Source organism: Mustela erminea, chromosome 19, assembly GCF_009829155.1.
Source record: "Mustela erminea isolate mMusErm1 chromosome 19, mMusErm1.Pri, whole genome shotgun sequence".
In the NCBI taxonomy this organism is placed as follows: Eukaryota; Metazoa; Chordata; class Mammalia; order Carnivora; family Mustelidae; genus Mustela; species Mustela erminea.
Genome location: NC_045632.1, coordinates 18,330,184 through 18,441,197, shown reverse-complemented (window position 1 = coordinate 18,441,197; position 111,014 = coordinate 18,330,184). Strand labels below are relative to the sequence as shown.

The 111,014-nt window shown below is 46.6% G+C and overlaps 5 protein-coding genes and 1 long non-coding RNA gene across 16 annotated transcripts; all 6 read left to right on the top strand.

Moving 5' to 3' along the window:
- The first annotated feature begins 41,686 nt into the window (after positions 1 to 41,686).
- Positions 41,687 to 43,325, top strand: LOC116579015. The gene is made up of 3 exons (XR_004281106.1): positions 41,687 to 41,728; positions 42,758 to 42,868; positions 43,066 to 43,325. It is a non-coding gene; the product is annotated as an uncharacterized LOC116579015 (long non-coding RNA).
- A 10,133-nt stretch (positions 43,326 to 53,458) lies between these two features.
- On the top strand, positions 53,459 to 63,441 carry HAUS5 (HAUS augmin like complex subunit 5). The gene is made up of 19 exons (XM_032323650.1): positions 53,459 to 53,628; positions 54,384 to 54,446; positions 54,538 to 54,570; positions 54,698 to 54,722; positions 55,327 to 55,432; positions 55,510 to 55,669; positions 56,749 to 56,818; positions 56,908 to 56,990; positions 57,501 to 57,558; positions 57,701 to 57,825; positions 58,029 to 58,092; positions 58,204 to 58,334; positions 58,546 to 58,708; positions 58,924 to 59,004; positions 59,106 to 59,251; positions 59,512 to 59,623; positions 59,701 to 59,833; positions 61,980 to 62,112; positions 62,295 to 63,441. The coding sequence occupies exons 1-19, from the start codon at positions 53,531 to 53,533 to the stop codon at positions 62,410 to 62,412; spliced, it is 1,902 nt and encodes a 633-aa protein (XP_032179541.1). The 5' UTR covers positions 53,459 to 53,530; the 3' UTR covers positions 62,413 to 63,441.
- A 6,462-nt stretch (positions 63,442 to 69,903) lies between these two features.
- On the top strand, positions 69,904 to 77,706 carry RBM42 (RNA binding motif protein 42). 4 transcript variants are annotated; one of them, XM_032323696.1, is made up of 10 exons: positions 69,904 to 70,031; positions 70,259 to 70,403; positions 71,689 to 71,773; positions 71,878 to 71,952; positions 73,732 to 73,797; positions 73,898 to 74,052; positions 74,409 to 74,741; positions 75,069 to 75,186; positions 77,171 to 77,365; positions 77,456 to 77,706. In XM_032323696.1, the coding sequence occupies exons 1-10, from the start codon at positions 69,904 to 69,906 to the stop codon at positions 77,566 to 77,568; spliced, it is 1,413 nt and encodes a 470-aa protein (XP_032179587.1). In that variant the 3' UTR covers positions 77,569 to 77,706. The 4 variants fall into 4 exon arrangements, with proteins under 4 accessions (XP_032179587.1, XP_032179586.1, XP_032179588.1 ...); XM_032323695.1 differs by having other exon boundaries at positions 73,877 to 74,052; XM_032323697.1 differs by lacking the exon at positions 73,732 to 73,797 and having other exon boundaries at positions 73,877 to 74,052.
- A 3,558-nt stretch (positions 77,707 to 81,264) lies between these two features.
- ETV2 (ETS variant transcription factor 2) lies at positions 81,265 to 84,363 on the top strand. 2 transcript variants are annotated; one of them, XM_032323713.1, is made up of 7 exons: positions 81,265 to 81,704; positions 81,950 to 82,039; positions 82,137 to 82,247; positions 82,495 to 82,554; positions 82,801 to 83,280; positions 83,789 to 83,901; positions 84,145 to 84,363. In XM_032323713.1, the coding sequence occupies exons 2-7, from the start codon at positions 81,970 to 81,972 to the stop codon at positions 84,343 to 84,345; spliced, it is 1,035 nt and encodes a 344-aa protein (XP_032179604.1). In that variant the 5' UTR covers positions 81,265 to 81,704; positions 81,950 to 81,969; the 3' UTR covers positions 84,346 to 84,363. The 2 variants fall into 2 exon arrangements, with proteins under 2 accessions (XP_032179604.1, XP_032179603.1); XM_032323712.1 differs by having other exon boundaries at positions 82,134 to 82,247.
- A 1,970-nt stretch (positions 84,364 to 86,333) lies between these two features.
- Positions 86,334 to 93,615, top strand: LOC116579007 (cytochrome c oxidase subunit 6B1). Its single transcript, XM_032323783.1, has 4 exons — positions 86,334 to 86,460; positions 88,222 to 88,337; positions 89,498 to 89,598; positions 93,424 to 93,615. Exons 2-4 carry the CDS (start codon positions 88,232 to 88,234, stop codon positions 93,475 to 93,477), a joined length of 261 nt encoding a protein of 86 aa, XP_032179674.1. The 5' UTR covers positions 86,334 to 86,460; positions 88,222 to 88,231; the 3' UTR covers positions 93,478 to 93,615.
- A 7,304-nt stretch (positions 93,616 to 100,919) lies between these two features.
- Positions 100,920 to 110,332, top strand: UPK1A (uroplakin 1A). Of its 7 annotated transcripts, none has more exons than XM_032323745.1 (8): positions 100,920 to 101,799; positions 102,089 to 102,172; positions 103,301 to 103,501; positions 106,094 to 106,168; positions 106,311 to 106,418; positions 108,047 to 108,226; positions 109,540 to 109,623; positions 109,706 to 110,331. In XM_032323745.1, exons 2-8 carry the CDS (start codon positions 102,092 to 102,094, stop codon positions 109,748 to 109,750), a joined length of 774 nt encoding a protein of 257 aa, XP_032179636.1. In that variant the 5' UTR covers positions 100,920 to 101,799; positions 102,089 to 102,091; the 3' UTR covers positions 109,751 to 110,331. The 7 variants fall into 7 exon arrangements, with proteins under 7 accessions (XP_032179636.1, XP_032179635.1, XP_032179634.1 ...); XM_032323744.1 differs by having other exon boundaries at positions 102,085 to 102,172; XM_032323743.1 differs by having other exon boundaries at positions 100,920 to 102,172; positions 106,344 to 106,418; positions 109,706 to 110,332.
- The last annotated feature ends 682 nt before the right edge of the window (positions 110,333 to 111,014 follow it).

Sequence of the window (111,014 nt, the reverse complement as noted above, 5' to 3'; positions counted from 1 at the left end):
AAACCATTTACATTTTCTTAACAGCAGATCAACTGATCTAAGAAAACATTGTCCTTTTGAACAGAGACAATTTCAGTGTTGTACCAATGTACCTTTAAAACCCATTCATTTCGATCTTAGTCCATTCTGGACCATAGCTAAAATTCCTTTTCTGAAGATTTCCCTTCACAAACCTTCTACAACTTTCCTTTGCATTCAGGTTTTGTCCCAAGCCATTTCCTTCCAAACAACCATCTCATTTAGGACAAAATTACCTTTTATCTTTAATAAAATGCATTTCCCTTCTTTAAATCTTTCTTACATATCATCTACTTTCCTGCAGAGTTTCTCTTATTTCCATCAGTCTTAGTTACACTAAGCAGAACTTTGTATTCTTAGAAACACCTTTAGTTATTAACCGATTGTGAACTGTTACAACAGAATTCTTCAGGTGGCAATTTATGAATCAGTTAAGTGGAAAACAAATTTACCAACAGATTTAAATACTCTTAGTTTCTTTGCAGTAAGAAGTCAAAAGCACAAACCTACATTCAGTAATTAACGACTTAGCATTTTATCCTGTTTGGTTAAGACCTAGATGTCCACAATTTAATTCCATTTGTCATCCAAGCAAAACTTTAAAACTTTCAGGTTACCAAAGACTTTGAAAGTTCCTTCAGCAATTACCCATTAGAACTTTGAGACAGACAATTAACCATCAGTTTAGTCATTTCTTTACTAACAAATTTTAACAAATAACACAAGCTTATCTGACCTTCAGTAAACTTTGATAGAATAAAAGTTTCACATTTACTGCTGTAACTTCAAAGACACGTCTTATCTTAATTAAACCAACAAACTTAACTTAGTTCCAACTCTGATTTATGTTCCACCTGGACCCACTCCACTTTGAATGTTTACCTGAGACATGCGTGGGAAGATCTGGAGTGGGGAGGTGTTAGGTCCAGGGGGTGTTCTTCTTGCTCCTTGACAGTGAAGAGAGGAGCCGTGGTGCATGATCTAGAGGCTAGTCATGCAGGCTGCACGCACGTTGGTGCACAGAAACAGAAGGGGAAAACAGAGGAAACAAAGTGCTTCCAGGAGGCAGAGAAAGGATTCCCGGTTTTAGAGCTCATAAGGCCCAACAGAGGAGCAGACGCCATGCTTTCCCACCAGCAAGGGGGGAGGGGTTAGGCAGTCCAAGTCGGCCAGAGAACACAGGGAAACTTCCCCGAAACAAAGAGAGTTTCGGCAGCTGCTTGGGAATATTCCTTATGGTCTCTGTCTCGAGTTAGACTAACCCCAGTTGGCTCCAGTTATAGCCATTAACACGGGAAGTGAGTGAGGGAGAAGCCCCCACATCTATTAGGAGAAACAGAGAGAAATAAAGCCAGAGTCCCCTTTGCTAGGGATGGCCCAGCAACCTGGGTTTACTAGAAGAAGGCTTATTTACGTAATTATCATCGAATATGTCAGGAGAAAGTTTACTAGCTGACTTATTTGGGCAAACACATTCCGCAAAAGCCCCTTAGTCTGGAGTCCTGGTGCAGAGCAATAAAGACCTAGGTATCCTAGGTCCATTTGCCCTGTTTCCTGCAGAGGAGACCTAACTGATAGATCACACTGAGGCCATGCAGTGTTACAGGAGCTCAGTCCTTTCCTAAGTTTTGCAATCCAAATTATTTCCAGTGGGTTAAAAGGCACCCCAAGGTAGACTCCTTGGGAACTGAAGAAGCCTACTGAGGCCATGCTTCCAGAAAAGTAATGAAGGTCCATTACCAAATCCCCCGACTCCTGGGTGGCGTCCCACACAGGGTATGTCAGAGGTTTCTGTGTGTCAAAAGCGACCAGAGGCGTCCCTCAAGATATCGCTATTGATCACCATCCTGCCTTCCCTGGGAAGACATTCCTGCCATAAAAGGCCCTGGAGGGGTGCCGGCGTCCCTCCACTTCCCCATCGCATCCTAGGCTACAGATGGGTGCCTGGTGAATGGACCAAAACGCTGTGCCATGCCATGCTCATTGTCTGTCCTGAAGACTGCATACTGTTTTGCCATTTTAACCCATAGAAATACTAGAAAAGTTTGGCAAGGGGAAATTACCCAATTTCATATCTTTAGGCAGTTTGTAGAAGACACTGACAAGAAACAGTAAAGTCTGAAATCCATCATGGTCTAAGCGACATTCCAACACATGTGGTCCTTACAGCCAACTTCCCTAGGAAACGGTCCCCGGTTGCGTTTTAATTCAATCGGGTACTGGTTTCGGCCGGCTCCCAGTGGAGGTCTCGCGGCCAGAAGTGGCTAGACCAGGGATGTGGAGGGGATCACATTAGATCAATCAGGAGGAAACCTCACACGGGAGTCTTAAGATTGGCAGCCGTCCTGGTGACTTAGGTGGCTGTCCCGTGCCCAAAAGAGACAACTTTCTATAAGAACAGGAATAAAGAGAGGCCATCAAGTTTCTGGGTCTTATTGCCATTCCGGCCAGGGTACTAACTTACAGCCAAAAGGCAGACGTTCTCCTCCCCGTAGAGTAGCCACGGGCTAGAGGATTACAGCCTGAGCAATTGACATGCAAGTGTTCCAATAAGACCATACTCCTTGAAAAAAACCCTGGAATGAGAGTAAAGGAAAAGGAGAGAAAGTACTCACCAATTTTGCACCGAAGCTCAGAGTCCAAATGTAAAGACTCATAAATCTCCTGGCTGGCTCGCCAAAAATGATGAAGTTCCAGAACCTAAGTCAGGTTCGGTGGGGTGAGGTTCGGAGCTGACGACTAAAGAAAGAATTCTTAAGACATCTTTGGTGCAAAATGGTGGTTTATTAAAGCACGGGGACAGGACCCGTGGGCAGACGGAGATGCTGCTGCCCCGGGTTGTGAGGAGTGGCTGGTTATATACACAGGAGTTGGGTAGGTGAGGACAAAGGGTTGTTCAGAAGGGCTATTGGGGTAAAGAAGACTGTCAGGATATTGAAGGCCTGGTTACTATCAAGCCAAGGCCACTTTCCCTCTAATGAGGCACTAACATAAAGACAATTGGGAGTCTCCTGGTGGAATGTTACATTCCTGCTATCAAACGTCCTTGTTAGTGAGATTTAGGTTTTAAAAGAAATTTAACTTTATTTACTTTTCCTTCTACCTCCGTCTCCTTCGGTTTTTTATGGAGGGGAGGGTGACGTTAGGGCTTGAGGAACTGAGTTATGTATCTTTGGAAATTGGGCTATTGATAAGGCAACTTCTTTGTTGTAAATCTCAAGGACATTTGTAAACCAAGAGAGACTCCTGCCTTGCAGGACTGTGATCTCTGCAAGATAACCATTTGCTCTTCTTTTAGGGCAGTCAGGGGTGCCTGTGAAATGTCACACATATTACCAAGGGGAGTGTGTGGAGAGGGGGTGCAAGGCGCCAGCCCCTGCTCCGTTCTCAGCCAGCCTCCTGCTCCCTCATCATCAGGACCCCAACTATAATGGAGCAAATGATCCTAATGGAGCCCACTAGGATGCCTGAGATGCTGAAGCCCATGGCCAGTCTGGAACTGATCTGAGCTTTCCTCTGATTCCCATGAAAGTGGGCTTGCCTGGTCTGTGGGGATGAAGGCAAGCTGGTGGGAGTGTTTCCAAGGGAAGAGGGGGATAAAGCAAGGACATCCCAGGGGAAGGTGGGGAGTTCAAGACCAGGAATGGTGGTGTGAGGGAGGTAAGGGCAGTGCTCAGTCCCCCAGCGGGAAAAGGAAGAGGAGCAGTGAGGGGGACCCTGGGGAGGAACAAGGGCAGCTAGATGGTGAAGGAGGGAGTAAATTCTCCAGGAGGAACACGAAGAGGTCCCTAGGGAGGAAGAGAGAGGAGTGGGGAGGGAGGGAGGAGGCATATTTGGGAACAACGGGAATTGTTGGTAGCCAAACAGTACCCACCTTGAGGGAGAGAAGAGGGCCGGGATTGCCAGCAGAATGAAGAAGAAGAAGAAGGAAAGGATGGAGAAAAATAAATAATCCTTTTCGGGGGGACTCAAGGATATCAGCACGACTGGCTGCATTGGTGTGACCTTGAACTCCAGGTTCCTGGGCTCAGTCATAGCCATGGACCTTGGCCTGAGGAGGAGATGCTGGGTGGGCAGAATCTGCAGACGGGAAATGGGTCCCAGACAGGGAACATCTAAATTTCCAAGAAATGAAGATCAGCTAAACCATCCCCTCTGCCTAGAAAGACACTGAAAACAGACACTGCCCCAAGCCAGAACCCACTACACCTCCGTGTTCCTGTATAATAGCTTTACTGGCCTATGAAAAATTCAACCCTCCTCTACCCTCTCATAATTCCTCTCTGTACCCTCATTACACCCTCCATGTCTTCCTCCAACTGGTTCACTTTTGTCTTCTAAACTCTCCCCACCTCACTCCAGGCACATACACTTAAACTCATCACTCTTTTCTGATTATCCCATCTCAAAACTAGGTAACAGCCCTAGGATTTCCCTGGGCTTCTCAGTTCCCGAGAATGTCCAGGTGATTTCTGTCATGGGGCGTGGGCTTCTCTACTGACCCCACTCACTAAGATGAGGGGCTCAGGTTAGATGTGTCTCAAGCGCTCAGACCCAGCTTCTGATTGGCTCAGTGTGTGTAAGGGGGGGTTATGTAGCCACTGCTTTCTCTTCTCACCTTCTTAATCAATTCAGTGAACAGGGGGATTGGGTTAAACCTTTTTTGTTGTTGACCCCAGTCTGAACTCCTGACTGGTTCAACATATAGTGTGTGGGTCCCACTTCTAGACTGGATCTAAGTGCAATGGGCAAATTTACTGGTAGTCCCACAAGGACCCTACTGTATGCATGGCCCACGCGGGGCTTGGAGGACCACGTGGTGACTACAGCCGACAAGATCACAGCTCTCCTGGAATCCACAGCCCATGAGATAGAAAGAGGGAAAACACCCAAATAGATAAACGAAACAATTTAAGGGAGAACCAAGGGCTCCAAGGAATAACTAAAATGAGAAGGAAGAGGGCATGTGTGCTATGCATGAAAGACAAGATAACTGTCACAAATACTCATGTTGTGAGCTACATATCAGCTACATCGTGAAAATGAAAGAAACAACAAGAAATTTTTATAAGCCCACTAGAAATACAAGGAGAAATGTCTAAAACCACAACCTTAGTGTGAGATCTAAATATGCCTCTTAGAAAATTTGAAAATGAAGTAGAAAAAGAATGCAAAAATACATACAGGATTTGAAGAATTTAACTAGTAAGTATAATTATAGAGTTATTTAGAAAGCTATGCCCTAAAGTAGTTACCGCACCTTCTTTAGTTATATCAAAGAATATTTTTTTGATATAGAGATAAATAAAGAAATATTTACAAATTCATCAAGAACCTGGCTGCAAATAGAAATTTCAAAATGTGGAGTTCCTGAAACAAAAACAAAAACAAAAAAAATCAGAAGTAAACAAAAAGGAGACTTAGAAATATTCCTATTCACAAACTAAGAGACATTCTCATAAATTACAGTCATAACCCTCAGAGATACTGCAGGTTGGGTTCCAGGCCACTACAATAAAGTCAGTAACACAATAAAGCAAGTCAAATGAATTGTTTGGTTTCTGAGAGCATATGAAAGTTATGATTACGCTATACTGTCACCTATTTAGTGTGCAACAGCACGATATCTGAAAAAAATGAGGCACACACCTTAACTTTGATACTTTATTGCTTAAATTTTAAAAATACTTTATTGCTAAAAGATGCTACCATCATTTGAGCTTTCAGTAAGTCATAACCCTTTTGCTGGTGGAGAATCTTGTCTCCATGTACATGGCTGCTGACTAATCAGGGTGGTGGCTGCTGAAGGTTGACATAACTGGCAATCTCTGAAAGTAAGACAAACTGAAGTGTGCTGTACTTCATGGATGATTTCTCTGCAGCATGTGATGCTGACTGACAGCATTTTAACCAGAGTAGAACTTCCATCAGAATTGGAGTCAGTTCTCGGGATGCCTGGGTGGCTCAGGTGGTTAAGCTGCTGCCTTTAAAATCTTTAAAAAAAAAAAAAAAAAGAATTACAAGACGGAAACCAACAACACAATTTAAAAATGGGAGAAAAGATTTGAACAGATCCTTCACTAAAGAGACTATAAGAACATCAAATACGCACAGGAAAAATTTTCAAAATCATTAGGTATTAGGGAAATGAATATTAAAACTTTGATTAGAATAGTTCAAGTCAAAAAGGGTAACAATATCAAGTGCTTGTGAAGACGTGGAGACCTGGAACCCTCATTCACTGCTGGCGGGAGTGAAAAATGGTATAGTGTTCTGCAAAAACAGATTGGAAGCTTCTTATAAAGTTAAACACACATTTATCCTATGACCCAGCAACCCCACTGCTGGGTATTTACCCTAGATAAATGAAAACATGTTCACATAAAGTTTTATGAGAATATTTACAAATACCCTATTCACAATCTCCAAAAATGGAAACAATTCAAAGGTACCTCAATGAGGGGGTGGATAAATAAATTGTACAGACTGATACATTGGAATATTACTCAGAAATTACATGGAACAGACTGATGATATACTCAACAACTTGGATACATCTCAGAGGCATTAGGCTGAAGGAGAGTAGCCACTTTCAAAAGGTTATATACTAAGAGTGATGTCCATGAGTAAGGAATTTCAAAATCCCATCCCCCCATGGAAGCAGTGAATAAACCAACAAAAACTGTCAAAATCAACTTTATCAGAATCAAGGGTTTATAGCAAGCAGGCAAATGCTTAATTAGGTGAAAATGAAACCCCCAGTGTCAGTAAGGGAGCTTTGTGGTGTTTTAACTTATTCTGGAACCATCTCCCATTCCCCACATCACTTGTAGCCTTGAAGACAACAGCCCACATTCCCAGTACAAGTTCTTAGTACCTATCCTAGGTACTAGATATAAAATTCATTCTCAAAGAATCATGGTTGTTGCTTTGACCTGTCTGGTGGCCCCCTTAAAGACCAGCTCAAAAGACTTGCCTTTATTTCCTCTAACTGAGAACAATCTTAGGGATGAGGCAGCTGCTAGAGGTGGGGGAGGTGTCCAAGCAAGTTGGACAACTAGGCTAGTGGGAAAACAGTTGGGGCAAACCACAGACAAACCAAAGAGCTTTAGAGGAAAAGCTGGGGAATGAGATGCTTGGGAAACAAGGGGGTAGAAAAGCTCCCACATATTTCTGGGAATATACCAGTCTACATGTTTGTCCACTGGGTGCAGAGCCTGCTTAAGATTCTCTCTCCCTCTGCCCTCTTCCCCACATTGTGCAAGCATCCACACATGCTCTCACTCTCTTGAAAAAAATTAATAGACACATCCCTGAGGAGATTCAGACATTAGATTTATCAGCTAGAGATTTTTAAATCAACTATTTAAAATAGACTCAAAGAACTATAGGAAACCATAAGAATGTGAAATACATAATATCAATACAGAGAAATCATAAAAAGGAACCAAATAGAAGTTTGAGAGCTAAAAAAGACATTATCTGAAATAAAAAATTCAGTAGAAAGATGCAAAAGCAGAATTGAGCAAACAGAAGAAATAACCAGTGAACTTGAAATAGATCACTTGAGATTCCCTCTGCTCAGCTTCCCCCACTCTCTCTGCCTGCCTCTCTGCCTATTTGTGATCACTGTCAAATAAATACATAAAATCTTAAACAAACAACAAAACCCATACAAAGATATCAGGAGAAAAGAAGAACAGACCAATATCCCTTATGAATACAAAGGCAAAAATCCTCAGCAAAATACTAGCCAACCAAATCCAGCAGCATGGCAAAAGGATTATACCCCATGAGCAAGTGGGATTCAGCCCAGGAATGCAAGGTGGTTTAACATACAAAACTCAACCAAGGTAATACACCACATTAATAGAAAGAAGGGGAGAAAACAGGATTATCTCAACTGGGACAGAAAAAGTGCTTGACAAAATTGAATATCCCTTCATGATTAAAAAAGAAAAAAACAATCAGAATGTTAGAAATAGAGGGAAACTAGCTCAGCGTGACAAAGGGCATCTAGGGAAATCCCACAGTTAATATCATATTTAATGATAAAAGACTTGATGCCCTCCCCACTAAGATCAGGAACAAGACAAGGACATCTGCTCCTACCACTACTATTCAACACTGAATAGTTCTAGCTGGGGCAATTTGGCAAGGAAAAGAAATAAAAATCACCCAAATTGGAAAGGAGGAATCTTTAACAATTTCTGTTCACAGATGACATGATCCTATGCTTAGAAAAATTCTGAAGAATCCACACACACACACACACAAAAAAACCTGTAATAGTTATTAAATTATTTCAGCGAAGTTGCACAATAACTAAGATCAACATGTAAATATCAATTATATTTTAGTACACTAGCAATGAACAATCTGAAAATGAGATTAAGAAAACCATCCCATTTACAAAACCATCAAAAAGAATACTTAGAAATAAATTTAATCAAAGGAGGTACAAGACTTGCACCCTAAAAACTATAAAACATCTCTTAACTGAAGAAGGCCTAAAATAACTCAGATCTCTTGCGTTCATTGATTCCAAGGCTTAGTATTTTTCAGATGCTAATACTCTCCCAATTATTCTACCCCGTTCAGTGCAATCTCTACCAAAATTTCAACTTCCTTTTTTTTTTACCTTTTTAAAAGATTTTATTTATTGAGAAAGAGCATGAGCAGGGGAGAGGGACAGAGGGAGAAAGAGGTTCCCCACCGAGCAGAGAGCTGGATGTGGGACTCTGTCCCAGGACCCCAGGATCATGACCTGAGCCGAAGGCAGACACTTAACCCACTGAGCCACTCAGGGGCCCCTCAACTGCCTTCTTCGCAGAAATGGACAAACTAAATCTAAAAATCATACAGAAATGCGGGGGACCACAAATAACAAAAACAATCTTGAAAAAGAAAGTTAGAGGACTCTTATTTCCTGCTTTCAAAGCTTTGATTACAGCTACAGTAATTCCAAAGAGTACTGCACTGGCCTAAGGATAGACATATTGATCACTGCAGGAGAACTGAGATTGAAATAAACCCATGCATCTATGGTCAGTTTTGGTGTACCAAGGGTACCAAGTTCAGGGATCCAGGGACAAATCACCACCAGGGTTCTGGGGCATGACCTACAGGACCTAAAGGGCAGCAGACTGAGGATGACCATGGCCAGGGAAAGGGTCTCAGCACAATGGCAAGAAGAATGGACAGCAGAGACACCAGTGAATGGAGACCAGGCTGAACCAACTCTGCAGGTCAGAGGAGCCCTGAAAGGAGGGGCAGCCTGGCCCCCACACCACCCCACTGCCCCAGTATGTTTCCTTACTGTCCTCTATCTAGAGTTTCCTGATTTCCCTCCCTTCTTGATTTATCCTTCCTGTCCCCATCAACTCTCCCTGACACCCAAAGGCTCTCTCCCTATCCTCCATAACACTGTTTCTGTCCCAGTGAATGTTCTCTGTTCTCATTTAAATCTTCCTATAATCTTTTCATATCTCCTTATGACTTTGCCTTTTGCCATTATGATGACACTGTTTTCCTGGTAACACCCCATACACACGCTTTATCCCTCTACAAAAGCTCCCCCATTTACCCTGCAATGTGTCCCCTATAAGCTCTCCCAGTCCTCCTATAACCCTCTCCCATTCCCCCAATCACCCCTTCTCTGTCCTTCATTAATTTGACCCTGGTCCCCTACCAGTCTCCTTTCTTTATCCTCTAACCAGCTCTCTTTCTTCCTCACCCCCTCTCTGTCCACACACGGTCCTACCCTGGTCTTTAACTTCCCCACTCTTTTCCGATAACACTCCACTTAACCTCACTAAGGTACTAGGGCCGAGCCTCCAGTCCCTCAGGCCTGGAAGTTGCCACGTTGGGGAGTGACGTCATGGGGCGTGGTCTCTATGCTCACTTCCTTTGCCCTTATTTCCTCGATGCAATTGGCTGTTAAAATAGAAAGGGTGGAGTCCAAAGTGTTCAGACTTCTGCTTCTTTCCCTTGAAAGTGAGGCTGACACCTAGGAAAACCTCTTCCGCTGAAAGAATTGGGTGGGGCTTTAGTTATTTGCATTTATCCTCCAGCCTGAACTCCTGATTGGTTCAACGTGTAAAATATGTGGGTCTCCCTCACCACCAGGTATATTCGTGATTGAACTTCTGATTGGTTCCATGCATACAGAGGACAGGATTTATTAATTCATTAAACATATTTTAATTAGGAGCCTACTGTGTGTCAGGTCCCGAGCTCAGTCACCAGCGAAGAGTGGTGACCAAAGCAAACAAGGCAAGGCCATGGTTCTTCTGGGGTTAACAATTCATGGGGGAGATGGAAGATAAACTGCCTGATAACTCAGAGAACTTCAGAATAGACCAGTGGCTATGATGGTAATAGAAGGAAGGAGGGAGGCCTGACAGAAGAGGGAGGGACCATTTGAGCTCAGATGTGCAGGATGAGCTAGCCAAGAGCAGATCTGGGGAAATGAGAGTTCCTGGCAGGAGGGCAGCAGGTGCAAAGGTCCTGAGGTGGGAGGGAGGTTTGTGGGTTCCAGAAGCAGGAAAAAAAGCCTGTGGTTGGAGTAGGGGAATCATGAGGGGAGGATGTGAGGGAGAGTAGAAAGTAGACTAGGCAGGGTTTGGACATCTGATTGGGGGTTTGGATTTGATCCTAAGAGCCACAGGAACGTCCTAGAGGCTGTAAATCTGGGAGAGATGAGATATGATTTAGATTGTGAAGAAGCTCTGGCTGCCTTGAACAGAATGAAAAGTGGGAGGCAGTAGGTTCCTCATTTGCCAGGAGCCTCAAACCCTCACAAAGCAGAAGCTGCATCAAGGGGTGAGCAGAGCAGGTGCCAGGAAGGTGCCCTCACTTCCAACCTTCACAAGAGCATTCTCTGAGATAAGGCATGACTGGCTATGGTCTGTCCAATTTCCAGCTAATCTGGGTCCCTTTCCTGCCCTGCTCAACCGACTTTGGTGTAGATCCAGGAAAAGCAAAGTCCTCTCAACTCTTATCCTGGGGTCTTAAGAGTCACCAGGACACACTTCTTCCCCTACCCTATACAAATCTGTATCACCAGTTCTCTGCAGACCTCACAAACCTCAGCTCTACCCTCTCTTCTCTGACTCACTTTACCCCAAACCAAAGCCCCCTGAAACAGTGTCTTGCCTTGCCATTGGAGCCAGATGCAAAAGGAAGAATATGCACCCTATTATGTACATGTTTTTAACCAGTTAGTTTTTTTCAGAAAATGAAAGTAGCTAAAAATATATTTAAAGAAAAGTAGTTATATTAAAACATACAGTTGGGGTGCCTGGGTGGTTCAGTGGGTTAAAGCCTCTGCCTTCGGCTCAAGTCATGATCCCAGGGTCTTGGGATCGAGCCTCACATCGGGCTGTCTGCTCAGCAGGGAACCTGCTTCCCTTCCTCTCTCTCTGTCTGCCTCTCTGCCTACTTGTGATCTCTGCTGTCAAATAAATAAATAAGATCTTTTTTTTAAAAAAACAGTTATTTTTAAGTTTACATATTTTACTTATACTCTTATAACTAATTTGTTACAATCTTACTTTCCTAGCTTTAATGAAAGCAAACTCATCAATAATATTTTCAAAATATCTTTATCTTGTTTTTAACTGAGAGAATTGCCATATTGACAATTTCCTTTGAATAAATAAATAATTTTAAAATGACTTCAGCTTACTAAAACATCTTTTTATTTTTTTTTAAAGATTTTATTTATTTATTTGACAGAGAGAGATCACAAGTAGATGGAGAGGCAGGTGGAGAGAGAGAGAGAGGGAAGCAGGCTCCCTGCTGAGCAGAGAGCCCGATGCGGGACTCGATCCCAGGACCCTGAGATCATGACCTGAGCCGAAGGCAGCGGCTTAACCCACTGAGCCACCTAGGCGCCCCCATCTTTTTATTTTTTTAAAGATTTTGCTTATTTATTTGAGAGACAGAGCAGGTGAGAGAGCACAAGCAGGGGGTGCAGCAGAAGGAGAAGCAGGCTTCTCACTGAGCAGGAAGCCCAACGCGGTGCTCGATCCCAGGACCCCAAGATCATGACCTGAGCCAAAGGCAGACTCATAACAGACTGAGCCACCCAGGCATCCCCTGAAACTACTTTTATAAGACATCAGTGTATTGTTAAAAAAAAAAAAAGAACTCTCAAGTTCACTTTCAAATTTGGATAAGATTGTACTAAGCAAAATTTGTGCATGGGGTTTAGAAGATCCAAACCTGACACTGATAAGACAAGTTATTTATATACCATACTACTGGGACGCCTGGGTGGCTCAGTTGGTTAAGCATCTGCCTTCAGCTCGGGTCATGATCCCAGCGTCCTGGGATCGAGCACCGCGTTGGGCTTCCTGCTCAGTGAGAAGCCTGCTTCTCCCTCTGCCTCTGCCTGCCATTCTGTCCGCCTGTGCTTGCTCTCTCTCCCTCTCTCTCTGACAAATAAATAAATAAAATCTTTAATAAAAAATATATACCATACTGCTTACAACTATTTCAGATTAAATGTCACACTACTTGAAGCACCAGAATATTTAAGATCCAACTTACCAGAAGATTAATTTTTCTGTGGGTAAAAATTTTAAATCTTAAGACACAGTTGGTTCAGCAACTGCCTTCCACTCAGGTCATGATCCCAGGGTCCTAGGATCAAGCCCTGGATTGGGCTTGCCCCTAGAGGGGAGTCTGCTTGTCCCTCTGCCCCTCCTCCTGCTCATGCACACCCTCTCTCTCTAATAAAAAATTTTTAAAGAAAAATTAAGACAATTTAATTTTTCATATCTCCATTTCAATGTAAAACTAGGATGTCTATAATCTACTTAATTTGTATTGATTAATTACATTATAGGTTTTTTTTATTTGACAGAGATCACAAGTAGGCAGAGAGGCAGGCAGAGAGAGAGGGGGGAAGCAGGCTCTCTGCTGAGCAGAGAGCCCGATGCGGGCTCAATCCCAGGACCTTGGGTTCATGACCTGAGCTGAAGGCAGAGGCTTTAACCCACTGAGCCACCCAGGTGCTCCGATTAATTACATTATAAAAGTGATGAGCACTTTTTTTTTTAAGATTTTATTTATTTATTTGACAGAGAGAAATTACAAGTACACTGAGAGGCAGGCAGAGAGAGAGAGAAGGAAGCAGGCTCCCCACTGAGCAGAGAGCCCGATGCAGGACTCGATCCTAGGACCCTGCGATCATGACCTGAGCCAAAGGCAGTGGCTTAACCCACTGAGCCACCCAGGCGCCCAGTGAGCACTTTGATAATCTCTAGTGATTAATACATTTTCAATTTTTTTACTTTGCTTTTTTTGTTTATATTCAAATTTGGCACATCTGTTCAAAGTAACTTTCATTTATTGTAAGCAAAGGATTTGACCTTCTATTAAGTGTAGAGCTTTATATACAGACATCTTTTTCAAAGTATGGAACTTTATTCACTTTTCTACCTGTTCAATAGATTTTCCTGTACAGATAGATAGCATAAATACTAGTAATCTATTTGCACCAAAATGTTCCTGATTTCAGCATGATGTATTTTGTCATCTGATCTCCTATCTTTTAACGAATTTAATTTTTGTGCAGTGCCTTGATTTCTTTTGATCTTGAAAGTCACTGAGTATCCATATGTGTTTTTACACTGAGCCACCCAGGCGCACCTGAAGCAGGATTTTTGCATATTAAATTAAGAGTATGAGCCGGGCAAGATACAAACTTAGCAGAATCACGTTTTGGGGAGATACTGCTTTGTACATCTTGTACATATTTGCTCTGTTATCATACCTTACTTTATACTTAACTGTCATGTCTCCTAAGCCTCCTCTGGTCGGTAAGAGTTTCTCACTTGTTTTTAATGACCTCGGTGTTAAAGTCAGGTATTTAAGGATAACACCCCGCTGAGCAGGGAGCCCAGTTCAGGGCTTGATCCCAGGACCCTGAGATGATTACCCTAGCCAAAGGCTGACATCATCATGTCATATAATTACGATGTTGTTTTTGGTGAGAACATTTAAGATCCACTCTTTCAGCAACTTTCAAGTATATGATAGATAATGTAACATAATATAAATATAACATATAATCACTATGTTGTACATTATATCTCCAGAACTTATTTACCTTCTAACTGGAAATTGCACCCTGTGAAGGCTCAGCTCTTCACTAGCCCTGCTGACAGACGAGGGAGGAGGGGTGTAAATCCAGACAACTAGAGACAGCCTCCACATCCAGAGCCCACTGGTATTATTCAGACAAGTCAGTCTTTAGCCTGCTTGCCCTGCTTTGGCATGCCTTTCCTGCCAAAACCACTAGAAAGGCATTTTGCTCAGGTCATCCCCTCACCTCCTCTGTGTCCTGGCTAACCTTGGCACTTCTGTTGCTCTGCACAGTGTGGTGTGCCCCTTCCTCTTAGGAACTATGAGTAAGGATCTATCTTTTCGATGGCAGTCATCTCCTGATCTGTTGGCCTTGCCATGCCTGAATAATAATAAAGCCTACATTTTATTTATTTTTTAAAAGATTTTATTTATTTGGGGCGCCTGTGTGGCTCAGTGGTTTAAGGCCTCTGCCTTCAGCTCAGGTCGTGATCCCAGGGTCCTGGGATCGAGCCCCACATCGGGCTCTCTGCTCAGCAGGGAGCCTGCCCCCCCCCCACCCAGCCCCACCTGCCTCTCTGCCTATTTGTGATCTCTGTCTGTCAAATAAATTTATAAAATCTTTTAAAAATCTTTTTTTTTAAAGATTTTATTTATTTGACAGAGAGAGAGAATGAGAGAGCACAAGCAGGGGGAGGGGCAGAGCAGAGGGAGAAGCAGGTTCACTGCTGAGCAGAGAGCCCAACATGGGGCTTGATCCCAGGACCCAAGGATCAAGACCTGAGTTGAAGGCAGATGCTTAACCAGTTGAGCTACCCAGGTGCCCCTAAAGCCTACATTTTAAAAGAAGCTCTACCATTTCATTTCTACCAGCAGTGAATAAGAGTTCTAATTTTTCCACATCTTTACCTACACTTGTTATTTTTCTTAAAAGAAAAAAAAAAGCATTATTATAGCCATCCTAGTGACTGTGAAGTGATATGCCATTGTGGCTCTGATCTGCAGTTCTCCAATGACTGATGATGTTGCACATCTTTCCATGTGCTTATTGGCCATTTGTATATCTTCTTTGGAGAAATGTCTATTGAAATCCTTTGCTTATTCAAAAACAGGTTTTATGTCTAATTGTTGAATATCTTTTTTAAGTAAGGTCTCTGCCCAGTGTGGGACTTGAATTCAGAACCCTGAGATTAAGAATCACACACTCCACTGACTGAGCCAGCCGGGCACCCCAAATATCTTTTTGTTTGTAAGGTATAGATATTCTACATTTTTTTTTAGGTATAAGCATTGGCTTTTCGTATACATAGCACAAGTATATTTTTCTATGCTGTGACTTTCCTTTTTTACTCTCTTAATGGTATTTTGGGACGAATAGAAGTTATTCATTTTAATGTAGTCCAATTTGCAAACATTTTCCTCATGTTTAGTTTTGTGTCCTATTTAGGATACCTGTGCTTTGTCTAAAACCATGAAATTGTCTTCTGTGCTATCTTCTAGAAGTTCAACTGTTTTATATTCCACATTCAGATCTGTGAGCATTCTGGAATTTATTTCTGTATACAGTGTGAGATTGGCTCTAGATTAAATTATTTCCAGGGGTGCCTGGGTGGCTCAGTCAGTTAAGTGACTCTTTTTTTTTTTAATATTTTATTTATTTATTTGAGAGAGAGACAGTGAGAGAGAGCATGAGCGAGGAGAAGGTCAGAGAGAGAAGCAGACTCCCCATGGAGCTGGGAGCCCGATGCGGGACTCGATCCCGGGAATCCAGGATCATGACCTGAGCCGAAGGCAGTCGTCCAACCAACTGAGCCACCCAAGTATCCCAGTTAAGTGACTCTTGATCTGACTCTTGATCTAATACGCAGTAGTGCTAAGTCCAATGCCAATCTGATTCTTTTTCATTATAGATGACAGGTTTTTTCCTCTCTGAAAACAGCATTGTCCTTTGTGTTAAGAGACTATAATGGGGCAGGGGGTAGGGGGCGCCTGGGTGGCTCAGTCATTAAGCGTCTGCCTTCAGCTCAGGTCATGATCTCATGGTCCTAGGATCAAGTCTGGCATCAGGCTCCCTGCTCAGCAAAGAGCCTGCTTCTCCCTCTGCTTCTGCCCCTCCTCCTGCTTGTGTTCTCTCTCTCTCAAATAAACAAAATTTTTTAAAAATTAAAAAAATAAATTATTTCTATATGGATATGCAATTCAACCTGCACCATTTATTGAAAATTATATCCTCTACCTACTAAACTACAGTGCCACCTCTACCATAAATCAAATGACCACATGTATGTGGGTCTGTTTCTAGACTCTGTTGCATTAACCAACATGTCTATACTCAACACCAAGACCACAATGTCTTAGTTACTATAAAATTCTAGTAAGACTGGTTATTTGTTACTGTAAGTCTCCCAACTTTGTGTTTCCTCCTCAAGATTGCCTTGCCTCGGGGCGCCTGGGTGGCTCAGTGGGTTAAGCCGCTGCCTTCGGCTCAGGTCATGATCTCAGGGTCCTGGGATCAAGTCCCACATCGGGCTCTCTGCTCAGAGGGGAGCCTGCTTCTCTCTCTCTCTCTCTCTGCCAGCCTCTCTGCCTACCTGTGATCTCTCTCTGTCAAATAAATAAATAAAATCTTAAAAAAAAAAAAAGATTGCCTTGCCTCTTCTTAGGACTCTGGATTTCCATATATATTTTAGAATTAGTATAACAATGTCCACCAAAAAAAAATGGTTATATACATCAGTTGGGAGAGTTGATATCTTTATTGTACAGTTTCTAATCCATGAACATGGTCTAATCCTTCCTTATATTTGGGTCTTCTCTAATATTTTTCACTGATGTTATATAGTTTTATGTGCAGAGGTCCTAAGGGGGAAGAAATCATAAGAACCTCCAATTTGTGTGCCAAGTCAGGCAGAAGTTTTGGGCAAAACTACTACTACTTGCAATTGGTGTGCAAAGAGCAGCAGTCTTCAGGGACTGAGCCTTTAACCTGTGAGATCTGATACTATGTCCAGGTAGACAGTGTCCAAATTAAATCACAGGACATCTAGTTAGCACCGCCGAACTGCTTGCTGTCAGAAAGATCCCTACACATTTGGTGAACATAAGCGTCAGAAGTGGAGTATTCTGTATGAGTAGTAAAGGAGGCAAACAGAAAGAAATACTGGGATTTTCCTTACACAGATGTTAATTTGGTTTTTTCACTCTCATTTTCTCATGCGTATAGTTTTGCAAGAGCTACATGCTGTGTGATACACAGCAACAGACTGAATGCAGAAGCAGGTGTGAGAATCCAGTTATCTTCAATTCCGCGAGACATTAAAGAAATTTGCAAAAATGTAAAACAATGCCACTCTGCTCTCAAATGTTTTGGAACATAGAGTTATTTTCATGACAACACTGTTACTTGTATTAGCATGCAAAGGTTTTTTACTGTTATTTTAAAATTAATAAACAGTTAATTTTTCCAGCTTTAACCCCGAAATAGAAAATGCCAGTAGATACAACTCACATAAGCGAAAGCTTCTGGAGGGTCCTCAAAAAACTTAAGAGTGAAAGAGGTCTTGAAACCAAAGAGTTTGAGAACTGATGTTTCAGGGTCGTCATCAGCACTTGGTGGCATCCCGCTTCCAGGCTCCCTTGCCTGCCAGCAGTGCCACACACTGGAGGTCGGAGGAACTGCAGGGAATCACCTGCTCGTGGCCTTAATACCTACTGACTGGGACGTACCTTATCTTCAGAGATCTGGGCATCAGCCACCCAGCTCCCCCTTCTCTAAGTCCTGTAACACCACCTCTTCGTTTTGTCCTCCCAGCTCTAGGAGTAGGAGGAATGGAGTCACCTTAGTCTTTTTCTTTTGCTCTTACAGGATTCTAATCCCTGTGTGGCCAACCTCTGTTTCAAATCCCCTCTTTTGCAAATACCTATGGTGTCTGTTGGCTTGACTGAATTCTTTATTTTTTTTATTTTTTTATTTTTTTATTTTTTTATTAACATATAATGTATTATTAGCCCCAGGAGTACAGGTCTGTGAATTGTCAGGTTTACACACTTCACAGCACTCACCATAGCACATACCCTCCCCAATGTCCATAACCCAACCACCCTCTCCCTACCCCCCTCCCTCTGGCAACCCTTAGTTTGTTTTGTGAGATTAAGCATCTCTTATGGTTTGTCTCCCTCCCCATCCCAGTTGTTTCATTTATTCTTTTCCTACCCCCCAAACCCCCCCCAAAAGTAAAAGAATGAAATAGAAAAAGAACAAGAAACAATAGATACACAGTAAAGAGGTAATATTCATCAAATCTGTCCACTGTCTTTAGTCATCATAACTTTCTCAGGTTAATCCCAGCTGCTGTCTACACTCTGAAGCCTGGGCACTGTCATCACTGCTCAAGATCTAACCTCCAGAATATACAACCCATCCCCACTCTTGTATCTATTTCTGCCCAGAAATGAGCACTAGAAGTGGAAGATGTCCTAGTTCTTATCTTGATGGAGATCCTGAATAGTACTCTCAATTCATTCTACAAAGCCACTCATTCTTTCCACCATCATCCCCTAATAGATCAAGAAAGCCAACTGGGAAGCAAACTGTTACACAGCAAGGACATATTCAGGTCAAATGCTTTTCCCAAGTTTACCTGCTATTACATGCACATAAATGCACCTTCTATTTTCAGTCTCTTGTTAGCTAACCTTCCAGCCAAGGGGCACACCAGCTAAAGATCACAGTAGTCAAGAGATTCAGCTCGGGACGCCTGGGTGGCTCAGTTGGTTAAGCAGCTGCCTTCGGCTCAGGTCATGATCCCAGCGTCCTGGGATCGAGTCCCGCATCGGGCTCCTTGCTCCGCAGGGAGCCTGCTTCTCCCTCTGACTCTGCCTTCCACTCTGTCTGCCTGTGCTCGCTCTCGCTCGCTCTCTCTCTGACAAATAAATAAATAAAATCTTTAAAAAAAAAAAAAAAAAGAGATTCAGCTCATGAGGGATTCCTGAGCTCAGAAATACCATATCAAGTTACCATATCAAAGCCACCTCAGACAAAAGATTCACTAGTCAAGAACACCTCATCCCCAATCCAAGGTTCCCACCATCCTTGGGACCTGCCAGAAACCAATCTGCATTCTTCATCCCACCCAACCTTGAGTTCTGTCTCCCCTCACCTCTTATTTTTTTGCCTTGGAATATCCAGCTTGCCCCTTTTAAAATGCTCTGAGCTAATTACTTATTCTGTCAAGCAGATCACCATGCACTAGTTACCAATAAAAGGAGAGGGCTCAAAATACGTGGAGGGTAGCAAAGATCATCACAATGTCAGAAATACAAGTCCAAACACTTCTGCCCACGGAATCTTGGTCTCAGAGTTGCCAAGGAAGACACAATACAGTCCAGCACTGGAGGAGACACTTCTGCTCACGTGAAGAAGAGACAGCACAGGACCAGCTCCAACAGTGGGTGTCTGGGCAGCACGTGCAATTGGCCTTTATGAAATCCTCTTGGGCCACAGCAGAAGAACCCTGATCCCTCCTTCATGGAGTCTGAAATACTAAAAGCTGGGGTCAGGCCTGAGGACACAGGCACTTAAGCAGAACAAAGAAATACACGATGAGCCTGAAATAGGGAGAGATATTCCCACATGAGGTGACGAACCCTGCAGGCTGTGTGGGCTTTTTAGCTCTTGGTCAGACAATGTTCCACGCCCAAGGCCTATTCTTCTGTGGTAGGCATAGGTTGAAAGACTCTGCACATGAAGACATTCCCTGAAGTCTTCCCTGGCCCCTGGAGTGTGTGTCCCTTGGGCTGTTCTTCGTGCTTCTAAGTCCACGCCTGGGCTTCAATATGGTTGTGTCTTTGACCAATCACCCTGGAATCTGTATTTGTGGACTTCACTGTGTCATCTCCTACCCACTTACAAGTCTCTACAGATTGGCTTCTCACACCCTCCACTCCCTTGAAACAGCCAGCGAAGGGAAATATCAGCTAAAACCCAGTGGCATTAGCATCCATTGATAGTTCTTCCCTGAATCAGTAATGACTAAGGTGTTTAAAATGGCTGCCAGTTTTCTTTTTCTTTTTTTTTTTAAGATTTATTTATCCATTTGACAGAGATCACAAGTAGGCAGAAAAGCAGGCAGAGAGAGAGGGAAGCAGGCTCCCTGCTAAGCAGAGAGCCTGATGTGGGGCTTAATCCCAGGACCCTGGGATCATGACCTGAGCTGAAAGCAAAGGCTTTAACCCACTGAGCCACCCAGGCACCCCCAGCTGTTAGTTTTCTAGTGATGGATAACAAATGCCCTCAAATTTATTTATTAACTCACAATTCTCTAAGTCAGAATGTCTGTGTTCTCTAGAACATTCAGAATCTCACAAGGCTAAAATCCAGGTAGTGTTGGCCAGTCTCAGGAGCTAGGATCCTCTTCCAAACAAATATGGTTATGACAGAATTCAGATCCTTGCTCTTACAGATATAAAATAGGTCCTGTTTCCTTGCTGGGTATCAGTTGGGAGCCACTTCAGCTAGCGGCTGCCTGCATTCCTTGCCATGTGGCCTCCTCCATCTTCAAGCTAGGAATGGAGAATCTCCCTTGACTGCACTCCTTCACAGGCCTTGAGTCATTTTTGCCCGTAAGACGCAGTCCCACTGAAGAACTCACTGGATTATGGTTGTCCCATGGAGGATATTTTCACTGTCTTAAAGTTAACTGATGGGAACTTAACTCCAAGAACCAAACCCCTCCACAGCAGCACATAGATTAGTACTTGAATGAATAACAGGGAACATGTGTGTGTGCACCAGGGAGCAGGACTCTTGGGGCCATCTTAGAATTCTGCCTACCACCATGTTGAATTCCCATTTCCATCATTCCATCCACACTTATTAGATGGCATTCTACTTTAAAAAAAAAAAAAAAAACTTTCTGTTTTTCACCTCCTTTCTCTTTCAGTCAATATGAACTAAAGAATTCTTTTCTAATTCAATATTTTGTAATCTATTATTGACATTATTCCTTTTCCTCCCCTTCTGATTGTGAAATCTCCTAGTTTTCTTACGGGCCTTGTCTACTTCCTCTCTCCCACCATTCTATGAGAGGCAACTGGGGTACTGCCCTCCTGTGAGGCCCACAGATAGGGTTCCCCAGCAAGGAGGAGCCAGGATCAGTTCTTACGATGGCTCCCAACCAATCCCTATCAGGGCGGGTGGAGTCAATGTCCTGATAGAGGATAGAACCGGCTCTAAGCAAGTCCTGGAGAATGAGAGAATAGTGAGACCACGCCCCGTTATGCAGACAGCCAATCAGAACTTGAGGTGCTGGTTTCTCCATTGTGAAGAAGTGGCCTTTAAACACTGGAGTCTTGGGATGCTGGAGTCTTGGGTTAGAACGAGGGGAGGTAGAGTGGGTTTGGCTCTCTGTTTTCAAGACACTCGGGATCTGTCTTTGTCTGGGTGGAAAGATCATGCCCCCAAAACAAGCCCCAGCTGATGCAGGGGCCGCACCAGCTGCAGGGGCCCCACCAGCTGCAGGGGCCCCACCAGCTGCAGGGGCCCAACCGGCTACGGAGGCCCCTGAGAAGCCGCCAAAGGAACCACAGACTCCTGAAGAAATGGCATTTTATGCCCCGAATTACCTATGTTTGACCATCCTGGCTGTACTTCTTTTCCCTCCCCTGGGATTAATAGCTGTATTCTTCACTTACAAGGTAAAACAATACCTGTGCCATGGCCCATCCTGCCCTCTTGCAAGCCCCTTGCACCTGCTTCCATCCTGGGACCCGGGTAGGGGTTTCCCCTCAGTGCCCATTGGTCTCCAGCCCTTCCCCAAGGGTGTCACAAGGCTGGACTCAGGAACCCACATCTAAAGCTCCTATCCCTACAGACCTGGCAGGCCAACAAGAACAGCCAGTGGGAAGACGCTTACATCAACTCAGGCCGAACTGGTTGGTTGGATGTATTCGCCATACTCATCGGTTTAGGCATCATTTATATCTATGCCCTATTTATGTGAAGGTCAGGCCAGTAGTCCATAGGTCCACCCCAAATAAGACCCACCCACCAAGACACCAGCCAAATCAGCCGCCATGCAAGAAATCAACAGCTGAGACATCTTCTAGCCAAGAAACTTATCAGCCAAGGAACTCAACATCTGAGCAACCCACTAGCCTAGGGACATCATACTACTTCCTCATCTTGGCCTCCAGAGCCATCTTCATCCACCTTGGGGATCCTCACTTTCATGCTCTGGATGTGCTTTACTCTTTGATGCTGGGCTTCTCTTTCAGAAAAATATTTATTTAAACCAATAAAAATGAAGGGGATGTTTCAGCTTCTCATATGGGTGCATGTGTGTGTTTCTGAGTTAGTGCTTGTGTTATGCTGGGGCTCTGTGTTTCTTATCTCTGCTTTTTCTAGGAAAACAGAAATCTCCTCCAGCTTTGGGAATCCCAAAGTCAAAATGTTAGGGGGAAATGGAAATACTTCAAGAAATAAACAATAGATTTAGTGGGAGAGCTGATGAAGACCACCTCTCTCCCAGTCAAAAGTAAATGGTCCCCTATTCATGGAATAGGGGAAGTAGAGAAAGAGAGATTAGATGCAAGTGTATCCCTAAGGAGGTCCCTAAGGTCTGTGTCTAAGGAAGGGGTGAGGTGTCAAAGATCCCAGATACCACTTGTATTACTTCTTTACAAATAAGTCCTACAGAGGTTTCAAGATCACAAAGAAAACATGCTGCATGGTGTGGTCTAGGAAGAAATGGCCCTAGACAGCCAAGTAGGATAGCCCATACCCCAGCTTGGTGAAAAGGAGGTGGAGTCTACAGGAATTCCAAGTGCCAGGGTGGGAGTGACTATCTGAGAGGAGCCAGGGATAACACGGGAGCCATCCAGAATTAAGGAAAACAGAAATCTGGACTGACATCATGGACAAAAAACACCCAGGGGTTCTTACTGGTACCTTAACTTCATGAACAAACCCAAATTCAGACCCAGAAACCCTAGACTTAGCAGAATTAAGTTTCTATAGTCAAGAAGAATAGGGATTATCAATAAAAAGGAGGTTGAGGAGCTGTGGAAAAGACTGCTAACTCTACCAAAGCTCAACTTTTCTCCCTGGGAGCATTACTCAGCCACATGTCCTAGGTTCCCCTGTGTGGCCATGAGATGGTCTTTGGCTCTGTGGAATGTAATCAGAAGTGATATGTGCCACAACCCACTCTGGTCTTTAAATACCCCCACGGGCACTCTCTCCCACACTCTTCCACCCCTAGCCGACTGGCCAAGTGACACGCATGGTGATTTGAAGGCCACATGTCACAAGAAGACCTCCCATCAGCCTTGGTCTCTGAACCACTCTAGGAACAGTCACTCTTTTTCCCCAACTGCCTCCCATGGTTGAGCAGGAAGTATGTATTGTGACATGTGTCTGGTCTATCTATTCCATAATTCAATCTGCCCTAACCAATGAAGATGCTGGAAAATGGAGTTACATTTCTTGTACATCTGGGGTTTTTACTTGAAATTCATGCCCAACAGACCCATCTTGTTGGGCAGTTTAGAGGAAATAATGAGTGAAGGAAACAACAAAGAAAGGTCTTAGTCCAGAGTTAACCTTAATCTTAGCTGACATGATGCTGTGTCTCTCTCCTCCATGATCCTGGGTATCTTCATAGATTACATGTGCTTATGGGACAATGCTCATTGTTATGAATGTACTTGGAGAGGGGATTATGCTGGGTTGTCTGCTGTGTTAGTGGGTCTTGAGGGTCAGTCATCCCTGTCCCTCCTCAGATCAGCCCAGAAAGCTGGGCCTGTCACATTCAGCTACAAAGCCCGGTGGAGTCAGAATGGCCCATTTCAGCATGAACAGCCAGGTCCAAAAAAGTCACATGGTGCTAGGAAACTTGGAAAGCCAGTCAATCTTCTTTGTTTTAGCTCTCTGACTCGCCCAAAGCTGTATTCCACTCTCAGGCATTACATAGTTTTTACCATCATGTAATTATAAAACCAAACAATGTTTATAGTCTTGTATCTTAAAACATCATCAGTTGAATTACCATAATGAAACATGCATATTTAACAATCTTACCCACTATTCTCTCTCCCTACTACTAAACATCACAATTTTTAACTCAATTTGTAGGCTCTCCATTTCATTATGCCTATCTAAGTATGCTCCTTTACTAGGCCATGATGTTGATTACATACTCTGGCTGGACTAATATTTTAACTCAGTTTGGCTTCAGTGGTTAATACCATGATGACTTCTGCAAAGGCTTTATCAAATCACACCTCAGCCCCAGTGTTTGAAAGAATCATTCTTTGCCTTCTTGGCAGCACATGATATCCTCAATCCTATGAATTTCTGTCACTTTGATGAGTGAGAAGTGATAGCTCCTTATTGCTTTAATTGGCATTTCTCTGATGAGTAGTGAATTTGAGCATTGCTATGGACTGAATTGTGTCCCTCCAAAACTGGTTATAGTTCAGAATCTGTTTCTTGGTTTGTTTCTCTCTCTCTCTCTCTCTCTATTTTCCCTTTGCTCATTTGTTTTGTTTTGTAAATTCCACATATGAGTGAAAATGTATGGTAATTTTCTTTCCCTGACTGACTTGTTTCACTTAACACAATACTCTCTAGCTCCATCCATGTTGTTGCAAATGGCAAGATTTCATTCTATTTATGGCTGAATAATATTCCAGTATGTGTGTGTTGTATATATATATGACATCTTCTTTAAAATTTCTTTATCCACTCATCTATCGATAAGCACGGGTTGCTTCCACAATGTGGTGATTGTAAATAATGCTGCAAAAAAACATAAATGTGCATGGAGCCCTTTGAATTAGTTTTTGACTTTGGGGGTAGGTATCCAGTGGTGTGTGCTAGATCGTAAGGTAGTTCTACAAAATTGATATATTGAGGGGTGCCTGGGTGGCTCAGTGGGTTAAAGCCTCTGTCTTTGGCTTATGTCATGATCCTAGGGTCTTGGGATCGAGCCCCGCATGGGGCTCTCTGCTCGGCGGGGAGCCTGCTTCCTCCTCTCTCTCTCTCTCTGCCTGCCTCTCTGCCTACTTATGATCTCTGTCTGTCAAATAAATAAACAAAATATTTTTTAAAAATTGATATACTGAAACCCTAACTCCCAGTATAACTGTGTTTGGATATGGCAGACAATATTGTATTAAAAATATAAAAAGTGCACCAAAACCAAATATTTTAAAAATCCAATTAGAAAATGGACAACAACATGCCCATCCTTCTACCAAAGAAGATATACAGATGGCAAGTAAATACATAAAAAGATGCTAAGTATCATTAGCCATCAAGGTAATGCAAATTAAAAGCACACTGCGATATCACTACAAATCTGCCAGAGTGGATCAGATTTACAAAAAGTAGTGATAACATCAAATACCAGCAAAGGTACAGAGAAACCTGATCCCTCATACATAGCTGGTGACGGTGTGAGATGGCACACCTAGTCTGGAAAGCAATTTAACAGTTACTTATAAAACTGAATATGCAGGGTGCCTGGGTGGCGTAGTCAGTTAAGCATCCAACCCTTGGTTTTGGCTCAGGTCGTGATCTCAGGGTCATGAGATCAAGCTCTGTGACCAGCTCTGCACTCAGTGCAGAGTCTGCCTGGGACTCTCTCTGCCCCCTCTCCCGACTCTCTCTCTCTCTCAAATAATCTTAAAAAAAAAAAATATGAAACCCAGCAATTGCGCTATTGGGTATTTCTATCTGAGAAATGAAATGCACATTCACATAAAAACTTGTACATGAATGTTTATAAAAGGTTTCTTTGTAACAGGCAAAAACTAAAAACAATCCAATGTTCATCAACAGGTGAATTTATAAACAAATTTGGTATTTTCTTTCTTTTTTAAGATTTTATTTTATTTATTTGACAGACAGAGATCACAAGTAGGCAGGGAGGCAGGCAGAGACGGGGGGGGGGGGGGGTGGGCAGGGAAGCAGGCTCCCCGCTGAGCAGAGAGCCCTTGAGATCATGATCTGAGCTGAAGGCAGAGGCTTAAGCCACTGAGCCATCCAGGTGCCCCAGCAGATACATACTCTTTTCAAATGCACATGGAACTTCATCAGGATAGAACATATCTGTGCTCATTAAACAAACTTCTAACAAATTCCCAAGAATTAAAATTATAAAAAGCATATGAAAGCACACAAAACAACCCATACATACAAAGTCATATTATCTGACTATGGTATGAGAATTCTAATATGCCCCCCCCACCAATATTCCTGCCCCAGGGTATAAGCCTATATAATCCCCAACCATCAATATGATGCTATATCTCTTCCGTGATGAAATTAGGTTATATGGCACAGCTGACTCTAAGAAAAGGACATCTCAGTGGACCTAACCCTAAATACATGAGGTCTTTATCTGGGTCTAGAGGTCAGAGACAGTGGAAGTCAGAGACTCAAAGTGTGAGACAGACTTTGATGGAGGGAGATTCGCCCTTGCTGGCTTTGAGATGAACAGGACCACATGCAGGTATGCATGTGACTTTAGGAACTGAGAATAGATCTTGGTTGATAGCAAGGAAAAGACAATGGCCTCAGTCCCAAACCCTCAAAGAACTGATCTGCCACAACCCCAAGAGCTTAGAAGAGCATCCAGAGCTCCATATGAGAACACATTTCAGCAGACACATTCATTTCAGCCTTGTGAAAACCTGAGCAGAGAACTTGGCCATACAGGTTCTGGATTTCTCACCTATAGAACAGTGCAATAATGAATGGCTGTTTTTTTAAGTTACTGAGTGTATGGTGATTTGTTAAATAGAAATAGAAAACTATCATGTTGACCATCATAAAAGTAAAGTAGGGACCAACAGGAGAAAGGTAATAGGAAAACATCCCAACACTTGGGGGAAAAACATAAAAGCAAGTAATTCATCTGTCAATGGCAATTAGAAAATGCTTTTAACTGATCAAAATTGAAGTAAATAACATACCAAAATATGTGGGGTACAGCTAAAGCAGTGCTTAAAAGGAAATGTACAACCTCAAATACTTGTATGAGAAAATAAGAAATGTCTTGGGTTGCCTGGGTGGCTCAGTGGGATAAGCCTCTGCCTTCAGCTTGGGTCATGATCTGGGATTGAGCCCCGCATTGGGCTCTCTGCATGGCAGGGAGCCTGCTTCCTCCTCTCTCTCTCTCTCTCTCTCTCTCTCTCTCTCTCTCTGCCTGACTCTCTGCCTACCTGTGATCTCTCTCTGTCAAATAAATAAATAAAATCTTTTTCAAAAAAAAAAAAAGAAAAGAAAAGAAGAAATGTCTCAAATTAATGATCTTAGCTTCCAACTTAAGATACTAAAAAAAGAGAGCAAAATAATTCCCTCCCCGCCAAAACAAACAGAAGAAAGAAGAGAGAATCACTTATTTGTGGAGCATAACAAATAGCATGGAGGACATGGGGAGTTAAGAGGAGAAGGGAGTTGGGGGAAATTGGAAGGGGAGGTAAACCATGAGAGACTATGGACTCTAAAAAACAATCTGAGGGGTTTGAATTGGCAGGTGGTTGGGAGGTTGGGGTACCAGGAGGTGGTTATTATAGAGGGCATGGATTGCATGGAACACTGGGCGTGATGAAACAATAATGAATACTGTTATGCCGAAAATAAATAAAAAATAAATTTAAAATCTATATATTAATAAAAAGGAGTGAAAAAAAAAAATAAAAAAATAAAAAGGAGTGAAGAAAAAAAAATCAATGAAATTGACAAGGGAAAACAATGAAACCATGGAGAAAATTAATGAAACCAAAAGCTGGTTTTTGAAAATAACAGATAAAATTGATAAACCTCTCATAAGACTGACAAAATAAGACAGAAGATAAAATGACCAATAACAGAAAACAAGGAGGAAATACATCTAGAGGCTCTTGAAGACACTAAAGAGAAAATAAGGGACTATTACAAAGTATATGAATAGAATATAAACCATCACCACCAGGGGTTTCTCCCAGGAATGCCATGCTGGCTCAATATTAGAAAATCAACCAATGCAATCAAACCATATTAACCATCTCCAGAAGGAAAACCCATCATCAGATGGTGCAGAAAAGGCACTTGGGAGTGTTCAGCATCAATTCACAATAAAAACTCAGCACACCAGGACTAACAGGGAACTTCTTCATCCTGATAAAGGGCATCTACAAAAAACCTATAGCGAACATCCTATGTCATGATAAAGGGGAAGGTTTTCTCTCTAAAACTGGCAACAAGGCAAGCATGGCCTCTCCCACATCACTCCTATTTCCACATCAGACTGGAAGTCCTAGTCTGTACAACAAGTCAGAAAAAGAAAGAAAGGTCATAGGGATTTGAAGGAAGAAATAAAACTACCCTTTTTGTAGATGACATGATTTTCTATGTAGAAAACCCCAAGGAATCTACAAAAAATCCAGGAAACAAAAACAAAACCCCTCCGGGAATGGATAAAATGAGTTTAAGCAGGATCACAGATTGTAATATCAACACACAAAAATCCAATGTGTTTCCTTATGCTAACAGTGAACAATCTGATCAAATTTATTTAAATAAGTAAAGGGGATTAAGAGTACACCTATCTTGATGAGCACTGAGTAATACATAGAATTGCTGAATCATTATGTTGTGCTCGTGAAACTAACATAACACTGTATGTTAATTATGCTTCTGTACAAAATAATAAATAAATAGAATAACAGCTATCAAAAATGATCATCATAGTATCATATGCAATAGTTCTCACAAAGCAAGTAGTTGAGTATAAATCTAAACCTATTATGTGTATCAGCTCTGTGGTTGAACTACAGCTGCTTATGAAGGAAGGAAAAGGCTTAAATGGAGAGGCTTCCCCTGCTGGTGAAATGGAAACTCCATGTCTCTCCCAAACTGATCTGAATCACTAATGCAATTCCTATTAAAAAACCAACAAGATTTCTAGATCTACACAAATATAGTCAAGCAATTCTGAAAAAGATCAACAAAGTTGGAGTACTCATGTTACCCGATTTTCAGAATCACTGTAAAACTACATTAATAACATAGTGTGGTATCTGCAAATGGATAGACACCAGATCAACAAAACAGAATAAGGAGTGTAGAAAGAAACTCACATTAATATGATCAGTTTACTATAAAATAAATCAAAATGTAATTTATAGAAGAAAGAACAGGGTTTCTTTCAATGGTGTTAGATTAATTAGACCACCATCTGCAAAACATAATTAATCCCCACTAAAACTACACATCTTATACAAATATTAACTCAATATGGATCATCAATCTAAATGTAAAATGTAAGTCTGTCAAACATTAAGAGAATATCTTCCTGACCCTGGATTAAGCAGACTTCTAAGACATTACACCAAAAGTACATTCATAAAAGTAAAAAAGAAAAAAAAAAAGACTCAATTCAAAGTAAAAACCTTTGTTCTCCAAATGACACTGTTCAAAAATGAAAAGATAAGCCACAGAGCCAGAGAAAATATTGTATATCACACATCTGACAAAGACTTGTATCCGAAATATGTAAGTGACCCCCTATTTTACCGTAATGACAACAAACCAATTTTTTTAAATGAGAAAAAGATTTGAACTGACACTTCACCAAAGAGGATATACCAGTAGAAAATATGCACATGAAACGATGTTAATTCTCACAGTTTCCCCCTACTGCTAAAGAACCTGACTCCAAGCTGTTAAATGACCACTCTCAAGGTGCTGGAAGCAACCCAAGACTCCTAGGCCTACATCCTTCTTGCCGCCAAGTGGTACTTCCCTCCCCGCCCCTCCCCCACAAGACTCAGGTTTGACATCACCAATCACCTGAGAGAGTAGGAAGAGTTTGAACTCCTTCAGACCAATCAGCAGCCATGTGAGTATTGGATTCCCCACTCTATCACATGCAACCTCAATCAGCCAATAATAATAGAAAGATAGAATAGGAGGCGGAACCTGCATGGTCTCTATGGTAATTCCTGCCTGTTGGGTGAGGGAGAGGCTCCCCATAGCCTTGGTAGTGACTGATCCAGATTCCCTAATGAGGTGTCTGAAGGGGCAGGGAATTTATGAGGTGATAGGGTGGGAGGAAGAAAGCGTGAGTAATGGCAGAATGAGGGGGAAAGGAGGGTCTCAAGAGGAGACAGGGTGTTATAAGAACTATTTAGAGGGAACACGGCTTTAGGAGAACCAGGAGGCTGCTATGAGTGGAGGAAAGAAGGGTTCAGAGGATCAAGACGCTAGTTTCAGAGGTTGGGAGAAGGTGGCAGAGGGAGAAAGGACAGGCCTTTATAAGGGGACAGAGAAGAGGCCACAAAGGGACATGGAGAGGACTTAGAATTTAGAGTTGGTCAAGGAAGGTCTTAGAGGAGCCAACAGAGAGGCCATGGGTGGGGGGAAGGGGAAGGGAGAGTTGATGGGTAAACAGTAAGGCTCATAACAGACAATGGTCCATCGGGACAGAGTGAGAGAGACAGCAAATGAGATCAAGAGAGAGGTACTGTAGGCACACACAGTTTTATAGGGTGAGAGCTTTATGATGGAACAAGGTTCTATAGATGGAAAGCAGTGTTCAAGTGTTGAGTAGGGTCTTCTTTGTAGGTGTTTTATAGGGGCAAAAGGCTGCTTTTGGGAACCATGACGGTGTTACAGGAACAAAGTGTGATAGTGGCTCATGATAGTGGCTCAGTTGTGGCTCCAGGGAGGGCAGTGAGAGTCGTCAGAGTTAGCAAGGGATTTTGTGGGGGCGGTGTTAGGGGCCAAGTGAGACATGCTGTAGAGACCTGCAAGGCAGTTCTAGAAGACAGGGAGGAGGTTATAGGAGACAGGGAAAAGGCTACTGGGCACAGGCAGGCATTATAGAGCATAGGAGTGGAGGGGGCTGGGAGATCCAGGGTAGAAGGAGGTATTAAAGGCAATAATGACAGGTTACAGGGGACATGATAGGAATTAGAGGGGATCAGTATGAGTTTTAAAGGGAGTCAATGAAGATTTATAGAAGCCAAGGAGAGATGTGTTAGCATGAAACAGGAGGTAGTCAGAGGGGACAAGAGAGTCCAGAAGTCATTCTGAGAGATAACCTATCCCCTGTCCCCAGGCATTTGAAATTATGTCTGATGAGCCCCCAAAGGACTACCTTGTGCTGGCGATCCTGGCCTACTTGCTGTGTTGTCCCATAGGCAGTGCAGCCATGTACTACTCTTCCCAGGTGGGAATCTGTGTCAAACCATTCCTGCCCTCTCCTCCCTCTCCACCCTGGCCCTGAACCTGAACCAGTTATGTCCGTGATCTAATCTCCTGTTGGTTCAGGCCCCCATCCTGGTTCCTTACACCCTTCCTTACAAAAGGGCTTAAATAACCCTTTCAGCCCAACTATTCCCATTTCTCTTCTCCCCTCAAACCAGACAAGGCGCCATAACTATAGGGATGAGCCAGAATTGGCAGCTGAGACCTCTGAGACAACCTTCGTACTCTCAGTCATAGCAATTTCTTTGGGATGCATCGGTATACTCAACACCTGGATTGTGATCATGATGACTGTATTTGCTCGGTAACCTCCTTTTCAGCTCATGAACAAACCACCAAATATATAACAGTGTCAGTCACCTTCACTCTAAGTATACATTTGGGCCAAATGGGACAACCTCGCCAATGTCTGGACTGCCCAGTATGGATAGCCCAAGCCAGCAACTTGAGGTGGTTAATGGGGGAAAGAAGTGGTCACTCAAGACAACCTATCGGACCTGGGCCCAAGACCAACACTGGGATCCTGTCAAGGCATGAGGGTCATGGGATACAGGGTGGGGCACTGGTTCCCCAGGATAGCATCCCTCTGCCCACATTCATATATTCATGCCCTAACGCTATTTATGCTGTCAAAGGCCTTGGCTGTGCTGCCCGATTCTAGGGACCTAACAGTGACAACTTCACATCCTTCCACACCCTCTCAGAATTTATAAACCAGGGTAAAAGACACACATATCACCAGACAGTGACAGTCCAGAGTAGTCCAATCTTCAAGAGGAGAAAACAAAGTAATGGGAATGTAAGAAGGGAGACCTGCTCTGAAGTACTTGTGGTCTACCAGAAAACCAGGGAGTTAAGCCGCTATCAGTGAACAAGTTAGAATTCAGGTAAGGCTATGAGTGTTTTTTTTAATACCCTCTCCAACCACCACCCATAATGTTTGTGATTTATTCATAAGTCAACAAATACTTTCTGAGTACCTAAGATGTAACAGGCACTGTACCAGGAGCCAGGAACTGGGATCTCAGCACACCAAGATAAGACCCCTTTCTGGTTGACCTTAGTATTATAACCAACTCTTAATGATCTGCAACAAAGTAACTATAGAGATTGCTAGTAGTTACTTTGAAACTAACAGCAATTTGGCATTGCCAAGACATCCAAGTATATGATCAATAAACTTGTCTTGTCCAATGGAGTATGGACCAAAAATCTATCCATGACAGACTGGAGATATCTACAACCACAAATAGTTGGAGATGCTCTAGGCTAGTGGATGATGAGTTCTAGAAGGTATATTGTTGAGGGTCAGGCTAGCAGCTATAACAAACTCTACCAATTCTATAGCTCACACAACAGAACTTTGTTTCATGTTCACAGATCCTCCCAGTGTGGGCATCTCTGGTAGCCCACATACTAAGTCAACCATCCAGGCTCCTTCCACTTGGTGATTCCACCATCTTCTAATAACTCAGAGTGTTTTGATTGAGGCAGAAGGTGAGAGACTAGAGAACCTCCACTACTTTCTTAAAATCCTCCACCCAAAACTGAACCCTTTGTACTCCTGGTGGGGATGTAAATTTTGACAGCCACTATAGGAAACAGCATGAAGATGCCTCAAAAAATTAAAACTAGAAGTACCATATGATCCAGCAATCCCACTTCTGGATACATATCCAAAGGAAATAAAATCAATGAGATATCTGCAACCTGTGATGACTGCACCATTATTCACAATAGCCAAGATTGGAAACAACCCAACTGTCCAGCAATGGATGAATGAATAAAGAAGATAATGAGGACAGCCTGGGAAAAGAGTACAAACTTTTGGTTATAAGATGAATAATATGGTAGGACATAATATATAACATGGTGATTACAGTTAACAATATTGGGCTGTATACTTAAAATATGCTGGAGTCTATAAAGTGTTCTCACGAAAAGGTAACTATGAAGTGATGGGTGTGTTCATGAACTTGACTGTGGTAATAATTTCAAAATGTATATATATACCAAATTACCATGTTGTACACTTTAAATATATTAGAGTTTTGTCAATTATATCTCAGTAAGACAGTAAAAAAAATCCTTTTCTAAAAAATAGAGTTTTGGCCTTATAGCAACATATATCACTTTTGTGCTCAGTCAATTGGACAGAACTAGTACCATGGCTTCCAGTGGATCTAGGGGCCTCTGGTATGAAGACCCCAGACAGAGCCATTGACATTTTGCAGACCCTGAGAGGGAGCCCAGTTGCAAAATTCTGTAGAGAGTGACAGAGAGCCCACATAGATGTTGACAATGCAGTGACAGTCTCAGGGTGAAGATGACCTACACTCTTCTGTCACCTCACTTATCTTTAAGACCCACTGGCATTCTGGCTTGGCTCCTCTCTCTCCAAATTTTCCCAGCCCACCCCACCTACTGAGGCCCAGCCTCAGGACCAACACCCTCATCCCTGGGGAGACTCTGTGATGCACCCCTCGAGCCACCCTCTGTTTCAAGCCCATTCTGTCCCCCATTGCCACCACTACACACACCGCTTTCATCAATTTGCTCTTGACAGTTTTCCGCAGTGGTCATGGACAGGGACCAGCTAACACAAAGATCTCCAGGGCCTCCCACTCACCTCCCTGTCCTTGGGGAGGCCCTCAGACCTTCTATTAGCGTGAAACAAGAGTCCGGGACAAAGGGCCTCTCCCAAGGGAAGGGACACCCCTCCTAAGGTGACCTCAGCACCCTTTTCATCCCCAGCCCAGGATCCTTAGCCCAAGGAAGGAGAACTGTCTGTATTAGCCGGCTTGAGGGCTGGTAAGAGAATGAAGTGCAAAGGGAGGGCTGTATGCTGTTCTGCCTGGTCAGTGCCCCAGCTCTAGGCCGGGTTCCAGGGGCCTCCCAGGATGGGACCTGCTGGAGCAGCCAGGCCTTTCCTGGACACAGATGGGGTCAGGCATATGGACGCTGGAGCCAGCCTGCCTGAGTTCAAGCCAGAATCAGGACCTGGTGCTGAAGCTAATTAACTTTCCTGTGCTTCGGGTTTCTCACCTGTAGGACGGAACCCGCAGGGAGTGCTGTGAGGATGAACAGAGCCCATGCTTTCCCTACAATTCAGAGCAAACCCCCGAGACTTCAGAACTGCACGGCCTTTTGACTGGTTTTGATTGTTAACCCCACAACTTCTGATGCTGATGTGAATGGACACCCGGGTGGCTCAGTCAGTTAAGTGTCTGCCTTTGGCTCAGGTCATGATCCCAGGGTTCTGCAATAGAGTCCTCTGTCAGCCTCCTTGTTCAGTGGGGAGGCTGCTTCTCCTTCTGCCTGCTGCTCCCCCTGCTGTGCACTCGCTCTCTCTCTTTCTCTCTCTGACAAGTGTTAAAAAAAAAAAAAAATGATGCCGATGTGAAAAACAAGTATTTTAAACGGAGTTGGGAGGCCCTAAAAAGAAGGCTATCACTGGCTGCCACTTGCCATAAGAAGCAAATATTCATTCCCCAACAGGAAGAAGCTTGCCTTAATATCCCAGCAGTCAGGGAAGAATGCAGAGAAGACTTGCTCCTACCACTCCCAGAAGCCCAGCCAATGAGAACTCAGGGAAACAGCCCTTCCCAGCTTCCCCCTTTCTCTTATAAAAGTAAACCCCTGTCCCCCCCACCCCCACCAGTTCTCAGGACTGGCCTAAGATTCACCATAGTTTGCTTGTCCCGAATTGCAATTCCCCTGCTATTAATGAAAAAACTCATTTTCTGGTAAAAATAGGTGGCTTTTTTTTTTAGGAGCAACACTGATGACCCAGGCTCATTCACCAGAAAAACAGTGAGGTGAACTGTTAATTAGGTTGAGGCTCAGCAGCAAGTAACAGAGCAGGGGGCCAGGCGGGAAACCACAGGTACACTTTCACAAGGTAGAGGCATTTCCCTCTCACATAAAAGTCTTGAGTTTGGTGATTAGGACTGGCCTGAAGGCCTCTCAGAATGTCAAGGTAAGGCTCCTTCCATCCATCTGTTCCTGTTCTCTAATCTGGGGCACTCATCCACAAAGCCCAAAATGGCTGCTCAAGCCATCACATGTGCATCCAAGGCAGTGAGACAGAGGAAGGGAAAGTGGACCTGTCCTTTAGGACACTTCCAGGAAGTTACACACAAACACACACACACACAAGGCTGCTGTGAACACTCATAGACAAGTTCTTGTATGCATATATGCTTTCATCCCGTTTAGATAAATAACTAGGAGTGGGATGCCTGAATCATATGGTAGATGTATGTTTAACATTTATGAAACTGCCAAAGAGTTTTTCCAAAGTGGTTGTACCATTTTACATTCATATCAGCCAGGTATGAGAGTTCCAATCGCTCCAAATATTTGCCAACACTTGTATGATTACTTTTTAAAATTTTAGCCATAATTAGAATGTAGTGGTATCTCGCTATGATTTTAATATGCATTTCCCTAAGGCTAATGATAGTACCTTTCCAAGGACTTATCTACCGTTTATATACGTATTTGGTAAAGTTTTTGTTCAAGTCTTTTGCCAATTTTTATTGGTTTGGCTTATTATTGAATTTTGAGAGTCCCCAATCTATTTTGGAATCAAGTCCTTTATCATATTTTCCAGTGTGTAGCTTGTCTTTTAATTCTCTTAACAGTGTCTTTTTAAAAATATCTATTTATTTATTTATTTGAGAGAGAGCGTGCAAATGGGAGGGGCAAAAGGAGAAGGAGAGAGAATTTAAAGCGGACTCTGTGCTGAGTGCAGAGCCCAACATCGGGCTCAAACTCATGACCCTGAGATCACAACCCCTGAGCCGAAACCAAGAGTTAGACATTAATGACTGTACCACCCAGGCGCCCCTTAACAGTATCTTTTGAAGAGCAGAAGTTTTAACTTTGATGAGGCCAATTTTGCCCTTAACAGATCATGCTTTTGTTGTTGAATCTCAGAAATCTTTGATTAACTCAAGTTTTCTCTTATGTTCTCTCTAGAAGTTTTATGGTTGTGGTTTTACATTTAGATCTAGGATTCATGCTGAGGTCATTTTTATTGGCATAAGGTATGCATTTAAGTGTGTTCTTCTGCATATGAATAGTTAATTAATCCCAGGACATCTGTTGAAAACACTAGCCTTCTTCACTCTATTGTTTTTGCACATTTTAAAAACCTCAAATGCTTACATATGTTAAGATCTATCTTTGAACTAAGAATAGACTACCCTTTTCCATGATCTATTTGTCTTTATTGATCAATACCACACTGTCTTAATTTCTGACTTATAACAGGTCTTGAAGTGAAACAGTGTGAGTTCTTCCCTCTCTTCCTTTTCAAAGTTGTTTTGACTATTCTAGTTCTTTTTAATTTCCATCTGAATTTAGGGATAAGCCTATAAATTTATTTTAAAAGAAAAAGCCTGCATTGGGACTACACTGACTCTATAAATCAATTTGTGAATTGACATCTTAACAATATTTTGTGTCTTCCAATTCGTGAACATGGCACATCTCTCCATTTACTCAAGACATCTTTAAAATCTCTTTGCAGGGGTGCCTGGGTGGCTCAGTTTTTGGGCGTCTGCCTTGGGCTCAGGTCGTGATCCCAGGGTCCTGGGTCCCTGCTCAGTGGGGAGCCTGCCTCTCCCTCTCCCACTCCCCCTGCTTGTGTTTCCTCTCTCACTATGTCTCTCTCTGTAAAATTAATAAATAAAATCTTTTTAAAAAATCTCTTTGCAATGTTTTGTAGTTTTCAATGTACAAATCTTACATGCCTTTTGTCAGATTTATCCTGAAATATTTAATATTTTTGACCCTATTATAAATGGCATTTTAAAAATTGTGGTGAGGGGCGCCTGGGTGGCTCAGTGGGTTAAGCCGCTGCCTTCGGCTCAGGTCATGATCTCAGGGTCCTGGGATCGAGTCCCGCATCGGGCTCTCTGCTCAGCGGGGAGCCTGCTTCCTTCTCTCTCTCTCTCTGCCTGCCTCTCAGTGTACTTGTGATTTCTCTCTGTCAAATAAATAAATAAAATCTTTAAAAAATAAATAAATAAATAAATAAATAAATAAAATAAAAATTGTGGTGAAATACACATAATACAAAACTTACCATTCTAAAATCTTTGAAGTTCAGTATTATAAAGTACCTTTCATATTTTCAACCAATCTCCAGAAGCCTTTTCATCTTGTAAAACTAAACTCCATACTCATTAAACACAACTCCCGAGGAACCTGGTTGGCTCAGTCAGTTAAGCATCTGCCTTCTGTCAGGTCCTGATCCCAGGGTCCTGGGATTGAGCCCCAGGAATGGCTCTCTGCTCAGCCGGAAACCTGCTTCTCCCTCTCCCTCTGCCTGCTGCCCTGCCTGCTCATTCTCTCCCTCTCTAATAAATAAATAAAATCTCAAAAATAAAATAAACACAACTCTCCATTCCCTTCCTCCCCCCAGCCCCTGACAACCACCATTCTACTTTCTGTCTCTGTGAATTTGACTACTCTAGGTTCCTTATATAAGTGGGATCATATAGTGTCTTTTGGTGACATTTATTTTTCTTAGCCTAATGTACACAAGGTCCATTCATGTCATAGCATGTATCAGAATTTCCTTCCTTTTTAAGGATATCTATCATTTTTTTGTCTCTTTCAAATTTTTACTTAAATTCTAGGTAGTTAACATATAGTGTAATATTGGTTTCAAGAGTAGAATTTAGTTGGGGCACCTGGGTGGCTCAGTCAGTGGGTTAAAGCCTCTCCCTTTGGCTTGGGTCATGATCCCAGGGTCCTAGGATCGAGCCCCACATCAGGCTCTCTGCTCGGCGGGGAGCCTGCCTCTCCCTCTCTCTCTGCCTGCTGCTCTGCCTACTTGTGATCTCTGTCAAATAAATAAAAAAAATATTTTTTAAAAAAGAGTAGAATTTAGTGATTCACCTTACAATGCTGATGGGAATGGAAACTGGTGCAGCCACTCTGGGAAACAGTATGAAGGGTCCTCAGAAAGTTAAAAATAAAGTACCCTCAGACTCAGCAATTGAACTACTAGGTATTTACCCAAAGGGTACAAAAATACAGATACAAAGGGATACATGCACCCCAATGTTTATAACAGCATTATCAACAGAAGCCATATTATGGAAAGAGACCAAGTGTCCATCAACTGATGAATGGATAAAGAGGATGTGGGAGATTATATATATATATATATATATATATATATATATATATATATACATATATATAAAATTCAGCCATCAAAAAGAATAAAATCTTGCCATTTGCAACGACATGAATGGAGCTAGAGTGTATTACGCTAAGTGAAATAAGTCTGTCAGAGAAAGACAAATACCATATGGTTTCACTCATATGTGGAAATTAAGAAACAAAATAGATGAACATATGGGAAGGGGGGGAAAAGAAAGAGGGAAGCAAATCAAAGAAACTCAATCACATTTTATTTATCCATCCATCAATGGGCACTTGGGTTAGTATCACCTTTTGACTATTGTGAATAATTCTGCAGTAAAAATAGGGAGGTACAAATACCTCTTACAGACCCTGTTTTCAATTCTTTTGGATATATACCTAAAAGTGGAATTGCTGCATCATATGTAATTCTATTTTTTATTTTTCAGGAACCACCATAGATTTTTCCATAGCAGCTATACCAGTTTGTTTTCCCACCAATGATGCACTGATGTTCCAATTTCTCTGCACAACCTTCTTCACACTTGCCATTTTCTGGTTTTTTTTTTTTTTAATAATAGCTATCTTGATGGGTATGAGGTGACATCTCATTGTGATTTTGTTTGTCATTTCCCTAATGATTAGTGATGCTGATCAAATGCTTATTGGTCATTTGCATATCTTCTTTGAAGAAATGTCTAATCAAGTCCTTTGCCCATTTTTAAGTCAGGTTATTTTTGTTTTTGTTAAGTAGCAAGAGTTTTTAATATATTCTAAATTTTTAAAAAGATTTATTTATTTATTGGGGCGTCTGGGTGACCCAGTGGGTTGAGCCACTGCCTTGGGCTCAGGTCATGATCTCAGGGTCCTGGGATCGAGTCCCGCGTCGGGCTCCCTGCTCGGCGGGGAGCCTGCTTCCTCCTCTCTCTCTCTCTCTGCCTCTCTGCCTACTTGTGATCTCTCTGTCAAATAAATAAATTTTAAAAAAAAATCTTTAAAAAAAAAAGATTTATTTATTTATTTACTTATTTGTGAGAGAGAGAGAGCGAGAGCGAGCACAGGCAAGCAGAGAGGCAGGCAGAGGCAGAGGGAGAAGCAGGCTTCCTGCTGAGCAAGGAGCCTGATGTGGGACTCCATCCCAGGACGCCGGGATCATGACCTGAGCCGAAGGCAGTAGCTTAACAGACTAAGCCACCCAGGCCGTCCCTATGTATTCCAATATTAACCTTTTATCAGATATATGATTAGCAAATGCTTTCTTGATCCACTTTGAGTTAATTTTGATAGATGCGATTAGTTAAGGATTGAACTTCATTCTCTTACAATGTGGATATCCAGCTTTCCTGGCACCATTTGTTGAAAAAGACCCTTGTGCTTACTTTTAGGGTAATTTTCTCTTCTTTTTTCCAGATGCTTAAAGAGAAAGCAGACATCCTTAATTTTAGATGGTTTGCTATAAATTGAATGTTTGTGTCTCAACAAAATTCACTTAAGCTTCATCCCTAACATAATGGTACTTAGAAGTAGAGCCTTGAGAGGTGATTAGATCATGACGGCAGAACCCTCATGTAGGGATTAGTGCCAATATAAAAGAGACCTGAGGGAAATCCCTTGCCACATCCACCATGAGATTACACTAAGAAGACTCTTGTCTAGGAGGAAGGTGAGGTTCTTACCAGATGCTGAATATGCCAGTTCTTTGATCTTGGACTTCCCAGTCTCCAGAACTGTAGGAAATACATTTCTGTTGTTTATAAGCTACCCAGTCTGTGGCATTTTGTTATAGCAACCTGAGTGAACTGACACTGTTCTTTTCTAAAATAGCCATTTATTGCTATAAATTTCCCTTTAATGACTGCTTTGACAAACTCACATACATTTTTACATTTTGTGTCTTCACTTATATTCAGCTCAAAATGCTTTGTTTTTAAAGATTTTATTTATTTATTTATTTGACAGACAGAGATCACAAGTAGGCAGAGAGGCTGGCAGAGAGAGCAGGGGAAGCAGGCTCCCCACTGAGCAGAGCCCGATGTGAGGCTGGATCCCAGGACCCTGGGATCACGACCTGGGCCAAAGGCAGAAGCTTTAACCCACGGAGCCACCCAGGCGACCCTCAAAATGCTTTTTAATTTTTCTTTTGATTTCTTTTTTGAGCCATAGGAAATTTTTTTATTAAAAATTTTATTTATTGGGGTGCCTGGGTGGCTCCGTGGATTAAAGCCTCTGCCTTCAGCTCAGGTCATGATCTCAGGGTCTTGGGATCAAGCCCCGAACCAGGCTCTCTGCTCATCGGGGAGCCTGCTTCCCCCTCTCTCTCTGCCTGCGTCTTTGTCTACTTGTGATTTCTGTGTCTAATTAATTAATTAAAAATAAATACATTGAAATAAATAAAATTATACCTATCAAAAATGATCATCCATAGGGGCGCCTGGGTGGCTCAGTGGGTTAAAGCCTCTGCCTTCGGCTCAGGTCATGATCCCAGGGTCCTAGGAAGGAGCCTCGCATTGGGCTGTCTGCTCAGCGGGAAGCCTGCTTCCCAACCCCCCAACCCCCCACCCCGCTTCTCTGCCTGCCTCTCTGCCTACTTGTGATCTCTGTCTGTCAAATAAATAAAATCTTAAAAAAAAAGAAAACCCTACCCCTTATACAATAATGAACTCAATATGGATCACATATTTAAATATAAAATGTAAGTCTATCACATATTTAGAAGAAAACATAGAAGATCTTCCTTACACTGGATTAAGCAGAGAAACTCTTAGACATAACAACAAAAGCACATCCATAAAAGAAAAAATTGAGTTTAATACTAATTAAAAACTTTCCTCTGCACATGACACTGTTAGAAAATTAAAAAGATAACAACAGACCCAGAGAAAACACTTGCGAATCTCATATCTGAGAAAGGACTTGTATCCAAAACATATAAACGGCCTTCAAAACTAAACTAATAAAAACAACTCCCGGAATTGACCAATCACCTAAGAGAGTAGGAAGAGTCTGAACTCCTTCAGACCAATCAGCAGCCATGTGAGTATTGGATTCCCCACCCTATCACATGCAAGCTCAATCAGCCAATAATAATAGAAAGACAGGATAGGAGGCGGAGCCTGCATGGTCTCCGCGGTAACCCCTGGCAGGTTGGAATGAGGAAGAAGCTCCTTGTACCCAGACCCAGATGCCTTAATGGGGGTGTTTGAAGGGGCAGGGAACTTATGGGGGGATAGGGTGGGAGGAAGAAAGCGTGAGTAATGGCAGAATGAGGGGGAAAGAAGGGTCTCAAGAGGAGACAGGGTGTTATAAGAACTATTTAGAGGGAACACGGCTTTAGGAGAACCGGGAGGCTGCTATGAGTGGAGGAAAGAAGGGTTCAGAGGATCAGGACGCTAGTTTCAGAGGTTGGGAGAAGGTGGCAGAGGGAGAAAGGGCAGGCCTTTATAAGGGGACAGAGAAGAGGCCACAAAGGGACATGGAGAGGACTTAGAATTTAGAGTTGGTCAAGGAAGGTCTTAGAGGAGCCAACAGAGAGGCCATGGGTGGGGGGGAAGGGGAAGGGAGAGTTGATGGGTAAACAGTAAGGCTCATAACAGACAATGGTCCATCGGGACAGAGTGAGAGAGACAGCAAATGAGATCAAGAGAGCGGTATTGTAGGCACACACAGTTTTATAGGGTGAGAGCTTTATGATGGAACAAGGTTCTATAGATGGAAAGCAGTGTTCAAGTGTTGAGTAGGGTCTTCTTTGTAGGTGTTTTATAGGGGCAAAAGGCTGCTTTTGGGGACCATGACGGTGTTACAGGAACAAAGTGTGATAGTGGCTCAGTTGTGGCTCCAGGGAGGGTAGTGAGAGTCATCAGAGTCAGCAAGGGATTTTGTGGGGGCGGTGTTAGGGGCCAAGTGAGACATGCTGTAGAGACCAGCAAGGCAGTTCTAGAAGACAGGGAGGAGGTTATAGGAGACAGGGAAAGGGCTACTGGGAACAGGCAGGCATTATAGAGCATAGGAGTGGAGGGGGCTGGGAGATCCAGGGTAGAAGGAGGTATTAAATAAAGGCAATAATGACAGGTTACAGGGGACATGATAGGAATTAGAGGGAGTCAGTATGAGTTTTAAAGGAGGTCAACAAAGAATTTATAGGAGCCAGGTTATCATGAAAAAGAGTTAGAGGGGACAGCACAGTCCAAAATCCATACTGAGCCATGACCCACTCCCCGCCCACAGGCATTTGAAATTTTTCGGGACAAGCCCCCCAAAGACCACATGTGCCTATCGATTTGCGCCTTCCTCCTGTGTTTTCCCATAGGCATTGTAGCCTTGATCTTCTCTGTCCAGGTGGGAAACCGTATCATGCCAATCCTCTCCTCCTGTACTCCCTTTTCATCCTGGCCTTGACCTTGACTCAAATTCTTTCTTTTGTCCCTCCTGTGGGTTCAAGTCCCCACCCTGGGTCCTTTCAGTCCCATAGCTCACCCATTACAATAACCCATTAAAGGCCAACTATTCCTGCCCCGCCTCTTCCCCCTAACCAGACAAGGCACAGCAACATGTGGAATAACAGAGCCTTGGCAGCCGAGACCTCCCACCAAACCTACTACATTGCAGTCTTGGGGATTGTTTTAGGAAGCCTCATCACCCTCACCATCTTGATACTCCTCATGATGGACTTATTTCCTCGTTAACTTCCTTTTCAGCAAACTACCAAATATATACAACAGTGATACTTACCTTGGCTCTAAATATCCATTTGGGCCAAATGGGAAAACCTTTAAATGTCTGGACGGCTAAGTGTTGGCCTGAGCCAGCATCTTGAGGTAGTTGATGGAGTAAGAAAGGGGCAGCTGGGCAGTCCACTGGACCAAAGTTCAGGATCAACCCTAGGATCCTGCCAGGAGATAGGGGCTGTGGAGGCATGGTAGGGCACTGTTTCCTCAGGGAATCTTCTTCCCGTTCACATCATACATTCATGCCATAAGTCTGTTCATACCAAGGGCCTTGGCTGTGCTATGACACTGGGGATATATCAGTGACCACTTCAGATCCACCACACCCTCTCTGGACTTATAAACCAGGTGAAGACAGACATATCACCAAGCAGTGACAGTCTAGTGTGGTCTAATCTCCAGTAGGGGAAACTTAGAGAGGAGGGTTGTAAGAGACCAGATCTAATCTTGGGTACTTATGGTCTACCAGAAAGCCAGGGAGTGAAGCAGTTGTCAGTAAACTGATAGGAATTCAGGTCAAGTTACAATTGAAGAGAACATCTATTACAGGTATGGTTGCCTCTTCTCCCCCTCACCACCAAAGTTTGTAATTTATTCATTATTCAACACAGAATTTCTGAGCATGTAGGATCTACCAGGCACAATACTAGGAGCTGGAAACTCAACAGAGCAAGATAAGTACAACTCCTTTCTGAAGGAGCTTACATTCTACTGGGAAGAATACCATAAGCAAATAGACCTCTAAATAAACAAGATAATCATAGGGAGTGGTAAATAGTAAGGAGAGACATAACACAGGGTAATAAGCTAAAGCAGTACCACTACTGGTCCACTGATGTTAATGGTCTGCAACAAGAAAAGTGCAGAGATTGCCAATAAGCATTACAAAACTCACAGAAATTTGACATGGCCAGGACATCCAAGAATAAAACCAATATTCTTGATTCTTGAATATAATTATTGAATATAATCAATATCAACAAGACTTCTCTTGTTGGACAGAGATTGGACAGATTGGAGAGATTAAAAAATGAGTCCTACTGCACAACCACAAATAGTCTGAGGTACAGTGAGCTAGTGGGCAATGAGGTCTAGAGTCATAATAGCGGCTATAACAAATAAACCCCACCATTTCAGTACTCACAAAATTGTTTATTTCACATTCACAGAACCTCCCAAAGTGGGCATTTCTTGTTGCCCATATATTAAGTTAGGAATCCAGCCTCCTTCCACTTGGTGATTCCACCATCTCCTAAAATGCTTGGAGTCTTCTGAAGGACTCCAAATGAGAGACTGAAGAACCCCCACTTGCTTCCTAAAATCCTCAGCCCAAAACTGAATCCTTATACACTCTTGGATGGGAATGTAAATTGGTACAGCCACTATGAAATATGAGATGGGGGTTCCTCAAAAAATTAAAAGTAGAACTACCACATGATCTAGCAATCCTGCTTCTAGGAATATATCCAAAGGGGGGGGATCACATCTCAGAGACATCCATATTCTCATAATTACAGCATCATTATTCACAATATCCAAGATATGGAAATAACCCAAGTGTGTACCAATGAATGAAATGATAGAGGATTGTGTGTGTGTGTGTGTGTGTACACAGTATATTTCTTTATATATAAAGAAATATTATTAAACCATGAGAAACATGCAATCCTGCCATTTGCAACAACACAGATAGACCTTGAGGCCATAATGCAAGTGAGAGAAGTCCGCTAGAGAAAGACAAACACTGTGTGGTATCACTTATATATGAAATCTAAAAAAGCCAAACTCACAGAAACAGAAAGTGGAATGATGGTTGCCAGGGGCTGGGGGAAATGGGGACAGGCTTTTAAAAGGATTCAAACACTCAGTTATATAAGATGAGTAAGATCTTAGGATCTAATGTATAACATGATGACTATGGTGAATAATACTGTACCGTACTTAAAATTTTCTAAAAGTGGGGCGCCTGGGTGGCTCAGGGAGTTAAGCCTCTGCCTTTGGCTCAGGTCATGATCTCAGGGTCCTAGGATTGAGCCCTGCATTGGGCTCTCTGCTCAGCAGGAAGTCTGCTTCCCTCTCTGTCTCTGCCTGCCTCTCTGCCTACCTGTGATCTCTCTCTCTCTCTCTGTGTCAAATAAATAAATAAATAATCTTTAAAAAATTTTTTTCTAAGAGAGTATACATTACATGCTCTCACCAAAAAAGTGGGGGAAAGGCAACTATGTGAGGTAATGGATGTATTAGTTAACTTGGCTGTGGTAATAATTTCACAATATATACATATAAGAAATAATCATGTTGTACACTTTCAATAGCTTACATTTTTCATCAATTATACCTCAGTAATCCAAGAGGATTTTTTTTAATAGAGTTTTGGCCCTAAGTGATATACATCTCTTATTCAGAGTCCATTGGACAGAATTAGTCTCGTGACCTCAACTGGTTGCAAGGGCTTCTGGAAAATGTAGTCTCAGACTGGCTGACACTAGCTGGCTTTGCCACAGAAACCCTTTCTAAGGGGCCCCTGGGTGACTCAGTCAGTTGAGTGTCTACCTTCAGCTCAGGTCATGATGCCAGCATCCTGGGATTGAGTCCTGCATTGGGCTTCCTGCTCAGCAGGGAGCCTGCCTCTCCCTCTCCCTCTGCTCCTCCTTATCCTGCTCCTGCTGAAGTGCTCTCGCTCTCTCAAATAAATTAATCAGAAAGGCAGAGAAAGAGGGGCGCCTGGGTGGCTCAGTCGTTAAGCGTCTGCCTTTGGCTCAGGTCATGATCTCAGGGTCCTGGGATCAAGCCCCGCATCAGGCTCTCTGCTCAGTGGGGAGTCTGCTTCTCCCTCTCCCACTCTCCCGCTGTGTTCCCTCTCTCGCTGTCTCTCTCTCTCTCTGTCAAATAAATAAATAAAATCTTTTAAAAAAAAATAAAGGCAGAGAGAGAGAGGGGAAGGAAGGAAAAAAAGCAAGCCTTTCTAAGATGTTCTTTGAGCTGAAACATGGAGGCCCAAGTGTCAGAGCTCCAAGAACTATGAGAACAGGGTGCCCAGAGTGGGAATGGCAATCACAAAGAACAAAAAGGAAGCCAATGTGGCAGTCAGTAATGTCACACTCTCCCACACTCCAAAGCAGGTGGGGTTCTCTCCTCCCTGTGAGAACTCTTGTAGGTGCTTTCCAGCTCTCCTGAAAAGAAAATACAACACTTCTTTTTTTTTTTAAGATTTATTTATTTATTTATTTGACAGAGAGATCACAAGTAGGCAGAGAGGCAGGCAGAGAGGGGGTGGGGATCAGGCTCCCCGCTGAGCAGAGACCCCGATGTGGGGCTCAATCCCAAGACCCTGAGATCATGACTGGAGCTGAAGGCAGAGGCTTAACCCACTGAGCCACCCAAGCACCCCAAAATCCAACATGTCTTTACCTTCATCTGACAAAGATCTACTCACAGGAATCTTTTGTAGACATCTTTTGCAGTCTATCTTTAGGACCTCCAACCCCCTCCATGCCTGGCTTTGCACTGGGTGACACAACCGTGACCAATACAGATCCTGTCCCTGTCCTTGGGACATCCTCAGTCCAATGGAGAAGACAGGCTCACCACCAGATGGAACTGTGAGCTGTCCTTTCATTTATTCTTTCATTCAGCAAAGTTTTATTGTGTGTCTCCTGCAGTGCCATTCTGGTGCCATGTGAAAGATGATAAACTTAAGTAAGAAACATATTAAGAGTACTGTGGAAGGGGCGCCTTAGTAGCTCAGCGGGTTAAACCTCTTCCTTCAGCTCAGGTCATGATTTCACGGTCCTGGGATCGAGTCCTGTGTCAGGCTGTCTGCTCGGTGGGGCGCCTGCTTCTCACTCTCTCTCTGCCTGCCTCTCTGCCTACCTGTGATCTCTCTCTCTCTTTCAAATAAATAAATAAGATCTTTAAAAAAAAAAAAGAGTACTGTAGAAAAAAGTAAAGCATGGCAAGGGTGATCAGAAGTATTAGAGGGGCGCCTGGGTGGCTCAGTGGTTTAGCTCTGCCTTCGGCTCAGGTCATGATCCCAGGGTTCTGGGATCGAGCCCCACATCGGGCTCTCTGCTCAGCAGGGAGCCTGCTTCCTCCTCTCTCTGCCTGCCTCTCTGCCTACTTGTGATCTCTATCTGTCAAATAAATTAATAAAATCTTAAAAAAAAAAAGAGGTATTAGAGATGGGCGAAGAGCTATAATTTCAATAGGGAGGCAGGTAATGCCCCAATTAGGATCTGACTTTTGAGCAAAGGCTTGCAGGACTTAAGAGAGGAAACCAAACATATATCTGTGGTGAGAGTCTCGGGCAGATGGAACTGCTAGTGCAAAGGTCTGGAGGGAGAAGCCCATCTGATATTTCTGAGCGATAGTAAGGAGGCTAGTATAGCTGAAGCGAAATAAGGTAGGAAATGGTTAGAGATGAAGTCAGGGAAGTAACAGAGGCAAGATCAAAGGGAGCATACTTTACTTCAAGTGCCATGAACAGACATTGAACAGATAAGTGACATGTGCCGGCTCAGGTGTTAACAGACTCTTTAGGACCCTGGAGGAGAGTCGACATCTGGTGAAGAGATGACAGCAGGGAGACTGCTGTGATTTTCCTAATGGGAGGTGATGGTATATTAGGGCAAAGTGGTGAAGAAGGGAAATGCCTTGATGAATTTGACAGGTAAACAGGAATTGCTGATACATGACGTAGGTGTAAGAGAGAGAGGGAATTTTGGCCTCAGGACGTGGAATCACAGAGTTGCCCTTGTGTGATCTGGGGAAGTGGGAGAGAAACTAGTCTGGGGAGGTACGGTATAGTGGTCATTCTAAGATTTGGGAGCCATGTTCTGGCTACAGGCTGGCTCAGAGTGGGCATGTGACCCCATCTGAGAAAATGAGACTTGGATAAATGGTTTCTGGAGCTTTTGGTAAAGAAAGAAAGCCCCCTCTCTTCTACGTTACCCTCTAAAACCACATCTTTCTCCCCTTCAAATGGTGGAGGGTAAGTCGTTTTACCACCAGGCAAAAGAGCCTGGAACTGCTAGGATGAAAGAGAAGCCAAAATAGAACCAAGTGCTAGGAAGGGGAGCCAGACACTGGGTCCCCAGTGATACCACCATCATCACCATCATGACAGTCACTGAGTGTCAACTTGTGTGCAGGCACTCTTTAAGGAGTTTATCCATATCGTCTCATTTAGACCCCACAACAATACTGAAAACAGGTATTATTATTGTGCCTAATTCGTAAATGAGGAAACCGAGGCTGCAGAAAATGAGAAACTTGCTCTAGATCATTTAGCCTGAGTGACGGAATGAGGATTCAAACCCATTGAGTCAGACTGCAGAGTCTTTGCTCAAAATAATTGCCTTCCAGTGTTTGAGCTTCTGGATCATACGTCACCTGAATCAGGATAAACCAGAACACTTTCTTTTTTTTTTTTTAAGATTTTATTTATTTATTTGACAGAGAGAGATCACAAGTAGGCAGAGAGGCAGGCAGAGAGAGAGGGGGAAGCAGGCTCCCTGCTAAGCAGAGAGCCCAATGTGGGGGCCGATCCCAGGACGCCGGGATCATGACCTGAGCCGAAGGCAGAGGCCCAGCCCACTGAGCCACCCAGGTGCCCCCAACCAGAACACTTTCTAAATCACATGTGCCAAGATATTTTTTTGTTTGGGAGGAAAAACACTACTTTGGGTTTAGGGCATTTTTAAAATATTTTATTTATTTGACAGAGAAAGAGAGCGAGGTCACAAGGAGGCGAGGGGGGGGGAGCAGGCTCCCCGTGGAGCAGAGAGCCCGATGCAGTGCTCAATCCCAGGACCCTGGGATCATGACCTGAGCCGAAGGCAGCGGCTTAACCCACTGAGCCACCCAGGCGCCCCTAATTTCTTAATTTAGATAAAGGTTTCAAATCTACAGATTGTGCAGAAATAAGTCTAAGAGACCCCCATGTGCCACCTACATTTCCCAGATGAAAACAGTTAACTATACTTGCACCAGATCTCTTCTTTTTAGAAATAAAATGTTGTAGAAGCAAATTAAACCCTTCCCCCTTCTGTTCCTTCTTCCTGCTCTCCATTCCTGAAACCACCAAACTCATGATGCTGTAAATCAATCCTGTGTGTACTTCCTACTCTTAGTATATGTGGACACACTTGGTACAGAGTTGTTGCTTTGGGTGTTGAAGCATCTTTAGTGACTTCTGCCACATCTTTCCAGCTCTTCACTTTCTAAGACTCACCTTCTGGGTCTCTCAGCTGGCCCAGTTCATGTTTCAGTTAACATGGTCATAAAAAGGCCAAATGTTATGAGGAAATTAGAGCAGGTTGGTCTAAAATGTGCCAGATAGTCATCATAAATTTTAAAACTGTATATCCAAGAAGCCAGTGATAAGAATCCATCTCTGGGTATTAATGCTAATAAAGGTTTTATCCCCCCAAAGTCATGTAGATGGCACCTTTTTAAACTTCAATATGCATACGAATCACTGACAGATTTGGTCAAAATGCATGTTTTGATTCAGTAAGTCCAGGAGTGGAGGGTCAAGGGATTCTGCATTTCTAGCAAGCCCCTGGATGCTGATCCTTGAACACCTTTAAGCAGCAAATTACAGGCATAATGTGAGAGCTTGAAGCTTGTCAAACAGGGGTCAGGAGCAGAATACAGGTTAACGGTCTCAGTTTGGGGATGATAATCATTTTGTCATTTGTAGATTGAACAGACTGAACATGGTAGGGGTACAAATATGACTTCTACTTGTTCTTTCTGTGAATAAGATGCCAATCTCACATTTTTGCGTCAGCCTTTTGGGGAATGGAGAAGAAAACAACCTCTTCTTATGCGGGAGAGGAACAGGAAACCCACTGCAACTTCCTCCATGAACAGCAGCTTGAGGTAACAATAACTCCACAGACACCAGGAGTCTCTGCTTACGGAGTGTATCAGGGCTCCATCTGAGAGGCTGAACCACTAGGGGAGATCGAAGATAGATAGATAGATAGATAGACAGACAGGCGGGCAGATAGATAGATGGATAGATGGATGGATGGATGAGCTGGGATTTAACCTTATGCAGTCAGGAGTTATGAAGCAGTTCCTAACACTGTGGTCTTAGTGTCAGATGCCGACACTCGAAGTACGGAGGGTAGGCAGTTAGGAAGGGAAAACAGATGTAAAGTGGGGAGAAGCTAGGACAAGCTGGTATAAGCTGGCCTCTGCCTTTGGTGGTATGAGCATCCATGGGAGAAACTGGCATCCTTCATCATGGAGCCAGACACACACCTGGTCCAGAGCTGGAGAAGTTGAGAAGATCCAGAAAAAGGTGAAACAGTTGCGGGCCTGGCTGCTGCCCTATGCAAACCTGACGAGCCAGCAGCCAGCCAGCGACAACCTGTGTGATCTATAAAATGGCAGCTGCTTCACTTCTGCCCTCCACATCTTGCCCAAGAATCTCTATTGGTCCGTCCTAACCGAACGCATAAGGAGAAGGTAATTCTAAGATATAGTTCATTCAGCCTAGTCAAGCCGATACATGACAAAGCCATGCACAGAGACTGGAGGAGAGTGGAGAGAAGATCCGTCAGTGGCCGCTGGGGAGATGGAAACATGAGCAGCTCTGCTCTCAAGCAGAGGCACCTTGAATGCATGTGTCTCATAACCTCTGGGTGGCTTTTTAAAAATTTTAGAGTTAGAGGGGAAACTGGTAGCAGCTACCTCTTATTTGGCTTTAGCTTTTCTTCCAAATCTTTGAGAATCTTTTTATGTTACAGTTTCAGTCAAGGTGCATCTGATCAGTTGTCATTACATTATGGTTGTAGATAGTTCATTAAAAAATATTCCAACTTTCAACCAATTTTTTAAAAGATTTTATTTATTTATTTGACAGACAGAGATCACAAGTAGGCAGAGAGGCGGTCAGAGAGAGTGGGGGAAGCAGCCTCCCTGCTGAGCAGAGAGCCCGATGCAGGGCTCGATCCTAGGACCCTGGGATCATGACCTGAGCCGAAGGCAGAGGCTTTAACCCATTGAGCCACCCAGGGCCTTCAACCAATTATTTTTTTAATAGATTTTATTTTTCATGAGCAGCTTTATGTTTACAGAAAGTTACACAAAAAGTCAAGGAAATTCTCATATACTTCCTGTACCTCCACACCCATTTTCCCCTATTACTACCATCTTGCAGGAGTATGGTACCTTTGTTACAATTGATGACCAATAGTGAAATGTTATTACTAACTAGAGTCCATATTTTACACTAAGGCTCACTCTGTACTGTACAGTTCTATGGCTTTTTATAAATGCATCATGTCATGTATCCACCATTACAATACCACACAAAATAGTTTCACCTTTCCATCCCTACCCCCATCTCATGATCTCTTGGCAACCACTGATCTTTTTACTGGTCTCTATAGTTTGGCTTCTCCTAGAATGCCATATATTTGTGGTCAGAGAGTTTACTGCCTTTTCAGATTGTCTTCCAAAATGGCTGTATCATTTTGTACTCCCACCAGCAATGAAGGACAGTTCCTGTTGTTCCACATCCTCAACAGCATTTGGTGTCATTTTTTTTGGATTTTAGACATTCTAATAGGTGTGTAGAAGTATTCCATTGTTGTTTTAATTTGCAATTCCCTAATGACATTATGGTTAGCAACTTTTCATGCTTATTTGCCATCTGTACATCTTCTTCAGTGAGAAATCTGTTCATAACTTTTGTCCATGTTTAAGCAGATTGTTTTCTTATGGTTGGGTTTTAAGAGTTCTTTGTATATTTTAGATATAAGTCCACCATCAGTTATGTGTTTTGCAAGTATTTCTGCCAGTCTGTGATTTGTCTCATCATTCTCGTAACAGCCAGTGCTATGAGTCTCAAAAGGCTCATAGACCAATGGCAGACATGCTGGCTAACTGATTTTGGTTTTTAACAGCAAAACACCCCACAAACGGCAGAAGGGTGACAATGTTTGAGCAAAATGGCACCTTTTGAGAATTAGGCACTGTGGAATAGCAGCTGTTCTTTCTTCCAGGAAAGCCACCTGGATTACAGCAGCCCATGGCACCTTCTTATGCTTTTCAGCCCTTATGAAACACTTGAAGCTGGACTCAGCTTCTCGCCAAAATTTGCTGTCTTAATGGTAATCCCATGGTCCCTTTCTCCCTGGGCCAAAGTCTCAGCCAACCCTTGGATGTCTCTCTGACTCCTCACACCCACAGGGTCCCACATTGTTATCAACATTTCCCCCAGAGTTGTGCCTTCTCTGACATCTGCATTTCAAGGTCTGCTCCGGAGCCCAGAGCCCTGGACCTCACCCTGGATGCCCCACCCTCTACACCCAATCAAGATCCGGACCCACTCACTCAGTTGTCTCCCCTCTGCTCCACAGCCCTATATGGTCCACCATTGCCCTCCACCCCCATACCTCATCCTGTCCCCAGTTTTATTCTCACCCCACCACCTCTCCCCTCATTTACTGAATAACTACTTAGAGAGTCGGGCTTTGTACCAGACACCGAGGACAGAGTGGTGACCTAAGCATGTTCAGTGAAAGGTCCCTGAATGATGCCATTTCTCAGGGCCCTGAATGAGGCTGAGTGGGCTCTCCAGAACTCCACTACCAGTATCCAGTGCTTTCTGGGGCAGCCCACAGACCTCTGACATTCCCTGTGTCCCAAATTGACCCACTCCTGTTGTTTATTTTCCACAATCCCTACCTGGTGATGGTGATCCGTCTAAGTCCCCCACTGAACCTGAGCTCCGTAGCATGGAGACTGGGGCTCTCTCATCCACCGCAGTGTCCCCGGAGCAGGGTCGACTCATGGATGTTATGGAATGGTAAAGACGAGGAACACCTGGAAGAATGCATGCCGGGGAGATATCAGGGTCGTGCTATCGGCCCCCTATCCCTCCTCACTCAGACCTGAAACAACCTGTTTCTGAAATCAAGGAGCAGTAAGTTTGACATCTCCGCACCTGACCTCCCAGGATGAAAGTCTCATTTTGTCAAGAGAATCAAGGGAGGAATTTGGAACCTTTTGCCTCTTAAGGGGCACTTGGTGGTGAGCGGGAGGACGAGGAAAGCGAACGAACCTCACCGTTTCTCCTCACTCGAAGATACCTAAGCTGGAGGAGCAAGAAACGTGAGCACTGCTCCGTGGCGCGGCGGTGCACCGAGACCCTAGTCCTTCTGGACACCGATGGCGTCACTGCCGGCGCGCTCGTGACGTCAGATGCGGGCGCCACACTTGAAGAGGGTGCGGGAAGCCGGGGAGCGGAGCTGTCATGGAGTTAATGCAAGAAGCGCGGGAACTGGGCTGCTGGGCGACGGAAGAGATGGGAGCGCCCGTCGCAGCCCGAGCCCCGGAGTCGACGCTGCGCAGGTGAGGGACGTTCTGAGAGTGAGCACTCCCAAACCCTCGAGGTGGTCTCCAGGGATGAGAACCCCACCCCTCCCTGAAGACCCGCCTTCCTCTGCCTCAGTGAGAACAACCCTTAAGGGCGCCCCCTCCCCCGCCCCGACACACGCACACCCAGTAGTATATTCAAGAAGAGGATCCTGGGTTGAATGAAGATCCCCTGGCGGTGATCCCGACACTCCCACCCCCCACCCCGTGAGACCACCCAGAGTGAGAGCGAGGCACCAGTGAGGATCCTCCGAAATTCAGTGGAGACCCCTTCCCGTGTGGAAGTAAGATCTTTGGAGTGAGACCGTCCCTGCAACAGCCTACCACCCCCACCCACCCCAACCAGTGAAGAGACTGGAGTTACCAAAGACCACCCCACAGGAGATTGAATTTATAGGAGTTATGACCCACATCTGGTAATGAGAGCACTTCCTGACAGTATATTCCCCACCCCTCTCCTCTGGGAGTGACTAGAGATAGCCCTCTTCTCCCAGGAGAAAGGAATCACCCCACCACGGAATGAGAATATCCCCCACACAGAGAGAACCCCACAACTCAGTGACCAAGAACTCCCCAGAAGGGACTATCTCACCCCAGAAAGTATGGGCTCTCTTTCCCCCTAGAAGTGAGAATTCCCTAGTAAAAACCTTACCCACCGTGACCAGCCTGGGAATAAGGGTGAGCCACCCTGTGTGATGCCGGAGGTGTACCTTTACACACTCTCCCCGCAGACTGTGTCTGGGCCAAGGGGCCGACATCTGGGCCTATGTCTTGCGGCATGTGCACAGCCAGAGGTGAGCCTGGCCACATGAGGGAGGCTGTGACGGGGAAGGGACACAGGCAAGCCCCACAGTAACACCTCTTCCTTCTGCCTCTCCACTGTAGGAGTGTCAAGAAGATCCGGGGAAACCTACTCTGGTAAATGGTTCTATATTCCCTCCTTTTAACCCTAGTCCCATCCAGCTGTGTTTTCACCCACAGCCTCACACCACTTGTCTCCCCTGGAAGTCCCTGTCATCCCCTAACTCTGGCCTCATTTCCTCAGGTATGGCCACCAGGACAGTCCAGAGGTGAGAAGCATGTGTTATAAGATCTTTTATCCAAAAAGAGGACATGTAGATTTCTTCTCTAGGCCCAGCCTTGTGCTATGGGATGCTGGGGACTAATGAGTCACAAGACAGCTCTGATCCCCACACTCACAGGACTTAACAGTCCAAGGGAGGCAGGCATGAGCTGGATGTTGAGGGGACATGGATATGAGGCATCCAAGCTGATGAGAGGAGATGGGAGAAAGGACTGGTTTCGGAGATATACTGAGGCCAGTGTAGGACCTATTGTGTGCAAGGGGCCCCAGTGCCATCTAGGGGGAGGTTTCCAGAAGACCTTAGGGCCCCTCGATGTGGTGCTCAGTGGGGAGGTAGAGATGTAGTGTCATCAGTGCAGAGACAGGACACCGGTTAGGACGATAAGGGAGGCAATCCCAGGAGAAAGGAGGAGGCCAGATAGTACCCTAGTGTTCTTTTAGGCCCAGAGAATAAGACACAGAAATTCCTCACAATAAACCCTCTGCTACTTCCCTGTGCAGGCAAGGAGACCAGTGCTCCCCAAATAGCAGTCAGTCCAGGCCAAGCCCCAGCCAGGCCATGCATCTGACTCTGTACCTGATCCCACCAGGCCCATCGGAAGCTGGAGCTGGAAGCCACTGTTGCTCACCTGCGGGCAGAGATCCAAGAATTAGACCAGAGCCTGGAGCTGATGGAGCAAGAGACTGAAGCTCAGGGTGACCTATGGGGCTGGGAAGATGAGCAACAGAGTGGTGGTGGGGGAACTGCTGATAGCCATGTGTTTCTCCTATAGACATGGCCCTGGAGCAAGCCCTGCAGAACATTCAAGACACCCAGCGTCGCGCTCTCCTCCTCCAGGCCCAAGCTGGGGCCATGAGAAGGCAGCAGCGTGGACTGCAGGATCCCGTGCAGCGGCTGCAGAATCAGCTGAGGCGTCTACAGGACATAGAGAGGTGGGCCTCAGGTGCTCAGGGACCAGCCTTCACCAGGCGGGGCAGGCAGGCATTTTCCATAGAGACCTCATTGCTCTACCCTGACCCCTTCTTGGGTTCCAGAATTCTGAGCTCCACTCCTTAGGATTTAAAGCCTGTGAGGTCAGAAAGTTTTCTCATCTCAGCCACTTATATTTCCAGTGCTTAGAATGGTCCCAACCATATATCTAAAGAATGTTCTAGGGAAAGAACATTAAATAAGGGACAAGTACCTGCCTCCTGGGGCTTCTACTCTGATGCAGAGGAGCCAAAGATAATCTAGGAAGCAAACTCTATAACTGCAAGGAGAGCTAAGTGCTGTGATTAAAAAGGTGGTGTGATAGTAAAGGTGAGGGAGATATACTCCAGGGAGGATGGCCAGAGAAGCCGTCTCTGAGGAGGTAGCACTGAGTTGTGGAAGGAATCTCCAGGGAGAGGGACAGGAAGGGCAGAGGTGCTGAGTTTGGCATATGGGAAAAACAGCCGGGAAGCCAGTTCATCTTCAGTTACACAGGCAAAATGGAGGGCACAAGAAGGTGAGGTCAGAGAGGTGGACAGAGTGCCACGGGGGCGTCGGAATTTTACTCAGAGGCTGGGTTCATGCCTTAGCCTGTCCACTTACAGCTCTGTGACCTTGGGCAAACTACTTAGCTTTTTTGTGCCTCAGTTCGTAAGCTCTATGAATTGGGGATTAATTTAAACCTACTTTATAGGTGAGTTAAATGATGCAGAGCACTTAGAAGAGTTTCTAATACCCATTATTACTATTTTGAATGTGATGGGGAAACGTTACATTTTTTCAAGGGTTTTGGGTAACAAGGTGACCTGATTTGTCTGAAGTTTTAACAGGATCATTGACTACTACATTGGAAAATAAACTGCAGAGGGCAAGAGCAGAGGCCAGTGAGGAAGCTAATACAGCCAGGAAGTGTCAGTGGCCTGATTTTAGAGGTGGACCCTGAGATCCAGGCTTAGTGACTAGCCTTGTAGCAGAAAGAGACACATCCGTTCTAGCTCCCTTTTCCCAGTGACTACTACCCCAACTCTACTTTTCTCTCCAGGAAGGCCAAAGTAGATATATCCTTTGGACCCTTGACATCAGCAGCCCTGGGCCTCGAACCTGTGGTCCTGGTAAGAGTCTTGGGCCATGGGGAAACGAGTGGGGAGTCAGGTCAGGTGGACCCCTGGGTTGCCCTCATGTCCCATCCTCTTCTTCACAGGGTGATGTCCGAAGAGCCTGCACCCTCCGGACCCAGTTCTTGCAGAAACTCCTAATTCCTCAGGCCAAGGGAGGCAGCGTCCCGTGAGTGTCATCCAGGCTCCACAGACTCTGACAAGAACCTGGGCTTTGATGGGGGAGTTACTCATCTGTTCCTTCCTCAGACACTCAGCCTCTGGACTGTGTCAGCCCCAGGCCTTGGCTGCTCTCAGGTTGAGAGCAAAAAGAGACATATACATTACAGATGGTGGCAACGTGGGTGATTAGGACTGTTGGGGGTGGGGAAGCCTGAGAGACTCCAGGTCCCCAGAGAAGACATCTTCCTCACTTAAAGAGTCAGGGAGGACAGGTTCTCTGGTGAGGAGGCTTAGGCAGGATGAAAGGTTAAGACAATATTCTAGACAAATAGCACATGTGAAAGGCCCTAAGGGCAGCTGGTTGGTGAACCCAAGTCTAGCAGGCATAGATGGACTTGGTTTCCTCATCCTTAAAATGGGGACAGTGATAGTCCCCACCTTACAGGGTAGTGGTGATCAGTAGAGGGAGAGTTGTTGTGTCTTGTAATATTCTCTGTCCCCTTCCCCAACCCCACAGAACCCCTCGAGATGACTACTTTGGAGCTTCCTACCAGCAGTGGCTTAGCTCTGTGGAGGTAAGGGTGGGGGCCTCACCTTCTGCCCCATGAGCAAACCTCAGGGTGCGAGGACCCAACTCTTGATCCCTACTGCATCACCATAGATCCCAGCGCATAGCCCCGCCCCCATCTAGCCCTACTTTACCCTTTCCCCTACCAGACACTACTGACAAACCATCCTCCGGGTCATGTCCTGGCCTCCTTGGAGCACTTGGCTGCAGAGCGGGAGACAGAGATTCGGTCCCTGTGCAGTCCAGATGGGCTCCGAGATACAGAGATGGACAGGTGTGGAGTGCCGTGCTCCTAAGGGCCGGGCAGGGCGGGCGAATGGGTAAGCCAGAACAAACTATGGACCAAGCACAGTCACCTGCTGATGGCGGTGAACCTGAAACTCAATGATCAGTCTGGCAGGTGGGCTGACATTGGCCACCCCAAAGAGCCCTGGCAAGGGGGGGACTCCTCTCTCAGCAGTTTTACCCCACCCCCAGGTCCCAGACACCAGACCAGTCAGACTCCAGCCAGGCCCTGCCATCCATGGAGCATCTCATCCAGGTGACCCCCAGGCATCCTTCCCAGGACTCCATCCCCTTCCCATCCCAAGGCCCACTTGATCCCCTTCCCCCAAGGGATCATGCCCACCCTGACTTTGTACTCTTGCCCCAGGAGGGCTGGCGGGCTGTGGGTGTACTGGTTGCCCAGCGGGGCCCCCTTCTGAAGGAGCGTCAAACCCTGACCCAGCGCCTCCAAGGCCTGATGGAGGAGGTGGAGAGATATGCCCCAGGATCCAGTGAGAGGTGAGGGGGCTCTCTCAGCAGAGACCTCTAGGGCATCTCTTTCCCAGAGGACTCAGAATACTAGACTTTTTCTGCTCCTGTGTCTCCCAGTTCTGCCTCCCTGCTCTCCTGGTTTGTCTCCCTGTGTTTGTGGCTCCTTGTGCATCCTTACAGATCCATCTGCCTCCTCTACTGGGAGTCTTAGTCATCTTTCTTTTCTGCCATGCCCCAGGCAGGCCTTCATGCTGGGGCTCCGTGGCTGTGGCCTATGGGCAGAGCTCAAGGCCCTGCGTGCCCAGAGCCAGGAGCTGGAGGAGGTGGCTGGGCAGCGGCAGCTTCTGCTGCAGGAGCTACAGGCCAAACAGCAGCGGATCCTGCACTGGCGCCGGCTGGTGGTGAGAGGCTGGCCCTGGGGGATGTGGCAGTGCCTGATGGAGGGCCAGAGAGAGTCTGGGAGCCTTAGGTCCAAAACTTGGCCTCCAGTGGTGTGGAGAGGCCCAGAGTCAGTCTCCTAGGAGGCAGCAGGACCTGTGCAAAGGGGAGGGCAGGGGCAGAGGCTGGGAGATGGGAAGTAAAAGCTGCCCATCTTGGTGGTCTCATGGCTGCCCAGGAGGAGACACAGGAACAGGTCCGCCTCCTCATCAAGGGCAACTCAGCCAGCAAGACACGCCTTTGCCGGAGCCCTGCAGAGGTGAGATGGGAGTTGGGGCAAGGTCTGGGTAGGGCTGGGGCTCCTAGAGATGGCGCCAGCGGGCTCCAGGCTGCCCCTCGCATCCCTTTCATTCCCCGCAGGTGCTGGCTCTGATTCAGCGAAAAGTGGTCCCCACATCTGAGGTGGTGGCACCACAGAGTCAGGAGCTGCTTCGCTGTCTGGAGGAGGAAGCCCGGCATCTTCCGCACCTTCTGCTGGGTCCCCTGCTTCGGCACAGCCCTGGAGGGTAAGACTGGAGCCACCCCCTTAAGCTCCTTCTGTGGGTGACTATCACTCCCTGATTCCACGCCAAAAACATAATCCTGGGCCTCCAGTGTTCCCAAGCTGTCAGACCTCACCCTCAGGTCTCAGTCCTACTCTGGAATCCTAGTCCCCAGACCCATCTCCAACTTTCTGGGCCTCCTGAAGCCAGCTCTCAGGCCCCAGAACCTCTGGAATCCTAGCCTCCCTCCAAGTAGCCCACCCAGCCTGGACTTTCCCCCCCAGATTACAGCCCCTGCCCACGGTCCTGCCATCCATCCACCAGCTGCATCCTGCGTCCCCGAGGGGCTCCAGCCTCATAGTGCTGAGCCACACACTGGGGCTGCCTGCAGGGAAGGTGAGTACCTGTCCCCTAGGACCTGTCTTCCCACTCCTCCTCCTGCCCAAAGTGACTGTCCTTCCCCCTCCCTCCAGGCTCCGGAACTGCTCCTCCCAAAGGCTGCCTCTCTTCGCCAGGACCTTTTGTTCCTCCAGGACCAGCAGAGTCTCCGGTGCTGGGATCTGCTGCACGTGAAGAACAGCCTGCCACCAGGCCCATCCACCCAGGGTAAGCCCTGCCCTGCCTTCACAACCAGCATCCCTGCCCAGCCCCGGGACCATCAGCCTCCAGAACAAATCCCAAACATCCATTGCTGACACAGGGCCTACTGTGTGTTGAGTGTGTTCGCTGGTTTCATCTGCACAGCAGCCCCATGGGGTGAGCGCTGCCGTTTGCCCCTTTTGCAGAGGCAAGAACTAAGCCTTGCTGGCTGCCTAGGTGGCAGAGCTAGGATTTAAATCCAGGCAGTCTGACATGTGTCTGTACTCCTAACCAGGTGATCCTACCCATCAAATTACCAAGTACTCATGTATCACCATCCAGTAGGAAATGAGAGTAGTTAAAAGTTGGGCTTTGGAGTTAAACTCCTCTCAGGCCTACCTCTTCCCTGCTGTGTGATCTACCAGTGCCTCCATTTTCTCCTCAGTGGAGTAAGCATAATCATAGTACCTTGCAGAGTTGCTGGGAAGACTCAGTCCAGTTACCCAAACAGGGCACTGAACAATGCATGGCATTCAGTAAGCGCTATGTGCCTCTGGTACAATTATGATCATTTTGTCTGCGCATGTGCAGTCTCTTTCAGTCCTTATGGTGAGGGTCGGATGTCTGTCGTTGAGAGAGAGGAGCGGGGAGGGGGAGGTGGGGAGAGAGAATCTTAAGTAAGCTCCAGGCTCCGCACAGAAGCCAACATGGGGCTTAGTCTCACAACCCTGAGATCAGGTCCTGAACCAAAATCAAGAGCCAAATGCTTAACTGGCTGAGCCACCCAGGTGCCCCCAAAGGTAGGGATTATTAAGACCCAATTTACAGATGAAGAAACAAATTCAGGAAAGTTGTTCCTTGCTAGATTCCCTCAGGAGGCACTTGCTGGGTACTTGCCAGCTGCTGGCCCCGAGAGCTCAAGGGGGAGAGAGGCCAGAGCTGCCCATCCCCAGGGATCCCAGTGGTAGAAGCAAAGAGCACAGAATCAAAGGGTAAATAGGAGAGGTATATTGATAAGAAATGACTTGGGTGCCATCAGCAAAGCAGGAAAAGACCATTTCCAGGCCTTCAGAAAGGCCTTCCCCTCTCTGATGAGCAGGGAGCTGTGTGCGAGAACAGCCCATGTTATGGCACAGAATCATCCCACCTCGTGGGCTTCTTGGGCTTTAGCACGTCTGTGGCAGAACATAGTTCTCTCTGTTCTGAAAAGCAGTTTTGTTTTTCTTCTGCCTTGTTTCCCTCCCTCAGCAAATGACCCCACTCTCCTTACTGAGGCCAGCCACCCAGGAATCGTGCTTAATTCCTCCCGGCTCCCTAACCGCCCCCCTCCCGACCTTCAACTTGTCAACAAGCCTTATAGGTCCCACTCCAGCATGCCCCAGTCTGCCCCCTGCCTCACTATTACACTTGACCGCAGGAGGGGCTGAAGAAAGGGCAAGTGTCAGGCCTGAGGTCAGGCAAGAATGGAGTGGAGTCAGGAGCCAGGCCCAGGGGCTCAGACTGCACTGCTGATCTGTACTTGCTCTGAGATGGACCTGGTTTGGACCTGTGAAGAGGGACTAGACCCAGTCACATCTCCAGGGGGAAACACTGCTGGAATGTCGGTTATAGCAGTCTAAGGAGGAAGCCTTGGGGTGAAGAACACTGGGAAAGTCTTCCAAGAGGAAACGTGGTGTCTCGAGTGGGCCCAGAGGGACAGGCAAGGTTTTGGTAGTAGCAGAGGCAGATAGTGCAGACCCTCAAGTACTAGGCTGAGGAGCTCAGACTCTGTTCTTGGGGGTACTAGGGAGCCTTGAAGGGTTCCATGCAGAAGAGGAAGAGGATCAGGTTTATGCTTTAGAAAGATCACTCTGGCTGCCATGTAAAGAATGGACCAGAATGGGAGGCTGAGACCTGGAGCCTAGGAGGGAGGCTGGAGGGCAAGCAGGGAAGGTGGAGGAAGGGAAGGGATGGGCCAAGGAGATGGATGGTCTGTGCAGAAGGGAGGAAGGTACACAGGATAAATCCTGTGGGATGGTGGGCTTGCCCCTGAGATGAGGACCTGGAAGGAGGGAGAGATCTGGGAGACATGCTGAGGTCCTGACTAGGTGACTGGAGACTTGGTGACCCACTGGCCATAAGGCACCAGACAGCCCGAGGACTCAGTGCTGCCTCCCGGGTTTCTTACCCGCAGAGCTGCTGCAGATCCGGGCATCCCAGGAAAAGGAACAGAAAGACAATCTGGGGCAGGCTCTGAAGCAGCTGGAGAACGTGCTGAAACAAGCGCTGGAGCGAATCCCCAAGCTACAGGGGGTTGTGGAGGACTGGTGAGAGGGGCATGTGGTGGGGGGGTGGGGGTGGGCAGGGTGCTGAGCCAGGTGGAACGGGCAGAACTTGGGCGGGGTGCGGGGGGCAATGTGTGGCTGGTAACAAGCAGGCCAGGGTGTTGGGAGGGAGGCTGAGTGTCTAGAGGCCCAGGCCTTCCTGTGACACTATCCCCTTCCCCCAGGTGGGAGCAGCCAGGCCAAGCTGCCCTGTCCGAGGAGCTCTGCCAGGGCCTGTCCCTGCCCCAGTGGCGGCTGCGCTGGGTCCAGGCCCAAGGTGCCCTGCAGCAGCTGTGCAGATGAAAAGGGGCCTCAAACAGAAGTCAGGAGCTTCATATTCACCCCTTCATGAGACCTTTGGAAGAGAACATCACCTGGATGTGTTAGCCCACTGTCTCTACCCACACTTGCTGTCCCCCTCACAGGTGTTTCTGTTCCTCTCAACTGCCTTGGACTTGTCTTTTCATCACATCAAAGCCAAGAGAATGGGGTACTCTGGACCCCACCCTAGGTGCCCCTGAAACTCCCCTCGTCAGCGGAAAGTCATTGAATGAAAAGTCATTGAGCACCTGCTGTAAACACTGAAGATCCGGCACTGAACAAAGTGCACGCAAGTCCCAGCCCAGGAAGTTGTTCAGCACAGGGAAGCAGACCCTTGACAAGTTAAGTGAGCACATAGCATGTTCGAAGATAAAAGCTCTGGAGAAAAAGAAAGCAGGCAGTAGGAGGTGTGACTTTAGCTAGAAGACTGCACACACTCTGTGAAGGTGATTAGAGGGCATCTGAGGAGAGCCTGTGGGGGGCCAGAAGAAGGCAAGAGCTGGGGAAACAGCCCTGAGCTCAAGGTTGTCTTCTAGTTTTTACATTGTTTTTTACATTTAAATCTCTGAAATCATTTGGAATTTATCCAAATGGATCCAGTTTTGTCTTATTTTACATATATCCCAATAGCACTTAAAATTCTCTGAAGGAGAGGTGGGTAGCAGGGATCAACCAAGGGTCAGGAGACAAGGGAACTTTCTAGAGTTGAAAATGGATTACATGTTGAAGGTAGTAAGGATAGATGTCAGAACTCATCTAGCTATACTCTTTTAAGTCTGTGCATTTCACCGTGAATTATTCTTCACCTTGCATTATTCTTCAACTTATAAGGTAAAACTTTACCCACCTATATAAAATAAGATTTCAGGTGATTTGAGATGCCACCTCTTCGTATGCTAAATGTCTGTGAGTAATCAGACTATATCTGGATTCTCTTCAAGTCTGTTGTCTCATATGCTATCCCCACCGTGTTCTAATTATAAAGGTTTTATTATGTTTTAGGATCTGAAATGGCTGGTTGTTGTCTTGCTCTGTTTTCTCAAGGCTTCCCTGTCTCTTCTTGCTCATTTTTTCTCCCAAACGAAATGAACTTTATACCCAACCTGCCTGGTTCCAGAACAAATACGAACACAGATGGGAGTTTTACTGGGGTTGCAATAAGTTTACAAATGAGGGAGATTTACATCTTTATGTCTTTAGCATATTTCCTTTCCTAAGTGCCACCATAGTGTTCCTCTCCTCTCTTCATCCTGGCTCCTAACCAAGACTGATCATGGGGGTCCTTGTCCCCCCTCCCTGCTTAATTTTTCTCCATAGTACATCTTTTTTTTTTTTTTTAGGATTTTATTTATTTATTTTACAGAGAGAGATCACAAATAGGCAGAGAGGCAAGCGGGGGCGGGGGGGAAGCAGGCTCCCTGCTGAGCAGAGACCCCCCGATATGGGGCTTGATCCCAGGACCCTGGGATCATGACCTGAGCCAAAGGTAGAGGCTTTAACCCACAGAGCCACCCAGGCACCCCTCCATAGTACATCTTCTAACATACTTTGTGTTCTACTTTATTTATCCTTTGTTGTCCTCCAGACAGAATGGGAGCTCCATGAAAGTGAAGTTCTCTATAAACCAGAAGTTGGGCAAACTTTCCTAAATATGATTCAAACTCCAGATGCAGTAGGGTAATTATTAATGAAAACATAAAAACAAACTTTTGCAGGGTACCTGGGTGGTCCATTTGAGTGGCCGACTCTTGGTTTCCACTTGGGTCATGACCTCAGGGTCATAGGATCAAGCCCTGCATTGGGCTCCTGTTCAGCACAGTCTGTTTAGGATTCTCTTTCTCCTCCCTCTGCCCCTCCCCATGCTTGCACACACGCTTGATCAATCAAGTAATTAATTAATTTTAAGAACTTTTCCATGGCAAAAAAAATAATAACAAAGTAAAAATTGATAAATGGGAGGGGAGAGGGATTTGCAGTTTATACCATAAAGGGGGGGGGGGGGTGTGCACACATGTGTATGTCAAAATGGAAAAAAAATTCCAAGTCCATAGAAGAGTTGGCAAAGTGAATGGACGATTCTCAGAAAATATCCTCGAATTCAATATAATAAGAGAAAAGCAAATTAAAACCCTACTTTGAGTGCTTGCTTCAGCAACACATACACTAAAAACCCTACTTTGATACATTTTCCACCTATCAGACTGCAAGACAAGTTGGGGGACCTTGTATGAAACGACTATCTTCAGAAAGTCATTGGGGCTTGGGTGGGGACAACCACATGCAAGGTGGGTCTTGATCGAACCATGGAATTTTTTTAAGTGAAAGTACTCTTAGGGGACAACAGGAAATTTGAAAATTGGTAATGGGAAACTTGTATGTTAGAGAATATTACTGTGTCTTTGTTAAATGTCTTTACTGAGATAATGGCATTGTGTTTGGGTGGGAGACTATTCTTAGAGGATGCGTGTTGAGGTGTTAAGGATAATGCCTGCAACTTTGAGATAGTTGAGAAGAGAATAAGGTAAAAGGGACAGAAATGAAGCCAAACATCTATGTATACTGTTTCATACTTTGAACTGTGGAAACATCTAATTTATCATAATTTCTAAAAGTGAGAAAGTAATCCCTAAAAGCTGAAAACAAACAAACAAACCAACCTAACTATATCATGTTGGTGGCACAATTGATTCAGATGAGAATTATTCCACGTTAGGTTAAAATAGTACTTTGGGGGCACCTGAGTGGTGCGGTTGGCTAAGCGTCTGCCTTTGGCTCAGGTCATGATCCCGAGGATATGGGATCAAGTCCCACAGTGGGTTCCCTGCTGAGTGGGAAGTCTGCCTTTCCCTCTACTTCTGCTTCTCTCTCTCTCTCTCTCTCTCTCTCTGCCAAATAAACAAATAAAATCTTTGAAAATAAAGTAAAATAGTACTTTTACTCGATGCCTCCAGTGGTACAGGTATCCTAAGGGAAAAAGAACAACAATACAATCTTAAACTGCATTTATTAGTCTTACAGTCCGTAGTAACACTGGTTTTTATTTTGATAAAAATACATAGTTTACATTTTTGAGACCCTACATTATATATTTTGAAATTATATATTTGACTAAAGCAAATAAGTATTTGTGCTAATGCTACTGGGAAACAAGATTTTTTTTTAAAGTAGGCTCCATGCCCAGCGTGGAGCACAATGAGAGGCTTCAACTCATGACCCTGAGATTAAGACCTGAGCTGAGATCAAGAGTTGGGTGTTTAACTGACTGAGCCATCCAGGTGCCCTGCTGAGGACCAAGGGTTTTTTTTTTTTTTTTCAATATAAATGAAAAGAAAATCAAAGGAGTAAACACCCTGTAATCTTTCATTTGACTTGGGAAGAATGAATTCATGGGTTTTTCTCTTTCTAGAAAACGTATTTCCCTCTCTAAATCCACAGAAAAAGTCTAATTATGATAAGCCAGTAACAGTGAGCAACCCTAGTCCCAGACTATGGTCTCTAAATGCCATTTTTGACTAGATAAAACCAAGGATCTTTGGGGAGACCGGGGATTCCAGATCTGGGACAGGAAATTGACAAATGAGTTTGAGGCATCTTGTGTCAAAAAGCAGGGAAGTCTTCTAAGACCAATGAGGTTGAATCAGGACTCAGGAGTCAATCTGAAAAGACTGCCACTGGCCAAAGATGGGACATTCTGAGTAGCAATTAGAGCTACTGCAGTGATTTGAAGCACATCAAATATGTTAGAAAATGTAAGTTCATATTAGTATTCATACACACAGTACCTCACTGGTCACTTTTTTTTTAAGATTTTATTTATTTATTTGACAGAGAGAAATCACAAGTAGTTGGAGAGGCAAGCAGAGAGAGAGAGGAGGAAGCAGGCTCCCTGCTGAGCAGAGAGCCCCATGCGGGACTCGATCCCAGGACCCTGAGATCATGACCTGAGCTGAAGGCAGCAGCTTAACCCACTGAGCCACCCAGGCGCCCCCTGGTCACTTTTTAAAAAATGTTTCTAAATGTCTCTAATGTTTCTCTTTAATGTTAATCTCTTTAATGTTTCTAATGTCTCATTTTAAAAAATGAGAGACTTTTTTTTTAAGATTTTATTTATTTATTTGACAGAGAGATCACAAGTAGGCAGAGAAGCAGGTGGGGGGTGGTGGGTCAGGGGGAAGCAGGCTCCCTGCTGAGCAGAGAGCCCAATGCAGGGCTCAATCCCAGAACCCTGGGATCATGACCAGAGCCAAAGGCAGAGGCTTAACCCACTAAGCCACCCAGGCACCCCCTCACTGGTCACTTTTTGAAGGGTGCTAGGAACCAAGTCGTTTTGTTTTGTTTTGTTTTGTTTTCATAAAATAGGGAAAGAATCAAGCATGTCCCCCCTGTAGGTGAACAAGTAACCAAACTCCTGATAAGGGGGAAGTTATTTATGAAAGAAAAACTGCTAATTAGAGAAAGAATGATAAAATTTGATAACCACTATTTTCCGTTTATCAAAAAAAGTAGTAGATGCAGGTAATGATGATCAAGGGCTGCTAAAGCTAGTAGTGGAAAGATTGGGCATCTTAAGATGGAACAGGATGACATTGCTGATCAGTCTTAGGGGACCAAAGGAAGACAACTAGACATCATGTGCTCCTGACAGAATACAGTAAGATACGGTGGTATATTACAGTAGCACTATGGAATACATACTCTCTCACCAAATAAACTCTAAATCTAATCAAGCTTTTAGCTGTCAATACAATATATAAGAAAGGGGGGCAGTGAGGAACAAATGAAACTATAATCAGTCAAATCCAAAATCTGAGATATCCTATAGGACAACTGGTCCAGTTTCTTCAACAAACAGAAAGCCACAAAAAAAGGGGTGGGATGAGGGGGACAAAAAGGCAGGGGGAGGGAAATGTATAGACTAAAAAAGAATGAAATTTTAGATGCTGAAACAATTTCAGCAACAAAATAGTGTTGAATTATAACCCAGAGTATAAAATATCCATGAGTCCATACTGATAAAAATGATGTAATAAAAGAACAGACATCCTCTGTGCAGAAGAATTGCGTGTAATTAATGTAAATATTCCATTCTTAGAAGGTAAAATTTAACTCTCCACCCCTTAAATGTGGGCTGTGCATAGTGACTTCCTTCCAAAGAGCATGGAAAGGGAGTAAGAAGAAAAGTAACTTTATAGTGGAGAAACCTGACAAACGCTACCTCAGCCAAGAGATCAAAGTTAAAACACCAACAGTTAAGTCATGTTGATAGTATGTGTGCCCTTGATATGACGTGATGAGAATTGCACTTTACCTCTGAGGTCTACCCCCAACCCCCATCCCCCAAAAGACCCCACATAACCCCATTCTAATTATGAGAAACACATCAGATCCCAAATGAAGAACGTTCTACAAAATACCTGACCAGTACTCCTGAAAACTATCAAACTCATGAAAAGCAAGGTAAGTGTTAAGAAACTGTTACTGGCAAGAAGAGCCTAAAGATGGGGCACCTGGGTGGCTCAATGGGTTAAGCCTCTGGCTTCGGCTCGGGTCGTGATCCCAGGGTCCTGGGATCGAGCTCCACATCAGGCTCTCTGCTCAGCAGGAAGCCTGCTTCCTCCTTCTCTCTCTGCCTGCTTCACTGCCTACTTGTGATCTCTGTCTGTTAAAAATAAATAAATAAAATCTTTTTTTAAAAGAGCCTAAAGAAGCAAGGCAACTAAATGCAATGTATTCTGGATGGAATGCTCAAATGTAAGAGATTAAACACCAAAAAAATATGAATACAAAGTATGGATTCTAGTTAATAATGTACTTTTTTAAAGGTGTCCTATTCTTTTTATCGCATCTGTAGCACAGAAGCAAACAAAAGCCAGTGGTTTTTTAAAAATACTTATTTACTTGAGAGAGAGAGAGAGAGAGAGAGAGAGAGAGTGAGCACAAGCAGGGGAAAGGGCAGAGGAAGAGAGAGAAGTAGGCTTCCAGCTAAGCAGGAAGCCCAGAAGGAGCTCAAACCCAGAACCCTGGATCATGACCAGAGCCCAATGAGACGCTTAGCCCACTGAGCAACCCAGGCACTCCTAGTGTTGTGTGTTTTAAATATTCGTAATGAGGGGCGCCTGGGTAGTTCAGTGGGTTAGACCTCTGCCTTCTGCTCAGGTCATGATCTCTGGGTCCTGGGATGGGACCTAGCAACCGGCTCTCTGCTCTGCGGGGAGCCTGCTTCCCCCTCTCTGCCTACTTGTGATCTCTCGCTGTCAAATAAATAAATAAAACCTTTTTTTTTTAAGCTTTTTTTTTTTAAGACTGTTTATTTGACAGACAGAGATCACAAGTAGACAGAGAGGCAGGCAGAGAGAGAAGAAGAAGCAGGCTCCCTGCTGAGCAGAGAGCCCAACGTGGGGCCTGATCCCAGGATTCTGGGATCATGACCCAAGCCGAAGGCAGAGGCTTTAACCCACTGAGCCACCCAGGCGCCCCAATAAAACCTTTTTTAAGAATAAATATTCGTGGGGCACCTGGGTGGCTCAGTGGGTTAAACCTCTGCCTTCTGCTCTCTCCGGGTCCTGGGATAGAGCCCCCCCCCCACCCCCCGGGCATCGGGCTCTCTTCTCAGCAGGAAGTCAGCTTCCTCCCCCGCTCCCCCCCGCCTACTTGTGATCTCCCTTTGTCAAAAAAATAAATAAAATCTTAAAATAAATATTCGTTATTAAACACATTGAGGATTACCAAAAAAAAGGATCAGTCAGCTGTGTCCCAAGAAAAGACAGACAGACCAAATCTACAACCCATTCTGGGTTGACGCATTTTACTACTCTCTCGGCCTTTACAGGAACTATTCTCCCACCCAGAACATCTCCATTTTCATGTAGCAACTCTTCAAACGTCACATTTCCCAGAAAGCCTGGTTCAGGCGCCCCTGTCCCTGGTCTGGAAGTAACTGTCCAGTAGTGCGTCTCTACCGACTAAAAGGCCACGGCACTCAGCACTCTATAGCCTCGCCCAGCCCTGCGTTGATACGGACCTCTGTGTTTTAAAAACTTCCGGAAGGAGCCTCAGTGGCACAGGCGGAGCCTCAGTGGCACAGGCGGAGCCTCCAAACTTTTCTGAGCTCTCAAAGGTCCGGTTTCCTCGTTAGGGACGGGGCCAACCACTTTACAGCGCTCTCATTAGCCCTTGTTCCTCCAATGAAGGCGTGGCCGCCTCACTGAGTTGCACTTACTTAGACCCAGGCTATTCATTGGTTCCTTTTCCCAGCACTCTGATTGATTTATTTTCCTCCTTGGGGCGGGCCCTCCAGGTGTGGCCAGATTCTCATTGGCCTCTCTTCATCTGATGTCATGGACCAGCGCCCGTCGCTTTCGCTGATACGTCATTCAAGGGCGCCAACCCCGACAAGACCAGAGAGTAGACAGCGGAACTGGAGGAGGCCGCTGAGCCGAGGCGGTAGTAGTGGCGACAGCTACGGCAGCAGCGATGGCCGGGGCGGGACCAGCCCCGGGACTCCCGGGTGCAGGAGGACCTGTGGTCCCAGGCCCTGGCGCCGGCATGCCGGGCAAGAGCGGGGAGGAACGCTTGAAGGAGATGGAGGCGGAGATGGCCCTGTAAGGCCCGCGATAAAAAGCTGTCCCAGAGTTAGAGCCACCGAGCACTGGAGTCTCCAGGCCGAAATTTAGCCCGCTATGGCTCCGTCATGGGGAAATGGGACTTTTGGGATTGTGGGGGAGGGAGTAAGAAGAGGTTGGCAGGGGTGAAGGCGCTATCGCGGTATACCCAGCGTTTCAGAATTAATGGGAGGTCCTGAGCTGTGATGTCGGTTTTGCCTCCTCAGGTTTGAGCAGGAAGTTCTGGGGGCTCCGGTAACCGGCATCCCAACTGCTGTGCCCGCGGTGCCCACGGTCCCCACGGTAGAAGCGATGCAGGTCCCAGCAGCTCCTGTGATCCGCCCAATTATCGCAACCAACACTTACCAGCAGGTACGGCTGAGCCAAGGCATATAACTCCGAGAGCACAGTGCCTTGAACACAGTGTTTGTATACAAAGAGCTGTTGACATGTTGACTTATCGATTAACATGACAGATGTGTTTTATGTGTCAGGCACTGAGAACACAGTAACCACTAAGCAAACAATATCTCTGCCCTTCCGGAGCTTATATTCTGGAGCATGTTATCCAGTAGAACTTTCTGTAATGATAAAAATACTCTATCTATTTAAAATTTACATTTAAGTTAAATAGTTCTTTGGTCTTATTAGTTACATTCACCTGCTCAATAGCCAGCTGTATGCGACTAGTGGAGATAGACTACTAGAAAGAAAACAGGTAAATGAAACTTGTTCGTTCTGTCAGTAATTGCTGGGTGCCTTCTATGCATCAGGCACTATTCTAGGCATTAAGCACATAGCAGAGAACAATACAGAGAAAAACAGTCACTACCTTTTTTGAGGTTTACATTTTACTGGGTGAAGACAGGTAAAGTAGAGTAAGAAAGGAATGGTTTTTCAGTGTGATGAGGAAAAGCCTTTCTGAGGAGGTGACAGTTAAGCAAAGATATAAAGGACATGATAGAGGGAACCTTGGGGAAATATAGGGGAACTGCGAGTTCAAGGGCTATGACACAGGTGACATGTTCAGGGGGCAGCAGAGAGAACAGTGTGGCTAGAGTAGAGCAAGCAAGCAAGAGAGAGAGAGAGAGAGATTGTGAGGAGATGAGGACAGAGAGGTGATAGAGACAGACCTGGTAGTACCATGTGGGCTACCGTAAAGACCTTCGTCTTTACTCTGAGGTGGGATGCTTTTGAAGGATTTTGAGCAAAGGGGTAATATGGTCCAACTTAGACATTAACTAATTATGGCTGTGTTTGGAGAACAGACTGTAGGGGGCCGGGACAGAGTTAAGGAGACTGAAGAAGAGGCTACCATAATCATTTAGGCAAGATACAATGATGGCTTGGACCAGGCTGGTGGCATGGGAGATGAGAAGGACAGGATGGACACAACTTCAGATAGTGCTAAATGCACTGAGGAAGATGAAACAGGATAACAAGAAAAGTTGCAACTGAGAGGGGTGAAGGACGGCTTTTACTAGTGGAATCCCAAAAGCCTCCCTCTAAAGTGACATTTTAACTTAGACTTAAGGTTGACAGATAGCCGGCCCCACACAGAATACAGAGAATAAAACCCTGGCCTCCCAGGGTGAGCCAGCCAGCGCAGCTTGTGGGCACTAAATCAGGCCCCTCACCCCAATTTCCTTCCCAACAGGTCCAACAGACTCTGGAGGCCCGGGCAGCTGCTGCAGCCACAGTGGTTCCTCCCATGGTGGGTGGACCTCCTTTCGTGGGTCCAGGTAAGGAGTGGTGGAGGAGAGGGAGCCAGGGGATCAATCATAGTAATAAAAAGGGATGCCTGGGACACTTCTCCCACAATCCTTGTCTCTTTCGATTCCAACAGTTGGCTTTGGCCCTGGTGATCGGAGTCACCTGGATAGTCCAGAGGCTCGAGAAGCTATGTTCCTGCGTCGAGCAGGTAGGTCTGGGCCAGGAATCCCACCTGTAACCAAGCACTCTTGTTTTGACGACTACAGCATCTTGCCGACATCATTATGCTACCTCTTAATTTCATCCCCATTCTGACATTACCGTCTTCCTAAAGCACAAACCGGATCATACACTTAAGAGTTTGCCCTTAGTAAGGCTTCACTTGATCATTGCAAACCAACCCCCTTATTGTTACTCCTAATCCCTACTCTTTGCTGTGTTTCTCCGTAGTACTTAATACCCTGTAACAAGCTATACAAATTATTTATTACGGTAATCACCTTTCGTTTCCTCTAAAATATAAGGTCTATGAGGAACAAAAGTCTTGTGTCTGCCACATTGTAAGCAGTATGTGCTATCTGTGGATGAAATAAACCATCAAATAAACACCGAGCTCCTCAGCTGGCAGTCAAGACCTTGCATCCCCTAGCCCCTTACACAGAGATCCCCATATACTCTCCAGAAGTCCTAGTCATTGCTAGAATGTGCCCACAATGTTCTTGTTGACCTCCCTTCTGTCCCCTGCTGTCATCCAGCTATAATCTTCCAAAGCCTATTAACTAAATCAGAATGAAGTTAACTAAATCTATCCTCTCCACAGGTCATTCTTACTTTTGTTGTCAAGGTGATGTTTATATACACACAGTCAATTTTTCTAACACTACTTCCTGATATGTATGAAAAGAATACATATTCTTTTTTTTTTTAAGATTTATTTTAAATTTATTTTTATTTGACAGACAGAGATCACAAGTAGTCAGAGAGGCAGGCAGAGAGCGAAGGAGGGGAAGCAGACTCCCCGATGAGCAGAGAGCCTGATGCAGGGCTGAATCCCAGGACCCTGGGATCATGACCTGAGCCAAAGGCAGAGGCTTTAACCCACTGAGCCACCCTGGTGCCCCAAGAATACATGTTCTTAAAGTTCTGGTACAGTCACTATTAGATCAAACTTATGCGTTGTTACTTAATCTCTTTTACACTTTTTTAATCTGATATCTGAGAAATCTTAACATCTCTTCCTCTTTAGTATAGCTTTGATCAAAATGCACATCTGACCTAGTCACCCTGCCTAGCTACCAACCTTGCTGTGGCTCCCTGCTGCCCTCAGGAGGACATCCATGATCAGGCCAACAAGGCTATGCTTGGATGCCTGCTGACCTTTTGACCATTGTCTTACAATGCTTTCCGAATTTCAGCCTCTGTTATTAAAATTATACTGAATTGAAAAGGGAAGGAAAATAATTTGTAGATGTTCTCCTTGCCAGTAATTTTTACAGTCACCCTTTGCCTGACCAAAGGCAGCTGGGTCTTTATAATCCTTTAGGTTTTGGCTCATAGGTCCCTTTCTCTAGGAAACCTCTAGCTACCCTGGCTAAGTCAGAGGGCTTCTATGGGTTCCCACCACTCCCCAGGCTTCCCCCTCATAGTTCCAGTCACCCTGCCTGGGTTTTACCCCATCCTGGCCCTGATCACTCTGGGCTGTCATCTGGTGATGGGTCTCTTCCCTCCTGCTCTGGACCAGGAGTTCCCTGAGAGCCTTTGGTCCTTTGGTGTGTCCATAGTATTGTCCAGAACAGGGACACCCAAAGGAGATGCTCAGTGGTAAATTTTTGCTGAATGAACAAATGGAAAGACTCCTGCATCACCTAGAAGGTTTCTCAGACTCTTCTCCAGGATTTCTTGGATGCTGAGAGTACCCACACACACACACCTCACCTCAAGTGCCCCGGTCCCCCATGACACACACCCCCATCTCTCTCTCCCACAGCTGTGGCCCCCCAGAGGGCCCCTATCCTGCGTCCGGCCTTCGTCCCCCACGTGCTACAGAGAGCAGGTGAGGGGGCCAGGGTCATCATCTGTGCCACATAACTTCCCCCTTAAATCCTCCAACTCCCCCACTAACACCCTGACAGATTCTGCTCTTTCTTCTGCAGCAGGTGGTCCCCGCCCCATGGCCCTGCGGCCCCCTCACCAGGCCCTCGTGGGTCCCCCTCTGCCTGGCCCCCCGGGACCACCTATGATGCTGCCACCGATGGCTCGGGCCCCAGGGCCCCCCCTGGGCTCCATGGCTGCTCTGAGACCTCCGCTGGTAAGTGTGGACAGGGAGCTCGTGGCCAGAGGTGTGACGGGTGGAGAGATGACTGACTCTGTCTCTCACTATTTCTTTTTGTGGCTGAATCTGTTTTTCTTTCTTTTTGTGAGGAAAGTAGAGAAACACATGCCTTGGGTTTTTTCTGTCCCTATATCTCTATTTTTCTGATTGTCCCTCTCTGTTTTTCTGTCCTCGTGTCCTTGTCCTTGTGTCTGTCTCTGACTAGAAATTCCTTTCTCGGTGTAGGTGTCTCTTGTCTGCTCTCTGGCCTCAGACCCTTGCTTTGTTGTACAGGATGGGGGTAAGGTCTGAGCCTGGGAAAGGGCACTCTTCATTGTCTCCCTTTCCCACAGGAGGAGCCAGCAACACCTCGAGAGCTGGGGCTAGGCCTGGGGTTGGGCTTGAAAGAGAAGGAAGAGGCAGTGGTGGCAGCGGCAGCCGGGCTGGAGGAGGCTAGTGCAGCTGTGGCTGTTGGGGCAGGAGGTGCCCCCACCGGCCCTGCGGTCATTGGGCCCAGCCTGCCATTGGCCCTGGCCATGCCTTTGCCTGAGCCTGAGCCCCTGCCCCTCCCGCTAGAAGTTGTACGAGGCCTACTGCCCCCACTGCGCATTCCTGAGCTCCTATCCCTGCGTCCACGACCCCGGCCCCCACGGCCTGAGCCCCCACCTGGCCTCATGGCTCTTGAGGTAAGCAGGGAGCATAGCAGCTGGGGATGGGAGGCAGGTAGAACGGGCAGGGAGGGCAGACAGGAACCCGTGATCTTCCACACCCAGAAACACATGTAGTCCTGTACTGATGGAGGTAAGAGGGACTCAGGAAATTGGAGGGGCTGGGAGGACATAGGGGAAAAGGAGACAGACACAGGTACTTCACATTAAGAAGTACATCCAGCTCTTTAATTATAGAAGCAGGACAGTGAGAGGCATAGGCAGGTGGGGAAGGTTGAAGGGGACACATGGGTCCAGGAGACTTAACACCAAGCCTTTTGCGCCCCATCCCCCTTTGCTCTACAGGTCCCAGAGCCCTTGGGTGAGGACAAGAAGAAAGGAAAGCCAGAGAAATTGAAACGCTGCATTCGCACCGCAGCTGGGAGCAGCTGGGAGGACCCCAGCCTGCTGGAGTGGGATGCAGGTAAGGGGCCCAAGTGCAGGGCCAGGGATTGCTCAGTCAAGGACGCACCAAGGTCTCCTCCTTGGGGCAGACACAGGGAAGGTAAACCAACTCACTCCGCAACTGCCGCCTCTCTGTAGGGCAGGCCCTGCTATTTGCCTGCCTCATGGAGGGCTAGGCTATGGTTCTGGGGGGCAGGCCCCCACCTAGCCAGTGAACAGAATTTCATAAAGGCAACTGATACCTAGGACTTTCTGAACTGTTTTATTCATGAGAGGCCTGGCTTGCTAAAGGTAAAGGGAATTTTTTTTTTCTCTCAACTTCTTATGAAAAATTTTAAACACTGGGGGCGCCTGGGTGGCTCAGTCAGTTAAGCCTCTGCCTTTGGCTCCAGTCATAAACCCAGGGTCCTGGGATCAAGCCCCACATCTGGCTCCTTGCTCAGTGGGGAACCTGCTTCTCCCTCTCCCTCTGCCTGCCACCCACCCTGTTTGTGCGCGTGCTTTCTTTCTCTTCCTCTGTCGAATAAATAAATACAATCTTAAAAAAAATTTTTTTGAAACCCTGAATTGCGCAGTGAACAGTCATGTATATCTGCCCCTACATTCAGCAGTGGCCATTTTGCTTTATTCACTTTACCTTTCTGTGTGTATATATGTATTTTTTGGATTTTGCTCAGTCATTTGGAGCAAGTTAAAAATGAAGTTATCACTTCACTCCTAAATACCTCTGCATTCATCTCCTAAGAAAAGTGACAGTCTTTTTTATATCATAATATCGTTAACATTCCTTAGAAAATGAATGATCATTCTGTGTTATCTCATATTCCCTTTATGTTTAAATTTCCCTAGTTGCCTCTAAACCATCTGTTGCAGCCGTCTTTGCCCGTGAATCAGGATGCCAGCAATTTTCGGTCTCTAGATTACCTTGTAATGAAAATGGTCTTCCTACTACCACTTTGTCTTGCGTGTAACAGTTTTTTTTTTTTTTTTTTCTTAACGTCTAACCTAGTCGGTCTGTAGAAGACCCCTCCCTCTGAGTTTATCAGACTTTTTCCTCTTAGGGGAGCCTAACTTATTCTCAGAGAGTGTCCCTAATCACCATAGAAGCTGTGGGGCAGCCACAGTGCTAGCTGAGGAAATGGACCTGCCTCCCATCTAAGTCCTTGACTTCTGCCTCTTTTGAGAATCGTCCACCTGCCCCAGGCCAGGGCATGGCAGTGTCAGCCTAGAGGTGGTCAGGGCATGCTATAGACCCTAATTCTGTGATCTGGGCAAATCACTTAGGCTTTCTATCCTTCTTTCCTCACTCTAACAAGGGGATAATAATAGTATGTGCCTTGTTGGGAAGGGATGCTTTGGGTTTGAGTATATTCAGTCTGGCTCATGCCCAGCCCAGGGGAGGTGCTCAGGAATGGCAGCTGAGGTTAGCCTTGGAGAAGGATCAGAGCGTGTTCATGTTTCGAGGAGTTAGAGTGGGCTTTGCAAAGAAAGCAAACAGGTGTAAGGAGCCTGGGGGCTATCCATGGGGAGATGTCCAGGAGACCAAGGGGTGCCAGGAGCTCAGAGGAGAGGCCAGGGGTAGGACAGAGTTGGAGCCTTCATCATGGCAATGGGTGAGATGGCCCTGGGGTGGGGAAAGGCAGTGCAGGTAGTTAAAAGTGAGGACTCTGGAGCCAGGTGCCTGAGGTCTTGTCCAAGCTCTGCGACTACCTGGTTGAGTAACTTTGGGCAGGTAACATGACTGCTCTGTGCCTCGGTATAAAAGGGCCCATTGGGCGTTCCAGATATGTTAAAACCTCACGAGTACTTAGCAGACAGTCTAGTGCAGGGTAAACACCATACAGATTTTGGCTGTTATTACAGAGAGGGCCCCAGGCCAAGACTGCTGGGAATACAGAGGGAGGGGAGTTTCGGGGATGCCTCCAGAGAAGGGGAGCTATTTAAGTAAGGCAGACACAGGACCAGGCATCTGCATCTTATGACCTCCTCTTTCCCAACCCCAGATGACTTCCGGATCTTCTGTGGTGATTTGGGCAATGAAGTGAATGATGACATCTTAGCACGCGCCTTCAGCCGCTTCCCATCCTTCCTTAAGGCTAAGGTGATCCGAGACAAGCGCACAGGCAAGACCAAGGGCTATGGCTTCGTCAGCTTTAAGGACCCCAGCGACTACGTGCGCGCCATGCGTGAGATGAATGGTGGGTGAGGCCTCTCAGGGACCATGGGTGTGACGAGCATCTGGCCTAAGCCTGACCCCGAACCTGACCTTGAACCCTCCATTCCCACAGGGAAGTATGTGGGCTCACGCCCCATCAAGCTCCGCAAGAGTATGTGGAAGGACCGGAACCTGGATGTGGTGCGCAAGAAGCAGAAGGAGAAGAAGAAGCTGGGCCTGAGATAGGGTCGGTGGCCAGGCACCCGCTCCCTCCTGGCCGGGCGCTGGCTCTTCTCCCCATTCTCTTTGGAAGACCCCCAACTAGCCACCCACCCACCCTCCCCAAAACCAGTTTCAATAAATTTACGTTATTTCCGTCCCTGGCTGGGCTTGCAAGCACTCTTTGGGGAGCAGGGCTTGGCATCCCCGAATCTGGGAATAGTGATGAGTAGGGAGCTTTGAAAGTTTACCTAGGCAAACATGCAGATGGACATCTTTCTGTCCCTACTGTGCTCCCGCCACATCTTCCTGAACCCTCTTTTAAGTGCATTTTGAGTACAGCCCATTTGACAGAGGAGAAAGTAAAGGCTTATTAGAGTGAGGCCACAACCAAGCCGAGACTCAGTCCAGTTGTCTTCCGACTCCAGCCTGTGGTCTCAGTACCAAGGTAAGGGGTCTTCTGGGCCCTGCCCTTCTGGAGGTCACAGCCTTCCAGGCTTTCATCCATTCAGCAAACTCACAGAAGGCCTAGCCAGTGCTGGGGACATGGTGACTGAAACCATCCTGGACTCTTCCCTCAGAGCTTGGTCCAGTGGCGGCAGATAGGCCCACTGCGACATGGAGTGGTTAGGATTGGGGTGATGAAGCCCAGGGTGCTGATGTGGGAGTCAGGGAGGGCTTCCTGAAGGAACTGGCCACTTCTGAGTCTGTCTCATGCTCTTCCTATCATTCTCACCCAGTCTCTGAAGTTCTCACCCCCTGGTCCCTGCCGCTGCCCCCTTCAGAACTCCAGTTCACAGCATGGCCCTCTCAGGGTTCTTTCTAAAGTGCAAATCTGATGCCAGTCCCATTTGAACTTGGTTCCAGCTTCTCAGGGCTTGCTGCTGCCTTCAGGGTAAAGTGCAAGCTCTTAGTCTAGTGTTCAAGATCCTGCTCGGACACTTCTTCATATAGGCAGTGTCAAGCTTGGACTTGACTTGAACGGGGAGAAGAGCCATCTGCATCCCTGAGACTGTTTTCCAGTTTCTTCATTCCTCCAAACCCCAGCCACCTTCTCTTGCTGTATGTCTGTGTGGGCCCCCTCAAGTTCTTCTCTATGTCTGTTTTTCCCTGTGATTGTCTCTGTGAGTGTCCCTCTGGTTGGTTGGTTGGTTTCTTTTTGTCTCTAAGTGTCTGTCTCTGAGTCTCTGTTCTCTCTCTGCATCTATGGATCTCTCCCCCTCTCTTTTCCCAGCCCCAAGCTTGCCACTGCCTATCTGAAGAACTGTCTGAGCAGGATCTTGAACACTAGACTAAGAGCTTAGACTTTACCCTGAAGGCAGCAGCTAGCCCTGAGAAGCCAGAACCAAGTTCAAACGGGACTGGCATCAGATTTGCACTTTAGAAAGAACCCTGAGAGGGCCATGCTGTGAACTGGAGGTCTGAAGGAGGCAGGGGCATGGACCAGGCAGAGGAGGGAGACTGTGTGGTTCAAGCATGGGGCGGGGATGAGGGTCTCCCAGGGGCATAGCCAGCAGAACCCTGGGTTGAGAGGGGGCATGGGAGGAGGAAGGAAACAAAGCCAAGACCTCCCTGGGAATCTGGTCGCCCAGGAGAGGTGTCAAGTTACCTCTGTTCCTGCCTTCCTCCCTTATTGCTCCCTCTCTGACGTCACATTTTCCAGTCTGGTTAGAAGGGTGAGGGCCTCCCCTCCCTCCCTCACAGGAAGTGCCCTTCAGCCCCCTGCCACCTGGGCTTGACAACCCAGCCCCAGGACCGGTCCCTACCCCCACATCACTAGCCCTTCCAGCTCCTGACCCCCTCTGGTCACTTCAGTCACAGGAACCAGGGAGGAGATGGGAAGAGGGAATGACTGCAGAAAGGAAGCTTTTTAAAAAAAAATTCAATTAATTAACATATAATGTATTATTGGTTTCAGAGGTAGAGGTCAGTGATTCATCAGTCATAAAATACCTAGTGCTCATGACATCACATGCCCTCCCTAATGTTCTCAGTGACCCCCATCCCCCCACCCCTCTCCCCTCCAGCAACCCTTCAGTTTGTTTCCTATGATTAAAAATCTCATATGGTTTGTCTCTGAAAGGAAGCTTTTAAACGTGTGCATTTAAGTCCTCCTGAGGAAAAGGAGAAAAAACTCAACCGTTGGGTTGAGAGACAGATGGACAGAGATGAAGGGATGTAGCAAGTGGAGACGGAGAGATGGGGAGAGAGACAAAGCTGAGAGATGAGACCTGCAGGTGAAGGCAGTACAAAGGGAAAGGGCATGGGAAGAAAACCCAGAGACAACAATGGGGACTGAGCAATAAGGAGGTGGGGAGACAGATGGGGAGGGACTGAAACTTAGCGGGAGAGACTGGGCGGCAAGACCTCACTGGGGTCAGGTCTGGTACAACAGAGACCCAGAGCCAGAGACACTAACTAGGGCAGAGAGCCATGGACCGACAACACACACAGACAGGAAAAAGGCCGACTTCATGGAGAGGAGGCCTGGGGCCTGTGGGGCTCAGCAAGAGACCCTGCAGGCCCCTGGGTTAGATGGTGGCACGGTGATGCCTGGGGGCTCTCGGATCCCCCGATGCTGATCCTGGCACCTCCCACTTGCTCACTCTGTGACCCATTAAGTGGCCCTCTCTCCTAAGGCCCAGTTTCCCTAATGTAACATGAACAGAAGAGCACCCCCACCCCCACCCCCAGAATGCCAAGTAGTTAATGGCCAAGCAGGGTGAATACTGGAAAATGCCCATATCAAAGAGGTTCTTTTTAATGGCAAGTACATATTAATACATACAGCAGGATGGGTACAACCACAGGCTCTGAAGCCAAGCTGCCTGGGTTTAGGGTTACCAGATTTAGGAAATAAAAATACAGGGCAGGGATGTCTGGGTGGCTCAGTTAGTTGAGCAGCTTGTTTTCAGCTCCCTTCTCTTGATTTCGATTCCCTTCATGGTGTCAGGGTTTTAATACTGAGCCATATCCCCTCCTCGTTGGGCTCTGTGCTCAGCGGGGATTCTGCTGCTCTCTCTCCCTCTCCCTCAGTCCCTCCCCCTGCTCGCATTCTCTCTCAAATAAATAAATCTTTAAAAAAAAAAATACAGGACAACAAGTTAAATTTGAAGTTTCAGATAATTTTTAGTATAATTATGTTCCAACTATTGCATGAATGTATGTATATGTTACATGTATATGGGGGGGTTCTCTGAATCATTTGAAGCAAGTAATACTTTACCCCTAAATATCTGTGTTTCATTTCTTTATAGAGACATCTTTCCTACTGTAAAACCATAATCGTATCTAGGAAAATGAATAATTCTATATCACATATTCAGTGCATACTCGAGTTTCCCCCATTTGTCCCAGACTATTACAGTATAGGATTCTGGAGATGAAGGGAAGTGAAAAGGAAGTCTACTTCAATTTCCCCTTTCATAAAATAAAGACTAGTACTTACCTCATAAAAGGATTAAATGAAGGCCCATGGCATAGTTGGGGGCGGGCAACTGAGCCCTCAATGCTAGCGATTAGAATTACTCTGGTTATTGTTTACACTGTTGTGTTATCATGATTGACACTTCTCAAGAGCAGCCCCAGAACATCCTCAAAGCCCTCAAAGGGGATCCTGCGTTGGCTTCCCCCAACCATATCCCCCCACCCCGCCCCGCAGTCCCCCTACAGATTGTGACGTTGGCGGACCTGGGATCTGGCCGGAAATCCCCCTTCCTGTTGCAGATAAGCCTGGCGCAGCCCCGCTGACCCCAGACCCTCCCCCTCCCCACCCCCATGTCGCAGGATCAAGTCCCCAAGACGGAAAACCTGTCCACCAACCCCTCCCCGCGCCACGCTCCATCCCTATCACCCCGTAAACACGCCTTCGGACCCCGGTTCTCTCACAACCTGCCGTTCCCCAAACTCCTGTCCAAGTCCTAGCCACCCCTGCAGCCCGACAGCTGTAGCTATCAGGAGGCAGGCGGCCATCCCTGAGGTGTGTGCGGGGCAGGGGGTGGGGGGACTTGGCCCCGCCCCCCGGCCCTGCAACTCGACCCGGCTGCGACCCCCGGCTCTGACGTCTCGGAAAATTCCCCCCTGCCCAGGCTCCCCAGGGGAGGGGGTACATGGTATGAAATGGGGCTGAGACCCCTGGCCGGGGACAGAGAAACCCGCCAGAGGTGAGCCATGAACTGGGGACTGGAGGTCTGGGGGCCCGGACTCCTGGGTCAGAGGAAGGAGAGGGCTGAGGTCTCTTACTCCTAGTCTGAGAAAGACACGGGAAGCCAAGATTCCAGGGTCCTGGGGAAGCAGGGAGCAAAAGGCCTGGACTCCTGGGTCTGACGGAAGCAAGGGTTGGAGCCCAGACTCCAGGGTCCCTAAGTGTCCCCAGCTCAACCCTTGCCCCTTTTTCCTCTCTGCCCAGAACATTCACAAAGAGCATCCATGGATTTCTGGAACTGGTCTGAAGCGCCTCCACAGGAAGTGCCCCCAGGAAACAGACTCTCAGGGCTGGGTAGGCTGGGGGACTGAGTCCCTGTGTGGGGAGGGTGCACAGGTGGGGGCCTCCGCTGACCCCGACCTGGCCCTAACCGCCTCATTGCCTGCAGAAGGAGCTGAACTCGGCTTTTATTTCCCCGAACTGGCGCTCCCAGGAGACACGCTGTCAGCGGAGGCACGCTGGAAAGGTGGCTGTGGGCTGGGACTCCAGGGAGCTGAGGAAGGTGAGAGGCTGAGCTCTAGGGCCTGAGGGAGGAAGGGGGCGTGCCTAGACTCCTGAGGCTGAATGGGGAGAGGGCTGGCGGCTGAGTCCTGAGGCTGAAAGAGGACGAGGCCTTCTAGGTGTGAGTGTGTAGGAACTAGGGGGAACAACTCAGCCCCTGAAAAATAAAGACTGCTGGGGTCGAGGGGGCGTCTCTAGTCATTGCTCACACCCTTCCCTAAACTCTGTCCCTTCATTACCCATCGCAGGGCTCCCACAGCCGGACTGGGGCTCTGCGTTACCGCACCCAGAAGCTCCATGGGGAGCGGGTGAGTATGCGTGCAGAGGCGGGTAAGGAGGGGACTGGGGTCCTCCACCGTACCTAGAGGTTTAAACTCCTTGATCTCTAAGGGGAACAGGGATAAGACGGGAATCCCTCTGCCCTCGAGATGGCATAGCCTAGATCCGGGATCCCAGGGCGCCAGGGCTGAGAGCCTAGACTCCAAGAACCCCTGAGGGGACCGGGAACCGGGACACCTGGGCACCCCTCACACGGGGTCTCTTACTTCTCACAGAGCCCGCCCCTCAGGCTCTTCCGTGGTCGGGAGACTGGACGGACTTGGCTTGCAGTAGCTCGGACCCTTGGAGGGGCGTCTCCCAGGCCCTGGGCCCCGCCCCTCCCGGCCTGAGCCCCGCCCCCTTCGCTGGCGTGGAGGCGGCTGCGGGCCAGAACTGTACCACCTCCCGCGGAGGGACCAGCTCGTGGCCCAGCGCCCAGGCCGCCGCCAGCTCCACCAACTGGGACTGTTCTATTGGCCTCGACCGCCCTACCTACTGCGGCAAGGACCTCCGCGGGGAGCCGAGCGCGGACTCTACCATTTCGTGGGATGGGCCTGTGGGCTCAGACTGTACCACCTCCTGGGTCTCGGAGCTGCATACGGACTGCACGACCACTTCAAAAGGGTACCAGACTTCAGATCTCACCACGTCCTCCGAACCAAGCCAGCAGTCGGGCGGCGTAACCTTGGCTTGTTACCCCAAAAATAATCATCGAGGTGAGAGGGTCCTTAGGACTGGAATCTAGTGAGGCGGGGCGTAGGCGCGCAGGGGCGGGACCGGAACCTGAGAGTGAAGGTGTGGGGCTTACTTACCTAAGAGCGGAAAGAGGCTCTTAAGACCGTGCGTCCTGATGGGGGAGAGGACTGAGACACGGTAGTACAATAGGGAGCAAGAGACTAGAGCCTAGGTTCCTGGGTTAGGTGAGAGGAAAGAGGTGAGGGTCTGGACGCCTGGGTCACCAAGGTGTGGCAGCCAATCTCCTCTAAGTTTCCGAGATGGGGACCCCGGCTGCATGGGTCCCTGAGGCCGATTCTTGGGTTCCTTATATGGAGCGATCTGGACTCTTTGGGCCCCGAGGAGGAGGGGATCTGGACTACTGGGTCCTAAGTTGGGAAGATCTGGACCCTTGAACCTTTGAAGCGAGGGAGGCCGGACCGCTGGGTCATTGAAGACACATGGTCTGGGGCTAGGAAACCTGTGTGTTCACCTGCCTGCCCTCCGCAGGTCCCATTCAGCTGTGGCAGTTCCTCCTGGAGCTGCTCCGAGACAGCGAGCGTAGCAACTGCATCCGCTGGACTGGCAACAGCCGCGAGTTCCAGCTGTGTGACCCCAGAGAGGTGAGGGAGCCTCCCAGACGCGCAAAGTCCCGCCCCGGTCTCCGCGCGTTCCACTTGGCAGGGCCATTCTGTTTACCTAGTAGTTGGCCCCGCCCCCAGCTCGTACTCCTCTCCCCCTGCCGGGAGTTACCGCGACTAACTGGCGTCCAGAACCTACCCGAAACCGCGCCCCCCGCCCCTCCCGTCAGTTGCCGAGCCCCACTCCCTCCTGCCCTTTCAGACTAAGCCCGGCCTCTGTCCTAGGTGGCGCGGCTGTGGGGTGAGCGCAAAAGGAAACCGGGCATGAACTACGAGAAACTGAGCCGAGGTCTACGCTACTACTACCGCCGGGACATCGTGCGCAAGAGCGGTGGGCGCAAGTACACTTACCGTTTCGGGGGCCGCGTGCCCGGCCTGGCCTATCCGGACTGCGCCCGGGTTGGACCGGGAGAAACGATCCAATAAAACTATCCTATCAAACTAGTCGTGAGTGCTGCCTGCATTCTTCCCATGGATACTGACTAAACCCGCTAGGTACCCTAAATGTGCACCACCACACTCACATCACACACACACCACACCCCCCCCCGTGTGATCCGAAGACACACCCAGACCCTTAGGGGACCTACTTGTGTGGTCACTGTGTGATGGGACTTTCAAAGGAATCATCTCAGTCCCTACAGGGCCTACTGTGTGCCTGCCTGTGCTGGGACTTGCAAAGAAATCAAACCCAATCACTAACTTTCGAGTTTACCTACCGTGTCCCTCCTGAAGACTCCAAAACACTCAAGACTTAAAAAAAAAAAAAAAAAAAAAAAAAAAAAAACCAACCAACCAAACAAAAACAGTTTATGTGCATCCTTTCAGTGCTTGGGATCATTAAGGAATTTGGCCTAGGGTTTGATCCCCCAAACCACCTATCTTCCCACTCCAAGCTGAAGGAGATAGAACTCCAATCTAGACCCCAAGGAGAGCTTACTGCTTTCTGGGAACCACTGAGCCCCTAAAGAATGGTCCTCCTATGGACTGACCAGATGCACATTTTAAATAACTGGTCTGGGACGGACTAACCAAGGAGTTGACCTGAAAGAGGTGAGGGAGGGAGCCAGCTTTAGAAAGAGCATGGCAGATCAAGGGGACAGTAAATGCAAAGGTCCTTAGAGGAAAGTCAGCCTGCAAGTTTAAGCAGGATGAGGCCAATGTGGTTGGAGCAGTGGGAGTAAAGAGAAGAAGGATAGGAAATGAGAGTATAAGAGAGACCAAACTGGGGCACCTGGGTGGCTCAGTGGGTTGGATCCCTGCCTTCGGCTCAGGTCACGATCTCAGGGTCCTGGGATTGAGCCCCAAATTGGGCTCTCTTTGCTCAGTGGGGAGCCTGCTTTTCCCTCTCTCTGCCTGCTGCTCTGCCTACTTGTGATCTCTGCCTCTCTGTCAAATAAATAAATAAAATCTAAAAAGAGAGAGAGAGCCCAAACTATGCAGGTCATTTGTAAGGACTTTGACTTTTGACTGAGTCAGACAAGACCCAGGGAGAGGGTTCTAGGCCAAAGGGAAGTGATCTCACTGAGGTGTTAACAGGGTCCCTCTGGCTGAGTGGACGATTGTGGAGAGCAGTGGGGAAACCAGGAGGCTAGGGAGTGCTCTACTGCAATAGCCCAGGCTAGAGGTGCCTGTGGGTTGAACCAGACGTCGGAGAAAATTCTCGATATATTGCTAAGACAGAGCCAACACGATTTTTTGATAGATCAGCTGTGGGGTATGAGAGAGCAAACTCTGTGACCGGAAGCATAGATGTGTCACTTTCTGAGATGGACAAATTTCTGCAAGACCCAAGCTTTTATTCTTAACCTCTGCCAGACCCAAGCTTTTATTCTTAACCTCTCCTCTCTGTGATGCAGGTCTTCGGTTTGAGTCCTCAGGAACCCAAATCTGTCTTAATTTGTGCCTTCTGAGGCTTGGGGAAAGAAGATAATGAACAGGGAGGTGAAATCTGGGTATTCATCATAATGCGGCAAATGACCGTAGGAGAACAACTGGTTCGATTTCAAACCCCTAACAACTGATCACCTAATAAGCATAAAGAGTGTAAGGATTCTTGTATTTTATTCAATGATGCTTCCCCAGGAATTACAGAAGTATGTGGCACACGGTAAGCGTTCAATAAGTAACTCTTGCATGAATAAGGATACTTCTGCTGGGATAATTTCCCCAGGCCCCCTCTGCATTTAGCCTCAAGAACCAGAACTCCTTCCCCCAATTAAAAACCCTAAAGTGATGAGAATCGGTAACCAAGGATCTCAAGCCCCACCCGGGACCTTCGAAGTGCCGCGCAAGTTCACGATTGGGCCGGGAGTGATAATGAACAGGCACTCACCCCAATAGGGGATCAGAATTCTCCCGGATGGGCGTGGCCTTAATGGCTTCGCGGACGGCCTCCGAGGGCGCTCTACCCACGCGGAAGACTCGAGTTTATGCTGCCTCACCCCGCTTCCGGCCGGTCTTAATTCCGCTTCCGGTCCGACTCTGGCGTCTTTGCTGAGGGTCACATTGAGCTGCGAGGTGCTGCTGTGGTGTCTTTAGGTAAGTGTCGAGGGCTTAGGAAGCTGGGACCCTATCCTGGGGAACTGAGGAACCGGGCCGTGGTTTTCCCGAGAATGAAGTGAGTTTCTGGCCCCCGGCGTCCGGCCTTCCCGGTCCCTGGGGTTCTGTCCTGTTAGTCTTCTGGCTAACGATTATGAAGCTCTTCCTTAATGCCAGGTAACAGTTCAAGTGTCTTTATTAATTAATTTCGTCTTCCCTCCCGCCCTATGAGGTAGGGCGTGTAACGGTCCCTTTTTGACAGAGGAGCAACTGAAGTCCGCGGTATTGAGCTACTTAGCGAGTGTTCAGGGTTTGGATTCTGTAGTTCGGACTGTAGTGCCCTCAGTTACCAGGCCGCAGGCTTGGCCTCCCGTGGCTTGCCCGGGCCGCAGCCTGGCTCCGTGGTGTCTGGTCCTCCTTCCTGCTTGGGCGTTGGAGGGGCCTCAGAGTCCTCCCTGAACCACCCTTCCTCACACCCCCGCTCCGCCCTAAACAACTCCGAACAAATCTTTTGGGTCCCCCTCCCCACGCCCCTCTACAGACTCCACACCACAGACTCCGTTGTGGTGCCCCATATCTCCGCCACTATGTTGGATCTCTTAAATTTTAACACTGGCCTGCTCACTTCTTTGTAACCCCGTTACTCCTCGAGTCCTCTGAGATAGAGGCAATTTCACATACCCTGTCGAAAACTGTTGCGTGTCACCTCCTAAAAGACTTTATAACGGGTTTTTAACTCTGGGTCTGCAAAATCAATAGAATGCAAGGTGTGGCTAGGACCTGAATGGGGAAAAAAATAGATTTGTGTTTTTCTTAATCTGTAATTGAAATGTAGCATTTCCTTCAGGTAGAAATGGAGGCAATGACCTTAGTAATAGCATCATCTGTGACTTTGTCAGCAATCAAAAATCACAGGTCAGGGGTGGCTGGGTGGCTCAGTGGGTTAAAGCCTCTGCCTTCAGCTCAGGTCATGATCCTGGGATCTGGCCCCATATCAGGCTCTCTGCTCAGCAAGGGAGCCTGCTTCCCGCCACCTCCCCCCAACCTGCCTCTCTGCCTAATTGTGATCTCTGTCAAATAAATAAATAAAATCTTTTTAAAAAAATTATAGGTTGTCTTATATCGCATTATGGTTGCAGATGTCACAGAATTCATTCACTTACAGTACTTAAGAATTGTGGTAGTCAGGAAATCCTCAGCTGCATACAACTGGTGTTCTTTGTGATCCTCTGCAGTTTTTTTAATGCATTTGAAAATATTCTGAGGGATGGTCATTAGACCCCAGAGGAGTTGATGGCACCACAGAGATGAAGAACCTCTGCGGTGTAGGTTCGGTCAATGATTCCTGCCCCTCCTTCACTTGTATGACCTTGGGAAGTCACTTAGACACCCTCTCCCTTGTCTGTGAAACAGTGATAGCAATAGTTCCTACCTTTTCGAGTGCCTGCAGGAGTAAAGTGTAGACCAGTGCTTGGCCCAGACTAAGCCCTCAGTGAATGTTAGCTGGTGTTATTTTGGGATGAATAAGGCCTGATTTTGCTAAGTAGATACTTACCTCCTTCCACCGAGCGCTGCTGTAACTGCCACACTTAGAAGTGTGGATTTGCCCCACACTTCACCTCAGTGTGTATATGTTGAGAGGGAGAAAGATGTAGCTTGCTTACATTTACCTACTCCATTCTCCTGTGTCTGGGTGGGCTGACCTCCCCATGCCCGGGTCCTCTAGAATGTTTGCCAGCCTCCATTCTCTTTGCCTCCAAGAGTCAGCACCATGGCAGAAGACATCAAGACCAAAATCAAGAACTACCAGACTGCCCCTTTTGACAGCCGCTTCCCCAACCAGAACCAGACCAGGAACTGCTGGCAGAACTACCTGGGTAAGCAGGGTATGGGGTTGGGAAGGGATGCAGAACCTTTTCCTAGTCCCACATTTCAAGGTGCTTAAGCCTACTTGTCTAGGGGATCTATACATCCCAGGCCTCTCTCGGTCTGGACGTCCTGCCTTTCAGTATCCATGCCCCTCATCACAGCTGTGTTCAAGATCCAAGGTCTGGGCCAGGGTCACAAACTTCGGTTCCTTTGATTTTTTTTTTGTTTTTAAGATTTATTTGTGTATGAGACATGTTAACATATGTATAAGAAGTACATAAATCATAGTACAGCTAAATGAGTAATACTTAAGTGGATCCCTATGTGTAACTATAACCTGGATAGAAATTTAGATCCTTTCAGCATTCAGAGCTTGCTTTCCTACCGCACGCCCTGTCTTAAACACAACATCATACTCTCCGCCCTAGAGATGTTACCCTGCCAATTGAAGGCAATCGCATTTTGGTTTTATCACTGCTTTTAGGTTTGCCTCTTGATGAACTTAACAGTTACTATATATATTCTCTTTTGTTTGGATTTCTTCATTCAGCAGCTTGAAAGATTCATCCTTGCTATGGCGTGTAGTTTGCTCATTTTCAGGGCATATAGTTTTCCATAATTTATTCCCAGACACTTGTGTGCTTTCCAGTTTGAGGTTTTTACGAATGAGGATGTTAAAAATGTTCTTATAAATGTAACCTGACATCCAGGCGAATGCTTTTCTGTGTAGGGAGCGTGCCCAGGAGTGGAATACCTAGAGTAATTTTTTTTTTTTAATTAATTGCCTACTTTAAAAAATCAGATTATCTCCCTCCTGTCCTCCTCTATAGGATGCCAGCATCTTAGCCCCAAGATATCTTCCCCTTCCTTTGCCCTGGTTTTGGACTTCCATAATCCCCACACGTGCCCCTCATGTTGCCCCCTCATTCCAGACCGCAGAATTTTCAAGTCAAACAGTAGTTGTCTAGGGGTTGCAAAATCAACTTAGGGAGGCCTGTCCAGCCCTTTTCAGTACATCTGTAGGTATAGACATTCCTTGTGACACTTATTTTGTAGTTGTATGTCTGTATATAATTGGTTGTGAAGTAAAGATGATTTCTGTGAGATTTGATCAAAAAATGTGTTTCGGCCCTTGGCCCTGGCTGACCCTGACCTGCTTTCTCTGCAGACTTCCACCGCTGTCAGAAGGCAATGACTGCTAAAGGGGGCGATGTCTCCGTGTGCGAATGGTACCGGCGTGTGTACAAGTCCCTCTGCCCCATATCCTGGGTACGTGCTGCCTCTTGGGGCCCTGAGACATGGGAGTGGGGTCTCAGCAGAGGAGTATGTTAGCTTGGTGGAGCCTCATCTGGGAGAGGCAGAGGGAGGACGGGCATTGCGCTGTCCATGGGACTCGGCCTTGTCCTCCTTCTGGAATTGCCTGCCTTCCCTCTTTTCACTGGTACTCTCAACCAAGCAGGGCTCTCGCCCAGGACAACCAGGGCCCTCTCCTTGCTACATCCATCTCGCCCATGCATCCCATAAATACATAGACAGTGCCAGCTCCCCGCCCCTCTGGGGCTCACCATCTTGTGCAATTCTGTGCCTTTTTATTATGCACATTTTCAAATTATACATAAAAATAGAATAATCCAGTGACCTCCCCCGCAATTATACCCACTACCCAAATTGAATAGTTTCAAGATTTTTCTACATTCCCTTCATCTGTCACCTTTTCTTCTTTGCTGAAGTGTTCTGAAGCAAATCCCAAGCATATCTTTTCATTCCTACCTACTTCAGTGTCTCTAAAAGACACAGACCCACTAAGACAATTAGTCTATTTAGCCCTGATCGGACCAGACCTTTTGTCACCATTTTATACTCTCTGCCGTACACTTTTCCAAATGAAGAATTTGTGTTTAACTTTGTACTGTTTCATCAAAGCAAAGATCCCATTGGCTTCAAGAAACATGGAGAGATGGTCAGATCTTTTTTTAAAATGCCAGAAGTGAATGTAACCAGCATGCTAATTTCAGAGATGTTAAAATGAAAAATCCTGTGTCTTAGAGATATGATACAGTACAAGTCATAGTGCTCATTTAAAAAACAAAAAACAAGGGCTCCTGTGTGGCTCAGTTAGTTCAGCATCCGACTCTCAATTTCGGGTCAGGTCATGATCTCAGGGTTATGAGATGGGAGTCCAGACATGTGCTTAGCAGGAAATCTGCTGAAGATCTTTCTCTCCCTCTCCCCCTCCTCCCATCTAAGCAGGCTCTCTTGCTCTTTCTCTCTTTCAGATAAGTAAGTCTTTAAAAAAAAAAATGTAAGCAGTATAGCAAAATAAACTTAGGAGCCCTTTTGGGCTTCCCAGCCCCCCTTCCCCAAGGTAACTACTTCTAGCTCATTACCTTTTTTCTCTGTATAAATTAATCATACAGAAATCTGTGGAGCTGTGTATGGGTGGGTCATACTGTATAGTTTTTGACTACTTTGACTTACCAGTGTGTCATGGAGCCTTTCTTACGATAATGCATATAGGCCTACCTTACTTGCTTTAGTAACTTCCACGTGCTTTTATTTAGCTGATTTCCTTTTGATAGAGATGATCTGATTTTTTTTCCAGTATATTTGAAACATCCTTGATATGTGCCTTTGGAGCTTATTTCTTGAGAACAAACTGCCTTAATGCAGTCTTCCTCAGCTTGCCTGGTTTTCCTCCCCGCTCTCTGGCCACACTGTCTCAAGTGTCTTTAAGTGCCCTGTGCCCCTCCAGGATTTCCCCTTATCCCTGGGTGATCTTGAGTAACCTGATGTTGTAAGTACATAACATCTGAGGCTCCAGCCTCAGAGCCCTCATCGGGTGCGTGCTGGGCAGGGTGCCAGCAAGCATGCCTCTAGTCCCAGTGCTGTCCTACACCCCATTCTCTGGGACCTAGGCCGCCCTCGTCTTGGGAGGATCAGATTGTGTGGTTCCTACCCTTCAGTGCCTGCAGTGTCCCCATTGTTAGGGCTTACAAATGTATTCTGCAGTCCCCTTTGTACTGGCTGCCCTGGCTTCTTTATTTCAAAAACTTGGTGAAGTAAGAATTAAAAAATCTCTTTAAAGATTTTTATTTATTTACTTACTTATTTTGAGAGAGAGCACCAGCAGGAGAAGGAGCAGAAGGAGAAGCCCACTCCATGCTGAGCTCCCACCAGGGGACCTGATAAAGGGCTTGATCCCAGGACCCTGTGGTCATGACCAAGAGTCAGAGGCTTAACTGACTGAGCCACACAGGCGCCCCTTTATTAAAATTTTTTTTTTTTTTTTTTTAAAGATTTTATTTATTTATTTGACAGAGAGAGATCACAGGTAGGAAGAGAGGCAGGCAGAGAGAGAGAGGAGGAAGCAGGCTCCCTGCTGAGCAGAGAGCCCGATGCGGGACTCGATCCCAGGACCCTGAGATCAAGACCTGAGCCGAAGGCAGCGGCTTAACCCACTGAGCCACCCAGGCGCCCCTATTAAAATTTTTTTAAGTGGCACTTCAGTGTACGATTCCATTGCAGGAAATGTTTTCCCCTCTATTGGAATGGTTTTCTGAGCTTCCACCCCATGAAGTGGGATTATTGGGCAAAGGGAAATATGGATCAGAGCAGCCTGACTCTTTAAAAAGAGACAGAGAGATAAACCCAGTGAATGAGAAATGTACACAGAAAACTCTGGACTGTGGACAGTACAATTCCAGTGCTAAGGACTCCAGGGGAACCCAGGCATGAAAAGATGTCCGTCCGCATTGAAGTCATCAGGACAAGACAGCTTAAAACAACAGAGAGATGCTTATTTTTGCCTTGCAGTCTGGTGCAAGAATTATGAAGGTTGACTGTGCTAATTGTTAGTGGTTCTATAAATTGATGTCATTTTGGCAGGATCTTTCAAAATGGAAAAAAAAACCTCTCCAGATGTGGCAGTTTTACATATAGACGTTCTATGAAGATAAGCTTGTGTCCAAGGACGTGTCCATAGCAGAGTTGTTTGTAATGAGGAACATTCAGAAACAGCCCAAGTTAGATAAATGGTGGTACGCTTATCTTGATCTCTGTGACTGAATACAGAAGGAGCTCTAAGACTTGGGGGAAAGGCAGTTGCAGGACCAGCTATATAGTATGGCCCAGCTTGTATACATGTTTTTCAGAGTAGAGCGAATCTATGATGTGTGCGTGCATGCGTGCCTGTGTATATGTGTGTATAATAGACACTTAACTGTGAGCCAGCTACTTTGTAAGCATTTTCTATCCTATAAGGACAAACATGCTAAAAAAAAATGGGATGAGATGGATACCATTTTCACTATTCTTACTTTACACAATTGAAAACTCAGGCCCTGAAAGGTTGAGGAATTTTCCCAAGGTCGTAGAGCTAGGAAGTGGTGGGGCAGGGATGCAGAGTCATTTTTCCTTATCCATGCTTTTGTCTACTGCCTCTACTGTATGCATGTAAATGTGAGTGGGTGTGTCTAAGTGGATATGCTTCTGGCTGCCTGTACCAGGGTCCACAAGTTGCCGAGTGTTACTTCTGGGGAGTGTTAATGGTTGGATACAGGCTTTTCCATCATTGTTTATATGTGTGCACACATCAGTGATCAGCAGTAGGATCAGACTCTCTATTCAGTTTTGAATCTTTTTCCACTTGACTGTACATCTTGGAGATCCATTTGTGCTGGAGCATAGAGCAGCCTTTTTTTTCCCCTCATAGCTGCCTGGTATTTCTTCTTTCCTCTGTTCTGCCAGACATCATTGAGTGTTGACTCAGGGGTTCCCGAAACTGGGTACAGCTACACTCTTGAATCTCTCTCTGTACAGTCCTGCATCTCCCTAAGGACAGCCCTATAGTGAATGTGGGACTTTTCTGCTTGTTACTCGCCCCATCCAATGCCCTACCCCCTTACCCCCTCAGTGTGTCAGTTGACAGTGATTCTTCTCTTCCTGGGTCACTGCCAATTCTCTCGCTCCTGGAACAATGGCAGTACTGGCCTTCCTTGTTGACCATCTGAACAGGTGGGCAAAGTTAGGAAGACAGGGTTCACCTGTCTGGTTTCCCCACAGAGGAAAGAAGTAACACTGGTTGTTTTTCCTCAGGTGTCGGCCTGGGATGACCGCCGGGCAGAAGGCACATTTCCTGGGAAGATCTGAACTGGCTCCGCCCACGTCTCCTCTGTCCTCCGTCCTTCTCCCAGGGTGGTGAAGGGGGACCTGGATGCATGGTGATCCCCACCCTGGGATTCTGAATCATGGCCTAACTAATAATAAATACTCGTTGGAAAAGTGTAAGACTGCGTATGTGTAAAAGAGCCAGGTGATCGGGCATGAAGCTGTGGTGGGAATTAATACCTTGACCAGTAAGAGGGGCTTCAGGCTGATTGGTTTTTTCTGTTTTGTTTTGGTTCATGTTATTAAACTGACCACCTTATCTATACCAGACACTAGAGTGAGCGAGAGAAGAGTCTCAAGCCCCTGGATGTGCTGAAATTTATCTGTATGTTCCCCTTTATTTACACAATTTGAAAAAACTTTTCTTGTGTAATTTTTGAACCACACGAGAAGAGTATAATAAAAATTCTGTGTACTCATCACCTAGCTTGAATGGTTACCAACAAATGGCCAGTTTTATCTCTAATTATTGCCCTCCCCCTCTAGGTGATTTTAAAGCAAAGCCTGGGGATCACATGTCATCCAGAAATAAGTATGTGTGTCTCTTAGAGTTACAGGTTTATTTTGTACATAATTAGATTTCACTGTTAAATCTAAGAAATTAATGATAAATTTTAATATAAGTAGGGTAAGATTATTTATTTATTTGACAACATAAGAAGGCAAAGCAGCGGGCATAGGGAAAGGGAGAAGCAGGGTCCCCGCTGAGCAGAGAGCCAGACGTGGGGCTTGATCCTAGGACCCCTGGGTCAGGTCATGACCAGAGCTGAAGGCAGATGATTAACTGACTGAGCCATCCAGGCGCCCCCTAAACAACTATTTTGAACTCTTTATCAAGCAAATCTCAGATATCCTTTCTTTGGGGTCAGTTACTGGAAAATTATGGTGTTCCTTCAGTAGTGTTCTGTTTCCTTGATTTTTCCTGTTCCTTGATGTCTGGCGTTGTGTTCGCATTAGTAGGCACAGTCACCTTATCAAGTCTTACTGGCTTCAGGCAAGCAATACCTTCTGTCAGCTTTGTTGGGGATTCTGAGGCTTTCTCAGGACTTCTCTATGGATATACCTGCTCCATACTTGTTCCCTTGCAGGGTATGGTGCTTTTTGGGATGATATGTCTCCTCTTGATCCTGCAAAGCCAGACCAAGCATGGACTGCCTCCCATTTCCTCTCCCTTGGGTTGTGCTGCTTGCTCAAGTGTGCATGCCTTCTCCCAGTGCCACGGAGTCAGCTGGCTCTGCACATGCTTACTAGCCACCTTCAGAAATGCGCTCTCCCAGCCCTCAGAGGCATCTGCAGGGAGCCAGCCACGAAATAGGTCTGAGTGTACAGGTGAGGCATGCAGAGCAGTAGGATGCCGGATGCCCATGGATCAGATGAGGGAATCCACAGGCAAAGCATGGGCAGTCCCCCTGCGTTTGCGGTGTATTTAGTAGGATCCAAGTGCTTTTGGCTGCTTCCAAGACCCCAACTGCCACTCTCCCAGCTGCTTCCTGACTCTTAGTCGTATAGAATTTCTCTTCAACGCATTCGGTCTTGGGAATTTTGTGCCGGAGGTGTGAGGGAACTTTGCTGGACTCCCTGGGTTCCCACAGAGCTGCTCTTGTCCATGGGCAGTTTTCAAAATCATTCTTTGGGAGAAAGGGTAGAAGAACTGTTTGACCATTGGATACATTACTCTCAGCCTTTTCAAAGGTGCAGAAACTATGCAGGAATAATGTGTTTCTTCCTCAGCTCTTCTAGCCATGAGAAGGGACTGCCGTTACTGGTTTCCTGCATCTCCTTCTGAAAATAGTTTACCCATTTGCAAGGAGACCTTCTCTCCTACCTGCCCGTCCACCATCATAGCCTGCTATTCCTGATGTTCTGAACTTGCTTTTCTCCATTACTAATAGTATTAAAGATCATGCCTTGTCAATCTCATATCTTAAGCTTTTTCAGATTGTACAATTAATGCATGAATATATCCTTCTGATTAAAAACCAAAAAAAAAAAAAAAAAACCCAAAACAAAAGGGAAATACTCCAGCAATTCAGTATATACACAGAGAAGCAATGTAGTAGTTAAGGGGACAGAGACTGGAGCCAGACTGCCTGGGTTCAAATTCAGGCTCTACCACTTATCAGCTGTGAGACTCAGCAAGTTGCTTGACCTCTCTCTGTCTCAGTTTCCTCATCTATAAAATGAAATTAATGACACCTACGTAGGGCCATTGTACAGATTAAATGAGATGCTACATGTTAGGTGCGGAGACTAGTGCCCAATGCTATATGTGGGTTCTTCAGAACAATGCCGGGTGTGTTGGAAATGCTCTTTAAAGATTAGCTGCTCTCAGCACGTTGGTCTCCTTTCTAGAGTGTGGACACAATGAGGAAATATTCCTTCTAAATGTCTTTTCCTACTGCTATTACCGTGGTGAGAACCCCTAACGGGAACTCCTCTCTTAGATTTTTAGCCTATAATACAGTATTGTTAACTGTAGATACAGTGGTTCACCCTCTAGAAACTCTGCATCTTGCCTAACTGAACCTTTGTACCTGGCGATCATATCAGCAGATCAGATCATCAATTCCCCATTTCCTCTTCACTCCCCTAGCACTGGAAGCCACCATACTGCTCTCTGCGCTAATGGGTTTCACTGTTATAGATTATACCTCATGTAAGTGGAATTGTGTACTCTTCGTCCTTGTGAGACTGGCTGATTTCATTTAGCATCGGGTCTGCAAGTTTCCTCCATGTTGTCACGTATCACAAGATCTCTTTTTCTAAGGCCGAATCATACTCCATTGTATGTGTATACTGTGTTCTTCTGTTAGGAATGTTCTTTACTCCTTTTTACCAGATGGCTTCAGTCTCCTTCTCCAACATCCTTTCCTTCCTACACCCCAGGCTGGGTCAGGTGCTTCCCTGGGACTCACACATCTCCCTTTTGTTTTCCCTGCTGTGGCCCTGGCCTGTGCTTCCTCTCTCAGTGCCCGGGTCCCTTCGGCATCTCCCTGAGCATGCTGGGCTGTCATTCTCTGCTGAATGTCTTTCTGCCTGTGAGGATGGGAACTGAGCTGTCCTGATCACTGCTGTTTTCTCAGCTCGGCCCCACACAGGGCAGGGCCTGGGAAACTCATCAGCTGCACCCGGTCCTTGAGGCTTAGTTCTGGCCTGATCACGTACTTGGTGCTCAATGAATTTGAGAAAAAACTGAAAAGCTCCTTTGACTACTCCACCGAAGCGCCTTCCTCTTGCTTCGCCTCATGCCACATCCTAGTCTCCCCACACCTTCTCTCTTTCCTCTCTCCTCCTCATCCCACACTTAACACTGGCCCCACCCAACTCCAAAGTCCCCTTTTCTTGGAAGATCTCCCATGCCCACCCATGACTTTGAGGCCCTCCACTGCTCAGCTGAGCCAAGGAGCACCTGAGACTTAAATTTGCTCATTACCTTAGCGCCCAGCTTCAAGCTTCAGACTGTTGCTAGGCCTGTGGACCTCTGTGCTGCCATTATTCCATAGCGTCTTTGCCAAAATGAATTTGGAAAGGAAGCAACCTATGAAGTATTCTTATAAAAAATGGATGAACTAGAGGGCACCTGGGTGGCTCAGTGGGGTAAGCCTCTGCCTTCAACTCAGGTCATGATCTCAGAGTCCTGGGATCGAGCCCCGCATCAGGCTCTGCTCGGCAGGGAGCCTGCTCCCTCCTCTCTCTCTCTGCCTGCCTCTCTGCCTACTTGTGATTTCTGTCAAATAAATAAATCTTAAAAAAAAAAAAATGGATGAACTAGAGCCACAATATGTGATGAATAAATTTCAAAAACATAATGTTGAGGTGAAAATCAATTGCATGAGGATATCTGAGATACACTTTATATAGAATTTACCTGAAAATCGAGAACTATTCTATGTATTAATGAATATATGCGTATATATTAAAAATATGAAAGCATGCATGACAGTGGGAAGCCAAAAGGCTCACAGACATTTGCAAAGATGCTCAAAATCATTAGTAATAAGAGAATTGAGAATTGAAATCATGGTAGGTATCACTTTACATGGAATTACTCTGACAAAAATGAGAAAGCTGGGTAATGCCAAACACGAGTGGTGAAGGAAGGGTACAGGAGCTCTCAGTCGGAGTGTGGAAAGCAACCTGGTCCATACACATTCATGACCCAGCAATTCTCCCTGGAAAGAGACCCGGAAGTATGTGAGGGTTCCCCATGTGGGTGCTCAGAGCAGCACTATTTACAGTGGTGGGGGGGGTGGGGAGTCAGAAGGAGCCTAAGTGTCCTCACCAGGGAGGAAACCATAAACTGGAGGGGGAGGGGGTGTATGAGAGGTGCCCCATGCAACCATGAGAAGCTGCAGACTCAGTGTGTCCAGAGTAGTGGGTGGACCCGAAAATCTGTGCCAAGTGAGAAAAGCACAAACAGTATGTAAATCAGAAAACCCGCAGGTGGGGCACCTGGGTGGCGCAGTCGGTAAACTGGTTAACCTGTCCCACTCTTGGTTTCCTCTCTCAGGTCCTGATAATCAGGGTCATGATATCAAGCCCCATGTCTTCTTGAGATCCTGTCCCTCCCCAGCCCCAAGAATAAATAAATAAATCTTAACAACAAAAAAAATAACCAAAAGAAAAAATTGAAAACAATGGTATCCATTTTACAAGAGCACACCCAACTAAAAAGATACATGCGGACTAATTAGAGTATTTACCAGTAGAGGGCACTGAAAGCAACTGGGATATGGGGATACAAGGGAATGAATTAAATTTAAAACGAGATATCTTGGGGTGCCTGGGTGGCACAATGGTTAGGTGTCTCCTTTCAGCTCAGGTCATGATCCCAGGGTCCTGGGATCCAGCCCCTCATGGGGCTCCCTGCTCAGCCTTAAGTCTGCTTCTCCCTCTTCCTCTCCTCCTGCTTGTGTTCCATTTCTCTCTGTCAAATAAAATCTTAAAAACAGAACTATCTTGTGGGAAATAATGAGCTGAGGGTATGGAATTAACCCATGACATCTGGGATCTGAAAAAGAAGACGGTGCAAGGTTTGTGGAGGGTGATGAGCCTCAAATGTAGTAATGAAGGTATCTTGGGTGAGATCAGGTGGCTTCAAAGGCCATCTGCCATGTATGCCACTTAAAACAACAACAATCTTCAATAAGTATAGAAAAATACATACATTTGACAAAGCTGGTAGGGAGGATGTCGGTATTTGTTACAGGTATTTTCTACATTGTCTTGTATATTTGAAATATATCAATATTTTTAGATTACACCACTGACCCTGGGAAAGAAAATGTCTTAAAAATAAATACAATGAGGGGTGCCTGGGTGGCTCAGCGGGTTAAAGCCTCTGCCTTCGGCTCAGGTCATGATCTCAGGGACCTGGGATTGAGCCCCGCATCGGGCTCTCTGCTCAGCCAGGAGCCTGCTTCCTCCTCTCTCTGCCTACCTGCCTCTCTGCCTACTTGTGATCTCTGCCTGTCAAATAAATAAATAAAATCTTAAAGAAAAATAAAATATAATAAATGAATCAGACTTTTAAAAAATAAATAAATACAATGAAAATATATATTATTCAATTCTACTCAGACACTGAGGCCTGTTGGAACCTGCTCTAAGCAAGGTGACAGGTGTTTAGGACATGGCATCAAACTACTGAGCCTTTCGCGATGGCACCATCGGGATTAGAACTAGATCATTTTTCCATCAGATGTTAGTTACATGGGTTCATACCATTTCCTTTCAAGCCCATAGACAGCCTAAAATCAACTCTTGTGCCCCCCTTTGGAAAACACCCCTTTGATACATCAAATGTGTTTCTTTGAAAAGGTTTTATTTACCCTCGAGAACACATTGCAATTAAGAATATATACATATACACAGAAAAGTGCACTTATCCGAGACCGTACGCTGGAACAGATTTTCAAAATCTGAGCACCCCATGTGTAACCAGTGTCCAAACCCAGAAAGAGAAATCCCCTCCCTGTCCCTTCTAGTCACAATGCCCCCACGGGTAACCACTCCCCCGACGTTTATCCCCCTAGATTGGTTTTGCCTGTTTTCGAACTTCATATCTAGAATCCTACAGTGACAGTCTTATGAGCCCAGGCTTTTTTCATTTACTGTAATGCTTTTGAAATTCATCCCTGTAGTTGCAGGTACCAGTAGTTCGTTGCCTTTTATTGCTGAATTGTATCCCTTGTATGCCTATACTGTAATGTACTTACCCACTCTACTGGGAAGGAGCATTTGGGTGGCTTCCAGCTTGGGACCAATATGAATACACTCAGAGCATTTGATAGAAATGGAGGGATTCCCAGGGACAAATGGCTGGATCATAGGATAGTCATAGGAGAGGCATACGTCCTCTTTAGGAGATCTTGGCATTGTGATTTTTTTTTTCTTTAGAGAGAGAGCATGCAAGTGGGGTGGGGAGCCTCAATCCCACAACCCCAAGATCATGACCTGAGCCAAAATTAAGAGTTGGATGCCTAACTGACTGAGCCACCCAGACATCCCAGCCTTGTGATTTTTTAAAGGAGGTAATTAGCACTCCAAAATGTATTGTTTGAAGACTGGCTTATATAAGGAAGAGGAATTGTGAAATTTCTTTTTTAATTTTATTTTACTTATTTATTTATTTGACAGACAGAGATCACAAGTAGGCGGAGAGGCAGACAGAGAGAGAAGAAGAGAAGCAGGCTCCCTGCCAAGCAGAGAGCCCGATGTGGGGCTCAATCCCACGACCCTGGGATCATGACCCAAGCCAAAGGCAGAGGCTTTAACCCACTGAGCCACCCAGGTGCCCCAGGAATTGTGAAATTTCAAGTCTGACATCGAACTAGAACAGGGGTGCCTGGGTGACTCAGTTGATTAAGTGTCTGCCTTCAGCTCAGGTCATGATCTCAGAGTCCTGGAATCGAGTCCCACATGGGGCTCTCTACTCAGCAGGGAGTCTGCTTCTCCCCCACCCCTCTCTCTGTGTCTCTCTCAAATAAATAAGTAAAATCTCTAAAAACAAACAAACTAACTAACTAAAAAAAGCTAAAGAAGGCTTTGACATCACATTAGAACAAAATCGATCCCTTTTATGACTGATGATAGTAATGCCCCATTGATAACTTTTTCCTTCTACCAGACAGTTTACACTTGATCTTAGCCAAAAGACTGAGTCATTTTATAACGTCCAACTATTAACAGTTACCAACTATTTGAAAATAAAAATATTTCATATTGTTAGCATGGCCCTATTATTACCAAGTTATTTTAGCTAAACCTCATAAAATGTACTTGACAGATCATATATGTTATTATTTAAATTTTCTTATTAATCCTTACTATAAATGTAAATCAAGAGAGAAAGACTATTTTAAATGTAAAGCGGATTGACTAAAAACCAAATTACTCATTTTAATTTTAATCAGAACACATCTCGTGCGTTTTTTTATCAAGCCATTGTCTTAACACCGCAATTTTAAGTTCCATTTGTTTGTCCATTTCACATGCACTGAGGGAGCTACAGCTCAGAAAGAAAACAGTCAGTGCCTTGGTTCTTGAGAAGTTCTGGGAAAGGACTGGGTGCCCCAAGCCATTTTCACCTGAGGAACCAGCCTTGTGATGCTAGGGGGAACCATCGGAGGGAAAGTGGGCCCCTCAGGAGCATTGCTGATGCAGCCTAGCCTCTTGCTGTACACCAGGCCAGAGGACATTCTTTGCAGACATCCCTGTGCTCAGTTCCCACTGCTGCTGGAGCGAGTCATCCGATCATACGCATTCTGCTGATGGGCAAACACACATACCCAAGTTACTCAATCCCAGGCAGAACTGGGATTTCAACCTTGGTCTCCTTGATTCTGTAACCTGAAGACATTTCTGCCTGTGGCTCCTCACTGTGACCCTGCTTTGTTTGTGTGGGTGGGGGTGAGTGTACTTTTCTTCCACCAAGCCTATTCCGTGTGCCCTCTCTCAGTTTCTAGCACACTCTCTTCTCCCCTCCCCCACCCTGCCCTATTCACTCATCTGGAACTCCCCTCACCCACCCCCACCACAGCAGCCCGGGAGCAGGAAGCCTTGGGCACCTCACCCTGCTATGCAGCCAGACCTTAGCCCAATCTTGAATTTCAGGTCTATAAATCACTTGGGTTGGGGGGGGGCGGGGTGCTCATAAAACTGTTCTTCTATGCTGGTCGGCCTGCTTGACCTCTCGTCCCCTCCAGACACCTTCTGCCTTCCTGGAGACTGGCCCAAGGAGGGGCCTGGGCATATATAGGGAGTCACTGTGGGAGCAGCTAGCCACAGAGGCTTTGGAAAGAGGTGAGGAGGGGGCTCTGGGGGTCTGGATGAGCAGGGGGGAACTGGGAAGCTCGGAGGTGCAGGGAGGCCAACGCTGAGCTCTGGCCAGTGACTGCCCTGCCTGAGCCTTGGTTCCCTCTTCTCTAAGGTGGCACACCATCAGGGTTTGTGGGAGGATTCTGAGCCTAGCAGAGAGCCGGGAGCATCCCCTGGCAGCTGGGGTGTGGAGGGAGGGCGGTGGCTCCAGCTGGGGCTGCCCTCCATGCCCAGCCTCTGCCTGGCCTTATTCGGGTTCATGTGTCCCAGGAAGACTATGGCATCCGCGGCAACAGAGGCGGAGAAGGGGTCTCCGGCCGTGGTGGGCCTGCTGGTGGTGGGCAACATCATTATTCTGGTGAGACCTCCCCCAGTGCCGGGAGCCCAGTGGGTGGGTGGAGAGGAGGGGACAGCCTAGGCCTGCCATGGCCAATGCCGCTGGCTCTTGAGTCAGAGCAACCTGGATTTGAATCCCAGCTCTCCAACGGGAGCAAGCCACTCTACTTCTCTGAAAATAGGAATGCCGAGAGGATGAGTTACTGGATTCTTGAGCTCAGACCAGAGTCTGGCATGTGCGGCTACTGTCTGTGTCAGCCACAGCAGCAGTAGTGCCCTGCAGCGGTAACAAGGATCGTCACACAGCTGTTACTAGGACTAACACGGAGCGCACACACACCACGCGCTCTGTGAGTGTTAGCTTGATTGGGGTCGAAGGTATCCTCTGAGAAGCCTTCCCCTCTCCTTGCTCCCATCTCTCATCCCTATAGGTACTAGATTTTTAGTTTCTCCAACATTTCTTTAAGCGCATACAAACAAATAGCATATATAGCTATTTTCTTCCCTTTTTGTCCAAGCGGTAGTTCATCCTATATCCTGATCTGTGCTTCCCCGTTTTTCCTGCTCACATAGTCCATAGGCCACTCCACGGGAGTCCTCAGAGAGCCGCCCTGCCTTCTTCCACCCAGCAGAGCACTCCCTGTGTGCACGCCAGTGCCTGTGACACGAGGATGCAGAGAATAACAGCGGGTGTATGATTTTCCTGCACAGACAGGACTAATTTCTGCAGGCAGCATTGATGGGTCAAAGGGTTGATGCACTTGTAGTTGCTCTGGGCCTGGGCAGGTTCCCCCACTCGGGAATAACAACACTGTTTGAGGGAGGCCAGGGGGACGGAGCATCTCCTCTGTTCCTGTCATGCACTCTAGGCTTCACGTGTGGCATCTCCCAGCATCCTTGAAGCATCCGACGACAGCTCGGGCGATGGAGGGGGTGGGGGTGCCTGGGGGGAGGAGGAGCAGGGATCGAGTCGGGCAGCCCTTCCCTTCTGGCCTCTGTCCAGCCCATCCCTAGTCATGGAAGGCGACATCCTTGCCATTCGCATGTGCCCACCTTGCCGAGGGCAGCGGAGGCTCAGAAGGGGAACCTGCTCAGAGACAGCCCTGTGGCCCCACCCGCTGTGCCCTCTCTAACCTGCTGCCCTGTCCAGCTGTCGGGCCTGGCCCTGTTTGCCGAGACGGTGTGGGTGACAGCTGACCAGTACCGCGTGTACCCACTGATGGGCGTCTCAGGCAAGGATGATGTCTTCGCCGGCGCCTGGATCGCCATCTTCTGCGGCTTCTCCTTCTTCGTGGTGGCCAGCTTTGGGGTGGGTGCAGCGCTCTGCCGCCGCCGGTCCATGATCCTCACGGTGAGGCCCCCAGGGGGGGAATGGCATGGGGCCGGGCGGGCACAGAGATTGTCTCCACAGAGTCACTGTAACCATGGCCACTGAGCCCCGAGTGTGTATCCAGTATGCACCACACTTGGGCCTCGTGGCAATCATTCTATTTAATCTTCCCATAACCCTGTAACACAGGCTCAGCCATTCCCCTCAATCTCCAGAGAAAACTGGGGCACAGAGAGGAAGGGAAGGGAGCTCTGCCCAGGAGGACGGCTCTTGAGTGGCAGGACAGAGATGCGAAATCTCAACTAGTTGGTCCCCAGTTGGTCTGTGCACATGAGCTCTGTCAAAACAACAACAATAGCACGGCTGCCACTTCGGGAGCACTTATTATGTTCTAAATGTTTTGCATAGATGGGTGCATTTACTCCTTACAACCCACCAGGAGATCCCATCATTACGGTGAGCAAATTTGACAAGAGTTGAAACGGAGCCTCAGAGAAGTGAAGTCACTTATCTGAGGTTGCACAGCAGGTGGGTGACAGAGCCAGGATTGAAACCTGAGCAGTTCAGCTTGAGCCTTGCTCTTAATTTCCGCCAGTAATAACCGCCACCACAAGAACCCAGGCTTCCCAAGGACCACTCCTGTGCCTGGCACTAGGCAAAGCCGTTTAGAAAACGAGCTCCCTCAGTGTCTCCAGCCCCCGTCTGGAGTTAGTGCTTCTCTGCCCGTTTACCAGACAGGAAAACGGGGGCTCAAAGAGGCCAACAGCCCAGGGTGATAGGGAAGGCAGGAGCTTCGATCCCAGCCCCCCTGACTTAGAGACAACATTGTGCTGCCTCCACAGCCGAGGGCCTCTTAGATTCCTGGGAGCAGGGGATTATTCCATCAACAAATGTGGATGGAGCCAGAACCGTGGGCCCAGTCCTGCGCTGGGCACTTTGGCTATCTAGAGAGAAAATAGGCAAGCCCTAAGGGGAGGGTGCCCCCAATGGGGGCACAGTGGACAGTAAGGATGGAAGGAAGGTCTGGAGCTGGGGATTAGGAGGGGAGGCCTCAGTGAGGTGAGGGGGTGTGCATTTCTGTGGGAGGAAACAGCAAGAGGGGGCCAGGAGTCCAGTGTGGCTGGAACCAAGAGGGGGTGGGGTGCGGGAGAGGCAGTAAGGGTCCAGAGAAGGGAGGTACTATGGGCGATGGGCATGGAGAATGAGGGTGAGAAAAGGGAAGTGGGCCTCTAAGTTGAGTCTTGCCAGCCTTGGTAAAGACTTTGGCTTTCTTGTGAGTAAGATGGGGCTCTGGAAAGGCTCTTTTCCTTCTCTTTTGCTTTCTTTCCTGCATGTAATTCTCTGACATAACAATTTAACTGAAGCCCTCAAAGCTCAGCCAACTGGTTAAAAAAAAAAAAAAAAAAGTTTGTGTCTGTGTCTTACTCCCTTATTCGTTTGTCATTAACTAAGACACGAATTTTTTTTTTAATTATTATGGGAAATTTGAAACATTGCGTGCAGTGAATGGCATGAACCCCCCATACCCATCACCTAGTTTCAACAATATTGACCACAGCCTGGCCAGCCGGGTTCCCTCGGCTTCACCCTCTACCAGCCCACATCCTTCTTCCTGGTGTGTTTTGAAGTGCATTCCAGACACCAGGTCATTTACCTGTAAGTACTTGAGTGCACGTTTCTCTGAGCGCTAAGGCCGTTGCGGAGAGCAGTCAGGCATGTTGTGCCGCTCATCTCTTGGCAAAGGTGTTGGCGTATCCACGTTCCACTCCCTGTTGCTTTAAGGGAGAAGGTGAGGGGTGAGGAAAGTGCTTTTTTTTCTTTTTATGCACAACAACCGTGCCACGAGTATGCCCTACAAACTCAATACCTAGTCTCCGTTCAAATGCCTCTGGTTGTCACAAGAATGTCTGTTTTGTTTTGTTTTTCCTGTAGTAGACCTTTATTTTACTGTGCCCAGACTGATAGTTAATTTCAGGCAATACTTTACATATTTTTGTTGATATCATTTTTTTAAAGATTTTATTTATTTACTTGACGAGAGAGATCACAAGTAGGCAGAGAGGCAGCAGGCTCCCCTTGAGCAGAGAGCCCAATGTGGGGCTCGATCCCAGGACCCTGAGATCATGACCTGAGCCAACAAACCCAGAGGCTTAACCCACCAAGCCACCCAGGCGCCCCTGATTTAATTTTTTCCTAACATTTTATTATTAAAAAATCCAAACATACAGGAAAGGTGAAAGACTTGACTAGGGAATGCTTGTACTCCCACCACCTAGATGCTACTGGTCACATTGTCCTGAACTTCTTTTTAAAATCCCTCGGGGGCGGGGGGGTGTGCGGCTGGGTGGCTCAGTGGGTTGAAGCCTCTGCCTTCAGCTCAGGTCATGGTCTCGGGGTCCTGGGATGGAGCCCCGCATCAGGCTCTCTGCTCATCAGGGAGCCTGCTTCCCCTTCTCTCTCTGCCTGCCTCTCTGCCTACTTGTGATCCCTCTCTGTCAAAATAAATGAATAAAATTAAAAAATAAAAGAAAATCCCTTGAGGGGATGTGACTTGGCAGGCTTTGCCCTGCCTGACTGGGTGGTGCCTCTGTCTCTCCCTCCATCTCTCCCCAGTACCTGGTGCTCATGCTCATTGTCTACATCTTCGAGTGCGCCTCCTGCATCACGTCCTACACTCACCGCGACTATGTGAGCTGGGCAGAGGCCAGGGGAGGGGTGTGACTTGGGGCAAGAGTGGCAAGGATCCAGGTCTGGGTCTGCGGGTGGCGTGGTGGTCGACCTCGCTCCCCACCTAGCCCCACTAGACCCTGTTCTTCCTGGACCTCCACAGATGGTGTCCAACCCATCCCTGATTACCAAGCAGATGCTGACCTTCTACAGTGCAGACACCGACCAGGGCCAGGAACTGACTCGTCTCTGGGACCGTGTCATGATTGAGGTAGACGAGGGAGAGCAAAGGGGTGAGGGGGTAGGAAGGGCTGGAGGAATGGGGCTCTGACCACAGAGGTAGATAGGCGCCTCCCCTTATGCCCACTGGTAGATGATACCCACTCCTGTGGTTCTTCTGGAGAACAGGGTTGGTCATGGCCATTTTCCAGGTGACTAGACAGGCCCAGAAAAGGGAATGTCACCTGCTGTCACATGGTTGGTAAGCCGGGATCAGAGTCTGCCAGTCTTGATCCAGAGTCCCTACCGTTATAGATACCTTCTTAATAAGGAGGATAATCATAATAATGAACATTTAATGAGCACTAACTTTTTTTTTGAGTACTGTTAGAAGCACTTTTAAAGCTTATTTAATTCTCACAACCACCATAAGGGAGATCAGCTTTCCAGCCATGAAGAAATCAAGGTAAGAGGTTGAGTGGCTTACACAAGGTCACACAGCTGGTAGGTCATAGCACCAGAAGAATTCAAACCCAGGCCACCAGCTTCCAGAAATCACATTCTTTTTTTTTTTTTTTTTTTAAGATTTTATTTATTTAGGGCGCCTGGGTGGCTCAGTGGGTTAAGCCTCTGCCTTCGGCTCAGGTCATGATCCCAGGACCCTGGGATCTGCACCTGCACCTGCGAGCCTCGCATCAGGCTCTCTGCTCAGCGGGGAGCCTGCTTCCTCCTCTCTCTCTGTCTGCCTCTCTGCCTACTTGTGATCTCTGTCTGTCAAATAAATAAATAAACTCTTCAAAAAAAAAAAACTTTCAAAAAAAAAAAGATTTTATTTATTTATTTGACAGACAGAGATCACAGAGAGGAGGAAGCAGGCTCCCTGCTGAGCAGAAAGCCTGAGTGGGACTCGATCCTAGGGTCCTGGGATCACGACCTGAGCCAAAGGCAGAGGCTTTAACCCACTGAGCCACCCAGGGGATCCCCCCCTTTTTTTTTTTAACATTCACATATTTATTTGAGTGAGAGATCATGCACGTTTGTGGGGTGGGGAAGGGCAGAGGGGATGGGAGAGAGAGTCTCAAGTGGACTCCGTGCCAGGTGCAGAGCTTGACACAGGGCCCGACCCCACAACCCCAAGATCACAACCCATCACGACCCAGGCCGAAACCAAGAGTCAGATGTTCAACTGACTACACCACCCAGGCGCCCCCAGAAGCCACATTCTTAATTAAACCCAACATGATACGGCACAAGAGAAGAATACTGAGGACCCAATGGAAATTGAGGTCCCAATTTGGATCAAGTCATACCTCTAGCTAGGATTGGAACTCATATGTGAAGGCGCCTATGTTTTCATCATTCAGGACCACCAACTAAACACAGATGCTAGAAGAAACCAGAGATCCTTCTTTGGGTGTCACTTACCTCAAATTTTTTTGACAGCTAATTCAAAAGAATTTTAAAATGACTCATGAGTGTGGGTTTGACTCAAACCCCCCACCAGCCCCATGGTGCCGGGATAAATACCTCTTGCTCCTTGTTCACAAGCACAGACACTGCCCACCCCCCACCTCAAGGCCCAGGACATGGGAAGTCGGGACCTTCCTCACTCTGTGATCTTAGGCGAGTGGCTGTTCTCTCGGAGCCAGAGCCTGCCTGACCCCCTGCCTTTCTCTCCAGCAAGAGTGCTGTGGCACATCCGGTCCCATGGACTGGGTGAACTTCACATCAGCCTTCCGGGCGGCCACCCCGGAGGTGGTGTTCCCCTGGCCCCCACTGTGCTGTCGGCGGACTGGCAACTTTATCCCCCTCAATGAAGAAGGCTGCCGCCTGGGCCACACGGACTACCTGTTCACCAAGGTGTGTCCCCTCCCTGCGGCTCCCCTGTCTGTGCGGCATGGGTCTGGCCCCCTCTGGTCCTTCTATCTCTTCCCCCCTCCCACAGTCTTCTCCTCCTCCCCGCTCTGGCTTCTTTCATTCTCTCCCCTCTCTCTGGCTCTCTCAACTCTCTCTCCATCTGTCCCTCTTCCCTCTCTGCAAGTCAGTGGAAGGCACAGGGTCTGTCTGATCCCGAGCCGGACCTGCAACTTTTCTTCCGGTTGCCTGGGAATGAGAGCAGCAGGAATCACAGAAACAGCACCACCACCATAGTAACGTTCATTGAGCCTTCGCGTTGTGCCTGGCATTCTTCTAAGGGCTTTAAGTCTTTGTCTTAGTTAATTCCCACCACGGCCTGTGAGGTATGGGTTTATAATGATCCCATTTTAAGGATGATGAAACGGAGTTCATTCGCTCTTAAGGGATGAAGCTGGGACTGGATTTCAGGCAGACAGGCCCCAATTAGGGGCTTTAAACAGGGCAAGGGGAGTGCAAAGGCGGAGAGAGAAACCAGAGGAGGTTAGACTAGGAGAAGAAATGGTTCCAGCGGTCCCTCTGGCTGCTTCAGGACCCTGGAACCATACGACTTAGATCTGGTGTCATGGAGAAGGGAGCCTGCGCCAACCATCACCACCCTCGGAGCCAGACAGCCATTTCTGAAGCCCAATTCTGTGCAGAGTGTGCGCGTGCGTCCATTCACGGATGCTCCACAGCCACCTTCAAGGCCAGTGCTGTCAAGATTGTCACCTCCCAGATAGGAAAACTAAGGCTCAGAGAGCCAGAATCATTCCCAGGCCCCAACAGCTAACAAATGACGGAGCTGGCCCCCAACTCAGTCCCGCCTGACTCCAGGACGCACACCCCGAAACTTTGTTCTCAGCTGCTTCCAAGTCGAGGCAGGGGTCTACCTGAGAGTGATTCTGTTGTGAGTCTCAGGCCCCACTTGACCTCATTCCTAAACAGGGAGGCATCAAAACTGCACTGCTCGTAGTGAAGGCAAATTTCAATCCTGGGCACCTGTGGGCAGCATGGCAAGCCAGCTCTGTACAAACCTGTCCTCAGACTGTCATAACCACGGCCACACACCTACTTGTGTGGGGCCTGGGTTCAACATCACATCCCTGGCTCCCCAAAACCATTCTGGGAGGTAGACACTGCCACAATCACCATTGCACGGCTGAGAAAACCAAGGCTTGAAGAAGGAGGTGACCTTCCGAAAGGCACACAGTGACTCTCCCTCAGGGCTAGCCCTACTGGGCATTTCCTCAAACTCCCATGTTTTTCCCCTTGCCCAGGGCTGCTTTGAGCACATCGGCCATGCTATCGACAGCTACACATGGGGGATTTCATGGTTTGGTTTTGCCATTCTGATGTGGACGGTAAGTGGCGGGAACCTATGGGCAAGCGGGGGATGTGGGTGTGGGGCTGGAGCGTCCCTCACCTGACTGCCTCCTGGTACAGCTCCCTGTGATGCTCATAGCCATGTATTTCTACACCACATTGTGAGGAGCAAGAAGGGAAAATCACGTGCACGTGCAGCCTCCTCCTGTTCCTGTTTCCTCTGGCTGAGGGCTTGATGGCTGCCTCACCTCCCCCTTCCGACCTCTCTCAACCTTCCCCCCCTTCCACTCCCTCCAAAGACCTTTTACCAACTTTCTGAGCCCTGCTGAGACTTGGGGATACCCTGAAACCCTTGGACATGTGTACAGGGACCCTTAGGACCCTTAGGGACCTCATTTCACTTTGCTGATTCCTGGCCCATCTTTGAGCATCAATTTAAAGTTCTGTTCTCAGGGGACCTTTCCCAGCTCCCACTACCCCCATCACCAATGCCTCTCCTGTAGCTCCTCCTACATGGCAGTTGTTGCCATTTTTGCCAAATAGTTTGTGATTGTTTATACTCTGGTAGATGGGATTGCCATGAGGGGAGGGACAAGCTCTGTCATGGTTACTTTATTGTCCTCAATATCACCCAGCAGAGGGAGGGGCATCAATATTCAATAAATACTGGTTGAATGAATTAATTTGTTTTCCTTGGGGGCAAAGGCAAATGAACAAGAACTCTTCCAATGAAAGTTACAGAAACCCAATGGGCACTGACTGAAACATAACATGAAATTTCTTGGCTCATGTAACTGAGATAACATTGCTGGCTTCCGGAATATCTAGATCCAGGAGTTCAATCAAAGTTTCCAGGAAACCTGTTTCATTCTCAGGCAGGATTCCTTTGGCAACACCAGACTTAACAACTTTACACTAAGCCACACAGCAGGAAGAGACCCCTCTCTCCCAACAGCTTGAGCCAAGGTCAAGGATTCAATTTCACTTAGAGTCCAGGCCCATCCTTTGGTGGGGGAAGGAGGGTACCTGAATTACTACTGCTGTGAAGGATGGTGTTGGGAAGTGGGGGTGATTTATCAAAGAAAATTAGAGTGCAAGGTTGTTGGGCCAGTACACGTGGCAGATAGCCTCCTCCCAATGGCTGTTCTCTAATGGATGCATGGCAGCAAACACTCTAGGAATCTCATCCTCACTGTTGTCCTCTCTCAAGCAGGCCAACCTCTGTCCATTTTATAGTGGTTAGGTCCTGCCAAGAGGGCCGGGCTTCCTTCCCCTCCAAATGATGTTTCCCAGAGTCCCCCTTTACTCCACTGGTCTGCAAAACCTGAATTCAGATATCAGCTTTTAAAAATATACTTTTGTTTATTTTTTTAAAGATTTTATTTCTTTGAGAGAGAGACAGAGACAGAGATAGCGAGAGAAAGCATGA

Excerpts from the sequence above, each read along its gene's own strand:
- UPK1A (XM_032323741.1), top strand. The coding sequence starts at position 102,041 with ATGCCCAGCCTCTGCCTGGCCTTATTCGGGTTCATGTGTCCCAGGAAG. Across the intron at positions 102,173-103,300 it reads TGGGCAACATCATTATTCTG|CTGTCGGGCCTGGCCCTGTT; the intron begins GTGAGACCTCCC and ends TGCCCTGTCCAG. Across the intron at positions 106,169-106,310 it reads CCTACACTCACCGCGACTAT|ATGGTGTCCAACCCATCCCT; the intron begins GTGAGCTGGGCA and ends GGACCTCCACAG.
- HAUS5 (XM_032323650.1), top strand. The coding sequence starts at position 53,531 with ATGGAGTTAATGCAAGAAGCGCGGGAACTGGGCTGCTGGGCGACGGAA. Across the intron at positions 54,571-54,697 it reads ATCCGGGGAAACCTACTCTG|GTATGGCCACCAGGACAGTC; the intron begins GTAAATGGTTCT and ends TCATTTCCTCAG. Across the intron at positions 57,559-57,700 it reads AGTGGCTTAGCTCTGTGGAG|ACACTACTGACAAACCATCC; the intron begins GTAAGGGTGGGG and ends TTCCCCTACCAG.
- RBM42 (XM_032323695.1), top strand. The coding sequence starts at position 69,904 with ATGGCCGGGGCGGGACCAGCCCCGGGACTCCCGGGTGCAGGAGGACCT. Across the intron at positions 70,404-71,688 it reads CAACCAACACTTACCAGCAG|GTCCAACAGACTCTGGAGGC; the intron begins GTACGGCTGAGC and ends CCTTCCCAACAG. Across the intron at positions 74,742-75,068 it reads CTGGCCTCATGGCTCTTGAG|GTCCCAGAGCCCTTGGGTGA; the intron begins GTAAGCAGGGAG and ends TTTGCTCTACAG.
- LOC116579007 (XM_032323783.1), top strand. The coding sequence starts at position 88,232 with ATGGCAGAAGACATCAAGACCAAAATCAAGAACTACCAGACTGCCCCT. Across the intron at positions 88,338-89,497 it reads CTGCTGGCAGAACTACCTGG|ACTTCCACCGCTGTCAGAAG; the intron begins GTAAGCAGGGTA and ends CTTTCTCTGCAG. Across the intron at positions 89,599-93,423 it reads CCCTCTGCCCCATATCCTGG|GTGTCGGCCTGGGATGACCG; the intron begins GTACGTGCTGCC and ends GTTTTTCCTCAG.
- ETV2 (XM_032323712.1), top strand. The coding sequence starts at position 81,970 with ATGGATTTCTGGAACTGGTCTGAAGCGCCTCCACAGGAAGTGCCCCCA. Across the intron at positions 82,040-82,133 it reads AAACAGACTCTCAGGGCTGG|AAGGAGCTGAACTCGGCTTT; the intron begins GTAGGCTGGGGG and ends CATTGCCTGCAG. Across the intron at positions 82,248-82,494 it reads ACTCCAGGGAGCTGAGGAAG|GGCTCCCACAGCCGGACTGG; the intron begins GTGAGAGGCTGA and ends TACCCATCGCAG.